We start from the raw sequence: 144179 nt of genomic DNA, 5'->3' as shown, positions 1-144179 counted from the left end.
TCTTTCAACTTCGACCAATCCAATTTCAGGATCCCGTCTCACACGACGTGGGTCGAACCAATGGCATTTGAATATGACGGGATTTAGCCCTTTGTCAAACCCGTAATTCAGCTCGTATATACCCTCGACTCTTCCATAGTAATGGAGTCCATCATCACCTTGACATACCACCCCGCTATTTATTGTCTTCTTGTTTCGATGGATTGTTGTGTATTGATGGGTCTGGAAGCGATACCCGTTCACGTCATAAGAATTGAACGAGTCGACGGAATGGTTAAAGCCCCTAGCAATTTTTCGTAGCAAGGGATTCATATCTTTGTAAGTTCTTGCCTACAAGATTAGCACGAGAAGTTTAGAACGAGAAATGGCCGAGACATGAGTGTGCAAGAAAATTTGGATAGGATAGTACCAAACCACATAACCAACTACTGAAACCGTGACCGCCGCCCTTATCGAAAATATACTTGGATTCTTCCGGGGTAGGATCCCTGTGGGTATACCTCCAATATTTAGCCGTGAATTGTCTATAACAATGAACGAAGGAAGAGTTAGCCACACATATACGAGTGAATGTTTGCGAATAACTAAAAGGTTAGCACTTACTTGATGTATGGCTTCACTTCCACCATGGTGTTCAAGACATACGAGTGGATCAACTCCTGCTCATGTAAATTCATTGTGTACGGCTTCGAGCCACTTGAATTGCCACCAAGCCCTACGAAGATGCTAAGCTTGGGTACATCTTCAATGTTGGCGACATTGTAACGGAGGACCAGGTTGTGCTTTGTTGGAATTCTGGGATCATAATGCTTAGTGGTGAAGTTTTCCACCTCCACGTTAAGGACTTCCTCGGCTATGGATGCTTCGATCTTGCATTTATTGCATGTCATCTCACGAAGCTTTTGTGTTTATCTCTCCGGCGGAAACTGCCAACGGCCCCAATTCGGCCCCCCATTTAAGCATTCCTTCGCGAGGTGCAGGATCATATGTTGCATCGGATTAAAGAACCCTGGAGGAAAGCTCTTATCTAGATCGCAAAGCAACATGGCTGCATGTTTATCCAGCTTCTCAATCACTTTAGTGTCTAACTCCCTAGCACAAATCTCGCGGAAGAAAAAACTCAACCTCGCTAGCACTCGCCAAGTCTTCTCAGTGACATAGCCTCCAATCATCACCGGCATTATCCGCTCAAGCCATACGTGGTAGTCATGACTCTTCAGTCCTTGTACTCGCAACGTTTCCATGTTCAGAAGCCTCATCCAGTTGGCTGCGAACCCATCAGGGAAAAACAAGGAGTCCTTCATCCATTGGAAGACCTCCCTTTTTGGGCCTTTGTGAGGCAGAACGGAGCGTGTGGCTTAGTCCACGTTTTTTGGCACCATGAGGTGGATGCATGTTCAACTATGTCCTATCGCACAACTTTTCTTGATCAATTTGAGCCTTTATGTTATCCTTCATATTCTCAGTGGCCACCATGGTGCTCCAAATGGCTTCGCTGATATTCTTCTCGGTGTGCATTGTATCAATGTTATGCGGGAGCTCGAGAAACTCAAAGTAAGGGAGCTTCCAGAAGCACTTCTTGTGGGTCCATTGGTGTGTCTCCCCATATCCCAAGAAAATATTCCCATCGGGTCTAGGTTTGAGAGTGTCTAACTCCGTCTTGGTTTCCTGTCCGGTCTTCGGAATTGGCTCCGGGGCATGGACAACACGGCCTCTTTGAAACTCTTTACATCACTCCTGTATTCATGACTCTGCTCAAGGAACTATCGAGCTTAATCAAAGCAGGAATACGTGCCTCCCTTGTCGAACCAGAAGAAAGTCACTGAAAGGACGAGATGTCGCCTAGAGGGGGGGGGTAGGCGTTTAAAACTCTTACGGATTTGGCTTGTAAAAATGCGGAATTAAACTATGTTTATTCTACAAGCACAAACCCTAAATATGCTAGGCTCAACTAAGTGCAACAACAACAACTAGAGCTAAGCAAGATAGGCACAATATATATATGAACAACAAGTGATAGCAAGATATAATAGATACTTCAAGCTCGATGGCTATCACAAGGAAAGTAAGCTCGGGTACAGAAATAACCGAGGCACGCAGAGACGAAGATGTATTCCCGTGTTCCCTTCCTTTGCAAGAAGGTACGTCACATTGGGAGAGGTGGAGGTCCCACGTAGGATTCCCCAACGCCACGTTTGGAGAGGTGGAGGTCCCACGAAGGATTCCCCAACGCCACGAAGGCTCACCTTCTTCTCCGAGCCAAACCCACGAAGGATAATGGCCCTTTCCTTATGGTTAGATTTTCCTCCACTCTGGAGATGGAAAGCTCCACAACCACTTCACAAGCTCCACGATGGAGAAGCCCGGGCCTCTTCACAATCTTCCACAAAGAGGTCACCGGGACAGCCACCAAGCCAACTAGGAGGTCACCCTCCAAGAGTAATGACGTAGGCATTACCCTTCGGGTAACCAATGTTGCTCTACCCTACACGGTCCAACTGGAGGCCCATGAAGGTACCCGGTGGCAAGATGGGCCACTAGGGCGGTGCGACGGAAGATTACTTGGAGAACAAGGCACGGAAGAAGCCGAACAAGGAAAGATTGGAGATAGATCTACTGTAAACCTACTCGTACTCGATTAGACCTCTAGGGACCTGGCCACCTATATAAAGGCCAGGAGAGGGGCTATCGAGGGACACAATCAACCTTAGCAATATTAGCCAGCAGAAGCTTAGAACTAGGTTACCCTAGCAACTAGCATCTCGACGAGATTACAGCCGAACTATTCGGCACCCCATTGTAACTTGTTTTCATCATAATCAAGAACGGACGAGCGGGACGTAAGGGTTTTACCTCATCGAGGGCCCCGAACCCGGGTAAATCGCTCTCCCCGCTTGTCCGTGTATCGATGTCTCGTGTCGGCTTGCGGGATTCCATCAACCCTAAGCCCCTATCGGAGGGCATTGCCGAGGAGCACCCTCGACAATTGGCGCCGTCACGTGGGAAACCCGTCGGCACAAGGCAGGGCATCGGCAGATCCGATCATGACACCGGCGGCTTCGCCGGGCAGCTTCATCGGCAGCTTCGTCGACACCATCGTCACCAATCTCGGGAAGCCCGATTCGATTCGGCTCCTACGAGTTTACTCCACACAGCGATTCCTCCCGCTCGAACTTTTCGGATCTGCAAGGGAACATGGAGATGACCTTCGGCAGCGTCCACTACAACGTCAACGCAGAGGGAATCCTTCGATTGCTGGAATCCCCCACTTCCGGATCGACGGGTTCAAGCGCGTCATCATCACTCGATCTGTCGGCTGGACTGACGGGATCGACGTGCTCACCCGTGCCCTCGACTCCCCGCTCGGTGTCCTCCATGTCGGTAGGGTCGGATGATTCCTCATCCTCGAAACTAACTTCGTACTACCGCTCGAACCGCGACACCGTGCACGGGCTGGGATCAAGCGACACGTCGTTCATCCGCAACGCCCGCATTCATCGGGAGAGGACGAGTATCGACAAGCACCATCCGGGGAACCACCCGAAGAACGGCACACCATCGGGTTTATGTCGCCAATAACACGGGAAACGCAAGGCGCGAGAGGAGACGAGGACCATACCCCCGTTCCGATAGAAGGGCGAGTTTTGAAAACAGCGCCAGCAACCGCGACAGCCGATTACACCATCGCGGATGAGGAGTGGGACGCAGCAAGGGCAGCAGTACTCAACAACACGCCGCTCCCCGCAGGAACTTCGGTTGGAACCCTCAATGCTTATCGCTCCATACTAGAGAAAAACCGGGAGCACCTGTCGAAAGAGCAAGCCACCCTTGAGAGACGCCTATCTGCGGCGGATCGATCCAGCGAACGGCGAAGGGGCTCGCAAGGGAATGCCTCCCGAAACACTCACGGAACAGGCAAGCACCGGTCAAGACTATCCAGGCTTTCAGAAGATGACGCCAGAGAAATAACGTCGAATCTGACCAAATCCTTTATGACTATGGATACCGCCGGCATGCCACGGCCGAAAACCGTTGCAGGAGCAACGGCCAACCTCGCCGCATACCTCATCAACCAGCGCCCCGAAGGATCCATGGCTCAAGCTCATCGAGGTGCCCTGGAGAGTCTCGCAATATTGGGGAACAACCTAGTCCCGCCAAAGGAAAGGACCACCGTCCAAGGCAGTGGGTCGAAACATCATGCGAGAGATGCTCGAGACGAAATCACCCAGAGCAAGATCGACAAAGCAAGGCGACGACGCGCCGCTAGGAAGGACGACGACAGCGATTCTTCGGATGAAGACCAGGAGTACGACGGCGAGCTCAGAGGAGCCGACTCTCTAAGTTACAAGATCCGCGAAACGATGCCGCCCAAAAAGTTCAAGCCTACCCCTACCGATGCCGCCAAGTACGATGGGCAGCAAGAACCAAGATCCTGGATAGACGACTACCCGCAGACTGTGATCCTGCACAAAGGAAACCAGATAGCAGCAATGCAATGCTTACGACTTTACTTGAAGGATTCAGCACGGGCCCGGCTAAGGGGGCTGCCGAAAGGTTCTCGTTAAATCATGGGACGACCTAGTAGATGCCTTCGTTGCCAACTTCCAAGCAACATACAAGAGGCCCGTCGGGATCGAAGAGCTGCGGAATTGCCGCCAGAAGCAGAAGGAGTCGATGCGTTCATACATCGGGAGATTCACAAAACTCCTGAACGCCGCCGAAGACGTATCTGTCGACAGAGCAATCGTCACTTTTAGCGACGGCGTTCAGCGGGAAAGCTACATAGAGGAACTTGGGCGCAAAAAGCCAAAAACCATAACCAAATTAATGGAAATCGCCAATAGTTGGGCTGATGGTGAGGACAACGTACGAAGGCCACGGCAGCGCAGTGATGACGAAGACGACGACCAGCCAAAGCACGACTCGGGTGGCCGAAGGGATCGTCACAAGAGAAGGAAGGACCGCAACTACGATGATAACAACTCGGTAGCCGCAGGATATTCCGATCGACAGGACGATCGAGACGACAGGCACGACGGTAACCGGAACAACTCTGGGAACCGTGGTAACTATAAACCACGACAGCAGAGGACTCCCGAATTACCCTACACTGAGCAGATCAACGCCCCCTGTTACCTCCATTAGTATGTCGATTCCAAGGACGGCAAAACAAAGTCAAGTCACCTGCTCAGGGACTGTCGGCAGTTCCTTGACATGCACAAACTCATCCGGCGGCCGGGCCGAGCAACAGCTACCACCACCACCCCCACCTCCACCGCAGCATCAAGTCCAGCAGGCTCAGCCCCATCAACCCAACGAGCCGTTCCCACCACCACGTGGGCAGATGAGCATGATCCATAGGACAGGTGTCTCGAAAAGGGAGATGAAGAAGCTCACCCGAGAGATCAACTTGGCAGAAAGCATCATGGCAAACATCCCCGAGTACGTCGAATGGTCCTCTCGAACATTACGTTCGGCCGAGCAGATCACCCGATGACCATACCAAAACCAGGTCACGCTGCCTTGGTAGTCGAAGCACAAATTGGGGGGTTCAAGATGAGCAAAGTCTTCATGGATGGTGGAAGCGGGCTAAACCTGATATTTGTCGACACAATTAGAAGTATGGGGATCACCATGAGCATGCCTGGAAGAAACGGACACCCGCTTCCACGGGATCCTTCCAACCGCACCGGGCTACTCTCTTGGCAAAGTCTACCCGAATGTCATCTTCGGCAGGGCCGACAATTTCAGGAAGGAAAAGATCGAGTTTGAAGTGGTGAACTGGGAGTCACGAGTATCACGCTATACTCGGGAGACCAGCGTATGCCAAGTTCATGGCTGTGCCGCATTATGCATACCTCAAGCTGAAAATGCCTGGGAACAACGGGACAAACATCACAGTCTATGGAAGTTTTTCACGCTCGGACAATTGTGATCGCGACTTTCAGAGGATTGCTGCAAAGTTCGGGTCACAGCAAGAAGTCGTCGACCCTCCGCCCAAGCTGTCTCTACGAGAAATCAAGGAAGAAAAAGATGGCAAGGTAGGACTACCAAGAAGAAGCCGAGCGCGCTCTCACCCTTCAAAGCTTCGCTGACGAGCAGCCTTCCTCTGCCTGAAGGCGAAGACTTCCTTACTAGCCTTTATTTTCTTTTTTTCCTTTATTATAAACAGGGCTTTCCCTTTTCCGCCCTCTAGCATCGTGCTTACCTTATTAATAAGAACTTAAGCCTTGATTCCTTGTTAAGCATTGCAGTAACGACAAACTTCTAAGCCCCATCACTATGCAAACATAGTACAAGGCAGAAGATCGCGCTTCAAAAAAGCCTCTACGAGTGCTAAAGGACGTTCACCTTTCCCTCCGCTATAGATGCCTCTACGAGTGCCGTAAATAGCAAGAGTTTGGAAATACATATAAACAACAATCCACGTTCGATATTTTACTTATGGAAATATCAAAGGAACAACGGGCTCATCGGCGAGAACCACTACACCCGAAATATTCGGGAGTGCCTCGTCAAAATTTAAAACGGTTGAAAGCAAAGTTGCGCATACAACAGGTTTAGCAAAACCTGCAACACGAGCCGATCACTCAAATGATTTGCTAACCAACCAATATACATACATCTAAACGAGCAACTAAGATTCGCTCAAGACAAAACTTGCCAACGGCAATAACATGGTAAAAGTACATATGCATGTATCTACCGAATAAGAAGGCGTCATTACATAAATCCAAACACTTGGATAAAATAGCCAAATTGTCTATTTACAAAACGGACATTTTAAACCCTGAAATCACCCTTGCGGAGTTTCTCCTTCTTCAGGTACCCTTGAGCTCTCCTCGAGTCTATCGACAATTATGTTGGCAGGCAACAATACCTTCGGATACAGTGCCCCCAAATCTCCAGTCGCGTTGGCGATCGACAGCAAACCTGCCGAAGGATAACGGGCAAGCACAAGGGCAAGTGTAAACCTGGCCCCTGCAAAAACCTGCGCACGTACCAAGTCTCGAATCTTCTTGGCATTACCAAATTCAGACATCAAAGTAAGGAGCGTCGGGGGAACTGCGTTCAAAGGGAACATTGTCTTCCAAACGACCCTCATAGCCTTGTAACACTTGTCAAAGAAGTGGTGGACCTGCTGAACCCGATCCTGAAATTGCGCGACAGCCGAAGCCTTCGAGTGCTCCCGCCAGAAAATCTCTTCGGCTGAGGACAGCTGAGTTAATGCATTCACACGCTCGTGAATCCGTTTGTTCTCTTCTGCGCGGTTCAAAGCTATGACTGCCACGGAAATAAACAAAGGATCAGATAAGACATTATCGACAAAAAGGCGCAGAGATCAAGGAACTCACAGTTCAAGCTCTCGGTAGCTTTATGTAGCTCAGTAAGAGCGTACCGCTCCACGTCGGCTGCAATCTCGCTTTTTTTGTTGACAATCGCAGCCAAGGCATAAGTGCTGCGCAGGTCCTTTTCCATCTGGGTGATCCGATCCTTCATCCGTTGGATTCGATCACCTTCAGGAAGAACGCCCGAAGAGTCATCAACAAACGAGGGCACCGGGAAAACCTGCAAGCAACAACGGTAAAAGGATGATGGATATGGACAAATTAAGCATCCAACGTAACTCCCATCGGGAGAAGTACAAGAAATTCCTATCAGGAGAAGTACAAATGAAGATATTATGGCAAAAGCATGCCGGCAACATTGCCAACACAGTGTTCATTACAAAACTTAAGTTCTCGCAACAGAATAATGTTTTGTACTAGCCCAAGGATAAAATCGTTACAACAGTCAAGGAGCCTGAGTTTGAGTCGACAGGCTGGGGCCAGCCGATGTCTTTCCTGACGAAACTAGTTCAAAGAGCTGGCGAGCACAAGTACGGGCAGACACTGTAAAGGCGCTCAAATCAACAAATCGCCCATCCTTTTCTTTCGGCAGCTCCTTAGTCATTTCTTCGATGTCAACCTTAAAGTCGTAACCCATCATAAGTTGGAAGGCAAGGAGGGCACCATAGGTACGCGAGGTACGCTTGAATACCTCAATAACTTCCTTGGTGTCGACGGCAAAGGCATCAATCAGCTGCCCCAGAGTTTTCTCCTGCTTGATCTTGGGGAATATCATCGAATGCATCCGCGCCAGAGCACCCTTTCCTTTGTCAAGAAGCTCCCGGGTAAGTTGGTGGGTGGCAAGAACCATCGACACACCATTTGCCTGGGAGTTGCTCGGAACTTTGTCCAAAGCAGTAGCAGGGATGCTGGCGGCTTCTGCAAGAAATACAATTGGAGGAAATCATTGATGAAGAAACGGATCCATAAAAAGTAATAATCTACAAGAGATGTATGAAAAATCTTACCACGTAGAGCCAAGGCAGATTGATGAAGAAGCTCATCCTTCTCTGCTGCTCGAGCTTCCTCCTCCTTCAGCCTCTCTTTCAGCTTTCTCAGCTCATCTTTTAGGGAGTCGACCTCCTGGCGAGCTATGGCAGCCTTTTTGATGGCACCATCTAACTTTGAAGAGGAAGACTTAGCTTCCTCCTGCAACCGAACTTTGTCCGCCTCCAGGGAGGTAAATTGAGAAGCGAAGGCTTCTAAAGAGGATATCACACCCCGTAGATCCTTGAAGAAAGGGAATGTTTTGCAAAGATCATTAGGCAAGACACATTCCAAAAGATTCCTGTTAGACTCAAGAAAGACTTACAGAAGGAGGAGCCGTGGAAGCAGCAGGAGCATCTTTCCCTTTGGAAAGGGAGGAGGCAGTCGATGCTTGCGCCGCGGGAGCCGCTTTAGGAGCCGAAGCTTCGGAAGCTGCGGCGGCTAGCGAAACAGCATCAGATCTGACCCTCTTAGGTGGAGGTTCAGTGAAAGCATCGTCACTACAAGAAGGATTTGATCGACCAAGTTATGAGAAAAATGTGAGAAGAACAAGAAGCTGAAAGTAGTAAAGAAGGAAAACACTTACATATCAAGAAGATCATCTTCATTGGCAAAGCCGCCGATTGATCTCTTCGTAGGCGGAGCCCTGGTCTCCTCCGCAACTGCATTAACAAAGGCATCGTGATTAGCGTCATCATCGCGCACTGATCCCTCTGTGTTGCAAGTGTCATCAGCTGATGGAAGGAGATTGGTATGAGCGGTTTCAGAATCTATCGGGTCATCGTGATCGCTTGTTGGGTTTGTATGCTCGACAGTATGAAAGTCAACAGGTTCTGAAGAGCCTCTTCCTTCGGAAATATCATTTGGCAAGTTATGTAAGTCCCCGGAGGCTACGAGGGTCTGCCGAAGAAAAGACAGATGAGAACAACAGTAATTATGTCGATTAAGTAAATAGCAGCATAACAAGAATTTGAGGAGGGAAGTTACCTCTGGAGGTGGATGATCGGCGTCAAAAGGAGTATACGGAGAAATCAATGGGATCGAGTCTTCTTGGCTGAAGAAAGTGAGACGACGGACTTCATCGAGCAGTTCTTTTTCCGACAGTTCGGCAGCGTTAATTCTGGTTTCATCCTTCGGACCCGAATACAACCACATTGGGCGAATTCTGGCCATAACTGGCTGGACTCGACGTTTCAGAAATATTGCCGCTATCTCAGTACCAACCATGGTTTGGCCATCAGCTTCTTTAATCCGAAGAAATCTGGCAAATAATTCGTCGGCGGCTACTTTTTCGTCGGGAGAGAGAATATTTTTCCAGGAATTCTTAGGCTTGGCTTCAAGGACATCGACAAAGCGAGGAAGTTGAGATTCGGGTGACAAGGAATCCTTGGCGTAAAACCACTTCAATCTCCACCCTTGCACAGATTCTCTCATTGGAAAATTGAAGTAGTTGACATCCGAACGAGCTACAAATCCCACTCCTCCGGTGACAAAAGACCCGTTACTACTGCTGTATCTCTTCACATAGAAAATCTTTTTCCACAACCCAAAATGAGGCTCAACGCCCAAGTATGCTTCGCAGAGGGTGATAAACACAGCAACGTGAAGGATTGAGTTGGGAGTGAGTTGCCATAGTTGGATTTCGTAAGTTTTCGCAAGAGATGAAGGAGGAATTCGTGAACGGGAAGCGAAAGACCTCGATATAAGAACGACAAGAACATCACGGTAAAACCAGCAGGGGGATTAGGTCGGGAAATCGCACCTGGAAAGATCACATTCCCCTCATCGGAGGAGATCAATCCCAGGCTTCGGGATCTCTTCTCGTCACGCCTGGTGACGGTCGAAGCTATCCAACCTCCGGGCCTGGCTACTGAGCCTGGCGGCGCCGGAGTTGGGGAGGAGCGCTTGGAGCGCCTTCCTTCGAAGGAATCAAGGAGGATTTGGCGGCAGTGCCTCCGCTCGTAGAGCTGGCGGCGGTGCTAGGGTTCTTCTTTTTCACCATCGCAAGATCCGGCAAAAGCTAGGAAGCGGTGGTGGCGGCGCGAGCAGTTATGAACGGGAGAAGAGGAAGAACAGCGAAGGGATGAATGAAGGAAATGATTAGGGATTTCTATCTCTTGGGAAACTTAAGGAAGGCCTCGTATTGTCAGTGGGCCTTTTTCTCCAGTTAATGGTTGCAGAAATCGAGGAGGTGCCTCGCTAACCGTGTAAGAAGAGCAGGAATTGCTCGAAAACAGGGCTGGCAGGTCACGCCTTATCAGTCAAAATCAAGGGGACAAAAAAACATCATCAATGACGTCATGATTGCATACGAGGAGATAAGAAAGTATCGGGTGATCAACTTGAGCCTACGCGCGGGTTGCGAGCATCCGCACCTAGGCTTGGGGGCTACTCCCATCGGGAGCGCTGGCGCGCACCCGATAGAATAAAGACTCGAAGGAAAGACGTGACTCGAGTCTGCACCTGGACGTAAGCGCCCGTGCTCAGACTCGGGGGCTACTCCCATCGGGAGCGCCGAACGCGCACCCGATAAAACTTTTTCGCACTCCAGGATCATGCCCGGGGACTTGATTCTGTGTAGGGTAACGTTGTTTTGCCATCGGCAGTTAACCAACAAAAGTTGGGCACGTTATTCGTTATCCCTTGCATAAAGAAAATGTATCGGATGGTCTACAAAGACTTGCAGGAAAAACTTCGGCAGAAGAGGATGTTCGAGTAGTACAACTTGAGTCTACGCACGGATTGCAAGCATCCATACCTAGACTCGGGGGCTACTCCCATCGGGAGCGCTGACGCGCACCCGATAGAAGATAGAAGAAAGGCAAGGATGATCGAGGAGAAGAACTTCGGAAGAAGACATGCTTTAGTCTCTACCCGAACTATGTTCGGCTAGACACTCGGGGGATACTGACGTAGGCATTACCCTTCGGGTAACCAATGTTGCTCTACCCTACACGGTCCAACTGGAGGCCCATGAAGGTACCCGGTGGCAAGATGGGCCACTAGGGCGGTGCGGCGGAAGATTACTTGGAGAACAAGGCACGGAAGAAGCCGAACAAGGAAAGATTGGAGATAGATCTACTGTAAACCTACTCGTACTCGATTAGACCTCTCGGGACCTGGCCACCTATATAAAGGCCAGGAGAGGGGCTATCGAGGGACACAATCAACCTTAGCAATATTAGCCAGCAGAAGCTTAGAACTAGGTTACCCTAGCAACTAGCATCTCGACGAGATTACAGCCGAACTATTCGGCACCCCATTGTAACCTGTTTTCATCATAATCAAGAACGGACAGGCGGGACGTAAGGGTTTTACCTCATCGAGGGCCCCGAACCTGGGTAAATCGCTCTCCCCGCTTGTCTGTGTACCGATGTCTCGTGTCAGCTTGCAGGATTCCATCAACCCTAAGCCCCTATCGGAGGGCATTGCCGAGGAGCACCCTCGACAAGTAACAAGCTCACGGTCTCTCACTCGAACTAATCGTGGTGGAGAGCTCAACACTATGCAATGATGCAAAGTAAGAACACCAAAGGTGTTCAAATCATTCACACTCAAATCCCACCAAAGCAACAAATGCTAGGATGAGATTAGAGAGGAAGAACAAAGGAGGAAATCAACAAATGACTCCAAGATCTAGATCCCAAGAGTTCCCCTCACAAAGATGAGGAATGGATTGGTGTAGTTGTAGATCTGGATCTCCTCTCTTAGATCCCTCGAGAATGAGCAAGAATCATGGGGGGAATCAAGAGATAGGACAAGTTCTTCAAAGTCAACAATGGAGGAGAGAGAGTGGAAGAACTTTCTAAGCCCAAGGTGGAAGAAGGCCTATTTATAGCCCAAGACGAAATCTAACCGTTGGGGAAATGTCCAGCTCAGCAAATCTTCAAGGAGCCCGGTCAACCAGGCCTGGGGCCGGGCCATCCGGCGAAGGGGCCGGTCAGACCGGGCCACAGATCGAACCGTACGGTCCAAACCGGACCTGGCGCCGGACCGTGACCGGGGCGGATTGGTGACATACAGAACATGGCCCCGGTTGTCACCAGAGCAGGAGTCGGTCCGTGCCGGGACATCCGGTCCACATGCCGGTGTGACCGAGCGTGGGGCCGGACCAGTCCGGTCCAAACCGGACCTCAGTCCGGGCCAACACCGGGCGAAGCTGGAAACCTTACTGGATAGTGCCCGGTGTGCACCTGTCCAGGGGCCGGTCGGCGCCGGGCTGGCCGGTGCCACGGCCGTTCCAGCAGGACCTTAGGCCGGGCGGGCACCGAGCGACAGTGCCAGAATACGCATGACCCTGAAGATCGTTTCTTTTTCTTTTAAACAGAAAATGCTCCCGAACTCCGATTGACATGAAACCAATATGGAGACTCCTCACAGGATATTTTTAGAGATTCTAGAGAGGGAGTCTCCCACCGTCAAGAAATGGTGAAGACGTCCAAACTCGAACATGCAATAGAAGATGCATGCAGATTCCGTTTTCGATGAACTTGGGCTTGTTGTAAAGCTAGCAACAAGCTCAAGAACCTCACACAGAGAAACACCAAGAAGTAATAGGGATATGCAAAGTATGCAAAGGGTTGAGCTCCCTGAGACGATGTGATCAAGTTACCCAACCGAAAGCCCCTCTTGATAGTGCGGCTATCTATCCTATAACCCGGTCTCCCAACAACCACCTTGAGACCGGTAAAAGGAAAACCTTTGCCTTCCGCATCCCACTTGATCTTGATGATAACTTTTCAAGCTCCACTCAAGCCGGAATGCCTCACTTGATCATTGTTGCTTTATGAAGACTCACAAATGCTCCCCCATACACCATAATGGGGTAGCTCTAGAGATGCACATCTTCACATGTCCATTATCACCAAATGGACATCAAGCTTCAAGCATATGATCCTCTTGAGATGCTCAACTTGAACTTGCCTAACTCAACCTTGATGACGATCACCACTTGACATCATCCGCTCATGGGCTATATGAGATCTCACTTTTGATGCATGCCCATGGAAAGATACCTAACCCACATAGACAACACAAGGGAACATATGTGATGTGTTAGTTCATAAAGCATAATTGACACGGCTTACCATACCACATGACTTCTCATGGCACATTCTTCATGCTTCATGTGTTGACCAAACTTGAATCTATTCTTCACTCCTTGTATTGGTCAACCTTGTATCTTCTCATGCTCTATCATACTATCTTGAGGTGTATATAGAATTCTTCATTTGTTTGCATGCTCTAAATCTTAGTCAACCATCGCTAAACTTATGAGACTATCATGACACCAACTTAGAGCCATAACTTGAATTCTTCACTTGGAATCAAGTACTCACCATCTTGATCATTCATTGCTTATCACATAAGCTAGAGCATGGCTAATATTGAGTCCCACATAAGAACTCCATCTTCATTTCTTCTTCTTGATCATGTCACATATATATCTTCAAATAAATGATCTTGATGCCAATACACAAGGTATATCTTTATCTTCATGGCATCCGTACTTGAATCCAACACATGGAATACAAGTAGTACCTATGGAATATTCCTTCATATAAACTCAATGAAAACATTAGTCCATAGGGTTTGTCACTAATTACCAAAACCAGACATAGGGGCAATATACCCTTACAGTCACAGCTTGCCTGCACACCGGACAAGGCCACTTCCCATGTGTACACCACCCGCAGGACAAAGCACATGCTGGCAAGTCATGCATGGACGTGTGGTACCAGACATACATATCGAAGTGTTCCTTCTTTGCTGCGTCATAAGTTCAGATCCCGCGATCTTCCCATCCAAGAAGTAAGTCATCAATCAGTGGTTCCAGATACACGTTCATGTTCTTACCCGGGTATTTCGGTCCTGGGATTATCATCGACACAAACATGTACTCTGATCTCATGCAGATGCCAGGGGAAGGTTCACGGGAATAACAAACACTGGCCAACAACTGTATACAGCAGCCGACATACCATATGGATTGAACCCATTGGTTGATATTGAAATTGCTACGCTCGTCGGGTCACCGGCTTTCAGGGGATATTTCTTGACAAAGTTCTTCCATGCAGTACCATCCGACAGATGTATCATCTTGCCACTGTCTGATCTGATCCCTTCTCTAGCCCACCTCATCTTCTTGGCAGTATCCTCGATCATGAAGAGCCGATGGATCCTCGGTAGGACTGGAAGATAGCGGAGAATATTCTTGGCAATCGTGGTCTGCCTCTTTTGACCATCATATTGGTGTCAACCTCAAAGTACCTAGAGCTATTGCAATGGATGCAATAATTTTTGTTAGCATGCTCCTCTCTGAATAGCATGCATCCCTTTGGATAAGCGTGTATCTGCTGAGATGACATCTTAAGGTCACTGAGCAATTTGGTCGAATAGTAGAAGTTTTGCGGCAAGAGGTGCCCTTTCGGCAGAATGTCGCCAACGAGGACCAGAAGTTCATCGAACCCATATCTGCACAAATTCTTGTGGCACTTAAAGGCCAAAAGGCGAGCGATGGCATCTAGTTGGGTAACATCTGTATTTACGTGTAGGGGTTTCTGCGAAGCAAACAAAGCCTCGTAATACTTTTTTGTGTTTTCCTCTGGCGCCTCACTTTTCTACGCATCCCTAGGTGTCTCCGCCTCTACACGAGGGCTTTCAGGCACATTACCATTAGCCAAGTTCTCTAAGCACCTATCAAACCCAGTATCATATTCTCCTAGGCCGAATCTGCCGCACCTCCTTCCTAGCACGTTTCTTCGCCTTTTCTCCATGAAAAGTCCAAGTCTTGTAGGACGGTTTGAACCCGGACTTGAGCAGGTGAAGACTCATAGTTTTCTTGTCCTGTGTTTTTTCGTTAGCGCACTTACTACAAGGGAAAAAATTGTCCTGGATCTGCTAGGGATGTCAAATACCCTGTCCACGAACTGCTTGGTCTTTTCTCCCCATTCCTCAGTATATTTCCACTGACTGATTCTGCCATCGTACATCCAGTCACGATTATTTATCCTCTAATCAGCACCAAAACAACGAACTTAGAATTTATATCAAACATGATCCGCATTTTTATTTTTATTTTTTTACCCATGCATCAACCTGAATCTCTACTAGGTGGGCTCCTAGCAGCCGTCGGATCCGTAGATTGAGTACGTTCTCCCTGCTCTACCCTGATCCGAGAAAGAATTTCGGCAGCACCTCCCCGTTGCTCTCCCGATACACATCTCGCCAAAAAGCCGAGAGGGATGTGCATCCGGAGAACAACGGGGAGGCGCTGCCGAAATCCTGACTCGGATCGGGGTAGAGCAGGGAGAATGTACCCAAGTACGCATCCGCCGACTGTCCCGATAAATGCCATAAGAGTTACGGTTCATAATATGCGAGACCACTAATGCATATTTATCCGCGTAACCCTTACGGTCGGGAAAAGACGCCTAGGTAACGCGACATACTTGGTGATCCGGACACAAAAAAACCTAGGTACATAGGCGCGAGATTTTTACCCTAGACGCATGAGCGAATCGGCGAAGAAGATCCGGGATGCCCCCTCAAAGACCCCCACGATGCCGCCCCCTGTCCACCTCGAAGCATCGCCTGCATAGCGAGAAAATGAGTTACTCATGCAAGTGAACACAAGTTATTTGACAACTTTTACTTAGAATTTCCTTGCAGCAAATTATCTTTTTTTTTCTATATTGGCCTATTCTTAACCTATTTTAAAAAATCCTACGGTAAATCCTATTTTTAAAAATCCTATACCAAATCCATTTTTAAAAATCCTATACTAAATCCTACACTAAATCCTACACTAAACTACACTAAATCCTACACTAAAACTACACTAATCCTACACTAACATGCAGGGGGATCGGAGGCAGGGGCGCACATGTGGTGGCGGCGGCGAGAGGAGAGGACCTGGCGGCGCATCGACGAGGAGGGAGGAGGTGGCCTGGCAGCGCGTCGGCGAGGTGGGAGAAGGTGGCCTGGCGCGGGAGGAGGGGACCTGGCGCGGCGGAGGAGGGGGCCTGACATGAGAGGAGGGGACCTGGCGCAGCGGTGGCGGGGGCCTGGAGGCGAGGCGGCGACGGCGCGACGGGGGGCAGGGCGAGGCGGCGGCGGCACGGGAGGCCAGCAGGGAGGAGGGCGCATGCGTGGATGAGTGGATGAGTGGCAAGTACCGGTCGGGAGCTGGTGATAGGGTTTCGGTAGCTTTGCCGTGCGCCCTTCTCTCTTTGCCGTGCGAGCAAAGCTTTGTCGTGCGCTTTCGCACGACAAAGACATCTTTTCCGTCCACAGCACCTTTGTCGTGCGCCACGTGCAACATGACCTTTGCCGTGCGCTTTGGCGTATAGTGAATCAAAACTGCCGTGCAACATGACCTTTGCCGTGCGCTTTGGCACGATACAATTTCTTTTCACCATTTTAATTGTCGTTAAGATTCAAATCTATTTCAAAATTATATTAAACCTGTTTTTCAACATGTGTACTATTTAATAATGTAATTATCATGATATTTTAAAACTACATGAATGGAGCCTCGATCGAAGAAATCTAGTGGGTAGAGACCCGCTGGGGCACACATACCGCTGGTTTCGGGGGGAATGACCGCTGGAGCACCGGAATACCACCAAAACTTGCATGTGGACCTAGGATATGTGTGGAAGTTTCTTGGAAGGTGTGATTCACCAAATGGTGCAAGGCATAGCTCCCCTGTGTGAGCTTCCTCTCTTTTGGGCAATAACACTTGGAAGATTTCTGGACTTGTAGGCTGAAGTGTCCCGCTGCGGGTATACCGGATGCTATAATGTGCCAAAGGGTGCCAAACCTGGTTTTCCATGTGTATTCACTCGGTGGCGTTATTGTACTCGTTCGGTGAGCTATTCGAAGATTGCCCTGATAATGGAATTCGGGATATATGGCCTAAAAAAACTAAACCTATTAAAAAGTATGTTGGTGGAACCTCGAGCGGTGAAATCTAGGAGGGTAGACCCCCCGGGGAACACACACCGTTGTTTTCGGGGGTGGGGGGGTGACCGCCGGAGCACCGAAATGCCACCAAAACTTGCATGTGGAACTAGGATATGTGTGGTAGTGTGTTCGAAGATGTGATTCACCAAATGGTGCAAGGCATAGCTCCCCCGTGTGACCTTCCTCACTTTCGGGCGATAACACTTGGAAGATTCATGGACGTGTAGATTGAAGTGTCCTGCTGCGGGTATACCAGAGGCTAGAATGTGCCAAAGGGTGCCGAACCTGGTTTTCCATGTGTATATGGCCTAAACAAACCTAAACCTATGAAAAAATATATTGGTGGAACCTCGCGCGGAGAAATCTAGGAGGGTAGACCCCCCGGGGGCACGCAGACCGCCGTTTTCGGGTGGGGATGACCGCCGGAATGCCACCAAAACTTGCATGTGGACCTAGGATATGTGTGGAAGTGTGGTGTAAGGTGTGATTCACCAAATGGTGCAAGGCATAGGTCCCCTGTGTGACCTTCCTCTCTTTCGGGCGATAACACTTGGAAGATTCCTGGACATGTAGGCTGAAGTACGTGTCCCGCTGCGGGTATACTTGAGGCTATAATGTGCCAAAGGGTGCCAAACCTGGTTTTCCATGTGTATATGGCCTAAACAAAACTAAACCTATGAAAAAGTATGTTGGTGGAACCCCGCACGGTGAAATCTAGGAGGGTAGACCCCCCGGGGCACGCATACCGCCGTTTTCGCGGGGGGGGGGGGGGGGGGGGGAGGGGGGTTACCGCCGGAGCACCGGAATGCCACCAAAACTTGCATGTGGACCTAGGATATGTGTGGAATTGTGGTGGAAGGTGTGATTCACCAAATGGTGCAAAACATAGCTCTGTGTGACCTTCCTCTCTTTCGGGCGATAACACTTGGAAGTGTCCCGCTGCGGGTATACCGGAGGCTATAATGTGCCAATGGGTGCCAAACCTGGTTTTCCATGTGTATATGGCCTAAAAAACTAAACCTATGAAAAAGTATATTGGTGGAACCTCGCGCGGTGAAATCTAGGAGGGTTGACCCTCGGGGCACGCAGACCGCCGTTTGGGGGTGGGTGACCGCCGAAGCACCGTAATGCCACCAAAACTTGCATGTGGACCTAGGATATGTGTGAAAGTGTGGTGAAAGGTGCAAGAAATAGCTCACCGGTGTGAACTTCCTCACGTTCGGGCGATAACAGTTAGCAGATTCCCCAAACACGGTTTGCTCCGAAACCCTGATATGTTGGAGGGGGGGGGCTGAGGACTTAGGGTACTTGTCGTATTGCAAAGGTGTAACGGCCCCGGGTAGTATCCCATACTAGATTTTGTATGTGCTTTCCTTTTATGCATCATCATGGCATATGCATCATATCATTCATGTTTTCACAAAATAAAATTCTTTTTATAAACCCTAGCTTGTTGCTTTATCCCCTCATATGTTTTATTAAAAACCTTCTCTCCCTTATCTTATTTTCAAAATAATAAACCCGAAATATTATTATTTTGGATATGTTGAAAAACTATTTTCTCCAACCTTGTTCAAGTATTTTCAAATCTGCAAAATAAAATAGTTTTCCTTGAAAAATAAAACTTAATTCCTCTTTGGGCTCTCTCTTGCCAACCCATCTCCCTCTCTTTGTTTCCTCTCAACCGGCGGCCCACTTCCTCCTTGCCAGGCCAACCATCTCCCAGGCCCAATACCTTTTCGTTGATGGACACGCTTCTCACGTTCCCTTCCCGTCGCTTTCTTCTTCACGGTCGGTGCTTGACCACCACCGCACCCACGCCAAGCTCACCTGCTCCCATCCCCTTTTAATCTCAGCGCTGCACCCCGCAAAAACCCTAGCCCCTCTCCCCTCTCTGCCGCCGCCACTATCCCCTCTTCTTCCCTCACGTTTTCTTCTTCTTCTCTGTAAGCAAACGAAGGAGAAACGACCCCCACTGCCACCACCGTCCTCACCATGGCGCCGCCGCCCCACACCTCCCCTCGCCACTCCGAGACCATCCCCAGGACCGGCTCGTCGTCCTCTCCATCCTCCCAACAGGAATCGAGCCGGGAAAGCTCCAATCGCTGGCAAATTCGCCGTTACCTTCTCCAACTCCGGCGAGTAAATCGACGATTTCGGGCACCCTGCGTCTTCTCCGACCTCAGGGACCCTCCCATCAGCTTCACGGTGATCTCCTTGTTCTCCTGGACCTCTTCTTCTTCTCCTTCGTGCTCTGGTTCGTTCCCCCGCCATTGACCACCTCTTCCCGCCGCAGGACCTCGTCGCCGGTGGCTGTTCGGTGAGCCCCCGGTCCCCGCGCCTACTTCCCCAAGTCCACCGCACCGAGGCGCACCCCCGACACCGTCACGCCCGTCCCGGGTTGCCCAGAATCTCCAGATTCGTGCTCGACCTGAGCCTCTCCGCCATGGTTGTGTGAGAAAGTTCTTCCTGTAATCCTTCTTGTTGCAGCGCGCCTCATACTGTTTATCAATCCACATGTAGCCCAGTGGTTGGTTCCTTCGTCCTCAACCAGAACGTCCCAGGTTCAAATTCCCACAGCACCATATCCTCTTTTTGTTCTCTTAATAATCCCTGTTATCACGACGATATCGTTCAAAATTGTGACTGCTACGTTTTGTACATATGTGAATCACAGATCAGGTGGTTAGTCCTTTGGGCCTTCATCTGTGAGGTGCCGGGTTCAATTCCTGCCCAAAACCTATTATTTTACCACCTCCGAACCCCAGATGGGCCTCAGCCCACGAGGCCGCCAGTCAACTCCGGCGCCCGCAGGTAGCCCATCTCCATCTGAATCTGACCCAGCTCGTCCCTTGCCTATCTGTTTATTCTTTTACTAAAAATGTGTTGTTTCATATCTTGTAAAATATAACTCGAAATAAAAAGTGTTTTATATGAAAATTGATCAGAAAAATATGAGGAACATGAATATGCCATCCATTCATCTATTTGCATCTCGCATCATGTCGTGACGTGATAGTTTGTGCATTTACGCCCGCAGGTAGCCCATCTCCATCTGAATCTGACCCAGCTCGTCCTATCTGTTCAATTCCTGCCCAAAACCTATTATTTTACCACCTCCGAACCCCAGATGGGCCTCAGCCCACGAGGCCGCCAGTCAACTCCGGCGCTCGCAGGTAGCCCATCTCCATCTGAATCTGACCCAGCTCGTCCCTTGCCTATCTGTTTATTCTTTTACTAAAAATGTGTTGTTTCATATCTTGTAAAATATAACTCAAAATAAAAAGTGTTTTATATGAAAATTGATCAGAAAAATATGAGGAACATGAATATGCCATCCATTCATCTATTTGCATCTCGCATCATGTCGTGACGTGATAGTTTGTGCATTTACGCCCGCAGGTAGCCCATCTCCATCTGAATCTGACCCAGCTCGTCCTATCTGTTTATTCTTTTACTAAAAATGTGTTGTTTCATATCTTGCAAAATATAACTCGAAATAAAAAGTGTTTTATATGAAAATTGATCAGAAAAATATGAGGAACATGAATATGCCATCCATTCATCTATTTGCATCTCGCATCATGTCGTGACGTGATAGTTTGTGCATTTCCGCCCGCAGGTAGCCCATCTCCATCTGAATCTGACCCAGCTCGTCCCTTGCCTATCTGTTTATTCTTTTACTAAAAATGTGTTGTTTCATATCTTGCAAAATATAACTCGAAATAAAAAGTGTTTTATATGAAAATTGATCAGAAAAATATGAGGAACATGAATATGCCATCCATTCATCTATTTGCATCTCGCATCATGTCGTGACGTGATGGTTTGTGCATTTCCGCCCGCAGGTAGCCCATCTCCATCTGAATCTGACCCAGCTCGTCCCTTGCCTATCTGTTTATTCTTTTACTAAAAATGTGTTGTTTCATATCTTGCAAAATATAACTCGAAATAAAAAGTTTTTTATATGAAAATTGATCAGAAAAATATGAGGAACATGAATATGCCATCCATTCATCTATTTGCATCTCGCATCATGTCGAGACGTGATAGTTTGTGCATTTCACCTCACATAATATGTGGAGTATTTCGGATATCCACATAGGGTTTCCCCGCTCCGTTTAATAATGAAGTAGCGCACCCCTGCCATGATATGCCATGCTAATCAACACTTAACGTTGGCGGTAGAAATGCAACTCCAACCTAATCTGTTTGTCCGGGGTTCCGACTCCGCTTAAATTGGATAAGTTGCATCGCATCATAATTGCCATGTCATGCATATCATCTTGATCATGCTGGATCTTCTTTATCCGTAGTAGTAAGACTTGCATGCGTTGTTTGTCCAACATTTGCTTCTTCCCAGATAGGATCACGAAGTGTTGATGTGAGATACGACGAGTTCTCCGACAAGTTCTTCTTCAGCTTTTCACAGGCGAGCCCTCCCTCTTCACCTATTGTATATTTTGCTCTCTCTCTCACTGCTATCCTTATGTTGCGCTTCTTTATCGAGTCACGTGTCCTATCCACTTGTTTACCATAATAATCCTATATGTATCATTCCTTACCCATAGCCGTTGCTTGATGTTTGAGCCTTGCGAGTCGTAGGCGTGTTTAGTCTCTGTTGTTTATCTCGATCTGTTATCGGGATATGTTGGGTTGTTGAGAGGTTATCACATGCTATATCAGTTGTTGGAGATACACATGCTTTACTTAGTTGTTAACAACTAAAATTGTAAGCAGAGGCATCTGTGAGCCCCTTTGCGAAAGCATCGGAACTTTGACTTGCTAATGTCCCCTAGGACCCGAGTTCTTGTTATCTGTTCCGAGATTGAGCGCTCTACCCGTACGTGGGGGAGTGGGACCCCCATCACCCACTACCTTTCCTCGAGTTTGTTTATTGGGAGCCACAACCTTGGTTTTATTTGCTCATATGCACGATGCACGATTTACTTCCTGTTGCCTCCGGGTGTTTATATTATGTACTGTACTCATATTGCGGATAGACTTATCTTGTGCCTGGTCGTAAGTGCCCGCCTGGACTATGTCGCAAACCTCTGGGTCCGTATCGGAGTACGGCCGATCTTCGTCACGGGTAGCTTAGTTGGGTGGCTCCCATTAAACTTTCTCTTGCATTGGGAACGGTCTTGATGTGAGACTCCACCTGTATTAAGTGGGTTCGAGCATGCGTATGGTTACATTTGGGTAACCCCTGCAGGGTGTACATCTTATCGATAAGCCGTGTCCGCGGTTATGGACGACTTGGAATTGTATAGCTTGATCATAGAACAACTTACACCTTATATTTGTTGTTAATAATCTGATAATAACTTGCGTAGTAATAAAGCATTACTACAACCGATACCTAATAAAACTTGTCCACCGTTGAGTGCCTTTTACATTGCCTCTTCGCTTTGCTGAAGGGGATATGTGTAATCGGCTGGGTTATGCTTGAGTAGTACTTATCTGTTACCTTGTGCGCTCTCTTATCCTCTCTGAGTAGACGGATGTTGTAGCGTGTCTCTATTGGTTATAGTTTTACTGCCGCTAAACCTACCATATAGCCCCAGGCGATATATATATATACTCGCCCGGCGAGCATAGCCATTTCTAGTCTCGCTAAGTACGTGCCGGAGTTCGTTCCATGGTACTTACTCTCGCCTTTTCCCTTTTCTCTTTTGCTTCCTCCCTTTTGTCGGCAACCGATGGCCCGACTTCGACAGGTACAAGATGACGACGTTAGCAAGGTTACCCTTCCGGCTTGGCCTGGGCATGGTTATGAACGCCACTGGTTATCTTCAGGACTCTTAGTCCAATTTGTATCTTGTCCGTACTCGGACGCATTCGATCTTTTGTATGATTCAGATCTTTGTATTTATCTATTTGTATCTTGACTCGTTGGAGTCGTTGTTGTAATATATGTATCTTGTGGGCTCTATTGTAATCCTGTTGTAATGTTACCGCTCGTGTTAATTCCTCTGGCATCACGTGTGTGATTCGTTCACGCACGTTGTGTCGGAGGGCGTCTCTGAATCGATATCGTGCGAATTTCGGCGGATCGCTGGAATCCTCATGGTACCGGTTCCGGGGTGTCACAAAAGGTATGGGTATACACATTGTATTAAGATGTAGTACTTGTCATATTTGTCATATTTAAAGAATAAATATAAGTATTAAAATAAGTACAATAGAAAAGAAAAAAGAGAAAATGCCACAAGGGCAAAGGCAAAAACGCACGACAAAGACAGCTTTGCCGTGCGCCCTTACTTTGCATACGGCAAAGAGATTGTCACGGCAATGTCTTTTTTTATTTACCGTGCATGGTTTCATTGCCGTGCACTTTTCTGTGGCTTTGTCGTGCGTTTGTTGTTTGCCGTGCGCCGTATGTTCTCTTTGCCGTGCACTCAGCATTGCCCTGCGTTTTTTTTCGTTCTTTGCCGTGCGGTGTTTGTTTGCCGTGCGTATTTTTGTCATCGAACGACAAAGGCAATGGCCGGTTGCACGGCAGCGGCCATTTTTCCCGTAGTGAGATACCTCAAAACATTATACAAAAGATGAAGTAGGTTTTACACGTCTCGTAGGTTTTACTCAGGTCCGTTGGCGCGCTGGATCAGTCCCGCTGACGATCAACCCAACTATACGTCCAATCCAAAACCAACAATCTCGTGGGAGATTTTGCCGCCGCCATCAAGTATTATCATGCCTACCTGCCGTATAGTGAATCAAAACTGCCTGACAAGATAACGAATTAACCACGAAAGATCAAACCTAACTAGCAAAAAATACGTAGTAAAGCCTTATCCAACATATACGTACGGGCGATGGTTTTCATGCATAAATAGCAGCGTCCCCTGCACTCTGCGTTGCACCAACAACACCTTCTGCTTTCCTTCCACAAGCGAGAAGATGCGGACCTCTACCTCAATGGCGCGCGCGGCGCTGGCGCTGACGGTGCTGGTTCTCTCCGCCGTCTGCAGCTTCCCCGGCGCGAGCTGCACCAAGGTCTCGTACGACGACCGTGCCCTCGTCATCGACGGCGAGCGCCGCATCATCCTCTCCGGCTCCATCCACTACCCGAGGAGCACGCCCGAGGTGAGTAGTACGGGCAACTTCTGCTACCTCTAGAATATATGCACCCCTAGGGGTTTAGGGATGGAAAGGGATTTAGTAAATCTCTCCATTTCACCAGTATTGCGGGAAGTTTTTAATCTAGACAAAAAACGAGAAGGTTTGTGGTGGTTTGTGGGGGCTCTTAGGATCATGACAAACGCACCATTCGAGTCTTTTGGGATCTCGGATAATCCCATGCATTCTTCTGAAATACATAAACTAGAAGTGAACAAACCCTTACGTTCTTAAGTTCTTAAGAGCTAACTGATGCAACGTTGTTGATTTGCTACTGTTTCTTTGTCGTGCAGATGTGGCCCGATCTGATCCAGAAGGCCAAGGACGGAGGTCTCAACACGATCGAGACCTACGTCTTCTGGAATGGCCATGAGCCACGCCCTCGTGAGGTTCGTACCGTAAACATCACCATATAGAGATCATGCTGCATCGGTCCATGGCTAACGTTATTTTCTCTAAACTAACTTCAGTACAACTTCGCGGGAAACTACGACATCATGAGGTTCTTCAGTGAGGTCCAGAAGGCCGGCATGTACGCCATCCTTCGCATTGGCCCCTACATCTGTGGCGAATGGAATTACGGGTATGTAGTCTCTGTACGTTGGCACTGAATTTTTATTGTTAAATCAAGCACTAACTTGTGCGTTTTCATTTCCTGTTTTTCCAGAGGACTGCCTGCTTGGCTGCGTGACATCCCTGACATGCAGTTCAGACTTCACAACCAGCCTTTCGAGGTACTACTCCATTCCAGTTCTTGATCCGTGCTGATTATATGCATCTCTCTAAATCCATCTGGCATAAAGTACCTGTGATTCAAACTGAACTATATTGATTTTGTGTATTATTACGTGTTCAACAGCGCGAGATGGAGACTTTCACCAAGCTGATAGTGAACAAGATGAAGGACGCCAACATGTTCGCTGGGCAGGGAGGCCCCATCATTCTCGCTCAGGTAAAGCAAAGTCGACCAAATGTACAGGATATTCCTAAAATCTGGAATGACGAGCTTTCTAACTCTAATGTCAACACACCCGCTCCTCCGTCGCAGATCGAGAACGAGTACGGGAACATTCAGAGTGGCTTGCCCGACCAGCAATCCGCCACCAAGTACATCCACTGGTGCGCGGAGATGGCCAACAACCAGAACGTCGGCGTGCCGTGGATCATGTGCCAGCAGTCCAACGACCTCCCACCCAATGTGGTAAGGCCCCCTCTCCAAATTTCACATGAACAAGTGATGTGTTCGTTTGAATGAACCATATGTTTTATATTTGTCGCCTTCGATCATCAGCTCGAAACTTGCAATGGTTTCTACTGCCACAACTTCAAGCCCAAAGAAAACATGCCTAAGATATGGACGGAGAACTGGACTGGATGGTAAGACTACTTTCTCCGCATATTCACTTTGTCATCTAGCTACAGCAAGAATGAGACTATTTAACTCTCACCAAGTAGGCTTAGCCGACGATAACTTCAATATGTCATTAGGTTCAAAGCCTGGGACAAGCCAGATTATCATAGGCCCGCTGAGGATCTTGCTTACTCGGTCGCCATGTTCTTCCAAAACCGTGGATCAGTTCAAAACTATTACATGGTATTCTCCTCTCAGTGATTGTACTCTTATTTCAACTTAGGCGAATGATTGTTGCATGTTAATCAGTTCCCCACGGCAACGTTGATCTGCAGTATCATGGCGGCACGAACTTTGGCCGTACTACTGGAGGTCCATACATCACAACTTCCTATGACTACGATGCACCTTTGGATGAGTATGGTAAGCTTGCTTTCAGAAGGTTTGCTTCAGGCATGCATTGCAGTCAGTATTCAGATCTAATCAATTTCACTCTGACAGGTAACATTAGGCAACCTAAATATGGCCACTTAAAGCAGCTTCATGCTATGCTGACTTCCATGGAGAAGCATCTCGTCTACGGCCAGCAAAACGAAACCAGCTTCGACGACAAAGTCAAAGTATGATTCTAGTTTTCTTTTTTTTTCCCTTCACGGTTTGATCATGTCTGAGCTATGTTGTGGTTTACTCTTCTGGTCAATGTAGGCGACAAAGTACACCTTGGACGATGGCTCGTCTGCCTGCTTCATCAGCAACAGCCATGACAACGAGGATCTTAATGTGACCTTTGAAGGGTCTACTTACCAGGTACCAGCATGGTCCGTCAGCGTTCTGCCTGACTGCAAGACTGTTGCATACAACACCGCTAAGGTAGCTTCTCTACTACCATATATAGGGTTTTTTTTATATCGAGCAATCTAGTATAAGATAGTCCTGATCGTTACTGGTTGTTTTCCATTGGAACAATGACTCGATGAGCAGGTTAAGACACAGACATCTGTGATGGTGAAGAAAGAAAGTGAGGTGACCCAGGGTTTGAAGTGGTTCTGGCTTCCTGAACTCTTGAAGCCTTTCTGCACCGATCGTAGCGGCTCCTTCAGAAGAAACGAGCTCTTGGAACAGATTGTTACAGGAGCTGATAAGAGCGACTACCTGTGGTACAAGACAAGGTATCTCGGCAAATATCATAGCAGTATATGTAGCATCTTGTGTGAATATTGTCACTGAACCTGAAACCAAAACTTTGAAATGCAGTCTGACCAGTGGTGCGGAAGAGGAGTTCACGTTGTATGTGAACACCACCGGCCATGAACTCTATGCATTTGTCAACGGGGAGCTCGCTGGTTACAAGCACTCCGTGAATGGGCCATATATCTTCCAGTTCCAGGCTCCTGTGACAATGAGAGCCGGCAAAAACTACATCTCCCTCCTCAGTGCTACCGTCGGCCTCAAGGTTTTGGTTTTCACAAACCTAAAAAGATCTAGCATCTTTTTTTGCATCTCTGCTGTTTCAGCCATGCATGCTTGATAATTTTCCTATGCTAAAACAGAACTATGGAGCCTCCTTCGAGCTGATGCCCGCTGGTATTGTCGGTGGGCCGGTTAAGCTGGTTCGTCCCGACAGCAGCGCCATTGATCTTTCCCACAGTACCTGGACTTACGAGGTACTACACGATAGTGTAGATCATGTTATGTGCTTTAGTTAGTTTAATCAATGATGATCTCTAACCTCATAGTAATTGACAAAACTCTTTATAAATCCCTGTGTTTTAGACTGGCTTGTATGGTGAGAGCATCCAAATCCATCTGGACAAGCCTGACCTCGAGTGGAGCTGCCACCCCGCCGTCCCAGTCAACAGGCCATTCAGCTGGTACAAGGTATTACTTTGGAATACATACAAACATCTCATGTGGTAATTTGTTTTAAAAATAGTGAGTAAATTTTGATTTATCTTTTTCTGTAGGCTATCTTCCACGCTCCTGATGGTGAGGATGCCGTGGTGGTGGACCTGGCTGGCCTGAACAAGGGCGTGGTGTACGTGAACGGCCGCAACCTGGGGCGCTACTGGCCAAGCTACATCGCGGGCAACATGGACGGCTGCCACCGCTGTGACTACAGAGGGGCGTACAAGACCTGGGACAACCAGGAGAAGTGCCTCACCGGCTGCCACGAGATCGGCCAGCAGTTCTACCACGTCCCGAGGTCCTTCCTCAACGCTGGAGGGCTCAACACCATCGTGCTGTTCGAGGAGGCCGGTGGCGACCCGACCAAAGTGAACTTCAGGACGGTGGTCGTCGGGTCGGTGTGCATCAATGCAGAGAAGGGCGACAGCATCACCTTGGCGTGCGCGAACGGTGGGACCATCTCCAGCATCGACGTCACGAGCTTCGGTGTGGCCAAGGGCCAGTGTGGCGCGTACGAGGGAGGCTATGAGTCCAAGCCAGCCATGGAGGCGCTGTCGGCGGCATGCCTTGGAAAGGAGTCGTGCACCGTGCACTATACTGACGAATTGGACTCTGCTGGCAGCGAGGCATCCGGCGTGCTCACCGTCCAGGCTACATGCTAGTTCAGCAGCCCAGATATTAGTTAGGAAATTATATACCGATAGCCAGGACTTAGTTTTCACTCGAACTCTAAAACTATGATTAGAAGATCAGTCTCGATTGCATAGCGAGTTCTTACATATTTCTGTCCACTAAACAAACAGAGCCGAACTGAAAAGTGCGAGTTTAGTCTCCCGGAAAAACGTTTTTCGAGCGAATTCAAAGGTGACGCAGAACAAAACCGTAATCGGAACTGAAAAACTTGAAATTTAAATTCACAGGGAGAATTTTTCATCGCAAACAAGTTCAGCAATGAAATTCATAGTTCATACACTACATAATTTACATGTCAATCGCAAAATAAAGATCAAATATAGGTAGTTCCTCCGCCGCGTGACCTAACGATGAACAAAATTCAGCTTCGGGATACTTACCGAGGCCTCTAGGGGCGGACGAGGACGGGGAGGCGAACGACGGTGAGGCGGAACTGCTCGCGCCTACTCGGCATCGAGGTCGACGATCTCCTTCTTGATGCGGCGGACGACGGCCTCCTTCTGCACAGCCTCGTACGCGCGCACCTGCCGGACAGCGTCCGCCTCCTCGCGGTGGAACCACGCGCGCGCCTCCGCGTCCTGCTGGATCACCATCGCCTCCTCATCGTTGTTGAGGACGTAGTGGCCGAAATTGAAGACTCCGCGACACGGCGCCTCCTCCTCCTCCTTCTCCTCCTCGCTATTGTCGATGGGCGGCACCAGGGTCCAGCGCGACCCTCCAGAGGAAGAGCCCTCGCCGCTATTGGCGTAGCGGGCGAGCTTCCCCGGAGGCGTCAGGCCCTAGTTCATCCACCGCCGCGCGCTCTGCTTCCGCGGGCCCTCGGAGCGGTTCCACTTCTTCCGCTCCGCCTCCGAGCGGATGACCAGGTAGCGCGGCGGCGAGTTGCCACCGCCAATCTAGCAGCCTAGAGCTCACGGATGCGCAAATGCGGCGACACTCAGATTTCTCATCAGAGTCACGGGGCAGAAGACGGCGGAGCGGCTGAGGGTTTTGAACCAAGCTCCCCTCCAGGGCCTGTATAAATAGGGGCCGCGCACGGAGTTTCTCGAGCCCCCAAGGATCTTTTCGGGCCAGGCCGCAAGTTCATGCTCTATTCTATGCAGCTTTTGGCCGCCGGAAAAATTCAGTTCCGGCAGGCATTTACGGGCAATGTTAGAGTTGCTCTAAATTGGTTGGTCCCTTCCTAGATGATTAACATGCTAAGAGCAGTGGCAAAGAACTAATCATTAGTATTTAGAATAGCAAATACGATCGCGAAACAGCTCATGAAGCGCAAATATATTATAGGATGTACAACAAGCACGATAGCAAAACAGTAGACGGCCACAAAAAATGGGTTTGAAAATTGCTCAAATGTATATATGGTATGATATGCTTCACAAAAGAAATACAAACCCAGAGACTATTTGAATAAATAAATGTAATAATGTATGTTTTACTAGCCTATAGTTGTTGTACAACAGAGCGTTTTGCTTCAGATTCAGTAATCTCCAGTGAATTTGTCTTATCTTCAGATGGACAAGTGTAAAAGACGCTAAAATAGACGCTTTCAGATACAAGCAAGCTTTGCTTGCTAAGGCTACAACAGTACAATCTAAGTATTGTTCAGCAATATCACCTGCACATGTTTTGTTTTCAGATTCAGATGTTATTCAACCAAGTTAATGAAAGTAAAATCAATTAGTGATGCAAACAATATATGCGAACTGGTTCAGTTGATGTGGAATTGTCTCACACTAAGGTAGTGCATGCCATCAATCCTAATTTCCCATAGGGGATGATTTACAACAATAACTATGAGAAAACTATAGTAGTACAAATTAATTGCTCATTTTTTTAACCAATAAACGATCATCTTAATTTTGTATAGGCAAATGTTGGTTCAGGCCTATGTTTGATCTCCAACTTTCCCTAAATAAATGTATGTTCACTCCCAAGAGTAAAAAATAAATTATTGGGAGTTCTAGAAAAAGTGAATCGCAAAAATGGTTCCAATACTTGTGTAAAAAAATTAGCCCTGCTATTGATCGTACCTCACAAATAATATGAACAATTCTTCATCTGTTATTGCTCCTAGCTCCATTCTTCTCTCCAAAGCAGTCAGCCCCCCACCATCTTTGATTGTTGTTCTTGCACCCCTGTGAAGAAGGGGACTTGGTTAAAAGAGAAGTACTAGAACAAAAATGATCTGGGAGAATATTTATTATTTTCATGTTCTCCAGAGGCAAATAAGAGAATATTCACAATATTAGGTACATCATAGTACTAAAATAAAGAAACAAAATAGAATGTCTTCTGCATATACTGCATTTCCATGATTGGTACTAGATTATTGAAATGTATCGTATGATGATCTGGAAGAGGCGCCAATCAAACCCAAGAAGCAAGTAAAACCACTATACACATTCACAGTGACCTGACCTGATCTACTGGAGGCTATGGTGGCCACTATGTTGGTATGAGTGGGCATATTGATTTACGAAGCTTGCATATATGCCATCTTTAGAGTAAAAATGACACACAAGCCTTCATGGTTGCTTTTTACAGTGATCGGTGGACCTGGACATGGGATGATACGTAAATGAATCCATGTATGTGACAAACATACCACTCACATTTGTTTTAAATATTTTAGTTAAAATGATAAAATTTAGCAAACGTATTCTCCCAAAAGGACAAGTAGTCTTTTTTGAGAGAAACAAGTACAGTCTTCTTGTAAAGAAATCAATGAATGCACTTTAACCTTGAAATAAATACTACATATTTAAGTGGAAACAGTGTACTTATGAATTGGCACGAGCAAGCATTACATCTCGAGGCGCTGAATATATTGGAATATAACTAAGCATAGACTATACAGCAGGAACTCAACCTTACCTCTTCAGCAGATGTTTAGTAAGAGCGTCATTACTCTTTTGGACGCAGTGGTGCAATGGTGTCCGTCCATGGAAGTCCTGCTTATTAATATCCGCGCCAAAAAGTAGCAGAAGCTCCACTACTAAAGGATGGTCACATTGACATGCTATGTGCAATAAAGAGCAGCCTTGCAGACAACCTTCCGGTTTCCCAGAATCCTCTATTCTCTCGCAAGAGGCTGGATCAAATAATCTCTTGTCTGTAACTGGCAGAACATGGTTAACGTCGTTGTTTAAGTCATCATATGTCATGTTAGGACTCGCATCGGCCAACACAAGAATACGATACACTGCTCTCACATCATTTGTCCTTATAGCTTCCAGTATACCAATAGTAATTTCATTGGCATCTTTGGCAATAAGAAGTTTGTCCACATACTGCATAGAGCATTTACAAGAATGAATTACAGAATGAACACTGCTGAAGGAACAACAACATAGTGAATAGTCTATATCATATCACAATCCATTCATGGAGATAAATACTATCTATCCTAAAAGGTCAGCATTACTTCACTGTATCTCTATGAAAGATTGAAGTCTTTTTTTTTTGAACAAAATATTGAATTCTATAGTCAGCCATTAGACTAATAATGCAAGTTGTAAATATCAACAGAAAGATTATCAGTCAAACAGGCAAGTCATCAGCGATCCATCAATTTTTGTTTATGTATTATACATGCAGGTTATCTCTCCCCTACAGCGCAGTTAAGAATTCAGATTTATAAACATGTCTTAATTTAGTGGTCTTCCTACCCAAGCAGGAAGAACCAGCCTCCAAAAGGCAAGAGGGTCACCCAGATTGGGTGGTAGCCCAGCTGGAATTCAAATGTGGCCTTCTTTTGCCAGGATGATAAGTAACTGAAGTGCCAGGAATCAGGTCACCGACTGAACTTTGCCTCCAACTTTAAGGAATGCCCAAAGATTACATACTTGCGTCATAGAGGATCCCCATGGTCTACTCTACAAACGGTTGCTAACTACATTCTGCAAACACAGGATGTCAAATTTAATAGCAGGATTGATCTGGATGTGGAATTGTCGTGGATATTAAATCTTATGCTAGCACATCAGACTGCTAGGCTTTTCCAACAAAAATACTGGATAACATATACTACATCAGAATAACAACCACTAGTGTCATGCCCATAAATGCAGAAATAATGCCTCTTGGAAACTTCAATCAGTAAATGCATGGCTGGCCATACAATAGTCTTTGAGAATATGACACTAGGCTTAGTACTAAAGACAGTACAGAAGAGCTTACCTTTGATTGTATGAACCTTTCTTTTATTGAGAAAGCATCAGTAGGTTTAGGCTTTTCCATGAACAGGATAGCACTATTTGACTCATCCATTCTGCATGGATACAAATTAATATTACGCAGACTGTCAATGTCAAAAATTAAATTAGACAGGATCACTAGAGAAAAGAGCAAAGTTGCCAGCACTCGTATCATATAGAAATATATTTGATGTGGTATTAGATTCAAAGAGTCATTTTCCATCTACTTGGTAGAAAATTAGAATAAGAAAACTAACAAAACTCAAAACCACAGGCCACAGATGAGGAACGAAGTAATCTTATTGCCCCCAGACAAGTAACTAGTAACTACTACCTCCGTAGGTACTTAGTATTTTCCATCTCGACTATATCAACTTGTCTAGCACGAGTTGCGACTAGTCACGATTTGTCTGCTTGTTGGTACCCAGCGACAAGTTGCAACTCATCGACTCGTAAACCTTGCCCCACCCCTATCCCCAATGGTCCTCTGCCCACCCAGATGTGGTCGACGGTAGCAACGGCGCCACAGGTGCTTCATAAAGCACCAGCACCTCTGCAACTCTGCTCCACTATTGGCTTCTATCTACAATGGATAATACTGATATTTCCAATCAAGAGCTTTCCCTCACCCAAAATTATTCTGATACTTCTCCATTTGTATCAGCACCAGATGCATATCAGGATACTGATAATGCAACTCCACAGTATACTGGGGTAACCTAGCTAATGCCTTGAGTACCCCCACCTATAACGAATTTCAGTGCATACTGAAAATTCAATAGAAATTCAAGCCCGAGTTCATTCTGTATATAAAAGAGTCCCAGTCTTCCAGAGAGCTCAAATATTTGTAAAATTTCTCAACATACATGTAAAAGTATAAATTATCTGTACAGTGTACACATGATCCATGTTAGCACAAACTGGTCGGCTGGGATATTAGTCAATCTACCACAGCTTGAAGATGGAGGTGTGGCTAGGATGAGAAATGCTTAAAATAAATGTAAGACAAGATATATCAACATACCCTTGATCTTCTTTCGGAAGCAGAGCTTCCCAAATGGAATTATTGTAATCATTTCCAAGTGCACGAAACAAATCAATAATTACTGGCTCCCATACTTTCACATCTAATCTCAAGGATCGAACCTACATCAAGTAAGACGATAAGCTGAACTGTTGAAACATTAACCCCGCTAATTTATAATCTTAAAAGCAAAAAAAAAAAACTACGTATCAAAAGCCCACAAGGTAGTATATATGGCAAAAAAAAATACCAAATACAATTGAAGGGTAGAGCTAGACCAACAACGTAGAGATCTTAAAGTGTAGTCCTAGGATGTTCCCAATACTAAATTGCACAAATCAGAAGTAAGTATAGCTTGGAACTACATGCATGTATCCTGTGCAAAAGACCACCGTCCGGGCGTTGTACATAATCTCTCTCGTTTAATTGCAACTGGCAATGCCTAGTTGCATTCTCCATCTCATAATCATCCATCACAGTGAAAAGAGCACGAGTTCTTCCAATTCAATCAGTGTAGATAATGATGAAAACCATGATGAGAACAGTAGATTCATAGGTTGATTACTGTATAATGGTGGATGATTGTGGTGCTAGGGTAAGTGCCAGTGGAATGGTATAGACATAATTAGAGAGAGAAACAAGAAACTAACAGGGGCACTGCCTTTTAATTAGAAGAAAGAGAATTATGATTTACAAGGTGGTTTGCTTAGGGGGCAAGGCTTCAAGCCTGGACTACTCCCCAAAGTAAAACATTACAAGAGCTACGGAGGCGAATTTCCACGTAAGTCAGGTCTATAGGCTATGGCTTCTGGTATGTGAGCCTTTCCGGTAAAGGCGTGGCGATTTGTTCGTAACTGCATGAAGGTAACGATTGATGGAGAACACCAGATGAAACAAGGAAAAGAGGCAGATCATTGCTTTATGTTCTGGTGGCCAGCAAGAATCTAGATCCTTTAGTTCAGATCTAGCATATGTAGTTTTCTTTACACCACAAAGATACTTTGCAAAGGATACCAAGTACTACCATTGCAGCAAAAGGAAAGGCATAGTTAACACGAGTTCTGCCAATCATCTTCCACAACGACTGTCGACTGGTGGCATTTGGAGATTGGACAGTAATATGCTCCTACTTTTATAGCTTTACACTACCGCTAACACTAAGTTAATGTTTCCAATCATTTCATAAACAAACTTTAGTGAAAGACAGGACCAACCCAATGTAATCACTAAGTAACATAAATACAGAGCTAAATATAGATTAGGATATTGCACCTTCGAAATATGGACTCCAAGATTCCTGTGAGCCCCAGAGCACTGAATACAAATCAGAATACCCAAGTTTAGAGATGCCCAATCAGGATCGGGAGCACGGCATTCTGCACAACAGTCATTTCCAGGGATAGTCCTGAGATGGTTAAGTGCATCATTCTGTGCCTCTGAACTTTTACTCTCTTCAAGAGATGCAAGGTCAGCGGAACTTGCAGAACTATGACTTTCTGCCGCTAGATTTCCATATGGCAGCTGAAATGAGATGAAATCAGGATAAAATCAGTATTGAACAGTACTACTAACTTGACAAGAATAAATTACATAAAAGCACCACATTTGGGACAGCCTTCTACTCTTGGGGCAGATTGTGACATATAAGGCTGATGATTGGGTTCAGTGGTTTTGAGACCATGCACCTACACTCTTTGATCCCCTCAAGCACTTAGCTTACGTGGGTTGAGCTGTATGATGTGGTGTTGGTCCGGTTTCAGACTTGTACATAACCTTCTTTCTATTAATGCATCAAAACACAATGTTTTTTTTTTTTGTGTTTTTGCGAAAAAAGTGGTTTTGATGGTAAATCTGACATGTCATGTGCACATGTCAGACCTCATGTGGCTCACAGGCGTGCCACACACCCAATGGAGAGGTGGCACTGCAACCGAGGTGTGGTTGATTTGACTCAACCCAAGCCCCACCGAATGCCTCTTGTGGCAGCGTGACCGATACACGGCCAATCCTGGAAGATGGGGAAGCAAAGGTGGAGCTAGCTGGATCCCTAAACGTTGTATGTGTAAATAAGGGAGCAAGGCTGCAGCCATGGAATCATTGAATTTGTCGAGGGTAGCAGTGCTGGGGGTGAAGGAGAGAGAGAATATACACAGGGAATCGTCCTACCACTCAACGGAGATCATCAGAAGATGTGGTGGTCAGAGTGGAGTGGCTTGGCATGGCCAGAACGCTGGCAAGGACGTGTGGGAGAGAGAGGTCAGAGGCTGAGAAGCGGGAACAAGAAAGGCTCAGAAGAAAATGAAAGATGACAAGTAGGCCCCAAATCCATCTCAACATAGAGTCCACATGAGCTAAGCTACGCCCAGCTCTGACATGCAGGCCCGATCATCAGCCTTATTTGTCAATCCTGTCACAAGAGTCGTGTTCTTTAGCAGCAATTTTAACAAGTGGTAGAAGTAGTTAGTTGTGTTTGAAGGTTACCCCAGATGTAGTGGTTTTATGTAATTTACTCTCCTACAAAAAAAAATCACATGCATGTAATAATACATTAAAATCAAGACAATCTTATGGCAGGCCAAACACTATTAACCTATAACACGATTATGAAAAACAGATGCTCAGCAGTTTTACTTCTACTAAACAGCGGAGTGTTTCTGTAGAATGTAACAAAAGAGAAGAAAATGGAGCAAACATGCGGTGGGAGCGGCGAATTCAGCAGTGATGCAATAACTCCTGTTATTTTTTCGATCCAGTCCTTTTGGTCAGCCTCTGTCTCCGCCTGCCATCAACAAAGTTAGAACCTATTAGTATCAATTATCAAGAAATATATGGCATCACTGTTCAAAAAATAGTTTATCATAACAACGTGTTTTTCTTCAGACCTTCAGAAATGTGTTTTCAATCAAATTTAAAATATGGGCTCTAACAGAATGTTCAACATCTGAGGGAGTTACAATTACCTGTAAAGTGTATGCCTTCATGGGAGAGATTACTCTGAAGCAAAATCTTAAATCATTTTCTTCTGCATCCATCTTAATTGTTGAAGTTCTGAGATTAATTGTACGACATGAAAGAGGATCGTCTCCCTGAGATGAAGCTTTCTGATTTAAGAATTTGAAACGACTAAAAACACCAGTCCCTTCAGTTGTTTGCTGTGATGCCACCCCTTGCTTCCAAAGAACAAAAGGTAAATGTAAAATAAACAATGTATGCCTCCTTCGAGTAAATTATAAAACACATCTATGGCATAACTTTAAACACCACACTTAAACAATCTATCACATCTTCACTATAATCACCAATTGCGCAGAAACTTTTCAGAGCATTTTACTATAGCAACATGGCCCTCGGGAAATCAATCCACTTGATGGGAAAAAGATATACATCAGTCTGAATCCTCCCATGGAGAAAGATTAATAACTCAACATAACCAAATAGACCATTCTAATTGCTGGAAGAGAAAAGTAGCAGAGTATATAAGTGCGATGAAAAACAGGAGCAAGGATATAAGCTACTTTAAAAACATAACATTCATTACAAATATCAATGAATTACACAAATATGACTGCATGAATAAGACGAAACATAAATTCCTACAAAATACAAGTTTACAAACTCATGCAAGCAAAATTAAAAAGCTCAGGAGATCGCCAAACTATAAATATATAACTGCTAATTAAGATTGCATACCGATTGTTTATTTACCTTGTTCCCATAGTAATACAGAGTCCCATGACTGTCAAGAACAAAATACCTCCGCTTCCACTCTCCTCGTAAATTTTCAGAACGCTTAAAGAGATAACCTTGTTTAATTATTTGAACCTGGTACAAAATATATGAGTTAAAATAGAATGAACATGGAGCCTAGTTAATTACAATAAGAAGATAACAGAGGAATACAGCCTCTCTAGGAATACAGCCTCTCTACGAATACAGTACTAGATTTACGTGTGTTGCATGTGTTATATCCAGTGTCTCTAGGCTTGTAAATACTCTCCACTTTTCAATGAAACAAGACGCAATCCTCTTGCCTTTTCTCGAGAAAAAAAAAAGAGAAGGATAACATAGGAATACAGTACTAGATTTTGAACCCAACATCATAGTTATATCTTGTCAGATCCCTCTTTCAGGAACAAGTGCATATACAAATCAAGCACCATATTAGAAAGAAAGGTCGCCGGCATTTGGACACATTACATCATACTATCTATTGGCGATAGGTTCTCTTCAAAGCATTACGTGGGGAAGCAATGAACAATTAACTACCTGGCCATTGGCAGTTGACTGCATCAAGGCTTCAATCTTTTTATAGGATTGAAGACCAACAACATGGATACCATCACCACTAGTAGATGTGTTTACATTACTAGCCATTCTCAAATTTGCTATTTCTTCTTGAGTTCTAAACTCTTGAATTCTCTTTGCAAGTTTATCTTGCTCGTTCATAGCCATTTCCTTTGATTGTTGTGCATATGTTAGAACCTGCATTAAGACATTACTGTCAGCACATTCATCGGTAACTTATGGATAACGGGTATTAGAATGTACATTATCGATTAAAACCAATATAAGGAACAATTACTGAACCTGGTGAATGAATGGTTCCATTTGGCTCAGTAGTTCAAATCCCTAGAACAAAGAAGATAATCAAGAAGGTCTCAAGCAACAAAGCAACGATAATCGCTTAAACTGTAGAGAGTATCCATGCCTGCTTAAAATATCTCAGATGGGCATCCATCACCGCACTTATTGATTCCAAGAACTCGTACTTCTTCTTTGCTTCAATGTTTGCAAGGGCGTGCACCTGAATTCCTTACATTGCAGGAGGATCATTGGCGTGTTATATGATTTCATAGCAATGCTAGAAAGAAGAAAAAATGATGATACATACTAAGTTAAACCGGGATCTTTCGAAAGCTGACTTGCCATTGTGTAAATCCTGTAAACATGGGATTAAGGAGCTGGGATGCACACTGCAAATCTGCAATTATATTTGACTATGAAAAAAGTTGTCATAGTTTACCTCTTCAAGTCCTGTCACTACTTCTGCTCTAGTCCCTTTCCGCACTGACACAAATTTTTCACGTGCCTGGAAGCAAGATAGAGATACGACATTAAGTAGGGCACAAATTGTATAAATTTAGAATATTAAAGAAAATGTTACTTAGGAATGGGCTGAATTGCTGCTTTATTTGTGGTGCACCACATGCCAACAGGAAGAAATAAAGAAGAAAAGTAAGCAATGACATAGCTAGAAGTCAAGACATTACCTGATCATAGCCCACTGTAGCCTTATCCAAACGCTGTCGACAGTCCTATATATAGGCTGAAATGTTAGCACACAATATTAACTTAACCCATGTGTTAATTAACTACATCAAAATCAAGACAGTCAATTAGGACAGTAGGGCAAGCATAGTCAAGGGAGCATCAAGCATTGAAAATAATTTTAAAACCATGTCAGATTTATTTAGTTATTGAAGTTTGGGCTCAAGGAGCAATTATTAAGGCATGAAAAAGAGGAACATGCAAGTGTGGGTCAGTGAAGAATAATACAATATTTTGGTTGCAAAGAGGGGGGGGGGGGTCACCTTTGCATCATGCAGATCCTCGTTAATAAATTGCGTTAAACGTTCACTGAGCATATGCTCAACCTGTTTGGAGGGAACAGAGTGGTAAGGATGTTACAGATATTCTGTTCACTGTAGTAAATTAGTATTGTTATTTTATTACTAGTTAAAAACCAGAACACCATACACCATGGACAAATAAAATTTGCCAGTTTCCCATAAATCCGTACATGAAGGTTTTGTGAGCCCAAATGGAGACTTCGTTACCGGACCAAGAATATCCTCTTTCAACACATAATTCAGGTTCTGGCTGTATGCAGGTGCATCAATGCCAAGTATATGAAAACATCTTCCAAAAGCTTTTTTCAACTGATTAAAGACCCTAGAGGCCTACTTAGAGACAACCTAGCGCTTCTACTGATGTATATTTGTCATTCCAAAAGGATTCCTTGGAACTTACAAACTAGTTAAGGCTCTATAATTGAGGACAAATGCTGATGTGGTTGAACGATTCTGTGGCCAACCTTCACCATTTAGCTGTTCGGCCTGCAATTGCGACCCTACAACCAGGGGTGTTCTACAATTTACTCGTTGGTAAAACAGTTCATATCTGACAAGATAACTTCTGTTTTTTCAGAGAAGAATGGAGAACCTTCTGACTGAAAGAGCAGAGATTATTGTATCAATATGAGGCCCACAGGGCATATATTACAAGACACGCAAACCCTACACAGTATGCAATAATACACTTGACATTATAAACATAATGGAAGAGAAGATTGACTCAAAGACCCTTTTGGCATTTCCTTCCAATGTTCTATTTCTTGCAACTAAAACATGTACAAACCTTCACAAATTTAGATATCCTTGGCTGGTAACTATATTTTCATGGTTTTGCCAATGCTCACGTTTAACTCCGCCTATGCCTTTTAGGAAAAGCCGGTCCCAAGCCCGGGTAAAGCAGGAGGGTTGTGATAGGCTTGGCGAGCGAACGTAAAAACCAGCCACTCCTATGGATATGAAACCCAATAGAATTTCGTTGGGCCGTAACCCTCTCAGCGACACGCCATATCGGAACCCGGGTGTGGTGTTAAATGAGCAAGGGCTGGGCCGCCACCGCCTTACTGGCGCGCCATATCGGAACCTAGATGTGGTGTTAAATGAGCAAGGGCCGGACCGCCACCGCCTTAGTGGTGTGCTACATCTTCGCCCAGATGTAATGTTAAGTGAGCAAGGGTCTTTGCATCTCTCTTGACAGATGCGAAGGGCCACGAAGCTAGCCGAGGCAAGTAGGTTGCGGGTGGGTAGTTGGAATGTAGGATCCTTGACCGGGAAGCTACGGGAATTAGTGGATGCTGCGATCAGGAGGCGTGTAAATATCCTTTGTGTCCCGGAGACTAGATGGGTGGGTCAGAAGGCGAGGGAAGTTGAGAATACCGGCTTCAAGCTTTGGTATTCAGGTTCAGTAGGTACTACGAACGGCGTAGGAGTCCTCATAAATAAGAGCCTTAAGGATGGAGTAGTGGATGTTCGGAGAAAGGGGGATAGGATCATCCTAGTCAAGCTAGTTGTTGGGAATGTTGCCAGTGCTTATGCCCCACAAGTTGGGCTAGACATAAGCGCTAAGAGTTGGCACCACGATAGAAGCACAAGCAACATGGTGAAGTACAAAGAGGCCACGAAGAATGCAAGGTGAGTTGTGAGTGGAGCAAGGGGGCGGGCCCATGAGGAGCTATATATGGTAGACTAGGTACAAAGGAAGGCGAGAAGGATATCTATAAGATGGCGAAAATTCATGAGAGGAAGACGAGGGACCTCAACAAAGTGAAATGCATCAAGGACAAGGCTAATCGACTTTTAGTGAAATATGAAGAGATCAAGAATAGATGGAGGGAGTACTTTGATGGGTTATCCAATGATGGGAATGAGGGCACTATGCCCAAGCTAGATGACTCCTTTGATCACACCAATAGGCATTTTGTGCGGAGGATCCAAGAGCTTGAGGTTAACGAGGCCCTCAAAAGGATGAAAGGAGGAAAAGCCCTTGGCCCTGATGATGTCCCAATTGAGGTGTGGAGAAGCCTTGAGACGTGGTAATAGTATGGTAACTAAGCTTTTCAACCACATTCTTCGGTCAAACAAGATGCCTGAATAGTGGAGAAAAAGCATATTAGTACCTATCTTCAAGAATAAAGGAGATGTTGTACTAACTACCGAGGGATTAAGCTTATGAGCCATACTATGAAACTTTGGGAGAGAATCATGGAGCATCGCTTGAGGAGAGTGACGAATGTCACTAAAAACCAGAGATCAAGGCGATTTTATAAATTATAACTTCGCCAACCTATGGAGAGATATAGGGAGCAGAAGAAGGACCTCCCTATGGTCTTCATCGACTTGGAGAAGGCGTCTGACAAGATACACAAAGTTCCAACAAAGTACATTACTCTCATCAGAGATATGTACGATCGTGTCGTGACAAGTGTTGGCGCAGGTGATAGTGAGACCGATACCTTCCCAATCACGATAGGACTACATCAAGGGTCAGCCTTGAGCCCATACATGTTTTCCTGATAATGTGGTGTTAGTAGATGAAACTAGGGCCGGCGTGAATAGGAAGTTAGAGCTTTGGAGGCAAACTTTGGAGTCAAAGGGGTTTAGACTTAGCAATACCAAGAGTGAGTACATGCGATGCGACTTTAGTGGTGTTGGTGGCGAAGACGGAGATGTCAGTTTAGAAGGAAAGATAGTGCCCAAGAGGGACACCTTCCGCTACTTGGGATCAATGTTGCAAAGCAATGGTGATATCGACGAGGATGTTTTCCACATGATGAATGGGTGGATGAAGTGGCGGCAAGCATCTGGTATCCTATGTGACAAGAAGGTCCCACAAAAGCTAAAAGGTAAGTTCTACGGCGGTTAGACCGGCGATGCTTTATGGGGCAGAATGTTGGCCCACTAAAAGACAACATATCCAAGAAATGAGTGTTGCTGATATGCGCATGTTACGATGGATGTGCGGACATGCAAGAAAGGACCGGATTAGGAACGAGGTATTTCGCGATAGTCTAGGGTGGCACCGATCGACGAGAAGCTAGTCCAACACCGACTAAAGTGGTTTGGGCATATCCAGCGGAGGCCTTGGAATTCTAAAGAGTATGGAGGAGACTAGAAGGGGTAGAGGACGACCAAGGTTGACGTGGGTGGAGGCGATAAAAAGAGACTTGAGGGATTGGAATGTACCTAGAGTCTTGGCTCTTGATAGGCCTGCATGGAGATCAGAGATCCATGTGCCGGAACCTTAGTTACTCGCTTTTTTCTTTTCTTTCTCCTTGTTTTGGTTATTTTTTCTGTTGGGCTTCATATCTAGTCTACCCCAACTTGCTTGCGAAAAAGGCTTTGATGTTGCTGTTGTTGTTGTTGTTGTTGCCAATGCTCACTCTTATGTTAAATATGTAACATTTGACCACCTCTGCTTTCAATCTGCTCCACCTACAGGCTTTACTAACTACCCCGTCTGTAGATGGTTTGGTTCATAGCCAGACTTTGCCAAGACTAAGTTTGGCAAGTGTGTCAGAAGTTAAAACAAAGTTCACTCTACGACAGGTGGACCATATGGATATAAAGTGTGGCAATGCTAAAGTGTGGAAATAACCAAACACATACTAAACTGCCAAACTTAGGCTTGGCAAAGTGTGGCTGGAAACCGAACACCCCCTCGGTATGCTAAACATTGCACCGCAGGTGACAAATTGTCATAATTTCGGACTGCAGATTCAAATGTGAAAATAAAAGGAAAGCATAGGTACTGCAGAGGTAAATGCTACCTCCATTCCGAAAAAGAGGACGTATAATTTTTTCCAAAGTCAAATGGTGTAAACTTTGATTAAACTTGTACAATAAACTATTAACATTTATGAGACCTAAAACACATGATATGAAAGTATATTGGATGATGCATCTAATGATATTAATTTTTATTATATATATTGATGAATTTTTCTATGAGCTTAGTCAAACTTCAAGTTGTTTGACTTTTAGAAAAATTTATACGCCTTCCTTTTTGGAATGGAGGTAGTACAAACTAGAATGGTACAACTCATGCCATGACTAAGATGGATAAGCTCAGGATGTGCGAGCTGAGAAAATAGTAACAGCAATATTATTTTCCAGTAACTTATTTTCCTGTGGGTGAAGTGAACTACAGATGGAGCGAAATGGTACATGTCAATGCTATATGATGGTAGTACCTGAGAACGAAGGAGCTCCTTGTATGTTCCAAGCTCCCGAAAAGCAGTAGTGAACTTGGACATTACAGGCCCTGCAACATAATAAGAATTTGGAACTTGAGATTCCCCCCAAATCTTAAAGGTAACATGGAATCACATTTTATTGAGGAAAATTGTTGAATCTAACTCGTGAATATGCATGATATCGATCATGTCTCCGGTTGCAAGAACTGTGCTTTAAGTAAATTAAGTATACTACCCGCAAAACAAACAAAAAAGTAAATTTGAGTATACGGAGCACCAACCACTAATAAACAAAGGGGCACAAAATATATAATTTAGAGGGATAAACTCAATGGCTTTCGTACATATAGATGAGAAAACAGGTAGAAGTAAGCAAAAGAAACATCAGGGATTTGTCAAATAACCTCCAATGGCAACACTAACAGGGTCATCTCGACCAGCACCAAATGCTTCTAGGGCATCGGCAAATAGTAGATCTCCAGCATATCCTTCATCAAGTGATCCCCTGAAACTAAGGCTATTAGGAAACAAAGCTATACTAAAGCAGAACCTTGACCATAAGCCTTCTTATTAATCTTTTAATCCTAGAAATAATTTAAACTGCAATAATTATATACGTAATATGACAACAAATATAGCTAGAAGCAGCAAAGCAAGAAAGGGGAAGAAGGTGGGACTTAAGGAGAGAATTCATTAATGCGGTTACTTTTACAGGCAGTAGAGGTTGCTATAGTTCCTCTATTCTACAACACCAATCAGTACCTTCGTGCAACATTTGAGGCTACTGCTTTACATTTACACATAAGATATTTACATTACAGTTATGGAAAAGGAGTTAGGAGAGAAATGTACATGAATCTTTTACACCCTTTATGAAGATTTGAGCACCGTTGTTTCAGTTCATCGGTAAGTTGTTCCAAAGAATTGACCTATGGATCAACAGAAAGAAGTCAGAAATAACTTAAATTTAAGTCTAAGTTTGGTTGACCTTTAAAGAAGAAAGGAAGTTCTGTGGGCAAAAACGAGAGAGAAGTTGAAAGGAAGTTTTGCACTCCAATTTATATTTTCAAACATTGAGACCAATGTCCAGAAAGGCTTGATTCAAGGTGGACTACTATCTTTGTGAACTCAGTATTTCTACAAAACAGCCATTTTAGAGAAAAGTGGTTTCTTTCACACTAACTATAACAGAATTTAATCAGGAGTAAAAGTAGCCAACGAATATATATATATATATCCAAAGAACTGTAACCAAGGGCATTTTGATTTACAGATGAAACCTATATGTCAGATAAATATATCACTGTCAACTGGTGATGCTGATCCAACAGCACGATTCGATAATTCAGAGAAGCACCATCGATATTGCCAAGGCAAAGTACACATTTGTTCTTCTACTTTATTCCGAGACTAATTTTTCCCCCGTGCACTACGAAGAGGCTTGGTATGAACAGATGTTGATTTCGTGTGGGCAGTCGGCTTGTCCTTGGATGACCTAGCAGTCAAGTAAACATCTATTTGTCCCACCACGTCAATGTGCAGTATTAAATGACCCAAATTTGAGTGCAGCAGGCCTCATATATTATTAGTGAAAGTATGGTATCAAAATGAGGCGCAGGCCATAGTAGGAAAGAAATACTGTCTACCGATTAAATGACACCAGCACAGACTAGATTATATTATAGGACGCCGGCACTTTGTGTTCTTGCAAAAGCAAAGTGGCTTACACATTGTTGTTTTAGAGTGCTATTTTTATGAATTCAGGTTTTGAGGTGGCCTCCCATTTATTAAACAGTTCTATAGTAGCATATATATGATTTCCTCTACAGTTGTAATTTAACTTTTAAGCCACAGAGTGACATTGAACTTTTAAGCGACAGAGTGCTCTTTTGGATATGCTCAAATTGAACATAGGTAGGTCCCCTCCCTACGAAATTACCGCGAGATGGGGATTGGAACCCGGGTGGGCCGGCTGCGCACTCGCTAGCCTGGCCAGCAAATTTTTTTTTTTTTTTGAGTAATTGGCCAGCAATAGCAAGCCTCTCAATTCACTGAACCTACAAAATTTGTTCAAACATGATCTACCGTTCAAGAAAACGTGACAAGCAACAAAGTTTGATCCAAGACACAAAAGTGCAGCAGCTTTCAAAAAAAAAAACACTATCTGGCAGGCACCACGAGCGCAAAAAGGTGACAGAAACGCAAAGTCTTAAGTACTTGGTAAGCAGACTAGAATGCGATCCACTCATGCAGCTAAATCAGCCACAAACTACTGACTTGTCTCGATCCAACACGGAATCTTATCGAGCAGCCACTCAAGAACCCCCGCATTGCTAATCCTAACCCATGGACACCCACGGAAGCACGCGATCAAGTCGAGATCTCGGAGACGGAAAAAAAATACAGTGTCCTGGAATCCCCAAATCGGCTCAAGCTCGTCGCAGCAATCTAAAACTCCAAACACAGCTCAAAACCAAACACGCGGATGACGTGAATCTACCGCATACGCCCGAGCGAATGGAAGAACCTAGCGGGATCTCGCCAGGCCAATGGGAAGCGAAAAAGATACCCCGGAGCCCCGATCGGGGAGGGAGAGAAGAAGGGGGCACCTGCTTCCGGAACATGGGGGAATCCTCGAGCTTGGTGAAGGCCGCCATGTGTGAGGTCGTGGAGTGCAGGTGGAGGTGGAGGCTGCTGCTGTGGAAGGGAAGGAAGCTCCCAGAGATCTGTGCGTGGGCGTGGGCGGGAGGTGGAAGACAGGAAGAGGAGTGCGGTCGGGCGGTTGCTGTCGCTGCTCCTTGGTCGGTGTACCTAGGTTCCGTTTCCGGGTTGGTTGGGCTCCGCTGGGCCTTGGGCTGGAGTATGGGCTAGGCCGGTTTCCCTACATAGAACAAGTCCACTACTCTCCAGCGAAAACGTTCGCCTTCAGAGCCGGCCCTCGCGCTCGGCGTGTTCACCGCCGGCAATTGCAGCGCCGCCGCTCCTCCTCAACATCATCACGCCGCGCCGCACTTCGCCGCCAACCGGTCGCCATGGTGTAGTGGGTGGCTCATGCCGACGCGAATCGGTACGCTCCCTTCTCCCCGGCAATTTTCTGGTAGCACATGGGGTAGGGCTAATGGCTCCTGCGCATAGGCTCGGGATGGAATACTCTCATCTGATGTTAGACGGTCGCGCTAAACCCTGATCAAGATGTACAATGTGGCACGGTCATTTGAAAAGTTCCGGTGTAGATCATGATGTGCGATCCAGTGTGTGTCTTGTGTTGTGCATCCGTGGATAGGATTCTGTTTATATGCACTATCTGAACTTCACAAATTTGCAAGTCCAGCTCTGCAGCGCCGCGTGGAATTGCTTTGTGAATGAGAGAAGATGCCAAAGGCGTCGTTCTGCCACATTGTGCAAACACGTGCAGCAGAAGAGTAACATGCCGTTTCCACGTGTCATGGTTTGTATGGATTTGCCTACTAACTCTGTGTTCCTCACTTTCAAATAATCTGTCATGTTGTTACTAATGCTATGTAAAACTGCGGCAACATTGAGTTCTTATGTTGTGGAGTTAACTTAGAATACCATGAATCACTAAATTAGATCCGGGAACCTATAATGTGAAAGCCGGAGATGAGCAGTGGCAAAGCTAGACGAGAATGGCCATAGTAACTTCTTTTGTGTGTGTGGAGACAGGAAAGATGCACGGGCATATACCCTACTGTCTCTACTCACCTGAATCTTACTTACTTAAGCAAAATAATTCAGGCTGGAGGTGGCGGTCCCTCTCGCTTGCACATACTGCCGCTAATAGAAATGAGTAATCTCTTCGTTGGCAACATTGTAAAATAGCTTATTTTCACAACCATAGCTTTAAAACTGACGAGTTGTCATCTTATTAAGAATTATACAGCTGAAATAAGCTACACATATAATATCGAAATTTACATTACATATACTCTCATATAAATGGACCTCATACATTACCTATTTTTTTCTATAGAATTATAGGGTAACTGACCCAAATGTGACGCTATGCGTACTATCGTGGCAAACTGGCTGAAGACATAAACTCTTGCTCCAGACTATACCTTTCAGAGATGCCTGCAGCTGTTAAACCAACATTATTGATAATGTTGCCCTGTGCATCAGAGCTGCTGGCATTTGGACACCAAGATGACTCAATCTCTGCATCATTTCCGGGGGAACGTTGGCTCCTTAATCTTGTAGTTCTAAGCATTTGCAACTTCATTTCTACCTCTTTCATGGTAGGCCTTTCTCTGCCTTTAGTTTTCAAACATGCTGCTGCGATAGAGGCCATATCATCAATTTCATTCTGCTTAGCTTCTTCGATAACTTGGGGATCCATGATTTCCATTAGAACTCCCTGTTGAAGTCCTTCCACAAAGTAATGAGCCAAGCTTTCTTTTCTATCTTGGTCATTAAGAAAGATTGGCTTCTTTCTTATCAGAAGCTCCACTAATATAACTCCAAAACTATAAACATCACTCTTCTCGTTCAGTTGGCCAGTGTGGTAGTACTCGGGATCTAAGTAACCAAATGTGCCTTGTACAATGGTTACTACATGTGTTTCATCAAGTGATAAAGATCTCGAAGCACCAAAGTCAGAAACCTTGGTAGTAAAGTTGTCAGCTAGGAGTATATTGGCAGATTTGACATCTCTATGAAAAATTGGTATTGTGGCAGCTGAGTGCAGATAAGCAAGAGCACCTGCAGTTTCTACTGCAATCCTAATGCAATCATCCCATGAAAGCAAGCATTTAGCACTTACATCAATGTGAAGAAGATCATGTAGTGTGCCATTGGATATGAATTCATAGACCAACAAAGGCACCTCTGTTTCGAGACAACAACCAAAAAGTTTCACCACATTCCGATGAATGATTTGTGATAGGATGGCAACCTCGTTAATAAACTGATCAATCTCAGTTTGCTCCACTAGCTTGGACTTTTTAATTGCCACAACACGTTGATCGGATAGGATCCCTTTGTAAACTGTGCCATGTCCTCCACGACCAAGAACACGACTGGCATCAAAGTTGTTGGTTGCCTTATCTAATTCCTCTAAGGAGAATATCTTTGTTTTATCTGTGGTGCTTTCATCTAATATGAGTTGTTCCAATAGTAGGCCCTGATTTTTCTTAAAGTGTGTCCTTCGAATCCTCTTCTGTATGCCTTTTTTCCACTTGTTGATGAGTACGGTTGCACCTACTCCAAGAATTATGGAACCAAGGCCACATCCAATTCCAATTGCAATACCTATACATCATGTAGCTTGTGTGAAAGAGTTACACATTTTGCAAGTCGCAATTGTATCGAGGTTCTTAAAATTTGTATGATTTTACCTAGAAGAAGAGTGCGCCTCTTAGCTGATGTAACACATCTTCCTTTTAGTGGATCGAATTCTTTTCCATGAGTGCAGGTACTGCAGTTATAGCCTCCGGGATAATTTTGACATGTTCCATTGCAAACATTTATCAACAAGCACTCATTCACATCTATAAACAGTAAGAAAGTAAGTAAGCACCGAATGATACTCAAAAACAATTGGTATGAAGGATGGAAATAAAGCTATGATACACTTTGTCTAGTACCCATTCTACATGCACTTCTAATTATCGTTTCCAGTCCATGTTGGCAAACACCAACATTTTGCAAATAAATGTTTGATGTTATATATGTTGATATTATTATTTCAATAAGATAAAATTTGCATCATTGTGTACACTACCGAAGATATGGAAGTCTGCACGCATGCAATCTAAAAACGTCATATACAAGAAACAATATTGTGTAAGATCGATCATACAAACAAAGGAGGTATTAAACAAACAAAGGAGGTATTAAACGCTAGTTCAGGCAAGAAGCTCAAGGAAAATCAAGCCCTATTTTATCATTTTAATGAATTGTCTAGAGGCTACTTCTAAGTGCGGGATAGAGTCATATATCAAATATATATTCACTTAGATGGTGAAAATATCATCCTCCTGGAATCTGCATCCTATTATGCACTCAACTCAGCCATAGTTTATGAGTATGACTTAAGGACTGGGTTTTCCGTATCCTGCTTGGTGACTAGTGTTTTGGCTGGATCATTTAGTTGCTAAATGGACAAGTCCATTGCTAAATCCATCTCCATATTCAAAAGAAAATCAACTCGTTGGATCAAGATGACTAAGAACTTTATCACAATAATCATGTTACATGTTTCGTTATCAATTTAAACCAACAATTTCATGTACTAGGAGAAATTATGTGTGCGATTGATGAGTGTGGTTACCTTCACAGCCATCTGGCGTGTATGGATTTCCTTCAAAGCCTTCAGTGCACTTGCAACGGTAGCCAAGATGCATCGTTCTATTCTCACGGCCATGGGTGACATTGACGCAAGTGCTATTGGCACTGCGGCATGCGTACATACTCCTTTTTTCCTCGCCCATAACTACCGAGCATGTTAAATTCTGTACAGACCACCACATCTTCATATCAAATTCTTCAGATAAGTATAGAAAATCGTTCAGAAGGTCGTCTTCTCCTATGCTTGCAGAACTCACAGTGACTTCTTCATCGTTGTAGTTTGAATTGTTTTGTGTGGCTTGAACACTCAGATATCCCTCATTCACTGAAACGTTGGCCACAATGTATTCTACCCCCCCACGATCAAGAATTGTGATGTTTTCTGATGTACAGTTAAGTCGAAACTTGTCAAGAGCATAGCAACCTTTTTCAGTTCCAAAAGGGAATGGAATGCTCATATTCCCACATAATCTCTTGCAACCTCCTTTAGGGTTGGGATTGTAACCTGCTCAAGTTGGGATGCCACATGAATTAATATTAAATGCTTGTAAATAAAAAAAAGGGTCATGCTATCCAGAAATAGACTAGATGTACAATATGTGTACATATATATAGGACGCGTCTAGCCAGCAAACGCTGGCTCGTTAGTCGCTTTCAGCCCTCGGTCTAAAAATAGAAAGTACTCAAACCCCACTCGGGTGCTAGTTTGGTAGATAGAAACTACGTGCATTTAATGTCAAACGATTTTTTTAAAAAAAGTCATAACTTTCAAACCATTTGTCGAAATTGAGATCCGTTTTCATCATTGGACCTCTCGCGACGAGATCTTCGAAATTAGATCCCATTTGTATATATTTCGACAAACTTTTTTTTTTCAAAAACCAATTCAGTTGTTCCGGAAAAGCAACTCTAGTATTATGGCGAAGCAATTTCGTACAAAGAGTTAGTTACACTTTTATTTTGTATATTTTGTACCAACTTAATTTTTAAGATACACTTGTATTGAGACATCAACTTTGCTCTACTAGCCGCTAGTCATACTGTGACATATTCTAAGGGATGCAACTTATTGTATAAGATCGGCTCAGCTTGATAGCATTAAGGAAGTGGGATAATGACAAAACGGCTTATTTAAGACAGATAATGGCTAACTCAAGGCATGGTTCATGGCATGGATAAATCAAAAGGAACTTAAATAAGAACCACCAGCCAAACTTAATTACTCCTAGTGGACAACTTAATCATAATAACAGAGCAACTTGTTTAAGACAGATAATGGGCAACTCAAGGCATGGTTCATGGCATGGAAAAAAACAGAAATCAACTTAAATAAGAACCACCAGCCAACTTAATTACTCTTAGGGGACAACTTAATCATAATAAAAGAACAACTTATTTAAAACATAGATAATGGCAAATCGTGGCATCGTTCATGGCATGGAAAAATCAGAAAGCAACTTAAGTAACAACCACGAGCCAACTTAATTACTCCTAGTTGACAACTTAATTATAATGACATAACAACTTATTTAAAACATGAATAATCGCCAACTCGTGGCATCTCATGGCATGGCAAAATCATAAAGCAACTTCAATAAGAATCACCAGCCAACTTAATTACTTCTAGTAGACACTTAATCATAATGAGATAGCAGATTATTTAAAAAATGAATAATGGCCAACTCATGGCAAGATTCATGGGATGGAAAAATCAAAAAGCAACTTAAATAAGAAACACCAGCCGACTTATTTACTCTCAGTAGTCAACATAATCATATTGATAAAACAACTATTTTAAAAGATGAATAATGGACGAGTTATGCATAATTCATGGCATGGAAAACAAAAGGCAACTTAAACAAAACCACCAGCCAACTTAACTAAGTAATTGCTCACACTTATGTATTGAGGTATGGAACTTCACACGTAGGACATGCAACTTTGCAGTAGGAGTATACAAATTAGTAATAATGAGTATACAACTTAGCAAACGCGTGAGTCTATAATTTATTGTGCAAAATTACAACTTAGCTCACATGTGGAACCAATAATACCGCCGATAAAAATACAACTTAGAAGATGTCCGAAGAAACAATTTGTTGTCTTTGTGCGAGCCAACCCCGCGAGGTGTAGCTCCACCTCGAAATTAAAGTGCAAGTTACACTAATCTGCCTATTCAACTTAATTAAAATGTTGAAAAAGCAACTTGTCGATGGTGACAAAAAACAACTTACAAACCGATAAATTAACTTCAAACGGAGAAAAATAAAATTACAAAAGTAAAACAACCCCCCGCCCCCTCCCAATCAGTGTTACAAAAATAGACTAGTCTACGTAATAAACTTAATTGAATATTCCAAGCAACTTAACTATGTTGCCCAAAAACAACTTATCTATGCTGCAAAAGCAACTTCAGTCTACGTAAATGAACTCAAAGTTAATAGCATGGAAAGCAATTTGACTACATTGCCACAAACAAATTATCTATTTTGCAAAAGCAACTTCTTCAATCTGAGCAAATGAACTCAAAGTTAATAGCATGAAAAGCAATTTGACTACATTGCCACAAACAAATTATCTATTTTGCAAAAGCAACTTCTTCAATCTAAGCAAATGAACTCAAAGTTAATAGCGTGGAAAAACAACTTAATTATGTTCGTAGAAACAACTTATCTATGTTCTGCAAGTAACTTAAATCTACGTAAAATGAACTTAGTTAATTACTGCAAAATTAAAGTTAATAATATGAGAAAACAACTTAACTATGTTTCTAGAAACAATTTATCTATGTTCTACAAGCAACTTAAAGTTAATAACATGACACTCCTGCAACTACTTAGTGGACTGGAAGCCGCAATTTAGGTAGTCATGGAAATCATAAGTGGATGTGTACAGTTCCAACTTAATTAGTAAGATTTCTAGACCCTTTAGAACCCACTCCTAGAAATTTAATTCATAAAAAATAGGGAAAACAGTGTGTACAGCTGAATGTTTAGTTATTTTTCTAGATCCTTTAGAACCCACTCGTAGGAATAAGAATATTTGCAAAAACTAAAAATAGTATTGCTGATAGACTAGTGATACACTAGTTCTAAGTGAGCAGAAGAATTTCGCATTGCAGCAAAGTTGGCAAACACGCCAATATGTTACATCACATATGAATGACTGCCATCTTACAATGTCCAATAATCTATCATGAGATATGAACTAGTCAATCAATGTCCAGTGTCCAATTATTCTGCTTTCATCATTGATCTCTCAGTCCATCAAGCCAACTATTCAATTAAATTTTATTCAGCTATGTGTTAGCCAACCAAAGAACCCAGGTCACTGTTGCAGTCAAGCAATACAAAAATGAACCACGTTGTTCCGGTTCTACGGCTACAACCAGTAAGGAACGAGCGAGATATCTCACCATGATACGGAGGATCTCCACGCCTTCAGGGAGGAACATCATCATACGGCTGGTCAGGTTGAACGGCCCCGTGAACCAGCATCCGAGCGGCATGGCTGCCCCCTGCCCTGCCCCGCGAGCGCCTCGATCTCTCCACCATCATCCTCGGCGCTGCCGAAATCCTTCATGTTGTAGGAATTCGGGCGCAGGGTAGCACCGGGCGCGACAGCGGTGGCGTGAGGAGGTCGAGGATCCCGCACCCAGCCTCCACGAACATGGATGAGCTCTAGCAGAAGAAGACCAGCGTGAATCCGGCGACTCATGCGACGGTGAGCAGGCTCTTGTTGGCCGCGAGGAAGGCGGCCGCGGTCCTCAGCTTGCTATGGAGGTAGAGCCTCCACCTCTCGCCCGATCTCTCCACCATCGTGCAACGACCCGCAGGGACGGAATCGAGATCTCCATGGGGCGGTAGGCGGCGAGCTGGGATGTCGCGGAGGTGGTGGGGAAAGGCGATGAAGGAAGGGATCGGGGCGAGGGGGATTCCAGCGCCCTCGTTCTCCCGTGTGCGTCTGGCTCGCCATCGGCGAGATCAAATCCCTAGCTAGAGAGGAGGTGGGGAATGGGGGAAACGGCAGATGGGATGGGGACGAGTGGACCTCCGCTCTCACACGGCACGTACCAGGCCGGTGGGACCTCAGGTGGAAACTGTCGGGACGACGAGGGCCGCGGGACGCGTCAATCGTGTCGATCGGGAGCGATCGGGCGGCCACAAATCGAAGGCCAGGGATGACAAACGAGCAGCCGTGCACTTATTAGCACTTGGGTATATATATGATCTGTATGCCACTATAAAAAGCAAAACATCTAAAATAAGAGTTCTGACGATACTCCTGGTTTGAGTCATCTGAAATCTTTAACCCAATTACACACTTATTTGTACAATGGCTGTGAAGAAACGAAAATCACTCGTGTACTTATAGCCTCTTAATTGTTCTTATCGCCTCCCACTTACTTTGTAATTTTAGTTCGTACGGAGTATACAACAGTATGCATCAGTTTGATTCTATATGACATAGTAGAGAAAAGAAAAGTCTCAGACCTTGACTGCAACCGCCCATGATGTAAGGATTGTCATGTACTAGCGCCACCCCGTTGTCAGGGCAATGACACGCGTATCCTCCAGACGGCACGTCCACGCAATCGCTTTTATAGTTACAAGCATAGGTTGCCTTGTTCTTCTGAGCACTTGCACAATTCGGCTGGTCTGTGATGGCTATTTGAAATATTACCCCTTCGACATTGCTTTCGTCTACCCGACTTGAGTAGATGTCGCTCATAGCAAATTTGTAACTCGTGGACAGGAAAACTTTTACATTAGAGAGCACGTCACCTGATAGTGCCCAGACGCCACCATTCAGGCGGCCAACCATGAAGCCAAAGGCTCGCACGTCCTCTGCCAAACGGATGGAACAGGAGCCCATCCCAATATAAGGGTCGAAGTAATGCGATGCTGCATCATTCACCTTCTTCATGGCCTTTTTGTCATCTAGGCAAATACTCATGCAAGAACCCATGGGATCGTTCGTATCATGGCCGAACAAGTAGACACCCACGCCGCAGCCAACAACGTGCAAATAGTTAAAATCTCCGGTGGTGGTCACACCTTCCACAGGGGTCTCCCATGACATGTTATAGGTGTCCATACCTGATATCATGGTAACGTTGAAGTGGACAGCAGATGCTTCCATTATTCTCGCTCCGGGATACATGGTATTGACCTGAATAGTACTGTTGCCCAGAAAGAGCCTCGGAGGAGTAGTGTGCTTGTCGCAGATGAGTTCGAAGCCTTGCCGGAAGCAGCCCGGCCCTATCCCGAACGGGTAGAGGATGTCAACATGCCCGCATCTGGAAGGGCAGCGAGCCCGAGCTAGTTCGGCAGCGGAAGGGATATGCAAGATGCCACCCCTTCCTGCCGCTCCAGCCTCAGCGGCCGATGCTCGCTGCACAGCTGCCGCCGCCAGGCTCACCAGCAAAATGAATGAGTATATGGCGCTAGCTAGCACCTTGGTGGAGCTCATCGCTGTTGCTCCGGCCGGTTTGTGTGTGTTCGTGGTTGTTTTTCCGTGTTATGCAGAGTGTGCGGCCTCTGGTATCAGCGGAGGATGAAGCAGGATGTGATGCTACGGTCGTCGCTGGGGTCAACCAGTATTTTCGACGTGCCTGGCCCGCTGGTTTTTGTTGTCCTGGGTACAGCTTGCCTGATGATGACTAGCTTTTGTGCTTTTGTGCCTTTGCTTCTGATATTCACCTCTAGCCTAGGACTAGCTTCGTGGCCCAGGATGAGCATACTTTGATACCCTGTTCGTGCAATGCGGGGGACGGCTGAGAACCACACTCAGGCACTCAGCTTCCAGGCCACCTTGACGGCGAGACTACTAATTGGCTACTTACAAATATTCAAACGAGTTCAAATCAGCCACAGTGACACATTTTCCACACGTCTAGTATAGTGTTCCCTCTGTTTCAAAATCAGACGACTCTACCGTTGACGCCGTTGACGTTGACCCAGCCATGTTTGAAGGCTATCTTGGTTCTTTACTTAATTTCAATTTTGTTGGGCATGTCATGTGAGGTTGATGCATTCTTTGCACTCATTTCTTTTGCGAGAAACAAAATTTAGTTCGCGTATTTAATCATGTCTGTTCGGCCACATCTGAGCAATTACATACATGTACGTGCCAATTAAGTACAGTACTCCTCTGGTTAGTAAAGTAGAACACGGTGAGAGCTGCTTCAGCTACATCCACCTGAGTACTCCAGAAACTGTTGGCACAATGCAATACTCCTTTATGCTGGCCTAGGCGCAATGATTTTAGTTTGGGAAAATCAGACCTAAGTAGCCACGTTATGTAATGAAAAAATCTCTTCTCATCAAGCTTGACATTGCCAAGGCTTTTGACACTGTGCGATGGGACTACATGCTCGACCTCATGCAACGCCTCGGGTTCCCACAAAGATGGCGTGCTCTCATGTCGACCCTGTTTTCTACGGTTTCCTCCCGGGTCCTCCTCAACGGGATCCCTGGCAAGGATTTTTTCCACGGGCGCGGCCTGCGACAAGGGGATCCCCTCTCACCCCTCCTTTTCGATATCGCCATTGACCCCCTTCAAAAAATACTGGAAAGGGCCACGGATTCCGGTCTTCTTCATGGGATGCCTGGCGGCTTGCAGGGGCCCCGAGTCTCCTTATATGCGGACGATGCAGTCATCTTCTTGACCCCTCCGAGCACGACGTCTCGGCCCTGGCCAATATCCTTCAGAACTTCGGGGAGGTGTCCGGTTTGGTGACAAATGTGGCAAAAAGCTCCATAGCCCCAATTCGTTGCTCCGACATTGACCTTGCGTCGGTCCTGACCAACTTCCCTGCTGCTACTGTTCAGTTTCCACTCAAGTACTTGGGCCTGCCTCTGTCGCTTGGGAGGCTAAGGCGGGCGGATCTCCAACCCTTCATTGATAAGGCGGTTGCTCGTTTGAACCCTTGGAAGGGCAAATTTCTAAATAGGGCTGGCTGCACCGCTCTTGTGAAGTCGGTTCTTTCCTCTCTGCCCATTTTCCTACTGTCTGCCTTAAGAGTGGATAAGAGCATTCTAAAGGCCTTCGCCAAGATCAGTCGCGGTATGCTTTGGGCCTGCAAGGAAGTCGTCAGCGGGGGGAAATGCAAGGTCAACTGGCAGAAAGTCTGCCGTCCAAGAAATCTGGGTGGACTTGGGGTCCTGGACCTGGAGAAGTTCTCTCGCGCGCTCAGACTCCGATGGCTGTGGGATGAGTGGAACGCGCCGGAAAAACCGTGGGTACGATCTGAAACCCCTAATGATGCCACCGATAGAGATCTTTTCAACGCCGCTACTCGGGTCACCATTGGCGATGGTTCTAAAGCTTCCTTTTGGTCCTCCTCTTGGTTGGATGGTACTCCTCCGAAGATCATCGCCCCCTTGATTTTCATAGCCTCTCGAAGAAAGAACCGGTCGGTGCGGGATGCTCTGGAGGGTCAGAATTGGGTTGCTGACATAAATGTAGACTCTTTTACTGTCGAGCACTTGGAGCAATATGTCCGCCTTTGGGATCTACTCTCAACCATCCAGCTATCCCCTGGCATTTCGGACTCCATCATCTGGACCATGTCGCCAAATGGCTGCTACTCAACCAGTTCCGCCTACAAGGCCCAGTTCCTAACCGCTTTGCCATGCTCCTTCGGTAATCTCGTGTGGAAACCTTGGGCTCCACCGAAATGTCACTTCTTCGCCTGGCTCGCCGTTCAAAACCGCCTTTGGACCGCGGACCGTCTCGCCAAACGGGGGTGGCCGCACCAGCCTTCTTGTCAGCTTTGTAGATGCACCCCCGAGACGGCGCGACATATCCTTTTCGAATGTCGTTTCTCCAGAAGGATATGGGCTGCTGCGGCTTCATGGCTTTCTTGTCCGGATCTTCTCCGCTGCCTTGGCTCGGGAAGGCAGAAAGTGTTAGATTACTGGCACGCCATCGCCAAGACTCCTTCCTCTTCTCCCAAAGGGTTACAGACTGCCATCTTGCTGATCGCGTGGGGGATTTGGAAGGAAAGAAATGAGCGAGTTTTCAATAACAAATCCTCTTTGCCTTCGGTCATCATGCACAAGATCAGGGAAGAAGGAAGAGATTGGATTCTTGCCGGAGCTAACAACCTTGCGGAGCTCGTGAGCTGACCCGTTTTCCCTTTTCTCTAGTTTTGGGGTTTTCTCCTTCCCCTTTCTTTTGTTTTTGTTGTTGGCTTCAGCCAGACCTATGTTTGCTCCTCCTATATTAATATAAGGCAAAAGCTTTTTGCCTCGTTTCAAAAAAAAAAAAAATCTCTTTACCAATCACAAATTCTTGGATGCCTAAAACTTGTGGCACAATGCAATGCAATTTTCTTGAACTGGAGGCTGGGGCGACTCTTTGCCGTGCAGTAGCATCCCAATCTGAGTCCAATCTCAGTTCCGTGTTCATGCACTCCTTCGTGTATCACCTCTTGTCTCTCTAGATAAACCTTTTTGAATGCTAGAAGTATAACTCTGCTAGACTTATGTCTAGTCTTTTTTTTGCGGGGTATTATGTCTAGTCTTTCGAGATCACATTCCAAGAGTCGAAACTAGTGCATTGAATACATGCTGCAACATTACACTCACCACTTCCGGTGAAATGTTGGGATTTGAAACATCCAGACATATTTGAGTTCCTACGCAGCAAGAAGGATCATGACAAGGATCGCAGTTTGAGGCTCCAAGCGCTACCTCCGCCAGGGGAGGTCTAGTGACTGAGAATAGCTCAGTGCAGTCCCTCTATAGCCCAATTAGCAGAGCCAAGGGCTTTTCACTTTGACAGGCACCGCTTCCCTTGAAGTGTAACTGGGGACATTTTTCAACACAATGAACATCCTCTCCAACTTCTGTGCATTCTCCATGGTGAACATGAAGAAATCAAATTCAATTTGGTTCCCTTGCAGTTCGCGAGAGAAACAAAATTTTGAGGTGTGACTTGACACACTCGATAGGAACCTACTGGGTTCAAGAGTTTCTTCATACTGCAATTTAAGTCGCAAACAGTTGAGCTGCACATTCTGTTCATTATACAGCAGCAATCAGATTTAGTGTAGTGATGACCATCCACATGCCAAATGAAAGAGGAGGCCGGAGAGGGTTACCTTGACAATCAAGGTCTCGATGCTAGGAAAGCATCTGAGACTGAGAAACATCTTGACTTGACCGTAGACTTCGAATTGCAGGTGCAAGGCTAACATCTTGATGCTTGAGACACTGGTGCATGTGCTTGCCTTTGTTCCAGCCCATGATGCACCTAAAGAGCACAAATAGATTACAATTTAAATATGATTTCCTCTTAATTTTTAAAACTTGGCAAGTGGTATTTGTTGATACACCTTACCAGATTACCATGTAGATCATCGGTGGATAACCACTCCCCTGCACCGGCGCCGTTCTTCTTTCGACAGGCTTCTTGGAGGACAACTGGACAAGGACGAGGAGAAGCAAAACTATTTAAGGTTCATCATTTTAGACAAACAATATTGAAGAGAACACCAGATTTGTTAGGATGTACTCACATAACCAAGGAGATATGCAAGTTGGCATGCCGGAGAGATCCTGCATTTCATTGAGAACCCCTTTTTTTCGAGAAAACGCAATGACATTGCGTTTCATTTCATTGCAAAGAAGAGTTAGTTACAAATGTTAGCCTCCAAGGGGGCTTACAGGTACATGAAATCAGTGCACATCCCAGTCTGTGGGTAAGATAGCACGAAGGCCAGCCGCACCGGCTCTCGCCCAAACCGTCGCTTCTACCCTAAACTGCTCACTCACGCGCTGGACCGTAGGCCTTTCTCCCTCAAAGACGCAAGCGTTTCGGTGCTTCCAGATCAACCAGGGGATGAGCAGCGTCAAAGTGGCAAGACCCTTGCGCATTTGCTTCGGAGTTGCTTGCCTCACCATGATCCACCATTCGCTGAGAGTGAGCTCATTGTCAGGTGGTCTGCGGGTGAGCCTGAGCAATGCCAGGGTGTCGTGCCAGACATGCCTCGATAAGGGGCATGCTAGCAGTAGGTGCCGCATCGATTCCGGTTCATGGTCGCAGAGGAGACATCTGGGGTGATTTTGTAGGCCGTGTCTCTGCAGTCGCTCTGCTGTCCAACATCGGTCCTTGTAAGCAAGCCAATGGAAGAACTTGACTCACGGCGGTGCCCAGGTTCTCCAGATCAACCTAGGTTTTGGAACCTTGGAACATGCTCAGGTAGCAAATCTTGGGGGAATATGTGCCGCTAGCGTTCCACCGCCAAACCATTTGATCTGGTTGGTTGGTGGGTGTGAATTGCTCCACCTTCCTCCAAAGCAGTAGGTATTGGCCGAGCTCGCGAATGCCAATGAAGCCATGAATATTGCGAGCCCAACGATGCGCATGCAGTCCGTCGGCGATCGACGTTCCCTTCCGGCGTCTCTTGGGGATGCAGGCATATAGCTCCGGTGCGATTTGACTGACGGAGCGGCCATCGATCCAACGGTCCTCCCAGAACCTGCCGGTCTACCCGTCGCCGGCAACCATGTAGGTGGAGGCGAAGAACAGGCAACGCTCCTGCTGGGTGAATTGCAAGTCTAAGCCGCTCCATGCTCTGTGTTGGTCTGGTCAGTTCTACTGAGCCACAGCCAACGTAAGCGTAGCGCCAGCCTAGCCCTCTCCAGATCATGGACGCCGAGACCACCTAGCGAGATTGGCCGGCTTAGCGCCAATTGACATGGCAGTGCCCGCCGTTGGCCTCGGCTCGCCCTTCCCATAGGAATCCGCGTTGTATTTTCTCTAGCATCTTGATGATGCATTTTGGCGGCTGTAGCACTAGGATCTGGTGCAGGGGGATTGCAGCAAGGACAGGCTTGACGAGCGTAAGCCGCCCTGATCTGTCCATAAGCCTGGACTTCCAAGTCGGAAGTTTTGTTGCGGTCTTGGCCAGGGGCAGGAACTGAGCTCTGGTAGGGCGCCGCAAGGTTAGTGGAATGCCCAGATAAGTTAGTGGCAAATCTGCTAGCTGGCAGCCCAAAGTCGCAGTGATCACCGCGGCAGCATCTGGCTCGTAGTTCAGTAGTGTCGCCGAGCTCTTGTCATAGTTGACCTGTAGGCCGGTGGCTCTGCCACACAGGCGAAAAATCGACATGACCACGTCGTCGGCGTAGAGGGAGACCACCGGGATTGTCTTGGTTGGGTGGACCGCTTGTAGGATTCCGACGGTGGCCGCATGCGTGACCAGCCTCCCATGGGTGTCCACGGCCAGCACGAAAAGCTGCGGTGACAAGGGGTACCCTTGCCGCAGCCCTCGGTGATGCCAGATCGGCGGCCCAGGGCAGTCGTTCAACAAGATGCGCGTGCTCGCGGATGAGAGTAGAATCGCAATCAAGTCAAGGAATTTGTCGCAGAATCCATACCGCCAGAGCACCTCGAAGAGGAACGCCCAGGATAGCGTGTCAAAAGCCTTGGCGAGATCGAGTTTCAGCATGACTCTCGGCGCAGCAGACGCATGGACTGTTGGACAAGCACGAAGTTGTCATACAGGCTGCGGCCACCGATGAAAGCATTCTGGTTCTTGCTCACTAGGCTGTTGAGTTTTGGTGCCAACCGTAGCGACAGTACCTTTGCCATGACCTTGCCAATCAGGTGCAGGAGACTGATGGGGCAATAGTCGCCAAGCGTCTGGGCTTCTGGGCGTTTAGGTAGCAGGGTAAGCAGTGTTTGGTTGAGCTTATGGAATCCTCGACCGTGTAGATCATCAAGCTGGTGGAAGACGGCGAGTAAGTCTTGTTTTACCACGGGCCAGCAAGCGCGGAGGAATTCGGCGGTGAATCCGTATGGCCCAGGCGCTTTGCGTGCAGGAAGGCTCTTGATCGCGGCCCAGATCTCATCCTCGGAGAATGGCTCATCGAGCTCGGCTAGGGACCTGATGGCATGATCAGCTGCTCGAGGTTTATGGTGCAATTCGGCAAAAACTCCGTGCCAAGCAGGTCATCAAAGTGCGAGAAAGCCGCCTCGGCCATCTCTGTATGTTGGTCGAGCACACGTTTGCCTACCGTGATACGGCGTATCGTGTCCTTCTGCCGGCGAAACGAGCACTGCTGGTGGAAGAACGCAGTATTGGCATCTCCATCCTTCAGGGTTACGATTCAGGATCGCTGGCGTGCGATCGTGCGCCCGAGCGATGCAAGGCCGAGGTGGGAAAGCTTCAGAGCTTTGTGCAGCCACTGTTCGTGTGGCGTTAGCGTGCGGCCCTCCCTGGCCTTGTCAAACCGGGGTATGAGCTCACGGCAAATCGCCAACTTGTGGCGCACGCTCCCGATCGACTTGGCAGCCCAGCTGGTTAGTTTCCTCGCAGTAGCCTGTAGTATCAGCATCATTCGCTCAAAGGGGTCGACACTCTGGACCGAGCCCCATGCCTCTGCCACTGTTTCCTGAAAACCGTCAAGGCATAGCCAGAACTCCTCAAAGTGGAACCGGCGGTGCATCGGTGGCGTAAGAGAACAATCGAGCAGAAGTGGGCTGTGATCGGAGACGACAGACGCCAGGCAGCTCAGGTTGCACTCGTCGGCAAGCTCCTCCCAGTCAGCGGTACATAAGACACGGTCAAGAAGCACTAGAGTCGGCGGATCTTGTCCATTGGTCCACTCGTATAGCGGCGGCCGCTGAGGTACACCTCTTTTAGCGCTAGGTCATTGATACAACGCCTGAATCTACCCATCATATGCCTGTCCAAACGGTCATTTCTCTTGTCCTCGTCCCGATAGATCAGTTTGAAGTCGCCGCACAACATCCATGGGTCGGGGCATAAGGGACGGAGGTCTCGCAACTCCCGGAGGAACTCGATCTTGTCAGCATCCTCTTGCGGTCTGTAGACTACGGTGATCCACCAGGGCACTGTGCTGGAGGTGGTGACCTTGGCGGAGAGGGTGTTGGTGGTGAAAATGGGGTCGGTGATGGACACCGTCCTACTCTGCCACGCAAGGAGGATGCCGCGACGGGTTCCATCCGCAAGGAGGTACATGAAGTCGTCGAAATCAGCCCCAAGCGTTTCCAGGATCAAGCTCGAGTAGAACAAATTGATCTTAGTTTCTTGGAAGCATACAATGGAGGTGTTAGTTGTCGCGAGCAGCGCACGGATGGCAAGTCGGCGTGCCTTGGAATTTATCCCACGGACGTTCCAGATGACAATCTTAAGGTTTTCTAACATGGGTAACGGGATCGACGTCGTGTGTAGCAGCATGCAGCTACATCTGCAGCGGACAGCCGGGCAGCACCGTGCAAGGTGGCACAACGGGGTCCGTGGGAATCTCCCTGTCGACAATGGAGGCAATGGTGCGCAAGATGTCTAGCGGTAGTGGCATCGCAAAGACCTTGTCGTAGGCTCTCATTGTTCCCTCCGTGATTTTCTCATTGAGGTCGAGCAATCCCAGGGTGCGCGGGACCTGGACGTGGGCGCGCCTCTCTGCTGTGGGTAGTGCAGTGGTGCCCGAGGTTGCTGTCGTGCGCTTGGAAGCTGATCGGCCTCGTCTTGGAGAGAATACAAGGGGCCGGCGAGGTCGTTTCCCAGGGGTAGGCAGGGCAACACCCAGCTTGCCGGTGGCGGCGGTGAGAAACTCGCCCAATTTCCAGGAACTTGGCGGTGCTTGCTGCGGACGCGTGCGCTGGCGACGGCGCATCACTACATGTGGGGATTTGAACTTGCTTGGTGTGGTGGTGGCGTCTGGTGCAATTTCTAGCCCGTCAGCCAGTAGATGGGCTGGTGAGCGTTGGGCCTGGGTCTCTTCCACAAGCGAAGCAAGGATCGGTGACGTGGCAGCAGTCGACGCAAGCTCGGGCAGTGGCTGCATGGCAGTTTCTTCCCACCCTTCGTCCGTGGACTGGGGTGCTTGGTCCACAGAAGCGTCCAAACCGCGGGCAGCCGAGGCACAGGAGTTGCCCAACAGTGTATCGGCCTCGGGTGCTGGATCCACTCCACTTTGGGAGTCTGGTACCTCGCTGCCATCAAAAGATGGGGCGGTCGGCGTTTCTTCCATGGACTCTCTTCCATGGACTCTCTTCCGCGCTTCCCGGCGGTCGTGAGGCGTCGCCGTCCGGCCGCCGTCGCTTGCGGCCACGGTGTCTAGCAGGAGCTCGCCTGTTGCCTTCGTCATCACGGTCGTTGCCGGCGTCGTCGTTGCTACCATCTGAGCCATCCGCAAGGTGCGGGGCCGGCACAGTGTGTGCATCACTGGCCACGTTGATGGAGATGGGGTAGGTGAGGGTTCGGATTGTGGGCGCTTGAGGACATGGAGCTTACCGGGACGATTTCCACTATCTCGAGGACAGCGTGTCAGCGAATGGCGGCGGGGTTCCTGGCGCGCGCCGTCAAGCGAAACGTGGCCATGTCGGTGCGGGTGTGAATGTCGGCATGGAGACTCTCAACCCAGCAGCTGCCACGCAGCAAGAACTTGGTCGTCGTCAAGTACCAAGCTTGCGCAGGGATGCCACGGAGCTCGAGCTCGATGCGTTGATCGAGCCAGTTGCAGCCAGCGTGGGCAAGCTTGCACCAGGGATGCAGGTTGTGATGACCCAGCGTACCCTTTGCATGGTGCAGTACACAAGTCGTTGACATAACACAAGTGAAACACCGTTCCACTCATATTACATCTCTCAGAGTGGTACAACAGAAACATATGCGAGTCCAAGGTATGTCTATAGAAGTACACACGAACTGTTTACATAAGATCCACACAGCCTCCTGTTGGAGATATGCCCAAGAGGCAATAATAAATGGTTATTATATATCTTTGTGTTTATGATAATGTTTATATATCATGCTATAATTGTATTAACCGAAACATTAATACATGTGTGATATATAGACAACAAAGAAGTCCCTAGTATGCCTCTTAAACTAGCTTGTTGATTAATGGATGATTAGTTTCATAATCATGAACATTGGATGTTATTAATAACAAGGTTATATCATTATATGAATGATGTAATGGACACACCCAATTAAGCGTAGCATAAGATCTCGTCATTAAGTTATTTGCTATAAGCTTTCGATACATAGTTACCTAGTCCTTATGACCATGAGATCATGTAAATCACTTATACCGGAAAGGTACTTTGATTACATCAAACGCCACTGCGTAAATGGGTGGTTATAAAGGTGGGATTAAGTATCCGGAAAGTATGAGTTGAGGCATATGGATCAACGAGTGGGATTTGTCCATCCCGATGACGAGATAGATATACTGCGGGCCCTCTCGGTGGAATGTCGTCTAATGTCTTGCAAGCATATGAATAAGTTCATAAGAGACCACATACCACGGTACGAGTAAAGAGTACTTGTCGAGGAGACGAGGTTGAACAAGGTATAGAGTGATACCGAAGATCAAACCTCGGACAAGTAAAATATCGCGTGACAAAGGGAATTGGTATCGTATGTGAATGGTTCATTCGATCACTAAAGTCATCGTTGAATATGTGGGAGCCATTATGGATCTCCGGATCCCGCTATTGGTTATTGGTCGGAGTGAGTACTCAACCATGTCCGCATAGTTCACGAACCGTAGGGTGACACACTTAAAGTTGGATGTTGAAATGGTAGAACTTGAATATGGAATGGAGTTCGAATATTTGTTCGGAGTCCCGGATGAGATCCCGGACATCACGAGGAGTTCCGGAATGGTCCGGAGAATAAGATTCATATATAGGAAGTCATATTCCAAGTTTGGAAATGATCCGGTGCATTTATGGCAGGTTCTAGAAGGTTCTAGAAAAGTCCGGAAGAAATCACCATGGAAAGTAGAGTCCCGGAGGGACTCCACCTTGCATGACCAGCCAACCCTAAAGGGAGGAGTCCAAGGTGGACTCCCTAGGGTGGCCGACCAACCCACCTCAAGGAAAGGTGGGAGTCCCACCTTGGGTAGGACTCCCTCCTTGAGTAGGTTTCCCACATATGGGAGGTTTTAGTGTTGGGGTCTTATTCGAAGACTTGGACTAGAACTCTTGGTGCTTCCACCTATATAATGAGGGGCATAGGAGAGGGGGCTGATCACTTCAAGCCTCAGCCTTGGCCGCACCCCTTAGAGGGCCGGCGCCCAACCCCCTCTCTCCCCAAACCCTAGCGGTCTCTCTCCTCCACCACATCCCGCACGCTTAAGCGAAGCTCCGCCGGATTTCTCCACCACCACCGACACCACGCCGTCGTGCTGTCGGATTCAAGAGGAGCTACTACTTCCGCTGCCCGCTGGAACGGGGAGGTGGACGTCGTCTTCATCAACAACCGAACGTGTGACCGAGTACGGAGGTGCTGCCCGTTCGTGGCGCCGGAACCGATCGTGATCAAGATCTTCTACGCGCTTTTGCAAGCGGCAAGTGAACGTCTACCGCAGCAACAAGAGCCTCATCTTGTAGGCTTTGGAATCTCTTCAAGGGTGAGACTCGATACCCCCTCGTTGCTACCGTCTTCTAGATTGCATCTTGGCTTGGATTGCGTGTTCGCGGTAGGAAATTTTTGTTTTCTATGCAACGTTATCCTACGGTGGTATCGAGCCGTGTCTATGCATAGATGGTTGCACGAGTAGAACACAATGGTTTTGTGGGCGTTGATGCTCTTGTTGTCTTTAGTTTGAGTAGTTTGCATCTTTGTGGCATAGTGGGATGAAGCGGCTCGGGCTAACTTTACATGACCGCGTTCATGAGACTTGCTCGTCGTTCGACATGCAACTTGTATTGCATAAGAGGCTTTGCGGGTGTCTGTCTCTCCTACTATAGTGAAGATTCAATTTACTCTTCTATTGACAACACTAGTATCACCGTTGTGGTTCATGTTCGTAGGTAGATTAGATCTTACTCGAAAACCCTAAACCACGTAAAATATGCAAACCAAAGTAGAGACGTCTAACTTGTTTTTGCAGGGTTTGGTGATGTGATATGGCCATAATGTGATGATGAATATGTATGAGATGATCATTATTGTATTGTGGCAACCGGCAGGAGCCTTATGGTTGTCTTTATATTTCATGTTGAGTAGTATTTCAAAGTAGTTGTAATAGTTGCTACATGAGGTGAACAACCATGAAGACGGCGCCATGGACCTTGACGCTACGCCTACGATGATGGAGATCATGCCCGTTGATGATGGAGATCATGTCCGTGCTTTGGAGATGAAGATCGAAGGCGCAAAGACTAAAGGGCCATATCATATCACATATGAATTGCATGTGATGTTAATCCTTTATGCATCTTATTTTGCTTAGATCGCGACGGTAGCATTATAAGATGATCCCTCACATTAATATCAAGATAATAAAGTGTTCTCCCCTCGTATGCACCGTTGCACGGTTCGTCGTTTCGAAGCATCTCGTGATGATCGGATGTGATAGACTCAACGTTCACATACAACGGGTGTAAGCCATGTTGCACACGCGGAATACTTGGGTTTGCTTGACGAGCCTAGCATGTACGGACATGGCCTCGGGACAACGGAAACCGAAAGGTTGAACACGAGTCATATGGATGATATGATCAACATGTTGATGTTCACCATTGAAGCTACATCATCTCACGTGATGATCGGTTTTGGTGTAGTGGATGTGGATCGTGTACCACTTAGCAACTATGAGGGATGTTGTGTTAAGTGGGAGTTCATTAGTAATTAGATTAAAACATGAACTAATTATCATAAACATAGTACGAGTAGTATTTTGAATTAATTTTGTAGTATTGGCATCCGTTTTCTACCATGCGCTAGTCTTGTTATTGAGATAGAAATACTGTTAAAATCGACAAGAAACTTTACGGATTGGTACCGTATTGTTAAAGAATCAAGAAATGATTAAGTCCTATTGCAAACTTTTAGTAAACCTCACATTTTTGATTCAGAGAGCTATGTTTTCAATTAGTACCTAAAGTTATCTTGTCTCCATGAAACTTGAAGTTCAAATCTGTTTGAAAAGTAAGGAGCTGAAAATTTAGTTTTCAGAAATAATCAAGGTATGAGATATATATGATATCTAAGACCTTATTGCAAGATGATAGAATATAATTTGGTGAGACTACATAAACTCATAAAGTTTTATGGGAATGTACGAAGGTTGAAGACGCAAGGCGTCCCAATCCTCCAACCATTGGGGCACTAACAATATTCGCATATCCATGAAGTGATCGTCCTTAGTATGCACCGTTGCTAAGACTCGTCGTTTCGAAGCATCACGTGATGATCGGGTGTTATAGATTCTACGTGTGCATACAACGGGTGCAAGCCAGATTTGCACATGCGAATACTGAGGTTATACTTTACGAGCCTAGCATGTACAGACTTGGTCTCGAAAGAGTCTTCATGATATGATAATATTATGAGTGAAATTGTTCATCATATTAAAAGGTTACTAATAGTAAAATCCGGAACACTTGTCATATGATGATCAACTTCAAAGTAAGAACCTCGAGGTTATTGGTATTTGACCAACAAACCTAGAAGTTATTGATGTTGAAGTGTTTTTCCGAATAATGAGGAAAGCTAAAAGAGAAACTACAAAAAGATTATTGGCGAAAAGAAAGAAAAGACTAGAAAGTCTAGCTCGGATTTATATAAATGATATACATGTTATGAATGTATTCCTTGTTTGGTCACACAATGAAATTCTTGGGTATTAGTACCATATTGGTTGGTATGAAGTGTCATACAAAACAACGCAATACAAGAATACAATGGCCTAAGTGATTGATAAGGAATATGATAGGAATGCACGTACGGAACAAAAATAAAGTGTTATTATATTCATCATTGGCATTCTATCTAGCCCTTAGAATTTATAATAAAGAACTTAATAATTGTTATTTTGCTCTGGTCAAATGAAAAACAATGAGTTGTTCAAATTATGACATTACTCCATGTACGATGGATAAGTTATTATAAATCTTAATAGTGAAACACACATACATAACATCGACGCTAAAATGCCATAAGGCAATTGATTTGAATTCCACTTATTTGTGGAACCGCCATTTAGGTCATGTTAGAAAGGAACGCATGAAGGAACTCCATGCAAATGGATTTTTGGAGTCATTTGATTTTTTGAATCGTTTGACGCTTGCAAATCTTTTCTAAAGAGAATGACTAAAATACCGTTCATAGGCCAAGAGTTGAACGGGCAACTAACTTAGTAGAAAAATACATGATGATGTATGTGATTCACTGGGCATAGTTGTGTGCGGGAGATTCTTCTACTTCATGAAAACTTCCAACGATGAATTGAGTATATATGTGTGGATATATTCAATAAGGAAGAAGTTTGAAACTTATGAATAGATTCAAATAAATTTCGGCATGAAGTGGAAATCATCGTAATAGAAAAATCAAATATCTATGATTGGATCATGGTGGAAATATTTGAATTACGAGTTTTAGTGAACATCTAAGAGAGTTATGAAATTGTTCTACAACTCATATTTCTTGGAGTATCATAGTGATGATGAAGTATCCGAGAGATGTATCCAAACCTTGTTGGATCAATGATGTGATAAAATATTGATGCCATTATATTTTTGTGGATTATGCTTTAGAGACTACCGCTTTTACACTAAATAGAGCATCATCATGATCCGTTGAAATGACATCATACGAGTTATGACATGAGTATGAACCCTAATAGTCTTTTCTTAAATTTTGGTATGCATAGCATAAGTAAATAAGTTTACAACCAAAATCGGATGAATGTCTTTGTTGGTTATCCCAAAGAATTGATTGGGAATTCTTCCCACGAGACAAAGACAAAAGTGTTTGTCAATGTTTCTTATTTCCGAGAAATTGTTTCTAGTGAAGTATTTGAGTGGGAGGACAATATAATTTGATAAGGTTTATGAACCTGAGCATAAAGATCAGAGTAGCGCAGCATCGGAATTGGTTTCGGAAGCGGCCACAACGATCATGGCTCCCATGACTACAAAGTGTTTTAGTCATGGAGATTGAAGTACATATTGAACCTTGTAGGTATGGTTTACTTTGTGATCAAATAAATGATTTGTGGACAAAGAATTGATTTTGAACAATGATAAACCAACTACAAACAAAGAAGTTATGATGGGCCCTGACTCCGTTAAAATGGCTATACGCCATGAAATCCAAGATAGATAAATATTTTTTGAAAGTAAATGGATCTATAGAATTGATGGACTTGGATGAAATATCCTTGAAGAAGCTCGACTTGTCGAAAAGTTGTTTACGACAAAGTTCAAAGAGTTGACTACGATAAGATTACATCTTCCGTAGCAATGCTTATAGTCTATGAGGATTATTCTAGTAATCGCTACATATTTCTTTTATGAGATATGCTAGTAGGATGGCAAAATACATTACTTAACGAAGTGTGTAGTAAAGGTGTATACAAGATACAACCAAGAGTTTTGCTGGTCCGTGGAATACTAGATAGGTATACAAACTTCAATTGGATGAAGTGAGTATCACGGAGTTGGAATCTTCACCAGATGAAATAGTCAAAAAGTTTTTTGATTTCATCAGAGACGATGAAGAGGCTTGCATTTGCAAGAAATTAAGTGGGAGCGCTGAGACATATTTATAATACTTTATGTAGATGACATATAGTTGGTTATAAATAATGTAATTATATACTTTATTAAAAGGTTTCATTGAGAAGTTAACTTCAATGAAAGGATATGGACTGAAACATATCTAGTGTCAAGATCTATGAAGATAGATTGAAACACAAAATATAGTTTAAGTCAAAGTACATAGAATGGATATTGAAATAGTTCAATATAGAAATATTAAGAAAATATTCTTATCATGTGAAGTTTTAACAAGACTTGAGTGTATCTGACACTCAATGAGTAAAAACACATGAGTGATTATAGATCACGAATAATATGTACACAATCAGATGTCCTGTGCTATAAAGTGTTATGAGCATATACCAGAATGATTCATATGATGATCATTGGACGACAATAAGAATATCCTTGAGTACTTAAGAAGAACTAAGGATATATATATATATATAGTTTTGTATGGGGTAATAACAAACAAATCGCTGTAAAGTGTTGCACCGATATTAGTTTGATCACATATAAAAATAAAATTTAAATCTCAAATTAGGCTAAGTGTTATTTAAAAGGTAGCACAATGAGATAGAAGTTGTCTATGCTAGATTTAGAAGAGTTCTAAATATTGTGACGGATTCTACAAAAGAAGGCGAGTATGTCATTGTTTTGACAATGACATAGGATGTTAAGTCAAGAGGTTCTTTGAGAACTTGGTGTAGTTTCGACAGAGTCAGAACTTTGAAGCTATATTGTGTGTGACAATATTAGTGACATATTTTAGACCGCGGAATTAAGGTTCCACCAGAAGACCAAACATATTTAATGCCGACTCATTTGGAAATGAGTGATGCGTTGAGAAGCAAATGAATTACAAAATACATACGTTTCTGAACATGTCAGATCCGTTGACTAAAAACTTCTCCTGTGAGCAAAACATGATAAAGCACCGGAAGGCCAAGGTGTTATATCTTTACATATGTAAACTAGATTATTGACTCTAGTGCAAGTGGGAGACTCGTTGGAGATATGCCCAAGAGGCAATAATAAATGGTTATTATATATCTTTGTGTTTATGATAATGTTTATATATCATGCTATAATTGTATTAACCGAAACATTAATACATGTGTGATATATAGACAACAAAGAAGTCCCTAGTATGCCTCTTAAACTAGCTTGTTGATTAATGGATGATTAGTTTCATAATCATGAACATTGGATGTTATTAATAACAAGGTTATATCATTATATGAATGATGTAATGGACACACCCAATTAAGCGTAGCATAAGATCTCTTCATTAAGTTATTTGCTATAAGCTTTCGATACATAGTTACCTAGTCCTTATGACCATGAGATCATGTAAATCACTTATACCGGAAAGGTACTTTGATTACATCAAACGCCACTGCGTAAATGGGTGGTTATAAAGGTGGGATTAAGTATCCGGAAAGTATGAGTTGAGGCATATGGATCAACGGTGGGATTTGTCCATCCCGATGACGGATAGATATACTCTGGGCCCTCTCGGTGGAATGTCGTCTAATGTCTTGCAAGCATATGAATAAGTTCATAAGAGACCACATACCACGGTACGAGTAAAGAGTACTTGTCGGGAGACGAGGTTGAACAAGGTATAGAGTGATACCGAAGATCAAACCTCGGACAAGTAAAATATCGCGTGACAAAGGGAATTGGTATCGTATGTGAATGGTTCATTCGATCACTAAAGTCATCGTTGAATATGTGGGAGCCATTATGGATCTCCGGATCCCGCTATTGGTTATTGGTCGGAGTGAGTACTCAACCATGTCCGCATAGTTCACGAACCGTAGGGTGACACACTTAAAGTTGGATGTTGAAATGGTAGAACTTGAATATGGAATGGAGTTCGAATATTTGTTCGGAGTCCCGGATGAGATCCCGGACATCACGAGGAGTTCCGGAATGGTCCGGAGAATAAGATTCATATATAGGAAGTCATATTCCAAGTTTGGAAATGATCCGGTGCATTTATGGCAGGTTCTAGAAGGTTCTAGAAAAGTCCGGAAGAAATCACCATGGAAAGTAGAGTCCCGGAGGGACTCCACCTTGCATGACCAGCCAACCCTAAAGGGGAGGAGTCCAAGGTGGACTCCCCTAGGGTGGCCGACCAACCCACCTCAAGGAAAGGTGGGAGTCCCACCTTGGGTAGGACTCCCTCCTTGAGTAGGTTTCCCACATATGGGAGGTTTTAGTGTTGGGGTCTTATTCGAAGACTTGGACTAGAACTCTTGGTGCTTCCACCTATATAATGAGGGGCATAGGAGAGGGGGCTGATCACTTCAAGCCTCAGCCTTGGCCGCACCCCTTAGAGGGCCGGCGCCCAACCCCCTCTCTCCCCAAACCCTAGCGGTCTCTCTCCTCCACCACATCCCGCACGCTTAAGCGAAGCTCCGCCGGATTTCTCCACCACCACCGACACCACGCCGTCGTGCTCGTCGGATTCAAGAGGAGCTACTACTTCCGCTGCCCGCTGGAACGGGGAGGTGGACGTCGTCTTCATCAACAACCGAACGTGTGACCGAGTACGGAGGTGCTGCCCGTTCGTGGCGCCGGAACCGATCGTGATCAAGATCTTCTACGCGCTTTTGCAAGCGGCAAGTGAACGTCTACCGCAGCAACAAGAGCCTCATCTTGTAGGCTTTGGAATCTCTTCAAGGGTGAGACTCGATACCCCCTCGTTGCTACCGTCTTCTAGATTGCATCTTGGCTTGGATTGCGTGTTCGCGGTAGGAAATTTTTTGTTTTCTATGCAACGTTATCCTACACCTCCTACTTTACAGTGAGGTAAAACTTCAAATAAAGCTCCAGAAGTACGACTCGTAGTCTAACCTGTTGCAAACTCAAGCTTAAGAGCTAATTGGCTTGCTATAGAAATCTAGCTATTTAGGTGCTAGGATTAGGGAAAGGTTCCCTTCTATTACTAGTCTAGGTTTCCATCATAGCTGATGCAAAAGTTGACTCCATTGACTTCTTTGATTGGATTCTTCATCTTGTTGTAGTTGACTTCTTTGTCTTCGAGTTCCACGGTAGTTTCTCCTTCGGTGCCTTGATCTAAGAAGGGGGTTCAAATGGGATAGAATGAGTACGAGCGTACTCAGCAAGTTCATATTAGGAAATAGGTGTATCATGCACTAACTACAACCATAGACCAGAAAGTCATAGGCCAATGCAAGTTTTCATAAAAATTTCTTCAAAAGGTTTATTTTATTCTGAAAACTATGCCCATCAGTCTTCACAGGTTGACCAGAACTTCGTGGAGTTCCTTTCCGCCGCTGTTCGCAGCTTCCTTCCCGGAACGGGGAGTGACAAGTCACAATTCAGTATCCTCCGCAGAGGTGCGTTACTTTTCCCATAAGAGACCTTATCCTTGATACCTATCCGAGATGCATGCTCGTCCACACTTCCTTGGTGTGGGGCCAGGTGTAAGATCCAAGCCAATCACTGCCTTCTCCGCGACCCTGCAAACCCACCCTTTTGTCCGACCCTACACCCCCAGTAGACTTCTCCCGATAATACGGCTTTACTCACGGTGTACTCCGGACAATCCATCATAGACCGTAGAGCTTATCATCACTAATGGATGGGGATTAAAAAGGCTATCCCAACCTACGGCAGTGCCTCCAACACCCCGCCGGCTCTACCAATCCGTTGGCGTGCAGAAGGGAAAAGATACAGCTGACTTCCCCAGAGCCATTATAGATCTTATGGTCAACGCGATATGTACGACGCTAGAATCACTGGACGGCATTGGTACTTAGTCCTAGATGAGTAGTACCCATGCAATGGAACCTCCACCATATCAACACATACCATGGTTCCATTGCCCACCACATAGTCATATTCATAATTTTAAAATAATACTTTGCTTTTCAATGCATGAGTGATAAGTATAGTACTTTGCATATAGTTTGATACAAATAATCAAATGACATGAGCAAGCGATGAACTTGCCTTTCTTGACTGCAAGATTAAGTAGGCAAAAGCTTCGATACGTGAGAACTCCAAATGTTGAAATACCATCATCGTCCGGTAAGGACAATGCTTAAAGAACTGGCAAAGATGCTATAATGCATAGTATGAGATGCAATCGTCCCGAGCGTAACCTAACCTCGATGATTTAGGATGTATGAGTTGTAAAGATTTCTTTAGGGTTAGTTGCATTTTTAGAATGGTTCTCAAACAAGGTTCTTATTAGGGTTTGGTTATATTAGCATCATAACCAAGTGATATAAGGCATCATAACAATCATACACATAAGAATAGTGATGGAATAGTATGTAAAGAACAGTTGTCAATTTTAAGTGCTACAGATCATGGTTGATGATTACTTATACTATACTTCAAAAGAATAACTTTTGAAGAACATGTTGTTTATGAAATATTTAGTATTTCAAAGAAGGATTAGGGCTTCTAAGGTTTGATTGACATTTGTACTTCAAAAGAATAACTTTTGAAGAACAGGTTAAATAAGAACATGAACTACTATACATAGGTGTTATGGCTTTCTAGGGTTTACTATTGTATTCAGTTAGTTCACTAATAGGAACTAGTTGGGTTCTTAAGTTGAATGGGTTTCTATATAGCAAGTATTAGCAGGTTTATTATGATGGTTGATTATGGTATCATATCAAAGGATGATGGTCAAGGTCTTGCTAATAAGAGTTAGGGTTTACTATGACTTCACAACTACTTAACTAAGTAATCTCTAATGGTTGCCAAGTTAAGTGGTTTATTATTTCATAAGTAGGTTTAGTGGAATAGGAACATGTGTTGTGAATTGTTACACAAGGTTGATACTAGGGTTCATAATTATAGTTCTACTAAATTATGATGATTGAGGTTGATCCTAATGGTGTGGTATAATGGAGTGGTGATCAATGGTACTAATCCAATTAACAAGTTAGGGTTTTCTCCTAAGTGATACTAGTGGATCATATAGGTTTAAATTAAGAATAGAGACATGAAATGACAAGCTCATATGAACTGATTTTATGTTGGTGGATCATGAATATGCATTCATTGGTTTCTTATTAGGGTTCTATAGGTTTAGATGAATCTCATATGATCACATGTGACACATAACTAGGGTTTTAGAGTTACTACTAAAGTGGAATGATCACATGAAATAATGGGATCCAGGTCTTACTCAAATTGAAACTAGGGTTTCTAAATTATGGTACAAGTCCTAAAATGATGATTGATAATAGAGTTGTGGTTACTTATTACTTTGAATCAAAATTAGTAATGGTTTAACATTTTATTAATTTTTACAAGATTTAATAATTAGGGTAACTCCTAATTAGGTTAAATTCAGAGATAATGGTTTAACAATTATTACTGGTTTTAAAACTAATAACTTGCAAATTAAAATTATTTAAGTTCACAATATTTAAGTTACTAAATTTAATATTGGTTTTTAGTATTTTATTGATTTATTATTATTTAAGAAAATAGTAACTTAGAATTTTTAAATTAGGGTTTATGAATTACCACTAATAATTAAGTTAACGCAACTATGATAAATAAAATTAATTTTAACATTTTACTTAGTTACTGAATAACTAATATTTAATGTTGAACTTATCTAATTTATTTATTTCAAATTGGATTTTTAAATAATTGAAATGGCATAATTAATAAGGTTTAAAATAAGTGAATTTTTATTTTGACACGCATTTTTGTTTTATATTTTATTTGAGTATAGTTTATTTTTGTGAGCATTTTGATATATTATTTGCATTTTTCTGAGTTGAAATGAATTTTATATGATTTTTCAAAGTTTCAACATTTTTCTGTAATTTGAAATTAAACAGAAAAACTAAAGCTACCGCTTCGCACCCTAGCCGAAGACACTGACTGGTGGGGCCAAGTACACGTCAGACGCCACGCAAGAAAGGACTGGTCAAAGTTGACCAAGGCCTTTGACCTCACCGGTGGTTAAACGCCGGCGGTCAGTAGCTGGTGGCGCCGCCGATTTACGGCCTCCTGAGATGCGCGGCTAGGCTCTACTGAACGAGCACAACGAGGCGAATCGAATGGTGATGATGGTTTCGCGAGGGGATCACCGGGGCGTCGCTGACGATGGGTACTGTGGCGGTGCTACTCCGGCGAGAATCGAATCGGAGGTTACACGAGGTTCTAGGATGCGAGATCTAGCTCTATAGAGGCGTATGCTCACCCTGAACATGATGGCGTGGTCGGCTCCGGCAATGGTCGACGGAGACGACGGTGATTGAAGACTTCCCGACGATGTGCCGCGAAGGGAACGAGGAAATTGATCCTCCACACGGCTCCCCTGAATGCTTGGCTCCTCCCAGATGCTCCTTGAGTCCAGGCGCTCCTCCTGGATCACGCGCCGGAGGCTGGGGTGGCCTCCTCCGTCGGCTTCGTCTTCGACTCCGGCGATAGAGAGTGGATGCGTGTGAGAGATAGAAGGTGTCTGAGCAGCAATGGAGTGGCGGAGGTGAATAAGGCATGCACGGCGATGCTCTCCACCTATTTATAGGCCAAGGGAAGCTCTGTGGCCTCGACACGACGACGGTAATGGTGGAGAGGTGGCGGTCTCTGGAAGCTTTGGTTTGGCGAAGATCTTTTTGCCCGTGGATAGGCTCAGACGCGAAACGATTAGGGCAAAGTTCTGGAACCTTCTGCCGCGTCCGGGCATGCTTATCGACGACGAGATCAACGTCTACTGGCGATGCCGCGCTGTCGACGCCGGGGAAGAAGAAGAAAGGAACGTCTTGCTTCGCACGTTTTTTAACGCAACCGAAACGGTATTTGGCCTTGGGCTGGACTGCTCCTGGGCTTTGATGGGCTGCTGTTGGGGTAGGCTTCGGGCTGCTGCGGTCCAGGTAAGGTAAGTCCTCTCTCTCTTCTCTATTCTTGTTATCACCAGAATTTGACCGGATCAGAGGTGGGCCGCGATCAAGATTGGGCTTGAAGAATATACATGGAAGAAATACGTGAACCGGCCTTGTAGAAGAAGTTTGGGCTAGTTTGCCCGTGTATCTGTAAATATAGTAGGATACGTGTCGGTTAGTTAGAATTTGGCTCGTGCACGGTTGGGATTATTCCCACGTTAGAAAGTCTACTGGACTATAAATATGTATCTAGGGTTATTGAGAAAGACAACAATCACGTTCATCACAAACCAATCTTGGCGCATCGCCGACCCCTTGTTTCGAGGGTTTCTTCCGGGTAAGCATCATGCTGCCTAGATCGCATCTAGGCAGTATACGTTTATTCGTCGTTCATGCGTTGCTCGTGCTGAAGCCTTTTTTATGGCGAGCAACGTAGTTATCATAGATGTGTTAGGGTTAGCATTGTTTTCATCGTATTATATGCTTTCGTTCATGCAACCCTTAGACGTCTAGCCGCCCTTACACCTTTCTTAGGTGTAAGGGCGGCACCTTGCTTGATCATTGTTTAGTAGATCCGATCCGTTATGATTGCTCCTTGATTCCTCTAGGATTAGTTTAATATCTACATAGTTAGGCCTTACAAACGGGTTGAATGATCCAAGTAGCACGTAGGGTGTAGTTTGCTAACCCTAGACAAGATGTTCCGGGATCAACTTAATGTTGGTTTTTAGGCCTTGTCTAGGGTCGGTTTATTATCACCGTGCGTGGCTGCCAGGCTCAATCACGCGTAGGATGTTCCGATTATGTGGTGAAAACCCTAAATCGTCGTAGGTCGTTTTAGCTACATATTGATCAAGCAGGACCACCATGTGATCGTAGACCTCATACGAACCATGGGTGGATCGGCTCCTTGAGCCGATTCACGGACAACCCGAGAGCCGATCGAGGCTCGTATTTAATGTTTACGTGTATGCCATGCAGGAAACTAAGCGAAGCAAATCCATCACCTTCCCGATCGGTATAGATCAGGTGGCACGCCCTTGCACCAGCATCGGGACGTGCGTACCAGGAGCTTTGCGGGCCGTCGCTCGGAGGGACCAGGGCCAGCTGCAGCCCTAGGTTGTTCCCGGCTCTTCGTGTTGCCAGCCGTAGCTCGCCGGTGGGTTTCGGACGCCAACAATTCTATTTATTTTCTGATTTGAATTTGTTATTTTAATTCAAATTTGAATTCTGTTTAATTTTGCAGATTCTAAAATATTTGAATTTCAAGTTAACTTGATAATCATGCTTACTGCATGGTCTAGTTGTTTAAGAAAATATTTAGTTTAGGATTTAATTGATATCTTGTGAGGCTTGAGTAAAATAGAAGTGGTTTAGTTATTTATTTCAATTCCCTTTTAATTTAGGAACCAGATCTATTTAAATGGTTTGAAATTTAGAACATGTGCATAGTGAATATATTATTAGGTTTAACTAGTGTGCTTAACAATATTGATTGTTCATATCTATTATAATTATGGATAGAGTTTAAAGTAAATGGTAATGGGGATGGATTGGAACATGATGTTATGTGGATAATTATTTCTAAAGGTTTAAGAAGATGTTTGGATAAATTTATGATGACTAAACTCATCTAGCCATCTTTATCTTGAATTACTTAGGGTACATCCTATGTGAAAGGGTTTAGGGTTTTGCTTAAGCCTCACTAAACTAAAGTATAAATAGGCATGAGGTATGGCAGGGTTCTATTTATAATCCAAAATGATACTTGGATTGAAATGAAAAGATGGTCTAGGGTCTTAGTAGTGATCACCAATGTGATACACCACTAGGTTTAGGATGTGAGCAATAGTTAGGTTATGTTTAATTGACTAGGATTACTCCTCTACACAAGGCATGAGGATTGGTTTGGGATTAACTACTAGTGATGTACTTATTATTTTATGTGATAGATGAGATCTATTAATAACATGGGTTTAACTGATCATCTATATCTACAAGGTATAATCATGCATTAGACAATATCCACTTATTCCTTACTAATCACTCTTTATCATTCCTCTCATCACACTCACTTAGATTCTTAGGGTTTCTAATTAATATCAAATTGTGATGATTATGGAATTGGTTTCCTAAGGTCCTACTCAAGAGATGATGATATGATCCTCTAAATATATGGTTTGCCTAGGAATTCTACCTTGGTATCTTCCGTAGCTTGTTCTTCGAGAAATCTGATAAACCCGCACCCAGCATCGGGACGTGCGTACCGGGAGCTTTGCGGGCCGTCGCTCGGAGGGACCGGGGCCAGCCGCAGCCCTAGGTTGTTCCCGCTCTTCGTGTTGCCGGCCGTAGCTCGCCGGTGGGTTTCGGACGCCAACACATTCTCGGCACGCCCGGTGGGACAGTCTTCGACATCAACCGCATCGCCATCTACATCCGAGATGGCGGAAGGTACCTCCGATCACGTACGAGGATCTGCCCAAGGAGCTCAAGAAGAAGTATGACGATGTCAAAGCTATCCTCGAAGCCGACCTCATCGGCTCTTTCCACAGGACCCGCTCACACGGCATCAGGTGGAGAGGGTTCACACCCGAAGGCGCGCTCGATGGAGTGGACCTGTCCACCCCTTCAGAAGAACGCACCAGGTCCTTGCGTCAGGAGATCAATTTCATGGTAGCTCATTCGCTACACCGCCATTCTGAGAGCCTGGTGAACACTTTGGAGCGTGTTGCCCTTTGGGTGCTCCATGAAATCTTGAGGCATCAGTACTCTCCGTCAGGACCTGCTCTAGGGACTCACCAAGGAGAGCTACCACTCCAGAGCCGACCACCGCTGCCGTTCGCGCTGGCAGCACCAGAGGTGCCGAGTACACCGGCATTCGTCGTCTACAAGATCGGTGGCGATCCTAGCGATTACCAGTTCTTGTATGAGGCGCCTAAGGAGGCCCCTCACGGATACACGTGCACATACGTGACAGACAGCAGTAACTGGGCACTCATGAACCAGGCTGCAACAGCAGAGACTTCTGGAACAGCAGGAGGAACTTCTGGATCAGATCTTGAGAAGCAGACGTGGCTAGCTAAGTACGCCACTCCGACGAACGTCCAGAGCTCAACTCCTGCAGCTAGCTGAGATCTTGAGAAGCAAGCGTGGCTGGCTATGTATGCCACGCCAGCGAATCTTCAGAGCTCCACTCCTGCAGCTAGCACTGCGGATCAGATCAGCACGATCTTGAGAGACCAGTTCGGCATGGTGCCGAAAAGGAGGGCAATCGGCTATTCCAAGCCGTACCCCAACGACTACGATTTGATCCCACTACCGCCCAAATATCGGCTCCCTGAATTCTCCAAGTTTAGTGGGTCAGATGGCTCCAGCTCAATCGAGCATGTAAGCCGATATTTGGCGCAGCTGGGCACGATCTCAGCTGCAGACGCACTACGCGTGAGGTTCTTCGCACAGTCCCTCACAGGATCGGCTTTTGGATGGTACACATCACTGCCACCAGATTCGATCCGGACTTGGAAGCAGTTGGAAGAACAGTTCCACATGCAGTATCACTCAGAGGCTTCCAAGGCTGGCATTGCCGATCTAGCCCAAGTACGACAAAAGCGCGGAGAAACAGTGTCAGAGTACATCCAGCGCTTCAGGACCGTGAGGAACCGATGTTATTCGGCTCGTTTGACTGAAAAAGAAGCAGTTGAGTTGGCGGTGGTGGGTCTCGCATCACCTATCAAGGATATGGCTTCCCAAGCAGACTACCCTTCACTGGCGCACATGGTTCAGAAACTGTCATTATATGAACAGCGCCACCCAGAGCTGTACCAGGACAAATTCAAGCGTGCAGTAGTCCTGGTTGAGACAGAGGAAGATGAAGGGTCTGCGGGAGATCAAGAGGTAGCAGTGGCTGAATGGACTAGGGGGGCAACCCCCGTGTCCTGCAAGTGGGTTAAGCCACAAGGTCCGCCCAGAGGGTTTGATTTTGACGTAACTAAAGCTGAGCAAATTTTCGACCTCTTGCTTAAGGAGAAGCAGCTAAAGTTACCCGAAGGCCTCAAAATCCCCACGGTACAGGAGCTGAACGGAAAGCCATACTGCAAATGGCATAACACGTTCTCCCATACCACCAACGACTGCAGGGTGTGGCGTCGCAGATCCAAATGGCGATAGAACAAGGACGTCTAATTTTCAACCAGTACGCCATGAAAGTCGACACACACCCCTTCCCCGCCGTTAACACGGTGGAGTACGCTTACCCCGAAGGGTGCCAGCCAGGTTTCTCGTTAAGCATTAACATGGTCGAGCCTGGGCACCACTCTGGTAAGAACAAAGGCGAGGGCAGCCGCTCTCGTAGCAAGGACAAAGAGGAAGCCGCTCCACGCGATCGGCTCCGGCACGATGGCAAACGCTACATCACAGAGGGAGAAGTGAAGAATGTGCGATATCAACGACCTCTCTCTGATCATCTCCTCAACAAATATGTAAGTCAGTACGACCAGCGCAGACGGTACAACAGCGACGATGAAAGGGATCGTCTAGCTAGCAGGGACGCCAGGAGACATCATCGGCATGATCGCGATGAGGAGAGATACGAGCGCCGTGCCAAGGAAAGGTCAAGAGAACAAGACGACATGGACAAGCACTGGGACTGTCCTTTCTTCAAACACTGCTGGGACTCAGGAATGAGCCGATTGCCTACAATCGGCAACTGCCCAGAATGTAGACAGAAGAAGAAGGGTGCAACAGACGTGTCAGTGTTCAAACGTCTAGGGCCTCTCCCATCTAGGAACAAGCAAGCTGAGTCCTCTCGGGAAGAAGACCTCGAGGAGTTAGAAGATGACTACGAAGAAGAAGAGGACCAGTACCACCGGCCAAGGTGGTGCCCCGATGGACTCAGCCGTTCCCAAAAGCGTAGGGTTCAGCGACTGCATGGCTTGGAGGAAGCCGAAAGGTTATACCTGCACACGCTAAGGAAGGCGCGGCCCGATCTGGCCGCGAAAATTCAACGAACCCTGGACAAAGAGGGTCGACCACAAAGGAAAGTGTGGCGCCCCAAACAAAGGAAAGCCGATGATGAGACATCGGCTGGCACAAACAAGATGTAAACCTCTTTTGAGCAATGCAATCAAGATGGGGGCCGATTCCAGCAATCGGCCCATATTATCCTTACCACATGTTTTCCCTGTGTTCAGTGTCGATCTAACAGGTGACGGAAAGCTAGGGTACGGGTTTACATCGGCTTGTGAGCTCAAAGAAATCGGCATTGGTCATGTCTGCAGAGCCGATGTTCAGGTCTAGTTTTTTGGATAACTGCAGAGCCGATATCTGCAGTAACCTGGCAGATTCGGCTCGGGGGGCACATAATCAGAGGAACATGTGCGATACATGGGCAGTGAAATGTGAGGGGCCGATAGAAAAATCGGCCAGTAAAAAAAAATTTACATACAAGTACAGCCGATGCAAAGACATCGACTTCAGAATAAAAAGCCGATGCATAGTCATCGACTTTAGAGGTACAAGTTCGGCAAAACATTTGACAGTTTACACAGAAAGGCTCTACTGAAGAAACGCGTTGAGGGCGTGAAGGGCGTCAGCACGGATACGATCCACCTCGGCGATCTCAACCTCGTCGTCCTCGTCTTTGCCCATCACCAACTGACTGCTCAGGGCACGGATTTCAGCCAGATCGGTCTTCAGATCGGCTGTGAGACCCTTTGCTTCCTCTTGAGAGCGGGCAATAAGGGCTTCCTTGTCTTGGATAAGCTGCTTGGTCACTCTGACCCTCTCTTCAAGGTTCTCCAGTTCCTTACGCAGGGTCTCGAGCTCGGCACTATTGGCAGAAGTGTCAGTTTTGGCGTCTAAAGCAGCCTTTTTCTCGTTGAGCCGTTGACACTTGTCTGCAATATCGGCCCTCAATGGAAGCTGGGCGTGGCGAAGATTAATTCTTTGACGAGCTGACTGCACCCTTGACTTGAAAACCGACAGCGTCACAGCTGGCCAAAGCTTCACCTGCAGTGTCACAGGGAGATGGGGCTGGATATCTTCGAGGATGCCCTTGACGTCTTCGGGATTCTCAACCAGGGTCTCAACTGAGGAGGAGAGCAAAGCCTTGAGACGCTGGAGTGGACCATGGACCGTGCTAGGACTTGGCTCTTCCCCTGCCTTGGAGGTAGCTGGCTCGATGGATTCAGGGTCAAACGTCAGCAAGCTTGAAAGGTCACAACCCTGACACAACAAACAAGAACAGCATTAGTATACAGCAAAGAAAAAGGTAGAGCCCAGAAAGAGGAGTGTACCTCTCCCAAAGTGGGAGGAACAGCCGATGTCGTGACGATCGGCTTTTCCGTGGGCTTGGCTAGGTTAGCCATTTGATCAGCCCCGCGCGTTGAGGTTGCTAGGTCTAGCGTGGCGGATGGCATCAGTACCTCTTCAACGTCCTCACTAGAGGTCTCATTAGTCTGCAAAAGAAATGGTGAGCCGATCCAAGTAGTAATGGGACGGCATGAAATGTGAACCAGTGAGGTAATTACATTTGAAACCTCTTGGCTTGGCGAGGAAACTCGGGGGTCTTTGCGAGCCCTTTTGACGCATCGACGCTTCACGCGTGACCCTGTTTTGATCGGAGCTTGGGGAGCAGTAGGCTCGGGAGTCGACCTTTTCTTAGAAGCCGACGCTGGCGAGGCCGTCTGGCTCTGTGTGGTGGACCTCTCGGAGTTGCCCGAGCTCGAATCCCTCTGGCTGGACTCTGCTTCCCCGCTGGAGTTCTCTTCGGTGGAAGTCTGTAAAAGGAAGTACAAGCATGTTGCAAAAGATTGGGAAGGCAGATAAATGTGGTCAAGGCACAAGTCAACTTACATGCAAGCTTTCTTGGGCAGGAGCTTTGCGCTTCAAGGTCTTTCTGGCAGCCACTTTCCTCACTGCCGTCCTCGCCTGAGTTGAGGCTCGGGGGGCAACTGGCCCCGAAGATGCTTTACTCTTGGGAGCCGATTTCGGTGAAATCGGCTGACTCTGCATTATGACTTTCTTCAGGGGTGGCGAGCTCTGGCAGAAGAGAACCACTGGGGCTGGAGGAAGGAATTCGAAGGGGTAGCCATCGGCTTGCGTGGGCTCTGGGCCATCTTGTTGCTGCCAGGAGATAAAGCCAGGTTACAGACAATTACCATGAGCCATTGCAAGAAATTTATAAGTAATGGTACCTGGTCTGCAGGAACGTCATATTCGGCATCAAGCTGTCTCAGCAACGGTCCTAGAGCTCTTCTGAAGGCATGGGTTTTCCACATGGACCACCAAGTCTCGAAACCATCGGTAGTGGTGGTGAAACGGAGGTTGTGGGGAATTGGAACGGCCAGAGCATCAAAGAAGGTATAGCACCTTTGGCTAGTGAGGATGTCAGGCAGTTCAGCTCTGCTTGCTGTCAGGTGGTGTAGAAAGAAGTGTGGAGGCACCTGCCCGAGACCAAGCTGTCGGGCTACTACTACCGGTTGGTAAGACTCATAACCAGGCTTGATGATCCGGTTTGAGGTACTCATGCCAACTGGGAGAAAACAAGGACGAATCATGATAGAGTACAAATGCCGGGTGCTAGCGTCATCGGCAAAGTTATCCAATCGGAAGGAGACGGGGTTCTCAAAGTTCTCCGATTCAGTATAAGGAAAGAACTGGGGGTTGTCCAAGCCTTGGAAGAAAATCTTGAACCACCCTGCTGCTTCCTTAGGGATCAGCCTGCTGCCTGGGAGACCATACAAAGCTTGGCCGTAGCTGGGAAGGCTGTGTGTTCTCTCTTTGTCACAGGGGCCTCCAGTTTTAACTATCTTTTGAGAGAACAGTTTGACAGACATCAGTTGAAGAGATCGATAGACCTCTCCAAGAAACAGTTTGCCAAGGCCAAGTTGGGTGCCTTTGGCAAGTTCATAGGCCGAGGAAAGGTAATTCTTGGTTGGGGCGAGTGATGGGCCACGTAATATGAAGTGCTCCAACCGAGAAGTTCGAGGAAGGCTGTGTGTTCTCTCTCGTCACAGGGCCTTTGGTTTTCATATAACGATTGAGGTAGGCACCCCAGCTGGTACACTCTTTTTTAGAGGAAAGGGTGAAAGGAACTTTTGGCAGCTTAAATGCAGAGGGGCTTGGGGATGCAATGTCTAGGCTCGTGATCATGGCCACATCCAGCAGAGTTGGTGTCATAGGGCCATGGCCGAACATGAAGCAGTTCGGTGCATCGGACTGAAGTAGCCGATGGTTTTCAGAATATTTTCATTCTTTTCATGGGGAGACAATGATAATGACAAGGCATCGGCTATCCCTATGGTTTCCCATGTGGCATAGTGGGTTTTGGACACTCTATTGTACCATGCCACCCAACCCTCAGGAGGATTAGGCCAGGCTCGCAGGCAGTCGGCCCAGGAAGACAGATCTAAGTTTTGGTTCACGAAGGGGATTCTGTTAGCCTCGCATGAAATTAAGAGAGCGGGACTCTCGGAAGAACGGGGACCGAGACACATAGAATTTGCGAGAGAAGGATGTGGCAGCAGGATGTCTGAAACCTAACATTAATAACGGAACAGAACATTAATTCAGGTGTTTGCTATTAATCCTAGCGTTGATTCGAATGGCGAGAGGCGATTAAGGATTACCTTCAGACCGGAGACCATGGCGTTGGTATTGGATGATTCCGCCATTGGATGCGCTGTGGAGTTGGGGCGGCGCGGTCGAGATCTGAGATGCGGGTGGCCGTGAGTTGGAACTGCTCGGGCGGCGATTTGGGGATCTGAGTTTGCTTTCTCAGACGGAGGTCGCAGGTTACCGTTTGGAGGGGCAACTGGGTTGGCCTTGCTCGCGTTTTATGGTAGAAGCCGATGCGATGCCATCGGCTCTTTTGGGGGGTTGTTTGACTTTGACTATCGGCAAAAAATTGATTGGGAACACTTCTTCATTAATAAAAGGGGGTTCTTACAATGAAGAGCTGATTGCTCAAGAAAGGAGGAACAAAAGAAGAGCCGATTGCTCAGGAACTACTAATCCTACACTACTAATCCTCGCTGGCTTCGTCGTCGGCATCGTAGCTGCCGCCGGCGCTGCTTCCGGAGAGTTCCTCGTCGCTGCTACCCCAGCCCTCGGCCGGAGCTTCTTCCTCCTCGTCATCATCATCGTCCTCGCTGTCCGCCCAAGCGCGGAAGCGCTTCGCCGGCGGATACCCAATGGAGGAGGAGGAGTCATCCTCCTCCTCTTCCTCCTGTTCCTCCTCTTCTTCCCCTTCTTCTTCCTCCGCCTTGTCGGAAGAGGTGGGGTTCGCCCAGGAGTGGAGGTCGTCCTCGCTCTCGCTCTCCAGCTCCCCTTCGATGAGGAATTGGAGGTCGTCCTCCCCATCGGTTAGGGGCAGTGTCACACCCCAACTTTTGCAACCATGTTTTGTTGTCCTGAGGGCAAAAATTAGGGGGAACAAAAACTTTTTCTATAGACTAATTATATGAATTGCCTTGATCTGCTTGTTGTTATGAATTGCTTGTTTTGCTTGTAGATGATTTTGCCTTCATCTGTTGGTTCAATTAGATTGTCTTGAGTTACTCCACCACATGAACCTCCTAGGTAAAAACCAACTAGCAACACATTAAACTAAAAACCTTTCCATCTATGGAACCCTGAATGCACCTATCTTGGGATCATCTCTGTTTTGCACTTTAGCTCACCCTATCTTCTATTTAAGTCTGAATATCATCCACTCCTTTTTTTTTCCTTAACCTTGTCACAAACCCTAGGACCTCACAAATTTGGCTAAGTCCTAAAGCCGTTATAAGGTCCCATTTTGGAGCCCCCGGGTTAAGCTACCCCTTGCCATCCAAAGCAATGCACTTGGTCCTAGACCTACCTTGTCATGAGCACTTCCCAACCATGTCCTTGCCTTGAACCAAATCCCTCTTATACTCATTTATCCTTGTCTGTTTTGAGGCCAAGTCAATAACATGTTTTGGCAGGCTTAAAATATTGAAACTTTGGCAGCTTGTTTCCTAAGCACCCACAACTGTTATTGGTGACCTCAATGCATGGATCTCATCTATGCAACACCCTCTACAACTTCCACGTCTTGCATGTCCCAATCTACCCCCACACTTCTTTTTATCACTTGATCTTGCACCCTATCCACTATTTCAGCACTAGATCACTTCATCCTATTTTGTCTCTTGTTTTTCTTATATCCAAGTTTAATCTTCACAAAAACCAAGAGTGGAATGATGGGTACTTTATTTATCCAACCTCTACCCTTGAGATCACTTCTCCAAAAATATTTTATTTACCAAAAATCCTATTTAAGACTCTTCTCTATTTTCACTACAAAACTAATCCTAGTTTTATCAAAGCCTTTCAATTTTAAATTTCTCAATCAAAAATAGTAATGTGGATGGTGTCTTGTATCATCTCTTTTCCTTCAACCCAAAAATACTTTCTATTAGAGTTTTTAATCTATTCTTTCTATTTAACCAAATGCATGATACATACATACACCATTTCTTGCACCTTTTTCTTACCATATAGCTTGGAGAAAACTCTACTATGCTTTGTATGCAAGTAGACCAAACTTGTTTTAAAATTTATTCTTGTCTCTTTCGAAAATTTCGAAAGGCAAGATCAAAGTAAACACCTTTCAAATTTTGATCAACTCTCACATAGTGAGAGATGCCCACTCCTTTTTCATTCAAAAATTGAAATAGCAACTTATGTTCTTCAACCACCTCTCACTCATATATTCCTCACCATCATCACCTTGACCTCAAGGCCGGGTTGATAATTTGTGTCACCCTCTACATCCTTGATATTATGCCTCACTCACTATCTCACTAAAACCTTTCCCAACCATCATCTAAACCTCAACCAACACCAGCTCTTGGACAACCTGCAGCATCATTTGATCTCACTTGTGATCAAGTTCTACTTAGCAAGGAATGGGGCCGGCCATGTTGCTTGTATGGCGCCCATACACCATGTTCCTCTCTCCCTCTCTCCTCTCTTGGTCAAATCTTGGGAACCACGAATCAGCACCCTACTTGGCTCCTCTCAGCATCCCTACACCACCCCTCTAGCACCCCTTCCTCCTTCCTCTCTCTTTCCCTTCCCAATGCCCTAAATGGCATAGCCTTTGACAAAACAACCTAGGGCTGCACTTCTGCACCTCTAGACATGTCTAGCCTCTCTCCCTGGATTCCTGGACGACATTAGTGCCTTTCCCTCGTGCCCCAACACACCCAACACTTCTGCCCAAGCATGCCAACCTGGTAGTCACCTCCACCTTGGTCAGCACGGCAGCAAGCACCCCAGGCCCCGAGGCTGCGCCAGGATGATGCCCTGGCGTCCCTCTAACCAACGGGCATGGTCCCGAGGCAACCCCAACCCCGAAGCCTCTAGCCAATGCTTGCCAAGGACGTGGTCACCTCCGTTTTGGATGCCTTTGCGTTCCCGAATTTCGGGAGCGTCAGCGGCCGTGCCCAGCTACACACTGCAAAGGCACTGTGTCTAGACCGTGGTTGAATAATCACTTCCATCCCGCGTGCCCTCTTCTTCCGTCTGGACGTATCGAACACCTTGAGGCCCGCGCAATCACCACCTCGTTTCGGGAGACTCAGTCCTCAAATCTTCTCGTTCTCAGCGGCACTAGATCCGCCTCTGGATGCCCTACTCAATGACACCACTTGCCCGTCCAGCCACGCTCATCCCCAACATGACTTCATCGCCCTACACCGTGTCCACCGTGAGCCCGTATTCGGCTATAAAGGCGCGACGAACGCCCCAACCTTGCCACTCCTCTCCACCTCGCACCCCTCCTCTCCACCTCCAGAGAACACGCGGATAACGCCTCGGAGCCTCCCTGGCCGTTGCTCGACGGAGGGGAAACGCCGCCCGTCCATGGCCACCGTTGGGTGGCGTGGATAATGTCGCCCAACACCGACACCCTCTGACCTCCCGTTCGTTTTACCCACGTTCACCAGGCCCTCCTCAACCTAACCCAACCCTCCTCTCCGTCCAGGTCTGCCGGAGTCACCGCCGCCAAGCTCGATCCAAAACGTGCTGCGAGGAAGGAGACCTCGGGAGCAGCCGCTGCCGGACAAGAGGAAGGCGCCGAGCACGCCCTGGGACGCCCCCGACGCGCCGCCACTCCGCCCAGCACTCGCCGCCGACCGCCGCCGCCGGTACGTTCCCTGCCGCCTCCGTTTCTCCCAGAGTCCCGCGTGCGTACGTGCACAATCGCGAGGAGGACGACGCCTCGCTCGTCCCGTGCGTGCGCTACGTGGTCACTTATCCACGTAGGCCACAGGCCTGGCCCGCCTGGCCCCCTCCTATTTCCTCTCTTTTTATTTTTCCTCTCCACCTGGAAACCCCTCCTGGGCCAGCCCAAAACCCCACCCGCACGGCCCAGCACTTTCCCGCCCGTTAAATTTCGTTTAAAAATTCGAAACAGCAAATAAAAATTGAAATGTATCTGTGAACCGTTTTTCAAATAACTCGAGTTTGGTAGATCCGATTGAGGTGATTCAAATTGCAGTAGAACCATTAGGAAAATATATATCCAATGCCACTGGCCTTGTATTTTTAGGATTTTTGTACGATTTGTAGTGTATTTAACCTGAACACTAGATTCTGATTAGTATTTCTACTGCCAAAAATTGGAAAACTAATATTTTTGGATGAATCCAATTTTGTTAGACTTGTTTTGTTACTACCCATCTAGGAAAAATACTAATAGTCTCTGTTCACAAAATTTTGTCTCTGTTTATGAATGTATGTGTGTCACATGCAATGATGTGTTTAAAATCCCTTTTAATTATTCAAAACCTTTGCCACCACTTTGTTTTAAAAATAGCCAACCTAGGTTTTGTTATTACCATATTTTCACTTTTTCTTACTTGACCCTTGAGTCTTGGACTGTGTATTGAATGTATGTGTTATTTACTTTTGCGACGATACATACGAACGAGGGTGGAGTTGAAGGGGAGGATTTTGGAGAAGGTTTTGAAGAAGACCAGGGACAAGCCAACTAAGGCAAGCCATCTTTTGATCTCTTGCTATTTATCCTTCTTGTTGTGCTCATTGCTCCATTATATACTTGGTTCCTTGTATCATGTGTGATTTTTGGTCCTCTACTCTATGCATACTTATTCCCAAAGTATGTTGAACCCCTTGTTGATGCTTTGCATACTTGCTCCCAAGTATGTGAACCCCCTTGTTGATGTTATGCATGCTTACCCTAAAGCATGTATGCCCCCTTGACCATATCCATGTTGTCATCTTCTTAGTGGTATGATGATTAACATCGTGACCCTTGCTTGAATCATCTTAATTATGTTGTCCCTATACATGCTTATCCTAAGTATGTATGATCCCCTTAACACCTCAATTATCATCCCCTTAGTGGAATGATGGCTAGCATCATGTCATTGTGACCCTTAGTTCCTTCATGAAACTATAGGTTGGGAACCCCCTTGGAAAAATACCTTGTTGAAAAGAATTTTTGAAAACCTTGGTTGAGTTGGACTTACCCAAGCGTGTGTTTACGAAAGGAAAGGATCTTGGCAAAGATGGTTGGAAAGAAAATCTTGTTTTCAAAAACTTTGGCGCCTAAGTATTCACCCGTGACAATTAACCCGTGCAACCACATTACCCTGGAGTGGGACGGGGCTTAGCTCGTAGTTTGTTCTTCTTAACATGGGACACCGCACAACTATATAAGGGTAAGGTTACCCCTGAATCCGGATTGTCGTTGGTGGAGACAATAGTATAACGGGAGGCCTTCGGGGCTGACCCGTCCGGAAGACACTATGGGTCTCCTGGCTTGGCGGTGGAGCCACGCTCAAAGTGAGGTGAGCTGCCACGGTGCCGGGGAGGTACATACTCCATAGGGTAGGATCCCGTGCTAAGACGAATAAGCGAAAGGCTATGACCGAGTTTTTGTCATGGCATAGTTGATATGCAGGGATGGTGCCCACATGATAAACTCGCGGATCTTGTGGGGAAAGTGTGCAAACTCTGCAGAGTCAAATCTATTCGAATAGCCGTGTCCGCGGTCATGGACGGTTGAAATGGCTGTTGCTTAGCCTGATGAGTTTTTGGTTTACAAAAAAATTGTTTGGAAAATGAAAGAAAGGAACTTGTTTTCGGAGTACCGGAAGGGTACGGGAATGGTTTGATTGACCATATGGAGATGGTCGGAAAGGAATCAAAATTAGGGTTACCCCCTCCTAGTGTTTTATGTTGTAGAACTCTTTTGAAGTATCTTCTTCGGTAGAGATATAGAGATGTCTTAGATAAATTCTTGAAGTGTCCCCTTCAATCGAGAAGTTGGGATGCTATCTCCACCAAAAACATCTCTTCTCTTCTACATGCTATATCCACAAGAGAAACTATTCTTCCTCTCTTGCCTTCTTTAGTTAGAATTGTTATCACCTTCTTGATGGTTTGCGAGTACAATTCAAATGTACTCACGGCTTTGTCCCTGGCTATTTACTTGGCCAGACTTGGAGGAACTCGACAGATGAAGAAGGAGCTGGCGACGTCCATGCGAGCTAGGAACGTCTTCCCAGTCAGTTGCCTGTAGGGTTATGGCAGATGACTTGGGCTCCGCGCTGTTGAAGTGATGATGCTACTCTGATGTTTAGTTAGGCCCTTCGAGGCTATTATGTATATATTGGTCATGAGACCTTATTGTAATTTTTCTTATTCCGCTTTGTAATGGATGGTGTAATTTGATATCAGTTCGGTTATGTGTTCACGACGCACTGATCATGGGATCGTGAATTGTATACATAACAGGGTATTTCGGACAGCTAGTCCGGGGTCCCCACAGAGCTGGTATCAGAGCCATCCTGACTGTAGGAGACCTTAGTTAGCATGGACGTTAGTTAGGAAACAAGTACTTGGAAAAAAATAATATTTACGAAACAAATTCTTTCTTTAGTCGGAAGCATAGCTTCTACTCCTCTTGTTCCTTCAAAACTTCTAAATTCTTATCTCTCCGCTTTATAGAAGTGTTTGAATATTCTTACTCTATTGTCTCATCCACTTCAAACCTACATATTGGACGATGTCCCCAACTCAGACCGGAGACTCGAACTCAAAGATACATCAATCCCTCAGGAAGACTCATGAATCTCCAACGACGGCTATTGAAGATTGGAGGCCGACTTAGTGTGCACATAAAAGAAAAAAAGATCATGTCTTTGGTTGTCACCAAAGTATGTCAAGGAGCTGACCTTGTTCCTCCGTGGACTTGCACTTTTGCAGTCGCCAGGGATCGAGTCCTCAATTCTTGACTAGTAATTTTTAGGCCAGCCACAAGAATATCTCGACTTCAGGAGCACCTCAACAGGCTACCCCTTCGAAGACCTCACGTCCCTGGGATGTTGAGCAAGAAGACTACACAGTTTTATCCTCTACCTCAACATCGACGACTCAACACCAGGCCGCATCACCACCCTCTGCTTCGAGAAATCCTTGTTGAAGACGATGTCAACAAGCTGAAGACGCCAACATATGTGACCAGCCCCAAACCAATAGGATGGATAGGACAAACTCAATCGCTTTGATTGAGCTACCCCTGCGTATTAGGCATCCCTAGAAGCTTAGAGTGCCTTGTCTGGTGTGATGATTGCTTGTAGTTCCCTCGTGTGTTGCCTTGAGTGTTTTATCTGTTTGTTGTGTGTATGATTGTCTTGGTCTTTAGGCCTGAAAAACACTCTTAGTGTAACAACCCAACATAGGAAACCTCCCAAAGATGTTTCACCCTCATCTACCTCACCGATAAAATGCTAACCGCTAGTTTTTGGGTAAGTTAACCCTATTAACCTTCGATTTTCAAACCTCAGAAAAGCTAACCCAAACCCCTATCTACACTAACTACTTGCAAGACCAGCTGAAGCAACTCTACTACGCCAACGAAGCAGAAGCCCCTACCTTCAAGAGTGACTGCACCTCTGCAAGACTAACTTGGTATAACCTTGGAGTATAATCGCGCTAACCTCAAGGATATCTTCTTGAAAACCACCCTCTAACACACCATCTAACAAGCTGAGAGAACAATCGCGTCAAAGCCAAGCTACATCACATGGTTCATCTGGTCCTCATCAACTGAAGCTCATGAAGATACCTCAAGAACTCAAGATTAGGTGTAGTTTAGCCAAACACTTCTTAACTGGTATAAGTTATCACCGACTCTCAAGCTGAAGATTGTCTTCGATGCCCTCTGTTGCGGTTTCATATGGATACCAACCAGGCATTTCTTCAACTTACTAACTCGCCGCGCGTCCCATATGGCTCAGTTAACCCCGCGAGTGCCTCTTGAAGTGGTGGTCTGCACGTCGCCCCCGAAGATTCTTCAACTGAACAAGGAAGATCGACGACTTCTTCAGAAGCCCCAGACAGGACCACAAGGCAGAAGCTCTAAGTTTTCCGAATACCCGATGAAAAATCTTAGGGGTGGAAGACTTCGTCTCCCACTAAAATTTAAAGTTAACTCTAAAAAGTTTTCAACCCTGCTAAAGCACCGCTGGAGTGCACTAACTCTCCAGAATCTTAAAGACCCGCTAGGATTGCTTAGAAGCTACAGATCTAACACCGAGTAGTCACCCTCTTCATGAAGATCGCCATCAGCGGGAATATACCGTGTCTCCCAGAAGATGAAGCAACAACCTTCTCAACATTGGCACCTCTATAGAAGAATGGAGTCTAACTTTCGTTAAACTTTACAACCCCTCTACCCCTACTCTTAGTAATCTCGGGACGAGATTATTTTAAGGGTGGAAGAGCTGTCACACCCCAACTTTTGCAACCATGTTTTGTTGTCCCGAGGGCAAAAATTAGGGGGAACAAAAACTTTTTCTATAGACTAATTATATGAATTGCCTTGATCTGCTTGTTGTTATGAATTGCTTGTTTTGCTTGTAGATGATTTTGCCTTCATCTGTTGGTTCAATTAGATTGTCTTGAGTTGCTCCACCACATGAACCTCCTAGGTAAAAACCAACTAGCAACACATTAAACTAAAAACCTTTCCATCTATGGAACCCTGAATGCACCTATCTTGGGATCATCTCTGTTTTGCACTTTAGCTCACCCTATCTTCTATTTAAGTCTGAATATCATCCACTCCTTTTTTTTCCTTAACCTTGTCACAAACCCTAGGACCTCACAAATTTTGCTAAGTCCTAAAACTGTTATAAGGTCCCATTTTGGAGCCCCTGGGTTAAGCTACCCCTTGCCATCCAAAGCAATGCACTTGGTCCTAGACCTACCTTGTCATGAGCACTTCCCAACCATGTCCTTGCCTTGAACCAAATCCCTCTTATACTCATTTATCCTTGTCTGTTTTGAGGCCAAGTCAATAACATGTTTTGGCAGGCTTAAAATATTGAAACTTTGGCAGTTGTTTCCTAAGCACCCACAACTGTTATTGGTGACCTCAATGCATGGATCTCATCTATGCAACACCCTCTACAACTTCCACGTCTTGCATGTCCCAATCTACCCCCACACTTCTTTTTATCACTTGATCTTGCACCCTATCCACTATTTCAGCACTAGATCACTTCATCCTATTTTGTCTCTTGTTTTTCTTATATCCAAGTTTAATCTTCACAAAAACCAAGAGTGGAATGATGGGTACTTTATTTATCCAACCTCTACCCTTGAGATCACTTCTCCAAAAATATTTTATTTACCAAAAATCCTATTTAAGACTCTTCTCTATTTTCACTACAAAACTAATCCTAGTTTTATCAAAGCCTTTCAATTTTAAATTTCTCAATCAAAAATAGTAATGTGGATGGTGTCTTGTATCATCTCTTTTCCTTCAACCCAAAAATACTTTCTATTAGAGTTTTTAATCTATTCTTTCTATTTAACCAAATGCATGATACATACATACACCATTTCTTGCACCTTTTTCTTACCATATAGCTTGGAGAAAACTCTACTATGCTTTGTATGCAAGTAGACCAAACTTGTTTTAAAATTTATTCTTGTCTCTTTCGAAAATTTCGAAAGGCAAGATCAAAGTAAACACCTTTCAAATTTTGATCAACTCTCACATAGTGAGAGATGCCCACTCCTTTTTCATTCAAAAATTGAAATAGCAACTTATGTTCTTCAACCACCTCTCACTCATATATTCCTCACCATCATCACCTTGACCTCAAGGCCGGGTTGATAATTTGTGTCACCCTCTACATCCTTGATATTATGCCTCACTCACTATCTCACTAAAACCTTTCCCAACCATCATCTAAACCTCAACCAACACCAGCTCTTGGACAACCTGCTGACATCATTTGATCTCACTTGTGATCAAGTTCTACTTAGCAAGGAATGGGGCCGGCCATGTTGCTTGTATGGCGCCCATACACCATGTTCCTCTCTCCCTCTCTCCTCTCTTGGTCAAATCTTGGGAACCACGAATCAGCACCCTACTTGGCTCCTCTCAGCATCCCTACACCACCCCTCTAGCACCCCTTCCTCCTTCCTCTCTCTTTCCCTTCCCAATGCCCTAAATGGCATAGCCTTTGACAAAACAACCTAGGGCTGCACTTACTGCACCTCTAGACATGTCTAGCCTCTCTCCCTGGATTCCTCGGACGACATTAGTGCCTTTCCCTCGTGCCCCAACACACCCAACACTTCTGCCCAAGCATGCCAACCTGGTAGTCACCTCCACCTTGGTCGGCACGGCAGCAAGCACCCCGGGCCCCGAGGCTGCGCCGAGGATGATGCCACTGGCGTCCCTCTAACCAACGGGCATGGTCCCGAGGCAACCCCAACCCCGAAGCCTCTAGCCAATGCTTGCCAAGGACGTGGTCACCTCCGTTTTGGATGCCTTTGCGTTCCCGAATTTCGGGAGCGTCAGCGGCCGTGCCCAGCTACACCTTGCAAAGGCATCGTGTCTAGACCGTGGTTGAATAATCACTTCCATCCCGCGTGCCCTCTTCTTCCGTCCGGGACGTATCGAACACCTTGAGGCCCGCGCAATCACCACCTCGTTTCGGGAGACTCAGTCCTCAAATCTTCTCGTTCTCAGCGGCACTAGATCCGCCTCTGGATGCCCTACTCAATGACACCACTTGCCCGTCCAGCCACGCTCATCCCCAACATGACTTCATCGCCCTACACCGTGTCCACCGTGAGCCCGTATTCGGCTATAAAAGGCGGACGAACGCCCCAACCTTGCCACTCCTCTCCACTCCAGACCCCTCCTCTCCACCTCCAGAGAACACGCGGATAACGCCTCGGAGCCTCCCTGGCCGTTGCTCGACGGAGGGGAAACGCCGCCCGTCCATGGCCACCGTTGGGTGGCGTGGATAATGTCGCCCAACGCCGACACCCTCTGACCTCCCGTTCGTTTTACCCACGTTCACCAGGCCCTCCTCAACCTAACCCAACCCTCCTCTCCGTCCAGGTCTGCCGGAGTCACCGCCGCCGAGCTCGATCCAAAACGTGCTGCGAGGAAGGAGACCTCGGGAGCAGCCGCTGCCGGACAAGAGGAAGGCGCCGAGCACGCCCTGGGACGCCCCCGACGCGCCGCCACTCCGCCCAGCACTCGCCGCCGACCGCCGCCGCCGGTACGTTCCCTGCCGCCTCCGTTTCTCCCAGAGTCCCGCGTGCGTACGTGCACAATCGCGAGGAGGACGACGCCTCGCTCGTCCCGTGCGTGCGCTACGTGGTCACTTATCCACGTAGGCCACAGGCCTGGCCCGCCTGGCCCCCTCCTATTTCCTCTCTTTTTATTTTTCCTCTCCACCTGGAAACCCCCTCCTGGGCCAGCCCAAAACCCCACCCGCACGGCCCAGCACTTTCCCGCCCGTTAAATTTCGTTTAAAAATTCGAAACAGCAAATAAAAATTGAAATGTATCTGTGAACCGTTTTTCAAATAACTCGAGTTTGGTAGATCCGATTGAGGTGATTCAAATTGCAGTAGAACCATTAGGAAAATATCTATCCAATGCCACTGGCCTTGTATTTTTAGGATTTTTGTACGATTTGTAGTGTATTTAACCTGAACACTAGATTCTGATTAGTATTTCTACTGCCAAAAATTGGAAAACTAATATTTTTGGATGAATCCAATTTTGTTAGACTTGTTTTGTTACTACCCATCTAGGAAAAATACTAATAGTCTCTGTTCACAAAATTTTGTCTCTGTTTATGAATGTATGTGTGTCACATGCAATGATGTGTTTAAAATCCCTTTTAATTATTCAAAACCTTTGCCACCACTTTGTTTTAAAAATAGCCAACCTAGGTTTTGTTATTACCATATTTTCACTTTTTCTTACTTGACCCTTGAGTCTTGGACTGTGTATTGAATGTATGTGTTATTTACTTTTGCGACGATAGATACGAACGAGGGTGGAGTTGAAGGGAAGGATTTTGGAGAAGGTTTTGAAGAAGACCAGGGACAAGCCAACTAAGGCAAGCCATCTTTTGATCTCTTGCTATTTATCCTTCTTGTTGTGCTCATTGCTCCATTATATACTTGGTTCCTTGTATCATGTGTGATTTTTGGTCCTCTACTCTATGCATACTTATTCCCAAAGTATGTTGAACCCCTTGTTGATGCTTTGCATACTTGCTCCCAAGTATGTGAACCCCCTTGTTGATGTTATGCATGCTTACCCTAAAGCATGTATGCCCCCTTGACCATATCCATGTTGTCATCTTCTTAGTGGTATGATGATTAACATCGTGACCCTTGCTTGAATCATCTTAATTATGTTGTCCCTATACATGCTTATCCTAAGTATGTATGATCCCCTTAACACCTCAATTATCATCCCCTTAGTGGAATGATGGCTAGCATCATGTCATTGTGACCCTTAGTTCCTTCATAAAACTATAGGTTGGGAACCCCCTTGGAAAAATACCTTGTTGAAAAGAATTTTTGAAAACCTTGGTTGAGTTGGACTTACCCAAGCGTGTGTTTACGAAAGGAAAGGATCTTGGCAAAGATGGTTGGAAAGAAAATCTTGTTTTCAAAAACTTTGGCGCCTAAGTATTCACCCGTGACAATTAACCCGCGCAACCACATTACCCTGGAGTGGGACGGGGCTTAGCTCGTAGTTTGTTCTTCTTAACATGGGACACCGCACAACTATATAAGGGTAAGGTTACCCCTGAATCCGGATTGTCGTTGGTGGAGACAATAGTATAACGGGAGGCCTTCGGGGCTGACCCGTCCGGAAGACACTATGGGTCTCCTGGCTTGGCGGTGGAGCCACGCTCAAAGTGAGGTGAGCTGCCACGGTGCGGGGAGGTACATACTCCATAGGGTAGGATCCCGTGCTAAGACGAATAAGCGAAAGGCTATGACCGAGTTTTTGTCATGGCATAGTTGATATGCAGGGATGGTGCCCACATGATAAACTCGCGGATCTTGTGGGGAAAGTGTGCAAACTCTGCAGAGTCAAATCTATTCGAATAGCCGTGTCCGCGGTCATGGACGGTTGAAATGGCTGTTGCTTAGCCTGATGAGTTTTTGGTTTACAAAAAAATTGTTTGGAAAATGAAAGAAAGGAACTTGTTTTCGGAGTACCGGAAGGGTACGGGAATGGTTTGATTGACCATATGGAGATGGTCGGAAAGGAATCAAAATTAGGGTTACCCCCTCCCTAGTGTTTTATGTTGTAGAACTCTTTTGAAGTATCTTCTTCAGTAGAGATATAGAGATGTCTTAGATAAATTCTTGAAGTGTCCCCTTCAATCGAGAAGTTGGGATGCTATCTCCACCAAAAACATCTCTTCTCTTCTACATGCTATATCCACAAGAGAAACTATTCTTCCTCTCTTGCCTTCTTTAGTTAGAATTGTTATCACCTTCTTGATGGTTTGCGAGTACAATTCAAATGTACTCACGGCTTTGTCCCTGGCTATTTACTTGGCCAGACTTGGAGGAACTCGACAGATGAAGAAGGAGCTGGCGACGTCTATGCGAGCTAGGAACGTCTTCCCAGTCAGTTGCTTCGTAGGGTTATGGCGGATGACTTGGGCTCGCTGCTGTTGAAGTGATGATGCTACTACGATGTTTAGTTAGGCCCTTCGAGGCTATTATGTATATATTGGTCATGAGACCTTATTGTAATTTTTCTTATTCCGCTTTGTAATGGATGGTGTAATTTGATATCAGTTCGGTTATGTGTTCACGACGCACTGATCATGGGATCGTGAATTGTATACATAACAGGGTATTTCGGACAGCTAGTCCGGGGTCCCCACAGGCAGGTCACCATCTGACCCGACGAGGGCCTCGGGTGGGCCATCTGGCACAAAGTCGAAGTCCCACTCCTGCTCACTCGAGGAAGAAGATTGGAAAGAAAGGCCTGATGAGACGGAGGAAGAGGAAGACATTGCTACGGGGAAAGAGGGTTTTTGGTGCCGATGGCTAGAACAGGAAGCGAGAGGGATGAAGAGGCGAATCGTTCGGCACGGTTAAATAAGGGGAGCATAGTGGAAATTTAATGCCATTACAGTTTCTGAGGAAGTGATGCTACAGCTATCAAATCTTGCAGAGAAGTTGAGAAGGCAAGGCATCATGATGAATAATACTGCGACGGTTCTGCTCTGCCACGACGTGACCCGACGAAGAAAAAGCAGAGTGATTTTGGAATTATCAATTCCAAAACCAGGGGGCATGTGTTATCACCAGAATTTGACCGGATCAGAGGTGGGCCGCGATCAAGATTGGGCTTGAAGAATATACATGGAAGAAATACGTGAACCGGCCTTGTAGAAGAAGTTTTGGCTAGTTTGCCCGTGTATCTGTAAATATAGTAGGATACGTGTCGGTTAGTTAGAATTTGGCTCGTGCACGGTTGGGATTATTCCCACGTTAGAAAGTCTACGGACTATAAATATGTATCTAGGGTTATTGAGAAAGTCAACAATCACGTTCATCACAAACCAATCTTGGCACATCGCCGACCCCTTGTTTCGAGGGTTTCTTCCGGGTAAGCATCATGCTGCCTAGCGATCTAGGCAGTATACGTTTATTCGTCGTTCATGCGTTGCTCGTGCTGAAGCCTTTTTGATGGCGAGCAACGTAGTTATCATAGATGTGTTAGGGTTAGCATTGTTTTCATCGTATTATATGCTTTCGTTCATGCAACCCTTAGACGTCTAGCCGCCCTTACACCTTTCTTAGGTGTAAGGGCGGCACCTGCTTGATCATTGTTTAGTAGATCCGATCCGTTATGATTGCTCCTTGATTCCTCTAGGATTAGTTTAATATCTACATAGTTAGGCCTTACAAACGGGTTGAATGATCCGAGTAGCACGTAGGGTGTAGTTTGCTAACCCTAGACAAGATGTTCCAGGATCAACTTAATGTTGGTTTTTAGGCCTTGTCTAGGGTCGGTTTATTATCACCGTGCGTGGCTGCCGGGCTCAATCACGCGTAGGATGTTCCGATTATGTGGTGAAAACCCTAAATCGTCGTAGGTCGTTTTAGCTACATATTGATCAAGCAGGACCACCATGTGATCGTAGACCTCATACGAACCATGGGTGGATCGGCTCCTTGAGCCGATTCACGGGACAACCTGAGAGCCGATCGAGGCTCGTATTTAATGTTTACGTGTATGCCATGCGAGGAAACTAAGCGAAGCAAATCCATCACCTTCCCGATCAGGTATAGATCGGGTGGCACGCCCTTGCACCGAGCATCGGGACGTGCGTACCGGGAAGCTTTGCGGGCCGTCGCTCGGAGGGACCGGGGCCAGCTGCAGCCCTAGGTTGTTCCCGGCTCTTCGTGTTGCCAGCCGTAGCTCGCCGGTGGGTTTCGGACGCCAACAATTCTATTTATTTTCTGATTTGAATTTGTTATTTTAATTCAAATTTGAATTCTGTTTAATTTTGCAGATTCTAAAATATTTGAATTTCAAGTTAACTTGATAATCATGCTTACTGCATGGTCTAGTTGTTTAAGAAAATATTTAGTTTAGGATTTAATTGATATCTTGTGAGGCTTGAGTAAAATAGAAGTGGTTTAGTTATTTATTTCAATTCCCTTTTAATTTAGGAACCAGATCTATTTAAATGGTTTGAAATTTAGAACATGTGCATAGTGAATATATTATTAGGTTTAACTAGTGTGCTTAACAATATTGATTGTTCATATCTATTATAATTATGGATAGAGTTTAAAGTAAATGGTAATGGGGATGGATTGGAACATGATGTTATGTGGATAATTATTTCTAAAGGTTTAAGAAGATGTTTGGATAAATTTATGATGACTAAACTCATCTAGCCATCTTTATCTTGAATTACTTAGGGTACATCCTATGTGAAAGGGTTTAGGGTTTTGCTTAAGCCTCACTAAACTAAAGTATAAATAGGCATGAGGTATGGCAGGGTTCTATTTATAATCCAAAATGATACTTGGATTGAAATGAAAAGATGGTCTAGGGTCTTAGTAGTGATCACCAATGTGATACACCACTAGGTTTAGGATGTGAGCAATAGTTAGGTTATGTTTAATTGACTAGGATTACTCCTCTACACAAGGCATGAGGATTGGTTTGGGATTAACTACTAGTGATGTACTTATTATTTTATGTGATAGATGAGATCTATTAATAACATGGGTTTAACTGATCATCTATATCTACAAGGTATAATCATGCATTAGACAATATCCACTTATTCCTTACTAATCACTCTTTATCATTCCTCTCATCACACTCACTTAGATTCTTAGGGTTTCTAATTAATATCAAATTGTGATGATTATGGAATTGGTTTCCTAAGGTCCTACTCAAGAGATGATGATATGATCCTCTAAATATATGGTTTGCCTAGGAATTCTACCTTGGTATCTTACGTAGCTTGTTCTCAGGAAATCTGATAAACCTGCATCTTGTGGTATGCCTCCACCTCCTAGCTTCTTCATCTTGATCCTAGCTAATTCATATGGAAGGTCTCAAGTGTTTGGTTTCCTTGTATCATGCTACAAGGTGATCATATGGATGAAGGGTGTGGCTCTATTTATAGGCTTGGGCAAGCTCTAGTATCATGACACATAGGTGGTGACTCTTGTGTTGGTTTGATGAGTAAGGTGCTTGGGTGTCATGCCCTCATCCATAGCAATCCTTTGAGCATGAGGTGGCATAGCTTGGAAAGCAAGTCATGTAGATATTTTCATCCTATGTGGCAAGATCATTATCCTCTCATATGATTTATTTTTGGATAGCCAAGTGGCATTTGTTACTAAATATCTCGTGGATGGTTTTATTATTGTGGATGAGTCACTATATAATATTGGATTGGATTTATATTATAATATTGATCAAAAGATCAAGTTTGAAGGTTATTCCTCAAATTTGGATAGTTGGTGTTTGATTTCACCAAGGCATGATCATATGAGTTTCAAAATACTCATAGTCAGTTTGATTCAAATAGTTTGAACTATAAATCGTAATGTAAATGGATTTAGTTTTATGATATTCCATATACTTAATCAGTTATGATTTAAATAAGAATGTGTGGCTTTTATGCACTTTAGACGCTGTGGTTTACCTTATTTGGTAATAAGTTTAGAAGTAAATTAATTTACACACAAAGGTAGTTGCTAACTTTTAAGTGTTAATAAGTTTGGGTTTGATTCTTAAAGAATGTGTTGTTGTAAATATAATTCCATTTGATCTAATCCATAGATCAAATCATCTCTACCCAAAACAAGGTTTTAACAAAGATCACGAGTGAAGTTTATAGCGCTTGACTTGATGATCTACTTCAATTCCGAGCAAGTCAAGTGAAACTTCGATTCTTGTGGTAAGTTTTATTTGAAAGCGCGAAAATTCCCCGGATTTTCTATGCATGAATGCAATGCACACTTTGGTGTTCTCTCATTTTGTTTCCTCTAAACCTGGGATATTACAGCCTCTCCCCCTTAAACTGAACTTCGTCCCGAAGTTCGAACGCTCTCACGTTTCGGAATGTGGAACTGACTTGAATAGATCACGATCCTTTCAAACTCCATGGTGATCTTAGTAGATATAATTGAATATATCCCTTGTTCAGATCCTTCCTGTAGTATCCTGATATCTGGCATTGCTACTCTTTTAAATTCTAAGATTTCTTCCAACATTCTAAGCTTCTAGGCTTACTCTCCAAAGATTCTTGGATTAGGACATCTTATAGTGTTAATGGACTTTACTAATGGTTGTGGTGACATCTTCCTATTTGGGTACTCAAAGCTTGGTTCTACCAGCTGCGGTAATCCAGCTGCGGTGCCCAAACCTTAAGTCTAAAGGATTTGTTTAAGGTAAGGTATTGTTTTCCCTTACTACCATAACGAAAGTAATGGTACTTCGTAAGGTATTTACAATAGGCATGGTTCTTGTTTTTTAGTCCTACGAATGGATTAGGCTCATTTAGTCCATCAAATCATGGCTTCTAGTTTATACTAGTTATCTTCCTTTTGGTTTCTTTAGGTTCCATGAAAGGAATATTTCTAATAATCATTAGTTTTGGTATGGTCAAACCCTTCAGTCTTTTGTTTTCTTAGGCTTTGATGGTCCCCCGACATCTACTTCATCCAACTTCCTTATCTTAGACTTACTTGACTTCTCTTGGTTTTGAGTAATTACAATTACCCATTCAAGTTAAGGTCTAACCCTTACTTCTTCGAGATAGGAACCTCGGCTTCTGGTCTGACAACCTCCTGAGAGTACTTTTATATGGTACTTCCCATCAACCTTATAAAAATAAGATTGGACTTCCTTTCAGTTCAGACCTTCTTCTTGGTCCATCATACTCCAAATATTATATCTTAATACTTCTCATTCAGCCTTCCTCTCCCCCTTGGAGTTTACTAATGATCTTCCAACTTCCTTTCTTCTAATCATCAAACTCCAAGGTTAGGTGGTTGGTTTAAGTCTGGTTTATATTAGTACCTTTCTAAAGTCTCACGAAGAATTCTTTACGGTGTATCCACACAGTTGTGGGTATCCATTGTGAATCCTCCGACTAAATATTTATTAGCTAGGGAATACCAGCTGCGAAATCCCTCTTTCTTTTAGGGTAAAGACATGTTCAGGCTGTGGGCTATTTGTTACCAGCTGCAGACTATCTAACACAAGATGTGACTTATTGGATACCAGCTGTGGCTATGTTATGGTTGTCAATATCTACCTACCAGCTGTGGCTACTTACATAGTTTTAGTTAAGATATACCTCACTTTACATTCTTTCTCTTCATGGTTATCCTATATCAGCTGCGGTCCAGCTGTGACTTCACTTGTCTATTTTCCTTCTTCTAGGGTTTGTTTTGCAAGATAACCACTTGTTGACACTATGAAAATAGTATTGTAAGTGACTTCACTTGCATTCCCTTCTTCCCGAATGAATACATCTCTACTTCTACTACTCCATATTCACTACTTTTCTCACTTTCATGATACTTCCATGTTGAAGTACTCCTTGATTAAGGATAGAAGTGAGTTTTGATTGGTCCTTACTTAAGATTGTTGTGGTTGCTTCTCACAACTTTACTTCCTTCTTCAAGTGAACCTTCATCTTGATTCCAAAATCTTCAGAATTCGTCACTTCCTCACACGAATACCTTTACCCTCTATACCTATAACATCAAGTAAAAGCTTGATATTGCAACATGCATTTGCATATCAAAATCAAACTTCATGTATGGATCTAGTCAAACAATGAAGATTCGAGAAAATCCAAGAAAATCCAGCTTTGTGCTTATAATACACATCCTTATATGCCTGAATATAAAAGTTGGGTAAGACATCCCTATACATCAGGCTCAGATGTGTAGTATATAACACCACATAAGATAGGTTTAGGTTGTGATACTTAGCACAATACGTGAATTTCTACTATTTGTCTTAGCATTTATCTTAATTGCACAATTGCAATCAAATAAACTTGAGAAAAATGGCCTGGGATAATTGAAGTTAACCTAGTTTTCTTTGGAAGTACTAACAAAATAGTATACCATATATATGTGCTATTGAGGACTACTTCCTATAATACAATTAGTTCTAACATGTCTACTCTAAACACATGATTGTTTAGAATATACCACCTATAACTCTAGGATTTCTCTATGTGATATGCTCTAAATAAGCCTTCATTAAATTAAGGACTATGGTTCTAACATACTTAGTACACTTATTAGGATTTTAAGGCCTAAGCTTTCGAACTATTCCTTAAATCCTACTCCTTATCACACTCTTGTAATTCACTTGTGATGTTCTACTCCCTCACATCATGATTCTCATGTGAATCATATATGATTACCAACTTTACCATGAAAAGTAGACTTAAATACTCCTATCACTCTTCCTTACCTCCTATGATTGACTCATCATAGGTATATACTACCTCATATTACTTATTTACATTACTTAACATCAGTCATTTGACATTTTTAAATGACTCTTTCCTAACCATAACTTGCGTTGGTATACTTCTTCCAATAGGATATTTTCCTTATGGTTGTATCCTCTCTTTGGACTACCATGTGTTGTATACCAATTGTTGTCTACTACCACCCATTATCTTAAGCTCCAATGGTGTTCTAGTTATTGGGAATGAAGCAAGATAACTAACTAACTTCATTTAAGAAATATAGATAAGAAGGATTGACTCAAGTGTGTCAGGATTATTCTCAAGTGAATACCCATCTCAAGTCAAAAGAATGGTTGGTTTAGCATAGTTAACTTAGCATAGTTGTCTTAGCTAAGACACTTCCTATAGACACTACCAAACCTATAGGTCTCCTTTAAAGGGTTTTAATCCTAGGGTCAAAGCATTTGCTCTGATACCAGCTGTGATGACCCAGCGTACCACTGCATGGTGTAGTACACAAGTCGTTGACATAACACAAGTGAAACACCGTTCCACTCATATTACATCTCTCGAGTGGTACAACGAAACATATGTGAGTCCAAGGTATGTCTATAGAAGTACACACGAACTGTTTACATAAGATCCACACAGCCTCCTACTTTACAGTGAGGTAAAACTTCAAATAAAGCTCCAGAAGAACGACTCATAGTCTAACCAGTTGCAAACTCAAGCTTAAGAGCTAATTGGTTGCTATAGAAATCTAGCTATTTAGGTGCTAGGATTAGGGAAAGGTTCCCTTCTATTACTAGTCTAGGTTTCCATCATAGCTGATGCAGAAGTTGACTCCATTGACTTCTTTGATTGGATTCTTCATCTTGTTGCAGTTGACTTCTTTGTCTTCGAGTTCCACGGTAGTTTCTCCTTCGGTGCCTTGATCTAAGAAGGGGGTTCAAATGGGATAGAATGAGTACGAGCGTACTCGGCAAGTTCATATTAGGAAATAGGTGTATCATGCACTAACTACAGACCATAGATCGGAAAGTCATAGGCCAATGCAGGTTTTCATAAACATTTCTTCAAAAGGTTTATTTTATTCGAAAACTATGCCGGCGGTCTTCACGGGTTGACCGGAACTTCGTGGAGTTCCTTTCTGCCGCGTTCGCGGTTCCCTTCCGGAACAGGGAGTGACGATCCTGGTTCGGTATCCTCTGCGGAGGTGCGTTACTTTTCCCATAAGAGACCTTATCCTTGATACCTATCCGAGATGCATGCTCGTCCACACTTCCTTGGTGTGGGGCCAGGTGTAAGATCCAAGCCAATCACTGCCTTCTCCGCGACCCTGCAAACCCACCCTTTTGTCCGACCCTACACCCCCAGTTCCGACTGCGCATTCGGTTAAATCGGTTAAATCGGTTCGGTTTATACGGGTTTTCGGTAAATACGATTTTAATACTTCGGTAAATACGGTTTTGTACGAGAATACGATTCGGTTTCGGTAATAACCAATAACATCCGGTTCGGTTTCGGTAATAACCAAATTAACCAAAGTTGACGCGAATTTTTAAACAGCAGACAACTTTTTGCATGTCTTTTTCTATGGTGCATTCGGTCAAGTGAAAATTTTGGCATGACCTTTTTGCTTCATGCTAAAATATAACAGGATATATACATTCACAGATATTGTGCCAAACTCATAAATTCACAGTATAATAATATATGAGGAACAAGTAACAAGCAATGAATTAACCGAACAAGTGTAGCAAACATACAAATACATCAATAGTTCAGTACATGAGGAAGATATAACATCACTAGTTCAGTACATCATAGATCAGTACATAGCAAATGACTTGAACAGGCAGCAATTGACTTCAGACTTCAGTACATCAAGACTCAAGAGGTAGCTACAGCCTACAGCTAGCGCCTAGCAGCAATGCAGCATACACCATGTCTCAATTCTGAAACAAGCAACTAGCTACAACAACAAGCATACAGCCATACATCCATGGTCTCAATTCTCAAACAAGCAACTAGCTACAGGCCTACAGCAACAGCAAGCATACAGCCATACATCCATGGTCTCAAATTCTCAATTCTCAAACAAGCAACTAGCTACAGGCTACAGCAACAGCAAGCATACATCCATGGTCCGGAGTCTGGTATACTCCACGTCTCCACTCTCCACACTTGGATTGCAGCCCAGATTTGAACCGCAATAGTTACAAATGGCACGATTTGGATCACTTTCATGGACAGTGAAGTGCTGCCATATCTTGCTCCGTTTGTTCATTTGTTTCTTGACACTGCTGATTGGGGTTGAATCTGTAGGACCAGTGCCGGAGCCATCACCTCCAAAACCAACATCAACTTCCAAGTGTGCCATACTATGACTCTCGGTCTCGGACATCTAAATCAATACAAGAAATTTCTCTCATACATCTAAAACATGACATGGAAATCACTGAAATCTCTAAAGAATAGGAGTGCCGGAGTGGTACCTGAGGCCTGAGCAGAGCAGTGACCGCCGGCCGAGTACGGGACGACCAGAGGAAGACCAGAGAGGATGGGGACGCCTAGTATTGGGGTCCCCGTGGCCGTGGAGATGGTGGAGGCCGAAGAAGATGGGGGCGGGAGGATCCGGCGGAGCCGCGCAGGCTTGCTGTCGACTTGGGCGTCGCCGGTCGGACGGAGAGGATGGGGACGCCGGACGCCGAGTATGGAGGTCCCCGTGCCCGTGGAGATGGTGGAGACCGGAGAGGATGGGAGGGGAGGATCCGTCGGAGCAGCCGAGGCTTGGCTCGTCGACGTCCGCGTCGCCGGTCGGCCGGAGGTATGGGCGCCGCCGGCCCAGATTAGGGTTCGGCGCCGCCCCTTACCGCTCGCCCGAGTGCGGTTCGTTGCGATGCGTGGTGCGACTTGCGAGCGAGGCCGAGGCGAAGACCGTCCGCGCGACGAAGAGAGTCTCTGGGCACGGGCATCTCGTGCGACCGTGCTCAGGCGGCTGGGCCTGCTGGCCTGGGCTGGTTTAGGTCGGTTTTTTCGGTTACAACCGCGGTTATTCGGTTTAAAACCGAAAAAACCGAAGGTTAAATGGTTAGTGATTCTGCTAACTGTAATCTTAACTGAAAACTGATAAAACCGAATTTTTTTGGTGCAGTTAGGTTTTTTCGGCTTCGGTTTTCGGTTTCGGTTCGGTTATGCCCGGCCGGACCCCCAGTAGACTTCTCCCGATAATACGGCTTTACTCATGGTGTACTCCGGACAATCCATCATAGACCGTAGAGCTTATCATCACTAATGGATGGGGATTTAAAAGGCTATCCCAACCTACGGCAGTGCCTCCAACACCCCGCCGGCTCTACCAATCCGTTGGCGTGCAGAAGGGAAAAGATACAGCTGACTTCCCCAGAGCCATTATAGATCTTATGGTCAACGCGATATGTACGGCGCTAGAATCACTGGACGGCATTGGTACTTAGTCCTAGATGAGTAGTACTCATGCAATGGAACCTCCACCATATCAACACATACCATGGTTCCATTGCCCACCACATAGTCATATTCATAATTGTAAAATAATACTTTGCTTTTCAATGCATGAGTGATAAGTATAGTACTTTGCATATAGTTTGATACAAATAATCAAATGACATGAGCAAGCGATGAACTTGCCTTTCTTGACTGCAAGATTATGTAGGCAAAAGCTTCGATACGTGAGAACTCCAAATGTTGAAATACCATCATCGTCCGGTAAGGACAATGCTTAAAGAACTGGCAAAGATGCTATAATGCATAGTATGAGATGCAATCGTCCCGAGCGTAACCTAACCTCGATGATTTAGGATGTATGAGTTGTAAAGATTTCTTTAGGGTTGGTTGCATTTTTAGAATGGTTCTCAAACAAGGTTCTTATTAGGGTTTGGTTATATTAGCATCATAACCAAGTGATATAAGGCATCATAACAATCATACACATAAGAATAGTGATGGAATAGTATGTAAAGAACAGTTGTCAATTTTAAGTGCTACGAGATCATGGTTGATGATTACTTATACTATACTTCAAAAGAATAACTTTTGAAGAACATGTTGTTTAAGAAATATTTAGTATTTCAAAGAAGGATTAGGGCTTCTAAGGTTTGATTGACATTTGTACTTCAAAAGAATAACTTTTGAAGAACGAGGTTAAATAAGAACATGAACTACTATACATAGGTGTTATGGCTTTCTAGGGTTTACTATTGTATTCAGTTAGTTCACTAATAGGAACTAGTTGGGTTCTTAAGTTGAATGGGTTTCTATATAGCAAGTATTAGCAGGTTTATTATGATGGTTGATTATGGTATCATATCAAAGGATGATGGTCAAGGTGTTGCTAATAAGAGTTAGGGTTTACTATGACTTCACAACTACTTAACTAAGTAATCTCTAATGGTTGCCAAGTTAAGTGGTTTATTATTTCATAAGTAGGTTTAGTGGAATAGGAACATGTGTTGTGAATTGTTACACAAGGTTGATACTAGGGTTCATAATTATAGTTCTACTAAATTATGATGATTGAGGTTGATCCTAATGGTGTGGTATAATGGAGTGGTGATCAATGGTACTAATCCAATTAACAAGTTAGGGTTTTCTCCTAAGTGATACTAGTGGATCATATAGGTTTAAATTAAGAATAGAGACATGAAATGACAAGCTCATATGAATTGATTTTATGTTGGTGGATCATGAATATGCATTCATTGGTTTCTTATTAGGGTTCTATAGGTTTAGATGAATCTCATATGATCCCATGTGACACATAACTAGGGTTTTAGAGTTACTACTAAAGTGGAATGATCACATGAAATAATGGGATCCAGGTCTTACTCAATTTGAAACTAGGGTTTCTAAATTATGGTACAACTCCTAAAATGATGATTGGTAATAGAGTTGTGGTTACTTATTACTTTGAATCAAAATTAGTAATGGTTTAACATTTTATTGATTTTTACAAGATTTAATAATTAGGGTAACTCCTAATTAGGTTAAATTCAGAGATAATGGTTTAACAATTATTACTTGGTTTTAAAACTAATAACTTGCAAATTAAAATTATTTAAGTTCACAATATTTAAGTTACTAAATTTAATATTGGTTTTTAGTATTTTATTGATTTATTATTATTTAAGAAAATAGTAACTTAGAATTTTTAATTTAGGGTTTGTGAATTACCACTAATAATTAAGTTAACGCAACTATGATAAAGAAAATTAATTTTGACATTTTACTTAGTTACTGAATAATTAATATTTAATTTTGAACTTATCTAATTTATTTATTTCAAATTGGATTTTTAAATAATTGAAATGGCATAATTAATAAGGTTTAAAATAAGTGAATTTTATTTGGACACGCATTTTTGTTTTATATTTTATTTGAGTAGAGTTTATTTTTGTGAGCATTTTGATATATTATTTGCATTTTTCTGAGTTAAAATGAATTTTATATGATTTTTCAAAGTTTCAACATTTTTCTGTAATTTGAAATTAAACAGAAAAACTAAAGCTACCGCTTCGCACCCTAGCCCAAGACACTGACTGGTGGGGCCAAGTACACGTCAGACGCCACGCAAGCAAGGACTGGTCAAAGTTGACCAAGGCCTTTGACCTCACCGGCGGTCAGTAGCTGGTGGCGCCGCCGATTTACGGCCTCCTGAGATGCGCGGCTAGGCTCTACTGAACGAGCACAACGAGGCGAATCGACTGGTGATGATGGTTTCACGAGGGGATCACCGGAGCGTCGCCGACGATGGGTACTGTGGCGGTGCTACTCCGGCGAGAATCGAATCGGAGGTTACACGAGGTTCTAGGATGCGAGATCTAGCTCTATAGAGGCGTATGCTCACCCTGAACATGATGGCGTGGTCGGCTCCGGCGATGGTCGACGGAGACGACGGTGATTGAAGACTTCCCGACGATGTGCTGCAGAAGGGAACGAGGAAATTGATCCTCCACACGGCTCCCCTGAATGCTTGGCTCCTCCCAGATGCTCCTTGAGTCAGGCGCTCCTCCTGGATCACGCGCCGGAGGCTGGGGTGGCCTCCTCCGTCGGCTTCGTCTTCGACTCCGGCGACAGAGAGTGGATGCGTGTGAGAGATAGAAGGTGTCTGAGCAGCAATGGAGTGGCGGAGGTGAACAAGGCATGCACAGCGATGCTCTCCACCTATTTATAGGCCAAGGGAAGCTCTGTGGCCTCGACACGACGACGGCAATGGTGGAGAGGTGGCGGTCTCTGGAAGCTTTGGTTTGGCGAAGATCTTTTCGCCCGTGGATAGGCTCGGACACGAAACGATTAGGGCGAAGTTCTGGAACCTTCTGCCGCGTCCGGGCAAGCTTATCGACGACGAGATCGACGTCTACTGGCGATGCCGCGCTGTCGACGCCGGGGAAGAAGAAGAAAGGAACGTCTTGCTTCGCACGATTTTTAACGCAACCGAAACGGTATTTGGCCTTGGGCTGGACTGCTCCTGGGCTTTGATGGGCTGCTGTTGGGGTAGGCTTCGGGCTGCTGCGGTCCAGGTAAGGTAAGTCCTCTCTCTCTTCTCTATTCTATTTATTTTCTGTTTTATTTTCTGATTTGAATTTGTTATTTGAATTCAAATTTGAATTTTGTTTTGTTTTGCAGATTCTAAAATATTTGAGTTTCAAGTTAACTTGATAATCATGCTTACTGCATGGTCTTGTTGTTTAAACAAATATTTAGTTTAGGATTTAATTGATATCTTGTGAGGCTTGAGTAAAATAGAAGTGGTTTAGTTATTTATTTCAATTCCCTTTTTAATTTAGGAACCAGATCTATTTAAATGGTTTGAAATTTAGAACATATGCATAGTGAATATATTATTAGGTTTAACTAGTGTGCTTAACAATATTGATTGTTCATATCTATTATAATTATGGATAGAGTTTAAAGTAAATGGTAATGAGGATGGATTGGAACATGATTTTATGTGGATAATTATTTCTAAAGGTTTAAGAAGATGTTTGGATAAATTTATGATGACTAAACTCATCTAGCCATCTTTATCTTGAATTACTTAGGGTACATCCTATGTGAAAGGGTTTAGGGTTTTGCTTAAGCCTCACTAAACTAAAGTATAAATAGGCATGAGGTATGGCAGGGTTCTATTTATAATCAAAAATGATACTTGGATTGAAATGAAAAGATGGTCTAGGGTTTTAGTAGTGATCACCAATGTGATACACCACTAGGTTTAGGATGTGAGCAATAGTTAGGTTATGTTTAATTGACTAGGATTACTCCTCTACACAAGGCATGAGGATTGGTTTGGGATTAACTACTAGTGATGTACTTATTATTTTATGTGATAGATGAGATCTATTAATAACATGGGTTTAACTGATCATCTATATCTACAAGGTATAATCATGCATTAGACAATATCCACTTATTCCTTACTAATCACTCTTTATCATTCCTCTCATCACACTCACTTAGATTCTTAGGGTTTCTAATTAATATCAAATTGTGATGATTATGGAATTGGTTTCCTAAGGTCCTACTCAAGAGATGATGATATGATCCTCTAAATATATGGTTTGCCTAGGAATTCTACCTTGGTATCTTCTGTAGCTTGTTCTTCAGAAATCTGATAAACCCGCATCTTGTGGTATGCCTCCACCTCCTAGCTTCTTCATCTTGATCCTAGCTAATTCATATGGAAGGTCTCTAAGTGTTTGGTTTCCTTGTATCATGCTACAAGGTGATCATATGGATGAAGGGTGTGGCTCTATTTATAGGCTTGGGCAAGCTCTAGTATCATGACACATAGGTGGTGACTCTTGTGTTGGTTTGATGAGTAAGGTGCTTGGGTGTCATGCCCTCATCCATAGCAATCCTTTGAGCATGAGGTGGCATAGCTTGGAAAGCAAGTCATGTAGATATTTTCATCCTATGTGGCAAGATCATTATCCTCTCATATGATTTATTTTTGGATAGCCAAGTGGCATTTGTTACTAAATATCTTGTGGATGGTTTTATTATTGTGGATGAGTCACTATATAATATTGGATTGGATTTATATTATAATATTGATCAAAAGATCAAGTTTGAAGGTTATTCCTCAAATTTGGATAGTTGGTGTTTGATTTCACCAAGGCATGATCATATGAGTTTCAAAATACTCATAGTCAGTTTGATTCAAATAGTTTGAACTATAAATCGTAATGTAAATGGATTTAGTTTTATGATATTCCATATACTTAATAAGTTATGATTTAAATAAGAATATGTGGCTTTTATGCACTTTAGACGCTGTGGTTTACCTTATTTGGTAATAAGTTTAGAAGTGAATTAATTTACACACAAAGGTAGTTGCTAACTTTTAAGTGTTAATAAGTTTGGGTTTGATTCTTAAAGAATGTGTTGTTGTAAATATAATTCCATTTGATCTAATCCATAGATCAAATCATCTCTACCCAAAACAAGGTTTTAACAAAGATCACAGTGAAGTTTATAGCGCTTGACTTGATGATCTACTTCAATTCCAAGCAAGTTAAGTGAAACTTCAAGCATCGTGGTAAGTTTTATTTGAAAGCGCGAAAATTCCCCGGATTTTCTATGCATGAATGCAATGCATACTTTGGTGTTCTCTCATTTTATTGCCTCTAAACCTGGGATATTACACAGGTTGAGTGAGAACCATGAGTTGCTGAGGTAGTGGTCGTCGGAGATGCGATTCCGGTCATGTTGTGACCCGAATATGATGAGTAAATCCTCGGGGTGGTGGAGGTGGATGGAGAAGTCGTAGGCTTGGAGGGCGAACGTCGCGCAAAGCAGGCTTGCGACCTCGGCGGCGGCCACCGTGGGCCTTGTTCCAGTGATGGTCGCAACCATGGCGGCGCAGGACCACCACAAACTCCTCCATCTCGGCGGTGCACTGCATGATGGCGCCCACAGGCTCCACATGGGTAGGTGCGGGCGCCGATGTGGTCATCGAGGCGCGGCCATCGTGCAACGGCGGTGGAGGGGGCACGGTCACCAGCGCGCGCACAGCGGGCTGCGGTGCGGGGGTGGTGGCGGTGGCGCACGGGCGAGCATGGCCGGGGCGCGCTCTGGGGGAGAGAGCCGGGCGCGGGCGCGGTCGTATTCACGCTGCTCCGGCGTGCAGTTCCTCGAGCCATGGCCGGAGAGGAGGCAGCGGCAGCAGCAGAGGTCACTGATGCAGTCGCGCACAACATGCCCTAGCTCCAGGCAGCGGAAGCAGATGCCCGCTTCCGCCTCGGGCGAAGGGCTGCTGCGCGCTTGCCCCGTTCCGCCGTCCCTCCGAGGGCGGCGCCGCTGGTGGTTCCTGCGCCGCGGCTGCTCCCAACCCTCCGCGTCCGCGCCGCGAGGTGCCGCATCGACAATGCGATGGACCTCCGAGCGGGGGCCGAGGCGGGTGGAGGCAGGCACGCGCTGAGGCGCCGCCGGTTACGGGGTCGGAGAGGGTGCACACGGTGGCGGTGGCGGCGACGTGCGGGACACCTCGCTGTAGCTGCGCGAACCGCAGCTGGAGGAACCGTCGTCAGAGGACAGCCACCGGTCGTTCAGGCGGCGGCGGTGGTCGCTGTTGTCGTGGGAGGACATGTCGCCGGCGGAGGGAGGGGGAGAGATAGAGGGAGCACCTACCGTACCAGGGCTCGTCGGCGGCGGGGCTACAGGTTGGGGATGGGAGGGCTCAGGCTGCCACAATCGTGATTTAAATTAGTCATACTGGGAAGTAACGTTGCTTTTTAAATGTTAGACGTTTCCCCAAGAGAACCCCTGGCTCCCGAATTCTTCGTGAAGTCATCACCACACCAAAAGGTATGCTCGTCCAGCTCATCTGAACCGCCCAAAAGGCCAAAACACATGTACAATTTTCATCTATCTGTGACAGCAAAATAATTAGAATAAAAATAGAAGTACTGTACTATGTTCTAGATAATATTCTTTTCGATGCCTACAATGTGTGACAAATCGAACAAATAAATGTAAGCGGCCACATAAAACATATCAATTCCGATTAAGTCAAAATATCATGATTTAACAACTGCAGGTGAGCCATTATACTGTAAGCTAATTTTCCAATGACAGATAACAGGATAATTACCAGATTAAACTGTGTAATATCCTTTTTTTTTGAGTGTTCACCTGAAAAGTTACCAAAGCCTCCACTTGAATTTTTCATTTTCATCAAAAATTCATCACCACACCAAAAGGTATGCTTGTTCAGTGCGGCCAAGACTCGTCAGCAGCAACATAGAGGCAGTGGAGGAGCTTGGTGCGGAGGCACCGGCTTTGGTCCAGAAGAGAGCGCACACTGAGGCCTCCTTCTTCGCGCGATCGGCAGGAGAGGTCCCAAGCAACAAGGCATTGGGCACCGCTAACCCGATCCGCGGCAGCCCAGAGGAGTTCTTGAAGCTTAGTCATGATCATCTTCATTTCCGTTTGCAACATTGTTTTTTCTATTGTGCATTGTTTCCCGAAGATTACAAGTTTGGTAACAAAGAGCTCATTCACTTCTTGATAGGATTAGATATTTTACATATTGGCAGTCAAGGAAAAACAGTTGAAGATATAGGCATCAGATATTTAAATAATTTGGTCAGTCATGGATTTTTCAAAAAAGAAGAAACATGCGGGCATTCGTATTAGTATATTATTCATGACCTACTACATGATTTAACATTGAAGGTTGCGTCTCAAGAATGTCTTAGTTTACATTGCTCTAATCTATGATCAATAGAAAGTAGCAAACAAATGTTGTTTACACATATTGAAAACCGTAGAGAGCACCGTGCGGTTTTTTCTGCGGTTCTAACTTCTAACCGATTAAATGACACCAGCAGACTAGATTATATTATAGGAGGCATGTACTTTGTGTTCTTGCAAAAGCGAAGTGTCTTACACATACCGGTTGTTGTTTTAGAGTGCCATTTTTTATGAATTCAGGTTTTGCGGTGGCCTTCCATTTATTAAAAAGTTCTATAGTTGCATATATATAATTTCATCTACAGTTGTAATTTAACATTTAAGCGACAGAGTGACATTGAACTTTTAAGCCACAGAGTGCTATTTTGGACATGCTCAAATTAAAAATTATTGAAGCCAGTGACAGTATATAATATAATAAAGCAACTGAAAATAAATCAGGGAAAATTTGCTATAGGACATCGTTATTTTTTCTGGCGTTTGCTGAAACACACCGTTCGATTGTGTCTTTGCCAAGTACCATTACAATTCTGTGGCACATTTGCCTGAACACACCACCAGCTTAAAAACGGAAAGTTTTGCACTTTTGCCTGTAATGACTGGTTTTGAAGACAAAGTGCAAAGCTTTTCCGTTTTTAGCCAGTGGTGTGCTCTACCAAATGTGCCACAAAATTGTAATGGTATCTGGCAAAGACACAATCGAGCGGTGTGTTTCAGCAAATGGCAAAAAATAACGGTGTCCTGTGGTAAATTTTCCCAATAAATCATCATAACTCAGTAGTCAGTAGGTGGCGCGGTAACAGTCCGGACAAATCATTGCAGATCAAAGGAGAGGCATCCGAGAGCTAGCAAATTAACACGGATTATTTGGCCAGCAATAGCAAGCCTCCCAATTCACTGAACCTACAATTTTTGTTCAAACACGATCTACCGTTCAAGAAAACGTGACAAGCAACAAAGTTCGATCCAAGGCACAAAAGGGCAGCAGCTTTCCAAATAAACACTATGTGGCAGGCACCACGAGGGAAAAAAGGTGACAGAAACGCAAAGTCCTAGTACTTGGTAAGCAGACTAGAATGCGATCCACTCGTGCAGCTAAATCAGCCACAGCCTACTGACTTGTCTCGATCCAACACGGAATCTTATCGAGCAACCACTCAGGAGCCCCCGCATTGCTAATCCTAACCTATGGACACCCACGGAAGCACGCGATCAAGTGGAGATCTCGGAGACGGAAAAAAAAATACAGTGTCCTGGAATCCCCAAATCCGCTCCACCAGCTCATCACAGCAATCTAAAACTCCAAATACAGCTCAAACCCAAGCACGCGGATGACGTGAATCTACCGCATACGCCCGAGCGAAAGGAAGAGCCAAGCGGGATCTCGCCAGGCCAATGGGAAGCGAAAAAATACCCCGGAGCCCCGATCGGGCAGGGAGAGAAGAAGGGGCACCTGCTTCCGGAACATGGGGGAATCCTCGAGCTTGGTGAAGGCCGCCATGTGTGAGGTCGTGGAGTGCAGGCTGCTGCTGTGGAAGGGAAGGAAGCTCCCAGAGATCTGCGCGTGGGCGTGGGCGGGAGGTGGAAGACAGGAAGAGGAGTGCGGTCCGGCGGTTGCTGTCGCTGCCTGTCGCTGCTCCTTGGTCGGTGTACCTACGTTCCGTTTCCGGGTTGCTTGGGCTCCGCTGGGCCTTGGGCTGGAGTATGGGCTAGGCCGGTTGCCCTACATAGAACAAGTCCACTACTCTCCAGCGAAAACGTTCGCCTTGAGAGCCGGCCCTCGCGCTCGGCGTGTTCGCCGCCGGTAATTGCAGCGCCGCCGCTCCTCCTCACCGTCATCACGCCGCGCCGCACTTCGCCGCCAACCGGTAACCGCGGTGAAGTGGGTGGCTCATGCCCGAATTGAATTGGTACGCTCCCTTATCCCCGGCAAGATTCTGTTTATATGCAGTATCTGAACGTTACAAATTTGCAAGTTCAGTTCTGCAGCGCTGTGGGTGGAATTATTTGTGAATGAAAGACGCAAGGGTGTCATTCTTCCACATTGTGCGAACACGTGCAACAGAAGAGTGACATCCCGTGTCCAGGTTTCCTGGTTTTGTATGACTTTGCTTACTAACTCTGCGTTCCTCACTTTCAAATAACCAGTCATGTTGTTACTAATGCGGTAAATACAATTACAGGACCTTATGGCGCCCGTCCCTAATCCATACTGTCCGGTCTGTTGGAGATTCGCGCAACTGGGCCCACCGAAACGGGCGGTTGACCCCTACCGCTCTACTCATACGCCTAGGCTTCCTAGCAATACACGCGTGGCAAAGGACATCTCGCCGGCGGATACACAGCGTCCTCGCCGTCCTTCCTGCCTGCCGCGCAGTTCGGCGACGAGATGGAGCTGCCCGGACCCCCCAACCTCTGCCCCTACCATTCCATTTCGAAGTTGAATCTCCAGGTACCCATCCCCTTCCTCCATCCTCGTCGGTCCGGCTGACCTCGCTGTTCGTCGCATCTGGGAGTAGGTCGGCGAGGCCGTGCACCGGCGCGGCGCCACAGGACGACTGGAGAGGCGGCCACAGGGCGACGAGGCGGCGTATCCCGCGCGAGGACCGTCGTCGAGGTGGCGCCGCCATCGGCGCGAGGGACGACGAACTGCAGGGAGGGCGAGGAGCCGGCGGATCCCTCACTGGAGCGGGGCGGCGAGGCTGTGCACATCTGGGAGATTTAAGCCGGCCAGCGCGCTAATACATGATGATGGGCAGAGAATCGGAGGGGTTCACCGACCTGCTCATCAGGTTAGACCTGAAATCCAGCCCCATCCCCCCATCCCCCCTCCCCTGACGTCTTTTGGCACCTGTTTGGTAGTTTTGTTCTACCTCTTATAAATTTTTGAACTAGAAAAGCCAAACCAGTGGAGCCGACGCAAGTTTCAATCTGACAGAGAATTTGGTGTTAGCTGAGTAATGTTAGCCTATTATTACTCGTGTGAACAAAATTGAGGCTCTATCTTACAGTAGTAGTATCCAGAAGCTCATTTTTATGCACGTATTAATTGTTTTCTTGTTTTGTACATGAGATGTACTTCTTTGGTATTATTAGAGTAATTTACATGGCAGCACTGTGTGTATTAGATGGTTGTTCTGCTTCCTGTGATCTTTTTTGGTAACAAATAGATGGTTGTTATAGCGTTTTCAAGCTGTTTGTACTGCTTACGACTTTTTCCATTTGTGCCCATGAGTGCTCTAATATCTCTCCCCGGCGGGACCTGAACAATAATCTGGTATTTCTGCCCGGCGGAATCTGAACCTAAAGTCAGTAGTATCTCTGGGTGCAGCTCCATAAACATGCACTTTATATATGTATGTGCAAAGGTGTAAACTGGAGTATGGCACAATCGGCATTCACACATAAAATTAGGTGCCAAATTAGACATGACAAAACATAAAATGCTTGGAAACAACTTATTGGAATAATAGAGTCTCTTGAAGAACAAAGGATCGAATGGCTTAGTTGTTGACTGGCACCAACTGACAGTCAGACTTGCAAGTTCTAAAATTAATACATTCGTATGTCCAAAAGAACCTCCTGAAATTAGAGTGACCAGATACACAAATTCAGGAGTACATCAAAGTTGAGTTTCTGCACATCTTTTTACGAAAGTAGTTCTGCACATTATAATGTATTCAGGATTGTGTCTTGTTGATATTGTTAGTGTATATTTTTTATTTTTGTTTTGCAAAGCTATTAGAATCCAGGCTATTGATCTGCCGTCTAACTGCCTTATGTGGTCTGCTAATTCAGCCGCCGATGGGTTGTGACACCCAAGGATCATGGCTGTATCAATGGGATACTATTATCGGAATTATTTCAGTGTGTAGCTTATCTTTTTAACTTATTGGAGCTGTTGTATTTTAAAGTTGTGGCATACAAATTTCAAAATTGGATTATATTACGTTCGACAAAATCCCTGACCGCAGGTATTAGGTGATATGAACATGCTCTACTCATTATAAGATATATGTGTCTAGATGCAGATACTATCATCAGACAACCTTTGTTGGACGATAAAATGTTTGGGTGTATCCGACAAGTAATTCATTAAGATAGGAAATGCTGTAGCAGCAAGTTACCTGATGCGCTAACTCATAAAAGCTGCCATCTATACAAATTCAGGGTGTGGGGGCATTTTATGCGTTGTTTTCTAGAGCTGAATTTTGTGTTTTACAGATGGTCTACAACAGAACACCTACAACAATAGTGAGAATAGGAGCATTCATTTGGTAATCAAATCAAGGTTGATCGCTTGTCTTTGGTACTATCCGAATATGGCATGTATCCAGTGTTTTTACGATCATGACGAAGTTAGGCAAAAAATGATTGTCTACAGCCGTTGAATTAACTGATAGCCTAACATAGCACTTGCCCAGTCTCCTTACCAAGAAATGTACCTGGCATTTTTTGCCTGAATAATTTTTTTCGGTTAGAAGAGGCATATGCAGTCACTCTGTATCCTTTCTTACTTATACGCCTTTTTTACTTATATGCCTTTCTGTTTTACTTACATGCCATCCATGTGGAGTTTTGTTGGGAAAGCAGTCTGAACTAGCCATCGCATGGGTGGTTAACATGTTCAGATTCCAAGATATGATTCATGATAGATTGGCTCTGTTACTGGACCTCGACAGGTATGGTCATTGGCAAAGTATAATGGAAAGAAGGCTAGTTGTAAGTTATGTTTTTGGCTAACACCTCTCCTGATACTCTTAAGAGGGTGTTGGTGTCACCTCATGTGTAGTGTTCAAATCAGATTTGTTGGTCTGATACTAGGAATTAAAACGGCAGATACATTTTCAACCTGATAAGTTTGCACATGACCCTAGATAGAGACAACTGCTCCACTGATAACTAATAATTTCACACATGAACCCTAACAATAGATAAATTGTTGGCGTCGGACTGTTTTCAGATATAAGTACAAGGGTTTAGTCGGTAGAATAGCATGTAAGGAGGTGATTAATTAAATGGTAGCAAGCAAAGTAAATAGGTGATAAAATTCAGATATCCTCATGCCCAACAAAGATAAACAACCAAGTTCGAATTGACATAACTTAACAATAATTCATACATATTACAACAATAGTAGTCCAGACATATTACAACATCTTTTTTACTTATATGCCTTTGGATGATGTGAGAAGAGGCATATGCAGTCACTCTGTATCCTTCCTTACTTATACGCCTTTTTTACTTATATGCCTTTCTGTTTTACTTGCATGCCATCCCTGTGCAGTTTTGTTGGGAAAGCAGTCTGAACTAGCCATCGCATGGGTGGTTAACATGTTCAGATTTTCAGTGCAGGTGGCTATGGGCGATTTCGAATCGAGCGCAGTGGTACTAGCGCGAGAATTAGTTGAAACAGAGACCGGGTGGCAATGTATCTTTTTAATTATGCTTTTGTAGTATGGGAAAATGAAAAGGTTACGAGCTAAATGAAAACAGAGTTAAATTATCCAGTTCATAAAACGTTGCTGTTAAGAAGGACATGGATAGCTATATTCAAATATAGAAAATTCAGCGCCATCGGCCTACTGGAGAACAACCAAAAATTTCGGGGTTAAATCGACACAAAAATGTCCGTAATGTAAATGCCCATAAAACCAAAAAATCATAGCACTATCTGATTTTTTTCTTTTAGGGCATCTAAACGGGGCGACGCAAACGGACGTTGTTTCTGAAAATTGCGTTGGGTCACTGCTCCAACGGGGAACACAAAGTGACCGGGCTGTCCACGGCGACGCAAATCTGACCCAAATATCTGCCCAACGGGGCGTCGGGTCCCTGCTCCAACGGGTCCGCTCACGTCTGGCGGACATTTCGTCAGGCCCGCCTGGCAGCGACCCTAGCTTGGTGCGTCTGGAAAGTTTTCAGAGTGTGCGAGGATACCTTGACAACAAGGATAACATCTGGGGCATTCGTAACGAATGGTTACTAGCAACCGAAGGATTACTATCTATCAAGTGTCGGATCACTTTGTTATTGCATAGGGTTTCGGTTACTTTTGGTGCACGCAAGTATACAAATGGACAGAAGTGGATATTATACATGACCCGTGACGATCGGTTAATTGGTTATCGTGTACGGTTTCGGTTCGTTCTGTTGCATGTAAAGATACGAATGGGCAGAAGTGGTTACTATACATGACCGCGATGATACCACATGCACGAGGAATAGTACATCAGATAGGATCGTTTTGATAGTGTGTTAGGATAACTTTTGACAGCAAGGTAAGCATCCGGATCATGCATATCGAACGACGACGATCGGTCGGCGATAGTACCTCGGGGTAGGATCGCTTTCAGAGTGTGGGAGGATACCTTGACAGCAAGGATAGCATCCGGGGGCATTTGTATCGAAAGGTTACTAGCAACCGAAGTGTTACTATGTGTCAAGTGTTGATCACTTTGTTATTGCGGAGAGTTTCGGTTACTTTTGGTGCATGCAAAGATACGAATGGACGGAAGTGGTTACTATAGATGACCCGTGAAGATACCACACGCACGAGGGAATAGTGCATCAGATACGATCGTTTTGATGGTGTGTGAGGATACCTTTGACAACAAGGTAAGCATCCGGGTCATGCATATCGAACGGCTACTCTCGTGACTCGGTCGGGGGGGTGGGCGAGGATACATTGCATACCGAATGGTTACTAGCGCAACATGTAGCTGTAGGAAGGGGCCTATTGTTTTGATAGTGTGCGAGGATACCCTTTTGACAGCAAGGTAAGTATCCGGGTCATGCACACCGAAAGACTATGATTGGTTTGCGATAATACACCGGATAGGATCGTCTTCAGAGTGTGTGAGGATATCTTGGCAACAAGGATAGCATCTGGGGGCATTCGTATCGTATGGTTGCATGCAAAGATATGAACGGACAAAAGTGGTTACTATAGATGATCCGCGACGATACCACACGCACGAGGGAATAGTGCATCAGATAGGATCGTTTTGATGGTGTCCGAGGATACCTTTGACAACAAGGTAAGCATCCGGGTCATGCATATCGAACGACTACTCTCGTGACTCGGTCGGGGGGGGGGTGGCGAGGATACATTGCATATCAAATGGTTACTAGCACAACATGTAGCTGTAGGAATGACCGATTGTTTTGATACTGTGCGAGGATACCCTTTTGACAGCAAGGTAAGTATCTGAATCATGTATACCGAAAAACTATGATTGGTCTGCAATAGTACACCAGATAGGATTGTTTTTAGAGTGTGCGAGGATACCTTGGCAACAAGGATAGCATCCGGGGGCATTCGTATCGTATGGTTGCATGCAAAGATACGAATGGACAAAAGTGTTTACTTTTGTTGCACGCAAGGATACGAATGGTTAGAAGTGGGTACTATACATTCCCCGTGACGATCGGTAACTTTGCTATCGCGTACGGTTTCGGTTTGTTCTGTTGCATGCAAAGATATGAATGTGGAGAAGTGGTTACTATAGATCATCGCGACGATACCACGTGCACGAGGAATAGTACATCGGATAGGATCGTTTTGATAGTGTGCGAGGATACCTTTTTTTACAGCAAGGTAAGCATCCGGATCATGCATATCGAACGACGATTATCAGATGGGAATAGTACATCGGGTAGGATCGCTTTCAGAGTGTGCGAGGATACCTTGACGGCAAGGATAGCATCCGGGGGCATTCGTATCAAAAGGTTACTAGCAAACCGAAGTGTTACTATGTGTCAAGCGTCGACCACTTTGTTATTGCGGATGGTTTCGGTTACTTTTGTTGCATGCAAAGATACGAATGGACGGAAGTGGTTACTATAGACGACCCGCGACGATACCACGTGCACGAGGGAATAGTGCATCAGATAGGATCGTTTTGATGGTGTGCGAGGATACCTTTGACAACAAGGTAAGCATCCGGGTCATGCATATCGAACGACTACTCTCGTGACTCGGTTGGGGGGGGGGGCAAGGATACATTGCATACCGAATGGTTACTATCGCAACATGTAGCTGTAGGAATGGCCGATTGTTTTTGTAGTGTGCGAGGAAACCTTTTGACAGCAAGGTAAGTAGGTCATGCATACCGAAAGACTATAATTGGTCTGCGGTAGTACACCGGATATGATTGTTTTCAGAGTGTGCGAGGATACCTTGACAACAAGGATAGCATCCGGGGGCTTTCGTATCGTATGGTTGCATGCAAAGATACGAATGGACAAAGGTGGTTATTATAGATCACCCACGACGATACCACGTGCACGAGGAATAGTACATAGGTTAGGATCGTTTTGACAGTGTGCGATGATACATTTGACATCAAGGTAAACATCCGGGTCATGCATATCGAATGGCTACTTTCGTGACTCGCTCAATGGGCGAGGATAAATTGCATATCGAATGGTTACTAGCGCAACATCTGGCTTTATAAATGACCGATAAAAGTTACTCTAGGTGAGGCGCAAGGATACAATGGGCATACCGATACGAAGTTAAGTATAGGCAACGGACGCAACTATCTGTCTTATAGGATCCCTTTGACGTGGTTCGAGGATACCCTGCGCGCAATGAAAGCACCCGGGGTCATGTATACCCTGCTTCCGTGGCTTGATCGGCGGGCGATAGTACATCGGATAGGATCGTTTTCAGAGCGTGTGAGGATATCTTGACAGCAAGGATAGCATCCGGGGCAGTTGTAATGAATGGTTTCGTGGACCCGAAGTGATACTATGTGTCAAGAGTCGAATCACTTTGTTACTGTGTAGGGTTCGGTTACTTTTGTTCCATGCAAAGATACCAATGGACAGAAGTGGTTACTATAGATGACCCGTGACGATCGGTTACTTTGTTATCACGTAGGGTTTCGGTTCGTTCTGTTGCATGCAAAGATACGAATAGGCAGAAGTGGTTACTATAGATGATCGCGACGAATGGTTACTAGCAGCCGAAGGATTACTATCTGTCAAGTGTTGAATCACTTTGTTATTGCGTAGTGTTTCGGTTACTTTTGTTGCACGCAATGATACGAATGGATAGACGTGGATATTAGACATGACCCGTGACGATCGGTTATTTTGTTATCGCGTAGGGTTTTGGTTCGTTCTGTTCCATGCAAAGATACCAATGGACTGAAGTGGTTACTATAGATGACCGCGACGATACCACGTGCACGAGGAATAGTACATCAGATAGGATCATTTTGATAGTGTGTGAGGATACCTTTTGACAGCAAGGTAATCATCCGGATCATGCATATCGAACGACGACGATCGGTCTGCGATAGTACCTCGGGTAGGATCACTTTCAGAGTGTGGAAGGATACCTTGACAGCAAGGATAACATCCGGGGGCATTCGTATCGAAAGGTTACTAGCAACCGAAGTGTTACTATGTGTCAAGCGTTGATCACTTTGTTATTGCGGAGAGTTTCGGTTACTTTTGGTGCATGCAAAGATATGAATGGACGGAAGTGGTTACTATAGATGACCCGCGACGATACCACGCACACAAGGGAATAGTGCATCAGATACGACCGTTTTGATGGTGTGTGAGGATAACTTTGACAACAAGGTAAGCATCCGGGTCATGCATATCGAACGGCTACTCTCTTGACTCGGTCGGGGGGGGGGGGCGAGGATCCATTGCATACCGAATGGTTACTAGCGCAACATGTAGCTGTAGGAATGGCCTATTGTTTTGATAGTGTGCGAGGATACCCTTTTGACAGCAAGGTAAGTATCCGGGTCATGCATACCGAAAGACTATGATTGGTCTGCGATAGTACACCGGATAGGATCGTTTTCAGAGTGTGCGAGGATACCTTGGCAACAAGGATAGCATCCGGGGGCATTCGTATCGTATGGTTGCATGCAAAGATACGAATGGACAAAAGTGGTTACTATAGATGATCCGCGACGATACCACGCGCACGAGGGAATAGTGCATCAGATAGGATCGTTTCGATGGTGTCTGAGGATACCTTTGACAACAAGGTAAGCATCCAGGTCATGCATATCGAACGACTACTCTCGTGACTTGGTCGCGGGGGGGGGGGGGCGAGGATACATTGCATATCAAATGGTTTCTAGCACAACATGTAGCTGTAGGAATGATCGATTGTTTTGATAGTGTGCGAGGATACCCTTTTGACAGCAAGGTAAGTATCCGGATCATGTATACCGAAAAACTATGATTGGTCTGCGATAGTACACCAGATAGGATTGTTTTTAGAGTGTGCGAGGATACCTTGGCAACAAGGATAGCATCCGGGCGCATTCGTATCGTATGGTTGAATGCAAAGATACGAATGGACAAAAGTGGTTACTTTTGTTGCACGCAAGGATACGAATGGTTAGAAGTGGATACTACACATTCCCCATGACGATCGGTAACTTTGTTATCGTGTACGGTTTCGGTTTGTTCTGTTGCATGCAAAGATATGAATGTGCAGAAGTGGTTACTATAGATCATCGCGACGTACCACGTGCACGAGGAATAGTACATTAGATAGGATCGTTTTGATAGTGTGCGAGGATACCTTTTTTACAACAAGGTAAGCATCCGGATCTTGCATATCGAACGACGATTATCAGATGGCAATAGTACATCGGGTAGGTTCGCTTTCAGAGTGTGCGAGGATACCTTTATGGCAAGGATAGCATCTGGGGGCATTCGTATCGAAAGGTTACTAGCAAACTTAAGTGTTACTATGTGTCAAGCGTCAATCACTTTGTTATTGCGGATGGTTTCAGTTACTTTTGTTGCATGCAAAGATACGAATGGACAGAAGTGGTTACTATAGACGACCCGCGACGATATCACGTGCACGAGGGAATAGTGCATCTGATAGGATCGTTTTGATGGTGTGCGAGGATACCTTTGACAACAAGGTAAGCATCCGGGTCATGCATATCGAACGGCTACTCTTGTGACTCGGTCGGGGGGGGGGGTGAGGATACATTGCATACCGAATGGTTACTAGCGCAACATGTAGCTGTAGGAATGGCCGATTGTTTTTATAGTGTGCGAGGAAACCTTTTGACAGCAAGGTAAGTATCCGGGTCATGCATACCGAAAGACTATGATTGGTCTGCGGTACTACACCGGATAGGTTTGTTTTCAGAGTGTGCGAGGATACCTTGACAACAAGGATATCATCCGGGGGGATTTCGTATCGTATGGTTGCATGCAAAGATACGAATGGACAAAAGTGGTTACTATAGATCACCTGTGACGATACCACGTGCACGAGGAATAGTACATAGGTTAGGATCGTTTTGACAGTGTGCGAGGATACATTTGACATCAAGGTAAACATCCGGGCCATGCATATCGAATGGCTACTTTCGTGACTCGGTCAATGGGCGAGGATAAATTGCATATCGAATGGTTACTAGCGCAACATCTGGCTTTATAAATGGCCGATAAAAGTTACTCTAGGTGAGGCGCAAAGATACAATGGGCATACCGATACGAAGTTAAGTATAGGCAATGGACGCAACTATCCGTCTTATAGGATCCCTTTGACGTGGTGCGAGGATACCCTGCGTGCAATGAAAGCATCCGGGGTCATGTATACCCTGCTTTCGTGGCTTGATCGGCGGGCGATAGTACATCGGATAGGATCGTTTTCAGAGTGTGCGAGGATACCTTGACAGCAAGGATAGCATCCGGGGCAGTTGTAACGAATGGTTTCGAGGACTCGAAGTGATACTATGTGTGAAGCGTCGAATCACTTTGTTACTGCGTAGAGTTTCGGTTACTTTTGTTCCATGCAAAGATAGCAATGGACAGAAGTGGTTACTATAGATGACCCGTGACGATCGGTTACTTTGTTATCGCGTAGGGTTTCGGTTCATTCTGTTGCATGCAAAGATACGAATGGGCAGAAGTGGTTACTATAGATGACCGGTACGAATGGTTACTAGCAACCGAAGGATTACTATCTGTCAAGTGTCGGATCACTTTGTTATTGCGTAGGGTTTCGGTTAATTTTGTTGCACGCAATGATACGAATGGATAGAAGTGGATATTAGACATGACCCGTGACGATCGGTTATTTTGTTATCGCGTAGGGTTTTGGTTCGTTCTGTTCCATGCAAAGATACCAATGGACTGAAGTGGTTACTATAGATGACCGCGACGATACCACGTGCACGAGGAATAGTACATCGGATAGGATCATTTTGATAGTGTGTGAGGATACCTTTTGACAGCAAGGTAATCATCCGGATCATGCATATCGAACGACGACGATCGGTCGGCGATAGTACGTCGGGTAGGATCACTTTCAGAGTGTGGGAGGATACCTTGACAGCAAGGATAGCATCCGGGGGCATTCGTATCGAAAGGTTACTAGCAACCGAAGTGTTACTATGTGTCAATCGTCGTTCACTTTGTTATTGTGGAGAGTTTCGGTTACTTTTGGTGCATGCAAAGATACGAATGGACGGAAGTGGTTACTATAGATGACCCGCGACGATATCACGCGCACGATGGGATCCGTTTTGATGGTGTGCGAGCATACCTTTGACAACAAGGTAAGCATCCGGGTCATGCATATCGAACAGCTACTCTCGTGACTCGGTCGGGGAGCGAGGATACATTGCATAGCGCAACATGTAGCTGTAGGAATGGCCGATTGTTTTGATAGTGTGCGAGGATACCTTTTGAGAGCAAGATAAGTATCCGGGTCATGCATTCCAAAAGACTATGATTGGTCTGCGATAGTACATCAGATAGGATCGTTTTCAGAGTGTGCGAGGATACCTTGGAAACAAGGATATCATCCGGTGGCATTCGCATCGTATGGTTGCATGCAAAGATACGAATGGACAAAAGTGGTTACTATAGATCATCCACAATGATACCATGTGCACGAGGAATAATACATATGTTAGGATCATTTTGATAGTGTGCAATGATACCTTTGACAACAAGGTAAACTGTCGGGTCATGCATATCGAACGGCTACTCTCGTGACTCGGTCGGGGGGGGGGGGGGGGCGAGGATACATTGCGAGGATACCTTTTTTGACAGCAAGGTAAGCATACGTATCATGCATATCGAACGACGATGATCAGACGGCGATAGTACATCGGGTAGGATCGCTTTCAGAGCGTGCGAGGATACCTTGACGGCAAGGATAGCATCCGGGGGCATTCGTATCGAAACGTTACTAGCAACCGAAGTGTTACTATGTGTCAAGCGTCGACCGCTTTGTTATTGCGGAGGGTTTCAGTTACTTTTTTTTGCATGCAAAGATACGAATGGACGGAAGTGGTTACTATAGGATCGTTTTGATGGTGTGAGAGGATACCTTTGACAACAAGGTAAGCATCCGGGTCATGCATATCGAACGGCTACTCTCGTGACTCGGTCGGGGGGGGGGGGAAGGGGCGAGGATACATTGCATACCGAATGGTTACTAGCGCAACATGTAGCTGTAGGAATGGCCGATTGTTTTTATACTGTGCGAGGATACCTTTTGACAGCAAGGTAAGTATCCGGGTCATGCATACCGAAAGACTATGATTGGTCTGCGGTAGTACACCGGATGTTTACCTTGATGTCAAATGTATCCTCGCACACTATCAAAACGATCCTAACCTATAGTTTGTTAAGTACCTGGATGGTGATTCACAGTGGGTCTTAATGAGATCGGATGCAGATGATACATGACGGTGATACAGGATTGATGGCTTTCATGGAATTATACTATCAAAGTACAAAATTTGTCAAAGGTTCAGTTCGTTTAGCTGCCATGGAGACCATAGGCCTATCACGATTGTCAGATTCAGTAGTAATTCTAAACTAAAGCTTTTAGTTTGAATTAAATCTTGGCACCGCATATTATGTGCCAATAAGCTTTAGCACACATAATTCTCCCGATGCATGAACCTGTACTGGGAAGTGATTTTTCGCAATGAGGGTACACTGCATTGACTCTGTAAAATCTCTGAATCATGAGGCACAACATTTTGAACGATAGTCTGTTTACTGATATGGTGAAATATATATTTCTGGGTGATGGATTTGTTGATGTGGAAAAATCCCTAGTGTATGGGTCTGGGTGTACGGGTCTGTTTTACAGATCAACTACAGAGTTTCATTAGCAAGGTTAACAGCAATAAATGGTTTCGAGATTTTTCATCGTGCTCCATCGTTCATTGGACGTGGATTTCTGCTGTCTAAAATAAACAGTGTATGAGATTGAACGAAACTAGTCATGTTGGCGTGCCTGAACTGCAACTGGCATCGAAACATGGACAGTTTATGTGCATTTGGTACATAACTGACGAGTACTTTTGAGATATATTTCAGCACGAGAATGGATAATTTTTTCTTTGTTATAGCGGCACGAGATAAACAAAAACGTCAGTCGTTACTAATACAATAGACAGCTACGTAGCTTATTGTTAAGACACAATAAATACAAAAGTGGGTGCACACCAGGAGGATGCAACAATGTGTCCTGAATGTCTTTATACCTGAAAGGTTGAAAGATTTATATTTAACAACTGTAAAACATATACCAACAATGCATACTGAAACTGAGTTTTTCTAGAAATAAGACAATGGTTCCAACAGAAAAAGTAAGAGAGATGCAACCCAGAAGATCAGGGAACGGATTTCAGACATTGAGTTGCAGTTTCGACAGCAAACACAGTGACACTTACAGATGAACGGAGTTCAGACTAGCCTGTTCTGCACATCAACACAGAACTTAATACCAAAGCTGTTGGTTACTATGCCGATGCTTCAAAGAACTTTTTACGATTACGGCCATTTTAGTTGTATTACGTTCTAAAAAAGGAGACGAGCAGTTTTTATTCAGACGAAAAAATCGAATTCGAGACGAATCGAGCTGAAAATGCAGCAGAAGCCAGCAAAAAAAGTAAGGCTGGAAAGATAAATGTAGGCCCACGGGTGGTACTCCTTGCTGCAAAGTCGTATCGGAGAGGACGAGAGGAGTACCTGACGTGGGGGCAGACAAGTACCATCCACCCACCGGCTGTACAGGGGCACAGTGTTTATACATGTGAGGTTCCTAGCTTCTGTACACATACGCTGAGTGAGGTCAACGCTACGTGGGAATCTCCAGCCGAATCAACCGTTCCAGATAAGGTCACGGCGCCATAAGGTCCGGACCTGCTATGTAAAACTGCGGCGACACGGAGTTCTTATGTTGTGGAGTTAAATAAGAATACCATGAATCACTAAATTAGATCCGGGAACCTATAATGTGAAAGCCGAAAATGAGGAGTGGTGAAGCTAGACGAGAATGGCCAGAGCAACTTCTTTTGTGTGTGTGGAGACAGGAAAGATGCACGAGCATATACCCTACTGTCTCTACTCACCTGAATCTTACTTAATTAAGCAAAATAATTCAGGTTGGAGGCGGCGGTCCCTCTCGCTTGCACATGCTGCCGCTGATAGGAATGAGTAATCTCTTTGTTGGCAACATTGTAAAATACCTTATTTTCACAACCATAGCTTTAAAACTGACGAGTTGTCATCTTATTAAAAATTATACACCTGAAATAAGCTACAAATATAATATGGAAATTTACATTACATATACTCTCGTATAAATGGACCTCATACATTACCTATTTTTTTCTATAAAATTATAGGGTAACTGACCCAGATGTGATGTTATGCGTGCTATCGTGGCAAACTGGCTGAAGACATAAACTCTTGCTCCAGACTATACCTTTCAGAGATGCCTGCAACTGTTAAACCAACATTATTGATAATGTTGCCCTGTGCATCAGAGCTGCTGGCATTTGGACACCAAGATGACTCAATCTCTGTGTCATTTTTGGGGGAAGTTTGGCTCCTTAATCTTGTAGTTCTAAGGATTTGCAACTTCATTTCTACCTCTTTCATGGTAGGCCTTTCTCTTCCTTTAGTCTTCAAACATGCTGCTGCGATAGAGGCCATATCATCAATTTCATTCTGCTTCGCTTCTTCGATAACTTGGGGATCCATGATTTCCATTAGAACTCCTTGTTGAAGTCCTTCCACAAAGTAATGAGCCAAGCTTTCTTTTCTACCTTGGTCATTAAGAAAGATGGGCTTCTTTCTTATCAGAAGCTCCACTAGTATAACTCCAAAACTATAAACATCACTCTTCTCGTTCAGTTGACCAGTGTGGTAGTACTCGGGATCTAAGTAACCAAATGTGCCTTGTACAATGGTTACTACATGTGTTTCATCAAGTGATAAAGATCTCGAAGCACCAAAGTCAGAAACCTTGGTAGTAAAGTTGTCATCTAGGAGTATATTGGCAGATTTGACATCTCTATGAAAAATTGGTATTGCAGCAGCTGAGTGCAGATATGCAAGAGCACCTGCAGTTTCTACTGCAATCCTAATGCAATCATCCCACGAAAGCAAGCATTTAGCATTTACGTCAATGTGAAGAAGATCATGTAGTGTGCCATTGGATATGAACTCGTAGACCAGCAAAGGCACCTCTGTTTCAAGACAACAACCAAAAAGTTTCACCACATTCCGATGAATGATTTGGGATAGGATTGCAACCTCGTTAATAAACTGGTCAATCTCAGTTTGCTCCACTAGCTTGGACTTCTTAATTGCCACCACGCGTTGATCGGATAGGATCCCTTTGTAAACTGTGCCATGTCCTCCACAACCAAGAACACGGCTGGCGTCGAAGTTGTTGGTTGCTTTATCTAATTCCTCCAAGGAGAATATCTTTGTTTTATCTGTGGCAGTTTCATCTAATATTAGTTGTTCCAATAGAAGGCCTTGATTTTTCTTGAAGTGTGTTCTTCGAATTCTCTTTTGTATGCCTCTTTTCCAATTCCTGGTGAGTATGGTTATACCTATCCCAAGAAGTATGGAACCAAAGCCAGAACCAATTCCAATTGCGATACCTATACATCATGTAGTTGTTGTCAAAGAGTTGCACATTTTGAAAGTTGCTGTTGTACCTAGGTGCTTAAATTTTGCTTGAATTTACCTAGAAGAAGGTTGCGTCTCTTAGCTGATGTGACACATCTTCCTTTTAGTGGATCAAACTCTTTTCCGTGAGTGCACCTGCTGCATTTATAACCTCCAGGATAATTTTGACATGTTCCGTTGCAAATATTTATCAGCAAACACTCGTTGACATCTATAAGTAGTAAGTAAGTAAGCACCCAATGATACCCAAAAATAAATGGTAAGCAGGATGAAAACAATGCCATGGTACACTTGGTCTAGCACCCATCCTACACGTACGTTTAATTATCGTTTCTAAGTGCATGTTACCAAATACTAACATTTGTATGCAAATAAATGTCTGATGTCATATATGTTGATATTATTACTTGAGGCGAAATCTACACAATATTGTGTATACTACGAAAGTTTTGTCAGTTTGCATGCACGCATTCTATAAAACGTCATATACAAGACACAATATTTGTACTATAAGATTGAGCACGCACACAGAGAAGGTATTTAAGGTTAGTAAAGGGGGGAAAAAGCTCAAGGAAGATCCTCGTTAAGCCCTATTTTGGCATATTTATGGATTAGGTGGATGCTAGTTAAGTGTGCGCTAGAGTCATAGACCAACGATATATCTTCTTAGATGATGAAAAGATCATCCTCATGGCATCTGCATCATGTTATGCACACAGCTCAGTCAAGCCATGGTGTATGGGTATGACTTGAGGACTGGGTTTTCTGTATCCTGCTTGGACTAGGTTTTGGCTAGATCATGTAATTAAAAAAAAAGTTCATTGCTACATTCATCTCGAAAATAAAAAAGGGAATCAAGTCGCTCGATCAAGATGATTAAGGAATTGTTGACATGAATCATGTTACATGTTTCGCAGTTAATGTTTTATCCAACCATTTCATGCACTAGGAGAAATCATGTGTGTGTGGTTGATGACAAATTGTTATGAAAGACCTAAGTGTTTTTACCTCTGCAGCCATCTGACGTGTATGGATTTCCTTCAAAGCCTTGAGAGCACTCGCACCGATAGCCGAGTTGCAATATTGTATTCCCATGGCCATACGTGACACTGACGCAAGTGCTATTGACACTCCGACATGCGTACATACTACATACCCCTTCTATGCTTGCTCATAGCTACCAAGCATGTTAAATTCTCGACAGACCACCACATCTTCATATAAAATTCTTCAGATAAATATAGAAGATCGGCCAGAGGGATGTCTTGTTCTGCCGGATATCCGTCGACGGTAGAAGTACCGATTGTGACTTGTTCATCGTTGTAGTTTGAATTGTTTTGCGTGTCTCGAACACTCAGATATCCCTCATTCACTGAAACATTGGCCACAATGTATTCAACTCCCCGATCAAGCATTGTGATGTTTTCTGATGTACAATTAAGTCGAAACTTGTTAAGAGCATAGCAACCCTTTTCGAGCCCGAAAGGGAAGGGAATGCTCATGTTGCCGCATAATCTCTTGCAGCCAGCTTTAGGAACGGGATTGTAACCTGCTCAAGGTGGAATGACACATGAATTAATTAATAGTAAGTGCATATGTAAACAAAAAAATCCATGTGTTATCTAGAATAGACTAGATGTATAATATGCATGCACATATGATCTAAATATCTCTATAGAAAACAAGCATCTAACAAAACAATAGTTATGATGATGCTTATGGTTTGAGTCATCTGAAACGTTCAACACAATTTCATAATTTTTCATGCAATGGTTGCGAAGAAACGCAATACCTTCCCATAATCACTCATATACCTTAACAGCATATATCCATACTTGAGATTGGTTTTGTGCTTAGAATTTGATCTTATGTGACATTTACTCAGTAGAGAAAAGAACAGTCTCAAACCTTGATTGCAACCTTCCATAATGTAAGGATTGCCTTCTTGCGGCGCATTGCCGCTGGGGCACGAACAGGAGTATCCTCCAGAAGACAGATTCTGACAATCGCTGTTATAGCCACAAGCATATGTTGCCATGTTCTTCTGTGCAATTTCACAACTCGGCTGGTCAGTGATGGCTATCTTAAATGATGCCCCTTCGATATGGCTTTCGTCTATCTGACTTGAGTAGATGTCACTTGTATCGAAACTGTAACCTTCTGCCAGGAAAACTTTTACAGTAGAGAGCACATCACCTGATGGTGCCGAGATGCCACCATTGAGGCGGCCAACCATGAAGCCAAAGGCTCGCACGTCCTGCCCCAAACGGATGGAACAGGAGCCCATCCCAGGACCTTCACCCGACTGATCTTCATTTGCTTTCTTCATAGCCTCTTTGTCATCTATGCAAATACTCATGCAGGAACCGATGGGATCCTTCGTGTCATTGCCGAACAAGTAGGCACCCACGCCGCAGCCAACAACATGCAAAAAGCTCGATCTTCCACTGACCGTAACACCTTTCACAGGGGCCTCCCATGACATGTTATAGGTGTCCATACTGTTAGGGAATATACTTGTTGTATTACCAGGGGGCCAAAGGCCACAATATATAGTACATGTACAGGTGCAAATATGCAGGAAGCCCCCTAACATATGGGGAAACTACAATATACAGATATATACTCTAACACCCCCCGCAAACTCATGGTGGATCCACAACACTGAGTTTGGAGAGTAAAAAGTCATGCTGCGCTCGAGTTTGTGCCTTTGTAAAGAAATCCGCCAACTGCAAATCTGAAGGCACATAATGAACCGCAACAACCTCATCCCGCACCTCGAGCACGTGTATAAAAAGCATCAACACCAATATGCTTGGTCAGCTCATGCTTGACCGGATCACGTGCAATACGATAGCACCTGTATCTGTCGGACAAAAGTGGAGTGGGTGTCGTAACAGAGACCCCAAAATCTGCAAGCAACCACCGTAACCAGGTCACCTCAAGCAATCAACAAGGCCATAGCCCGCAGCTCAGCCTCAACACTCGAACGAGAAACCGCTACCTGTTTCTTCGTCTTCCAAGCAACAAGCGAACCACCAAGAAACACACAGTAAGCAGAAAGTGAACGACGATCCGTAGGATCACTCGCCCACGTAGCATCCGAGTAGCACAGGAGCTGGAGAGAGCTAGAACGAGGAAAGAAAAGGCGACGAGTGATCGTGCCACGAAGGTAACGAAGAACACGGAGGAGATGACTGTAGTGAACAGTGGTAGGAGCTGAGACAAACCGACTCGAATATGAACAGGATAAGAAATATCAGGACGAGTGACAGCAAGATAAACAAGACTCCCAACAAGATGACGATAACGTGTGGGATCAGGAAGAGGATCACCATCAGTAGGACGAAGCTTAACATTAAGCTCCATAGGAGTATCAACCGTGCGCTCATCCCCAAGAGCAGCACGAGCAAGAAGATCCTGAATGTACTTCTCCTGAGAGATAGAAAAGCCATCAGAAGTGGAGGAAACCTCAATCCCAAGAAAATAGCGAAGAGGACCAAGATCAGTCATGAGAAACTGATCACGAAGACGAGCCTTTACAAAGGCAATATACTCAGGATCATCACCAGTAATGATCATATCATCAACATAGAGAAGGAGAAGGGTGCGTCCACGAGGAGAAGTGTGAACGAAAAGTGCTGGATCATGAAGACTAGGAGAGAAACCAGCCGCAGTCACCACAGAGGCAAAGCGCTCAAACCAGGCACGAGGGGCCTGTTTGAGACCATAGAGAGAACGTCGAAGACGACAAACCTTCCCATCGGGAACGGAATACCCGTGAGGAGGCTGCATGTAAACCTCCTCACTCAACTCGCCATTAAGAAAAGCATTCTGAACATCAAGTCGGGAGACGGACCAGCGGCGAACGGAGGCAACAAGCAAGAAGGGTACGCACAAGTAGTCATATGAGCCACAGGGGCAAAAGTCTCATCATAGTCACGGCCGTGCTCCCGCTGAAAACCACGAGCCACAAGACGCGCTTTATAGCGCTCAAGAGATCCATCGGAGCGAGTCTTAATTTTATAGACCCACTTACACGTGATGGGACGAACACTGAAGGGGGAGAAACAAGATCCCAAGTGCCAGTGCGCTCAAGCGCAGCGATCTCCTCAGCCATGGCAAGCTGCCATTCAGGATGACGCTCGGCATCCCGATAAGAAGTCGGCTCGGAAACGACAGAGAGACCATACTGACTAGGAGAGTAACGAACTGGAGCACGACGCTGACGAACAGGCCGAGAAGGGGGAAGGTCATCTGCAGAAGACAAGTCATCAGAAGAAGAGGAAGAAGGGACAGAATCGGAAGGAGCCGAAGCCGGAGAACGAGGAGTACTAGGTGGACTAGACGAACGAGAGGATGGCGTCGAAGGGGTCGCATCAGAAGTAGGAGGGAGGGGAGGAGGGACAGCAGGGGGTGCATCCGGAAAAAGAAGAAAAGAGATATCATCCACCGGGTAAGTACCCGAGGTGGGGCGAGGATAGAAGGGACGCGTCTCATCAAATGTGACGTCACGAGAGATGCGCATCCGACGACCAACGGGGTCCCAACAGTGATAGCCCTTATGCTCATCACTGTAACCAAGAAAAACACACTCAACAGACTGAGCGGTCAGTTTGGTGCGTTCGCGAGGAGGCAGAAGGACATAGCAAACGCAACCAAATGAACGGAGAGTCGAGTAGTCTGGAGAAACACCAGAGAGACGCTCGAGAGGAATGCCACCCTGTAGAGCAGCGGAAGGCTGAATGTTAATAAGGTGAGCCGACGTAGCGACAGCCTCAGCCCAGAAATGTGGCGGAAGAGAAGAGGCAATCATCATAGCACGGGTGGTCTCAAGAAGATGACGATGCTTACGCTCGGCGACGCCATTTTGAGCATGCGCGCCGGGACAAGAAAACTGAGCGAGGGTGCCCTCCTCAAGCAAGGACACCACGAAGGTGCTGAGAGATATACTCACCAGCAGAATCAGCACGGAACACGCGAATGGGTGAGGAATACTGAGTGCGGACCATGGCCGCGAAACGCTGATAAATAGAGAGCACCTCACTACGAGAGTGCATGAAAAACACCCATGTGTACCGTGAAAAATCATCAATGAATAAGATATAGTATCGATGGCCCCCTTTCGAAGCGAAGGGAGCCGGACCCCAAACATCTGAATGGACTAAATCGAACGGTCGCTGGGAGACAGACACACTAGTAGGATAGGGAAGCTGAATCTGTTTGCCTAACCTACAACCCCGACAGAGGTAACGACCCATCTCCAGAGACGGACCCCGAAGGCCACGATGAACCAAAGACGACAGGCGAGAGTCACAAAGGTGACCAAGACGATGATGCCATCGCTGAAAAGAGCCGGTGACGAGAGGCAACAACCGGAGGAGAACCGCGCGATGAAGTGGCAGCGGAAGGAACACGAAGCCGCCTAACTCCCAAAGCCCCGGAGACCGATGGCTACGAGGGCCAGCTCCAACCAGGGCTCTGTGTGCGACGATCCCGAACCGCACAAGACTCGGCGTCAAGAATGACGCGACAACCAGAATCGGTGAGCTGGCTAGCAGAGAAAAGGTTCATCCGAAGGCGAGGAACATGAGAAACATCGGGGACGAGAGAAAGAGGGAGTAGAAAGGGTGCCTGTACTAGAAACGGGAATAGAGGTACCATCAGCCGTGACAACACGGACGGGAGAAATAAGAGACCGAAGAGCAGACAGGATAGAAGACTCAGAGGTCATATGAAAGGAAGCTCCGAATCCGGATACCACGGGGACGTACTCGACCGTGTAGAAAGTGGTGGTCGCGTAGTGCCGGAAGAGCCGACCACGGAACCAGCAGCGCCCGGCGAGGAAGAGTCCGGAGTAGCGAGCAGACCACGAAGACCCCGAGAATGTCCCGATCGGAGAGTGCAACCGCAGAAGATCCTGAAGAGCCGGCTCGCGACGATCCTGGAACCGCCGACGTAAACCGGGATCCCGCGTCCAGCAGGTGGAGGAAGTGTGGCCAACCTTGCCACGAGAAGTGCAATGAGGACGAGGGCGGAGACTCGGACCGCGAGGCTGCTGACGTAAACTGGAATCCCAAGCATCAAGCAGGCAGTGAAGCTGTGCTATCTCATGCGCGGAGAGGGGCGCTACTGGAGAGGTCGAAGTACAATCAGGTGCCGACGAGGAGCTATCATCCACACACACACAGGCCACCAAAGGGGGTGACGGAGAGCAACACGCCGATGAAGACAGAGTCGGCAAAGCGCGGTCATAACCACGTGAAGAGGCCGCGAAAGTCGATGTAGAGCGGCATGCCGACGCAGACGGAGTCGACGAAGCGCGGCCATAACCGCGGGAAGAGGCCGCGAAAGTCGATGTAGAGCGGCATGCCGATATAGAGGAAGTCGGCGAAGCGCGGGCAGAGCCGCGTGAAGAGGCCGCAAAAGTCGATGTAGAGCGGCAGGCCGACATAGACGAAGTCGGCGAAGCGCGGGCAGAGCCGCGTAAAGAGGCCGCAAAAGTCGATGTAGAGCGGCATGCCGAGGGAGACAAAATCGGCGAAGCACGGCCAGAGCCGCGGGAAGAGGCCGCGAAAGTCGGTGAAGAGCGGCGAGCCGACGTAGACGGAGTCGGTGAAGCGCGGGCAGAGCCGTGTGAAGAGGCCGCAAACGGCGACGAAGAATAGCTAGCAGTCATGCACGGAGGCAGCGGAGCGAAAGTCGGTGAAGAGCGGCGAGCCGACGTAGACGGAGTCGGTGAAGCGCGGGCAGAGCCGCGTGAAGAGGCCGCAAACGGCGACGAAGAATAGCTAGCAGTCATGCACGGAGGCAGCGGACAAATACCAAGTACCGAAGGGAGGCCCAAAGATAAGGCGGGATCAGCGGAAGAAGACATCGGATAACAACAACCGACAACAACTTTTTTTTTTTATTTTTTTTTTTGATTTTTTTTTTTTTTTTTTTGACGAGACAGAACAATTCCGATCAGATCAGATCGATTCTATCGATCGAGAAAAACGAAGCAGGAAGAACTGAGGAGAGCGGATCGGCAGCAGCCAGGGAGAACGGGAGCAGCCAAGCAGTTTCCCGTAAAGAAATTTGTGCTGCCAAGCAGCCTGGTGCGGGATCAGAGATGGCCACGCGCTGGCGGGCGAAGAGCAGGCGACGGCCACGCACGGGCGGGCGGAGAGCAAGCGAATCGGCGCGGGAGCGGATCGCGCGGGCGGGCCAGGAATTCGGGCGATCGGAGAGCGGGGCCGGAGGAGATCGGCCACGCGCGGGGAAGATCGGGGCGGCCACGCGGTGGGCGAGATCGGGGCGGCCACGCGCGGAGCAGAGGAGCGATCGAGTCGGGGAGAAGCCGGCGGTGGGACGGCCGGGAACAAGTTTTCAGAAGGATCAATTTTGCTCTGATACCATGTTAGGGAATATACTTGTTGTATTACCAGGGGGCCAAAGGCCACAATATATAGTACATGTACAGGTGCAAATATGCAGGAAGCCCCCTAACATATGGGGAAACTACAATATACAGATATATACTCTAACACATACCTGATATCATGGTAACGTTGAAGTGGATACCAGGGGCTTGAACTGTATTGTCTCCGGGATACATGCCCTCGATCTGAACTGTACTGTTGCCCAGAAAGAGCATCGGAGGATTAACGCTGTCGTCGCAGGTGAGCTCGAAGCCTTGCCGGAAGCAGCCCGGTCCTATCCCAAATGGGTAGAGGATTCCAGCATACCCGCCACATGTAGAAGGGCAGCCAGACAGAGCCAGTTCGGCAGTGGAAGGGATATGCAAGATGCCACCACCTCCAGCCTCAGCAGCCGAAGCTCGTTGCACAGCTGCCGCCGCAAAGCACAGCAGCACAATGGCGGAGAACATGGCGCTAACTGTCACCCTGGTGGAGCTCATCGTTGTTGTTCCGGCCGGGTTGTGTGTGGTCGTGGTTGGTTTTTCGTGTTATGCGCGTGCGATCCCCGAGTTTCAAACCCAACCCACTATATCTTGCATTACGCTGCCTCTGTATCAGTGGGTGAGTGGGAGGGTCAAAATCTGGATGTGAATGCACGGGATTAGTCCCGTCGGATCGATGCTACGGTCGTCGCCGGGGTCACCGGTACTTAGACGTGCCTGTGACCGGCCGCTACCCAGCGGTCGTCGCTGGTTGCTATCCTGTACAGCTTGCTGATGATGATATGGCGCATGGAAACACAGATATGATTTCAGTATGCTACAGTGTGTTGTGCCTTTGTCTCTGATATTTACCTCTAGCCTACGACTAGCTCTGTGGCTCAGCATGAGGATACTCCGTGTAATGCGGGGTACAGCCGAGAACCACACTCAGCTTCCGGGTCACCTTGACGGCGAGAGTAGTAATAGCCTACTTACAAATCAAACGGGTTATTACAAGTTAAAGTGACATATTTTCCACACGTCCAGTAGTCCTCGTGGAAGACATCCGAGCATGCCGTTTATGTTGAGGATACTAGGGGCGCCTTTGGTAGCCTGCATTGATTTTTTGCACCACTGCGTCAGCGAAATAGGCCTCCATGTATGTCGTGAATGGGCCATGGGCCATGAAAGGCAGATCGTTTAGTAGCCTGCGACACAGAGGGAAGCCAGACCGCATTGTTTGTTACCCGTTTACAGTACTTTCTTCCCTACTCGTACAGCCCACAACCTGTTTGGTTGCAGATAGTTGAGTATTGTGGTAACCCCTTCACTTAGAGTGGTGAGGTTACCCAGTACTGAATAACAGCGCACATCAGATTCAGTTCATCACAAAAGGTGCTGGTAATACACATCAACTACTTAGTGGGCGATGCATCATGAGCGAAGCAACTACTTCGTGATGCATCACAGGTTCATCACACGAGAAATTAGTATATACCACCTCGAACAAGTTCATCATTACAGACCAGGGATCGGGTTGTAGCAAGTCCTAGCTAGTGGAGGGATACAGGATCCCCTCCCAAAATCAGCAGATCATGACGAAGGAAGCAGAAGCACTAAGCAGGAAACTGGTTCCGGAGCCAGGTCCTAAGCCAGCTCCTCCTCTCTGGTGGCTGCAGCTTACGGTACTCGGCATACTCTGCTTCGTTGGCAATGAAGTCGATAGCCCTGACTAGCAAGTTAGGCTGGAACAGCTATGCCTTGCACACAAACCGGGGCGTGAAGATCGTCTTCATCTGAGTGTAGTTCATGATCGGGGTGCCGACGTACTGATGGTGCTTCGGGTAGCGCTGCAATCCACAAGGAACAATTGTTAGTGCGGACGACGTTCACATATATACTTTCAGATCTATGCATGAACTCAATGAGGCTTCGTACCTGCATGTACTCGTCCGCTGTCTCTTCATCACCGTCGTAGAAGCAGCAACCATCTTCGCTCGAGTCCAGAATGCGATCGGATGTGGTTGTACAGCTGAAGAGTGGTGACACGTACGCCAGCGAATGCAAGAATATCCGCGGATGCCTTCTTCACCTGCTGCTCCTTGAATCCCATGTTGAAGCAGACGCCTCTACCACTACAAGGGAAAGGCCTACCGCCGGCGAACCTAAATGGCCCATTGCCGGCGCACCATGAGCCCGCCGGTCCGAACGGGCCGGTGATAACTGGCCACTGCCGGCGCACCAGGCAGTGCGCCGGCGATAGGAGGGATACTGCCGGCGCGCCATCGCTGATTCGCCGGCAAAGGACTAAGTTCCACCGGCGCACCAGCAGCTGCGCCGGCAGTAGTGCTTCCAGCACTGGCGCATGCCACGTGCGCCGGCAATAGCTCATTTAGGTGCGCCGGCAATAAATTCGAAAATTCTTTTTTCAGCTTTTTTTCCAAGCATATTAGAATACATATTTGACAGCAGTATATATTTACAACACAGTTCATATTTGTACAGCAAGCACATGCAATATGAGAAGCACATAGAGAGTCAAGTATCATTTCGGTATCAATACACAAATACACAAGTCTCGTTCCGGAATGTTGATTCATACAACACATGTGCATATGCAACACCAAAGGACTAAGTTTCATAAAGTTAGAAGTCTCGGTAGTCGTCACATGTGTCGTCATACACCTCACAATGTAGCTCCTAACCTAAACTACAATCACATAGAACATGAACAACATGGTCACGATGACCATCATCACGAAGGCCATGGTCTTCATCCGGTTCCTCCTCATGTTCCTCATCTCTCCCGCTAGATAACGGGCGTATCTTCCTTCCGCCTCCACCCTAGTGGGGTATCCCTTGTAGCTGTTGCCGCTGAAGCGGTGCACCTGTCTCCGACGAGTCCTCCCGAGCCGTCGTAGACTCCAGGAACCCTCCCTTGTACACGACATATGTCGTCGGCATCTCCATGCACAAGACAAGTAAAACGTTAGTACCAATGCAATGAACAAGTGCCAACTCAAATAAGAGACAAGTAGTATGAACTAAATAGCATGTGCCTCATACTTTGTTGGTCGAAATAAATAATAACATACAGGGATGGGGTCAGTGAGGCTAGGTAGGATGCACAATAGATTGATATTTGTGGCCATCACACCAAGCCTCACTGGCCCCACCCCGGAGTGTACAAGTGACCGAACATTTTAATCATCGGCCAATGCAATTAAGAAGTGCGAACTCAAATAAAAGACAAGTAGTACGAATTAAATAGCGTGCCTCATACTTTGTCGGTCGAAACAAATATTAACATCCAGGGATGGAGTCAGTGAGGCTAGGTAGGATGCACAAGAGATTGATACTTGTGGCCGTCGCACCAAGGCTCACTGGCTCCACCCCCGAGTGTACGAGTGACCGAACATTCTAATCATCGGCGAACTCCAAATACGAGGCAAGTAATGCAAATAATTATTAAGCTATCTACGCCATAATCTTGAAATATATAGCAAAGTAAATGAAACAATAGACACATGTTCACATGCACATTCATACAACTAAATAAAAGCAACA

At 45.4% G+C, this 144179-nt stretch overlaps 3 protein-coding genes and 2 pseudogenes across 4 annotated transcripts; 1 reads left to right on the top strand and 4 right to left on the bottom strand.

Annotated features, from left to right (window-relative positions):
- The first annotated feature begins 24263 nt into the window (after nucleotides 1–24263).
- LOC124687625 (beta-galactosidase 1-like) lies at nucleotides 24264–28382 on the top strand. Its single transcript, XM_047221399.1, has 16 exons — nucleotides 24264–24431; nucleotides 24758–24853; nucleotides 24935–25047; nucleotides 25132–25198; nucleotides 25324–25416; nucleotides 25513–25665; nucleotides 25756–25841; nucleotides 25953–26058; nucleotides 26151–26238; nucleotides 26317–26435; nucleotides 26521–26685; nucleotides 26797–26984; nucleotides 27070–27268; nucleotides 27366–27479; nucleotides 27589–27693; nucleotides 27780–28382. The coding sequence occupies exons 1-16, from the start codon at nucleotides 24264–24266 to the stop codon at nucleotides 28380–28382; spliced, it is 2463 nt and encodes an 820-aa protein (XP_047077355.1).
- Nucleotides 28383–29735: 1353 nt separating this feature from the next.
- On the bottom strand, nucleotides 29736–117876 carry LOC124692548 (ADP-ribosylation factor GTPase-activating protein AGD2-like). Of its 2 annotated transcripts, none has more exons than XM_047225944.1 (20): nucleotides 117723–117876; nucleotides 44312–44388; nucleotides 43864–43964; nucleotides 43457–43527; nucleotides 39228–39290; nucleotides 38907–38951; nucleotides 38660–38725; nucleotides 38528–38575; nucleotides 38345–38440; nucleotides 38224–38265; nucleotides 37903–38118; nucleotides 37342–37458; nucleotides 36597–36806; nucleotides 36329–36415; nucleotides 34909–35157; nucleotides 33637–33758; nucleotides 32596–32686; nucleotides 31291–31706; nucleotides 30447–30551; nucleotides 29736–30031 (listed from the first exon to the last, which is right to left on the bottom strand). In XM_047225944.1, the coding sequence occupies exons 1-20, from the start codon at nucleotides 117768–117770 to the stop codon at nucleotides 30028–30030; spliced, it is 2274 nt and encodes a 757-aa protein (XP_047081900.1). In that variant the 5' UTR covers nucleotides 117771–117876; the 3' UTR covers nucleotides 29736–30027. The 2 variants fall into 2 exon arrangements, with proteins under 2 accessions (XP_047081900.1, XP_047081899.1); XM_047225943.1 differs by lacking the exon at nucleotides 117723–117876 and adding an exon at nucleotides 46069–46140.
- Nucleotides 47370–55237, bottom strand: LOC124685798 (wall-associated receptor kinase 2-like). Its single transcript, XM_047219832.1, has 4 exons — nucleotides 54259–55237; nucleotides 49749–50273; nucleotides 48814–48966; nucleotides 47370–48727 (listed from the first exon to the last, which is right to left on the bottom strand). The coding sequence occupies exons 1-4, from the start codon at nucleotides 55235–55237 to the stop codon at nucleotides 47490–47492; spliced, it is 2895 nt and encodes a 964-aa protein (XP_047075788.1). The 3' UTR covers nucleotides 47370–47489.
- Nucleotides 52095–53741, bottom strand: LOC124692549 (annotated as a pseudogene).
- Nucleotides 117877–131962: 14086 nt separating the features above from the next.
- Nucleotides 131963–141149, bottom strand: LOC124692547 (annotated as a pseudogene).
- Nucleotides 141150–144179: the final 3030 nt, after the last annotated feature.

Source organism: Lolium rigidum, chromosome 2 (assembly GCF_022539505.1).
Source record: "Lolium rigidum isolate FL_2022 chromosome 2, APGP_CSIRO_Lrig_0.1, whole genome shotgun sequence".
In the NCBI taxonomy this organism is placed as follows: domain Eukaryota; kingdom Viridiplantae; phylum Streptophyta; class Magnoliopsida; order Poales; family Poaceae; genus Lolium; species Lolium rigidum.
Note: the sequence above shows the minus strand (reverse complement) of the source record. Positions and strands in the feature narration are given on the sequence as shown.

Excerpts from the sequence above, each read along its gene's own strand:
- LOC124687625 (XM_047221399.1), top strand. The coding sequence starts at position 24,264 with ATGGCGCGCGCGGCGCTGGCGCTGACGGTGCTGGTTCTCTCCGCCGTC. Across the intron at positions 25,417-25,512 it reads GCCCCATCATTCTCGCTCAG|ATCGAGAACGAGTACGGGAA; the intron begins GTAAAGCAAAGT and ends CCTCCGTCGCAG. Across the intron at positions 27,269-27,365 it reads GTGCTACCGTCGGCCTCAAG|AACTATGGAGCCTCCTTCGA; the intron begins GTTTTGGTTTTC and ends ATGCTAAAACAG.
- LOC124685798 (XM_047219832.1), bottom strand. The coding sequence starts at position 55,237 with ATGAGCTCCACCAAGGTGCTAGCTAGCGCCATATACTCATTCATTTTG. Across the intron at positions 48,967-49,748 it reads CACGCCAGATGGCTGTGAAG|ATGTGAATGAGTGCTTGTTG; the intron begins GTAACCACACTC and ends TACTGTTTATAG. Across the intron at positions 48,728-48,813 it reads GAGGCGCACTCTTCTTCTAG|GTATTGCAATTGGAATTGGA; the intron begins GTAAAATCATAC and ends CATGATGTATAG.
- LOC124692548 (XM_047225944.1), bottom strand. The coding sequence starts at position 117,770 with ATGGCGGCCTTCACCAAGCTCGAGGATTCCCCCATGTTCCGGAAGCAG. Across the intron at positions 33,759-34,908 it reads TTGGAGTCCATATTTCGAAG|GTTCGATCCTTGAGATTAGA; the intron begins GTGCAATATCCT and ends TACTTGATGTAG. Across the intron at positions 30,552-31,290 it reads ACTAAACATCTGCTGAAGAG|GGGTGCAAGAACAACAATCA; the intron begins GTAAGGTTGAGT and ends CCTTCTTCACAG.